General features: G+C 44.4%; 3 protein-coding genes across 9 annotated transcripts; 1 reads left to right on the forward strand and 2 right to left on the reverse strand.

Moving 5' to 3' along the window:
* Window positions 1–5,158: 5,158 nt before the first annotated feature.
* LTB (lymphotoxin beta) lies at window positions 5,159–43,391 on the reverse strand. Of its 4 annotated transcripts, none has more exons than XM_077286040.1 (5): window positions 43,038–43,391; window positions 13,957–13,996; window positions 7,239–7,263; window positions 6,108–6,167; window positions 5,159–5,860 (listed from the first exon to the last, which is right to left on the reverse strand). In XM_077286040.1, exons 1-5 carry the CDS (start codon window positions 43,085–43,087, stop codon window positions 5,469–5,471), a joined length of 567 nt encoding a protein of 188 aa, XP_077142155.1. In that variant the 5' UTR covers window positions 43,088–43,391; the 3' UTR covers window positions 5,159–5,468. The 4 variants fall into 4 exon arrangements, with proteins under 4 accessions (XP_077142155.1, XP_077142153.1, XP_077142154.1 ...); XM_077286038.1 differs by having other exon boundaries at window positions 42,830–43,391; XM_077286039.1 differs by lacking the exon at window positions 13,957–13,996.
* LOC143806092 (regulator of G-protein signaling 3-like) lies at window positions 33,934–78,396 on the forward strand. Of its 4 annotated transcripts, none has more exons than XM_077286034.1 (7): window positions 33,934–34,054; window positions 51,869–52,309; window positions 61,188–61,264; window positions 61,699–61,767; window positions 65,285–65,346; window positions 68,635–68,801; window positions 76,816–78,396. In XM_077286034.1, the coding sequence occupies exons 1-7, from the start codon at window positions 34,022–34,024 to the stop codon at window positions 76,993–76,995; spliced, it is 1,029 nt and encodes a 342-aa protein (XP_077142149.1). In that variant the 5' UTR covers window positions 33,934–34,021; the 3' UTR covers window positions 76,996–78,396. The 4 variants fall into 4 exon arrangements, with proteins under 4 accessions (XP_077142149.1, XP_077142151.1, XP_077142150.1 ...); XM_077286036.1 differs by lacking the exon at window positions 33,934–34,054 and adding an exon at window positions 37,788–38,200; XM_077286035.1 differs by lacking the exon at window positions 33,934–34,054 and adding an exon at window positions 37,809–37,853.
* A 5,973-nt stretch (window positions 78,397–84,369) lies between these two features.
* Window positions 84,370–106,443, reverse strand: LOC143809470 (uncharacterized). Its single transcript, XM_077292539.1, has 4 exons — window positions 104,627–106,443; window positions 103,158–103,213; window positions 84,875–85,189; window positions 84,370–84,692 (listed from the first exon to the last, which is right to left on the reverse strand). Exons 1-4 carry the CDS (start codon window positions 104,749–104,751, stop codon window positions 84,574–84,576), a joined length of 615 nt encoding a protein of 204 aa, XP_077148654.1. The 5' UTR covers window positions 104,752–106,443; the 3' UTR covers window positions 84,370–84,573.
* Between the last annotated feature and the right edge of the window lie 37,736 nt (window positions 106,444–144,179).

The following is a 144,179-nucleotide window of genomic DNA, read 5'->3' on the forward strand; positions in this document are numbered from 1 at the left end:
CAGAATTCATACAAAACTCATACCGAATTTATGTAGTACTTACACTTAACCTTCACAAAAGTCGTACAGAACACATGCAGACGTTTTAAAGAACCCATACAGAACAGGTAAAGAGTGCATACCAAACTCAAACAGAAGGCATAGAAGAATCCATACGGAACACATACAAAAATTATACAGAAGCCATTCAGCAGTCATGCAGGAATGATACAGAATTTATACAGAACGGGTAAAATATTCATATTGGACTCATGCAGAATTCATATGGAAATGCATACAGAAATCATACTTCACCCACGAAGAATTCATGCAGAATCCCTAAAGAATTCATGTAAAACCCATACTCATGCAGAATTCATATTGGACCCATGCAGAAATCATACTGGACTCATGCAGATCCCATACAAAATTCTTTCAGAAATCATACTGGACTCATACAGATCCCATACAATATTCATACAGAAATTATACTGGACTCATACAGATCCCATACAAAATTCATACAGAACCCGTACATAAATCATACTGGACTCATAGAGATCCCATACAAAATTCATCAGAAATCATACCGGACTCATACTGTGCACCCAATCACATGTCCCTTCAAGGGAGTATCCCCTGTTGGCTCGGCGGGTGACAACACTGGATCTCCATACTCCACTGAAGATCGGGTGATGTCACTCACCTTTTTTAACCCTTTAGTTGGAGATGACGGTGATTCTTCTTTAGGGCTTTGTGCGGCACATTTCTCCAGTGATCTCACGTCTGCCGAGAATAGACCCGGCTTCCTTCATAAATAAAAGCAATGATCTTTCTAAGTGATGTGGATTTTCTTCTATTATTTCTTCCCGGATTTTCCTTGAAAAAGACATCAAAATAAAGCAGCTTCGATCCCGCTGATTGTTATTTTCCTGCCGCCGAGTGTGGGAGGTAAATGCAATTTATATTATTCTTAACGTGACTAAGCTTAAAGGTAAAGTGTAATGGAGAACATCCCCGTCCAATGATTATAATTATAAGTAATGGCTCCTGATACACCAGTACATCTACAGCCTATACTTATGGCTTAAAGGAGTTGTCTTATAACATCAAAAAGGGGGCTCCCACTTATGACCAATTGGCCCCTCTTCATCTTCAATATTTCCTCCTCGGCTTCAAAAACCTATTTTTGATTTTTCATTCAATGTTTGCTCTTGTTTTTTGCGGTATGAGCTACACTTTTATCATCATTATTTTGAGGCTCATATGACTTTCCAATTTTTTTTTTCTGACATTTTTTAAGGCAAAGTTACAAAAAAACTGCGATTTTGGTGAAATTAGTTGATCGCCGCAGCGCTTCCTTTCCTAAACTTCCACAAACATAGTACCTCTATACTATGAAAAAAAATGCAGGTGCCAGAACTCTCTTCATACCCCATCATTAATAGTACAAATGATAGGTGTAACACTCCAGGGTCCTGGTTGTTACGGTGGCATTGCTTTCCTCACGGTGAGCGTGGTATCATGCTTGGAAGCAAGGGAAGATCTCTTCTATCAGGTAACCACAAAGCACACAACATGTTCACACTCCAGGCCAGAAGGGGAGCCCTGGCCCAGTTCGTGGGTGGCTCCCCTATATATATTCTGGCTGGAGGGGAAGTCAGTGGGCAGTCTGTGAGAGGGACAGAGCAGAGTGAGCGAGTAGGAGAGAGAAGGCCAGACAGCAGACTGAGGCCGGAAGGAGAGTTGGAGAAAGCCAGAGAGGAGCTTGTCACGGAACTTCAGCTGAGGCGGAGCTGGTATGATAGGAGAATAACTGAGCAGACGTGTGAGCTGCAGCTCCTGGACAGGGAAACAGAGAAAGCAGAACAGCGTATAGTGAGGGTGCAGGAGAGCGAAGCACAGGCGAGTGACACCAGCGGAGGATAGCAGTGTATGGGCTATCTCCCTGTGGAGCACAGATTCCCGGATACCTCCCTGGCTGAGCGCAGAGACTGGTAGCCGGAAGACCGAGGTTTTGTCAGGCTCTAGGAGGCACAGCAGAAACCGGCAGGACAGCTGGACTATTACACGTAACCTGTCCGCCCTAATACCCAGGAGACACAGTGACACATAGAGCCCGGGTCATGATAGAGACCCTGTGAAAAGGCTCGAGTCACCTGTCATACAGGTTTGTGTCCCACCTTTATGGAGGACAGAGAGAACGGTGAGAACCTTGATTGAAGCCACAGGCAGCAAGGGTCTACATCAAAGCGCTGGTAGGAAGGCTTCTAATGCCACCTGGTAAAGGGACTCTGAACTTGCTTCCAAGCCGGCCGGACCCTGCCTGTACCTGTGATCTGGTGCCCTGGACTGTGAATACCTAAAGTCTCCAGTAAACTAGGTAAAGAGACGGCAAACCTGTGTCCTCCGTTTCTTTATACACTACCAACCATCACCAGCTACACACCGGGAGCCCTGGGGACCTACTTCACCTGTGGGAAGTTATACCATCTAGCTGCCATAACATCACCCCAGTGGACCCCTTTAAGCAACGTCGGTCCCTTCTGACCGAATACCACAGGTGGTGTCACGAACAAACTTTATTAAACCCTTAAAAGACCTTTTCCTTTATTTGGGCACCCAGGGCCACGGACCGGGTCGCAGCCACCGTGACATTCCCTTTAACTACTGGACCCAGTACCGAGTACCCCACGGCACTAGTGGGCGACTCATAGGGCCCTGGAAATACAGTCTTGGCCCAATAAACAGGGGCCCTATATGCTGCAATATGGGCCCTGCTGAATATTGTAGTACTAAAATCTGAATTTGCCAACCAACGCAAGTAAAGATTATTACTATTAAATTATCTTAATATGGATGACAATTTTTTCACTATTATTCACAATTTTATCACAAAAAATTATCTCATTATATTAAATTTATTTTGAAAATAATTTTACATTAAAGATCAAACTCCATATATTCTCGATAAAAAGACAACATACTTGTGCATAGAAATAATCTGACATGCATTTTCTTACATATTAGCGATCCTATTAAATTAAGCTGTGTATTTTAATAAGCATGGGAGGTACTGATGTAGTCATGGGCGGAGTCACACAAATACAGGAAGTATATTTAGTCCTAAAAACAGCTTCAAATTTTAACCCAAAACCAGGGACATAGCTGTAGAAGAGTAGAGGTAGCAGTGTACCCAAGTCCTGTAAACTTTTTATACTTATAGAAAATATATACCCCCCGTAACGCCATGCTATATGTATCTAGACCACCTCTGCATTGTTGCACACTCAAGCCATTAACCACATCTACCTTCTCATATTGGCAACGTTTTGACATTATTGAGCCATGTAAGATGAGGCTGAGAATAGGCTCTCTTTATTTGAGATTCTTCATCCTCAACTTCATTGTTTCATGGATTACTGGGCATCTGCACCACCTCCAAGCACCACCATCCTCACCAGATGGATTATTGGATACCTAAGATATAGTCTTCTGATCAGCTCAAGAGGATTCCTCTCTTAGGGTGTTGAGGAAAGACGGATACAGCAGTCACAACAATGATTCATCTTTACTCTTCTTTGAGACTTGGTCAGTTAAACCCTGTAAAAAATATTCACAGTGTCTGCTCTTGACCTCAGATCTCCTCATGGCCACACACTGGTCACAGGACTCTCAGTCACTTAGGCCTACATCATGGATGGCTTTCTTCCTCATCCCTAGTTTGAGACGTTGTCACTCACATTTGTGTCCCTTGTCCTACTCTCTATACTTGCAATAGGTCTCCTCTTGGTCTCTTCAGGCATCTGTCAATCATCCCCACTGGCAACAAAACGCACTTACTGAAGTTAGCTTCCCTTCACAACGTGGCCCCATATCTCTGTCACCGAGACATCACGAATGGCCTTTATCCTTCCAAATCTCCTGTCTTGCTATGGGGTGGCTCTCTGGTAGAACTGCACTTTTTTCTCTCCTGAAATGGCAATCTAAACTTCTCTGCCCAGGACAGGGACAGTTACAGAGGCAATCTCCTCTATCTATCTTACCATGAGGACTCATCTTGGCTATACTTTGGTCACAGGACCATCAGCCACATATACCTGTATACCCACATTATAGGTGGCTTTCTTTTTCGTGACTTGATTCAGACTCATAGTTTGATCTGCGTCTCACTCTCCAATAAGTTGCAGACATAGATCTCCACCTGCTGTTTGTGCCCTCTGCAACTGACCGAGTGGAGGGAAATTGATGTTTCTTGTACCTTCTGCGACTGACTCTTAGTGGAGGAAAACTGATGCTGCTTGTGCCCTCTGCAACTGACCCTGAGTGAATAGAAGCTGATGTTTCTTGTGCCTTCTGCGACTGACCCTGAGTGAAGGGAAGCTGATGCTGCTTGTGTCCTCTGCAACTGACCCTGAGTGAAGGAAAGCTGATGTTTCTTGTGCCTTCTGTGACTAAGTGGAGGAAAGCTGATGCTTGTGCCCTCTGCAACTGACCCTGAGTGAAGGAAAGCTGATGCTGCTTGTGCCTTCTGCAACTGACTCTGAGTAGAGGGAAGCTGATGCTTGTGCCCTCTGCAGCTGACCCTGAATGAAGGGAAGATGACGGTGCTTGTGACCTCTGCAACTGACCCTGAGTGGAGGAAAGCTGATGCTGCTTGTTTCCTCTGCAACTGACCCTGAGTAAAGGAAAGCTGATGTTTCTTGTGTCCTCTGCAACTGACTCTGAGTGGAGGAAAGCTGATGTTTCTTGTGCCTTCTGCGACTGACCCTGAGTGAAGGGAAGCTGATGCTGCTTGTGACCTCTGCAACTGACCCTGAGTGGAGGAAAGCTGATGTTTCTTGTGCCTTCTGTGACTGACCCTGAGTGAAGGGAAGCTGATGTTGCTTGTGACCTCTGCAACTGACCCTGAGTGGAGGAAAGCTGATGCTGCTTGTGACCTCTGCAAATGACCCATAGTGGAGGAAAGCTGATGCTGCTTGTTTCCTCTGCAACTGACCCTGAGTGAAGGGAAGCTGATGTTTCTTGTGCCCTCTGCAACTGACCCTGAGTGAAGGGAAGCTGATGTTTCTTGTGTCCTCTGCAACTGACCCTGAGTGAAGGGAAGCTGATATTTCTTGTGACCTCTGCAACTGACCCCGAATGGAGGGAAGCTGAGCCATAAATTACCTGGACGACATCTACTCACCAAGCAAACAACTTGGCCTCTATCATATCACCTCCTGGCTACTTAGCCCCATATCTATATTTTTATATTTTTGCCTACAAAACACACAACATACAGTAAAGATTAAACAACATCATGTTACCAAATAGACTCAGAGCTAACCAGTAAACCAACATTTGGCTATAATAACAAGAAAGAAAAGAAAGTGCAAATGGTAATTTATGTTGGCGGGGGCTATAAAACGTGTAAATAAACAGGACCAACACCCTTGTAAGTCGGTGACTACTAATAGTTCATTTTCAAACCTTTTACATCATCATTATCAAGATACCATGACAATCCCAAAAAAAGTCTTTCCCTCGGTATAATCTACAAGGTTGGGATGGCTGACATAGACGTACAACTTTTGCCCTTTCACAAGATTTGCCAGGCGTCCTAGGGTAAGGCTAGCGTGCCACGTTCTTTGACGTAAAGGTCGACCGGTCACACTTTCTTTGCCAAAGATGAGGATATCATTTTCATCTGATGAATTATTCCAGGTGATGACTTGGCTGAACAACGTCAAATTAGCGTCCATTCCTTCAAATCCAACTTGGCAGTAGACATAGTAGAGGCCTTTTTTGGGGGCCTCCAGGGTTGTATTCATAGGGGGCTTAATGCTTTGTATAAATGCCTCTTTCCAATTCAGGATCTTCTCTTGTGATGGACTCTGCCCTGTGAAGAGAGAACAACAATGTATGCAAATGGAAAAATGTACTGAATTCTCCTGCAGCGCCTCCGCAGGGGAGGTTAATCATTGCACAGACTTTTCTTCTTATGCCGCTCACAAAGCTGAAATTATTTATTATTTTCCAATGTATCACAGTGACAAACTTGGGCCAGATCCCACCTGACCACAGATTGATGACATATCTAATGTAAAAACCTGGAAAATCCCTTTAAGGATAATGAATGAACTCACCAATTAGATGTGCTGCCGGCTTTGTGAAAGTCTTCTTCTGGCAGTTAGTCTTCTGATTATCTGATGCAAATGAAAATAACATAGTCACTCATCTGCTTGTATGTAACTGAACAATCACGTGACTCTTGTTTCATCCACCGTGATTTACACTGTAACTCCTTTTATTCATACAGAATTAATCACAGGTCTACAAAAAAAAAATTCAATCACCGTATACCAGTATTATGAGTTACATGCTCTTCTCAAATAGAGACTTATCTACAAGCAATACTCCGGAGAGGTCAACGTTCTTCACTCTATAATACTAATGTCCTCTTCACAAAGGTGGTACACCCATTCACGGGCGTTACCATGTAGATTCTCTCTTTAACGCTAGTACAACTGGGGGGTCACCGATTTTCCCTCTAGGTCGCAAGTCTTTCTGTCAAAGTCTATTAAAGCACGTTGAGCCTCCCACTCACCAACTGGTGCCCTCCCAACCTGTTGTCCTGACCCCAAGCAGACCCGGTACTGTACGTCAAAGTGGGACGTAACTGCCCTGCTCACTTGCGCCATCCCTCTACAATCGCAGGCGTGCCTCTCTAGTCCTTGTTTCCTCATGGATCTTCACTGCTTGACCATTGGCGAATGTCTGCTGGGCCTGGAGCGGAGAGAAGTGGGGCTCAGCTCTTCACAGATGACTTCTGGTCTTTGGGTCTTTACCACCGTAGGGCGCAGGTCCTGGTCTTGACCACCACAGACGGAACTCTGGGTCTTCCTGAACGTAGTCTGAACCTTGTCAGGCGATGATCGGCATCCTGATGGCACAGACTTCCCGCTGAGGCCTGCTAAGCGTCATTTCTGGTCCACGTCTGCTCCCCTCTTTCTCTTGGCGGTAAATCTGCCTGCGGTTTGGTAAGTAGGACTGTTATATTCCAGGACTCCGGACTATGAGTCCCCTGACCAGGTCCAGCACATGAAGCTTTTCCCCCTGCAATTCTTCCTGCACAAATTGGTTCCACCTGATTGCGCCTCGCCAGTATATGGCAGTCTTTCCTCACTATGGTCACATCCCACAAGGGCCCCTCAGGGGTATCACTGCTCCCTCTTACAGGGCGACTGACACAAAGTCTGTGATATTGATGATGTTACCTTTTAGTCTCTGGCTGTGTGCTGTCTGTAACGTAAAAGAGGCAAAATTAATTTATTGAAAAACAACTTTCATGGTGAGAAGAACGGCAAACACTACAAAATATCAGATAGACGGATAGATAGATAGATAGATAGATAGATAGATAGATAGATAATAGATAGAGATAATCGATAGAGATAGATAGTAGATAGATAGATAGATAGATAGATAGATAGATAGATAGATAGATAGATAGATAGATAGATAGAAGAAAAAAACAAAGAACAGCACAGTTGAAAATAGGGTGCAGAGCCTCACAGGCACATACCAGGCTTGAGAACGGTCCACACCTAGGACCAAAACGTTGCCATATGGACCAATAGATAGATAGATAGATAGATTGTGACTGAGCCCTCGCGGGCAGGGTCCTCTCTCCTCCTGTACCAGTTGCAACTTGTATTGTTCAAGATTATTGTATCTGTTTTTATTATGTATACCCCTCCTCATATGTAAAGCGCCATGGAATAAATGGCACTATAATAATAAATAATAATAATAATAATAGATGGATAGATAGATAGATAGATAGATAGATAGATAGATAGATAGATAGATAGATAGATAGATAGATAGATAGATAATAGATACATTGGGTTCATGGACTGGAAGCCTTGATTTTGGTTTTGAAGTAAGAGATAAGTTCCAAGTCATTGGGTTTTGCACCAAATTTGCAGTGTCTCACAATGTTTCCTAAATTCTGCCCTTCGTTGCCTTCTGACCAGATCTGTGACATTTTCTCCCCTTTCTGGGTTCAGTTTGTGACTTTATAAAAACCCCAATTGATAAATCGGTGTAAACCCCCTTAGTGCTAAACCACATAACACTAAAAAAGACATAAAATGGTCAGAAAGAAGAAAATGAATGGAAATTTGGCACAACACTATAATAAGTTTGATCTACACCCAAAAAACATCACAAAACTGCATTTTCCTCCAAATAAATGGCGTAGAGGCAATAATACATAACTCCCATATTTAGAAGAGCAAGGACAGCCCCCAGGGATCGCTCAGATGGGAAATGCTGGCCGAAATGACAAATCCGGAACAATAATATTTAGAATATTTTATTTTCGCTTTATTGTATTTATTATTAATGACTGTGAAATGGACGAAGTAGACGGACGTCTGACTCCACGCAGATCGGATTATGTAATGATCCACTGCCGGTACGGCCGGGGCCTGGTGTTGTGCGGCTGGTGCCTTAATGAAGCTCCGTAACTGGATATTGCTGAGTGTAATCTGTGGTTATTACGTGACGGAGCGATATAATGCACTAGTGTCAGTAAAACATCTGAGAAAAAAGCGTTAGTCCTCTATCGCCACCTAGTGTTCATAGCGCAGCGCACTCTGTACAGCCCTATGCCAAGCCTGTCTTCTCCTCCACTCCCAGGCGGTAAATACAGAGTCAATCTAAAGGGAGTCAAAGGGGTCAGCCCCTTTAATGGTGCTATATTTTGTTTCTTTGCTGGATGCCACAATTACATAGGGCAATATGCTTCTCAAGATATTGCAAAACTACAACTCCCAGCATGTCTAGACAACCTACTGAGCCATTTGGCCTCCCAGTGAAAGTATATGAGGAGGGTCACACCTTCTTCCGTGCCACTTTTAGTTGCTCTTGGATAATACTGACTGTCATTGTAGAGACCCAAATGGTATGGAGGCTTACACATAATGCATCATGGGAAAAAAATATTTAAATTAGCTCCCCTCTAGAAGCAAGAAAATCTCTCTCTTCTGCCACTTATTGGAGGTAGCTACACTGTAGATCAACATCTGCAGAGGCTTGAAACATGACTAGGTAGTGGAGTCTTCTTAAACAGGACCTGTCACTGGCCATAAATGTTTTATCTTTTTTATCTAGTTTTAATGCCACGGTTCTCCTGAATCCGGTGATGTTTTCCTTTTCTTCCTGCGCCTCTCCATTCCAGAGATATGGTCTCCTCTTCATTGTTCGTAAATCCAGTCTTTTAAGCCAAAGGGGCGTGGTCCTCAGCTGCTCCTTGTGGGTGTTGTATTAAGGACTGCACCCGATTGGCTATAAAGACTGGATAGGGAAGACAGGGTCATATCTCAGGAACGCAGAGGAGCAGAAAAATAAGAAAAACATCGCCCAATTCAGGAGAACAGCGGCTTTTACACCAGGTAAGGATATTACATCTTTATGGCAAGTGACAGGTCGTTAAAGTAGGAAGTGAATTACACAGGGGAGTCTCTTTCTTCTGGAGAAGACGCGGGCTTGGCTGATATCTCTGGTCAGGTTTTACGGCTCTTCTATGATTTGGACTACGTCTTCCAGGGTGGCTTCCACCAAATGGCGTTGAAGCAGATTTTTGGTGCCCCATTACCTGTGAAGCGTTCTTTCACCCCAGCCGCACTCACAAGGACATTCCAGAATGACAGCTTTTCAGGAGAGTTCCGTAGCACGCGGAAGTTTTACCATCTCTTCTAGGAGAGCAGGAAGTCTCCTCTTTTTTCAAGGAACCTCATCGATATTTCGGGAGTAACCACAACTGATCCATATAAACCATCACTGGCCGGAGCTGTACGCACCGACATAATGCACGTCTTCTCTATCCGCCCCATCTTCCTCGCTCTTTCTAGGATTTCAGGCTTTGGTTTCTTCTGAATTCCCGGTTGCTTTTTTAATGACCCCTCCGCGCCCCCACCATCACCTTTTATGTTCTCTGCTCTCACCCCGCTTTTCAGTTCAATGAAAGTTTTATCAGCATGACATTTTGTAAGTGATGCCAAAGTGAGACTAATGCACACAGTAGTACCTAGAGCTATACATAATTGATACCCCGAGAGTACAATGAGGAGAGTTAACCCTCACTGCCCCAGTCTAACATATGGCCGCAGAGCATTACAGGTAGCTGAATCTATACTGAACTCATCAACATCATGGATGACGGTAACGGGAAAGCATTACCCGCAGTCCTATGTAAAAACACTTAGAAAATGTATTTCAATGTCACGATAGATGAACTGTGCCAAAGTGATCTCTGCAATGTCTGCAGGTTCTAGAAATGCTATCAGGGCGGGCAACAATGTCAAGGATGTAGATATGTAGATATTGGGCTGGTTATATATATAATAATAATAGATAGACAGATAGATAGATAGATAGATAGATAGATAGATAGATAGATAGATAGATAGATAGATAGATAGATAGATAATAGATAGATGATAGATAATAAATAGATAATAGATAGATGATAGATAATAGATAGATAGATAGATAGATAGATGATTGATAGATAGATAGATAGATAGATGATAGATAATAAATAGATAATAGATAGATGATTGATAGATAGATAGATAGATAGATAGATAGATAGATAGATAGATGATAGATAATAAATAGATAATAGATAGATGATAGATAGATAGATAGATAGATAGATAGATAGATAGATAGATAATAGCTAGATAGTAGATAGATAGATAATAGATAGACGGATAGATAGATAGATAGATAATAGATAGATAGATAGATAGATAGATAGATAGATAGATGATAGGTAGATAGATAGATAGATAGTTAGATAATAGACAGATAGATAGATATTAGATAGATAGATAGATAGATAGATAGAGATAATAGATAGATGATAGATAATAGATAGTTAGATAATAGATAGATAGATAGATAGATAGATAGATAGATAGATAGATAAATAGATAGATAATAGATAGATAGATAGATAGATAGATAGATAGATAATAGATAGATAATAGATAGATGGATAATAGATAGATAATAGATAGATAGATAATAGATAGATAATAGATAGATAGATAAATGATAGATAGATATAATTAATAGATAGATAGATAGATAGATAGATAGATAGATAATAGATAGATGATAGATAATAAATAGATAATAGATAGATGATAGATAGATAGATAGATAGATAGATAGATAATAGCTAGATAGTAGATAGATAGATAATAGATAGACGGATAGATAGATAGATAATAGATAGATAGATAGATAGATAGATAGATAGATGGATGATAGGTAGATAGATAGATAGATAGAGATAATAGATAGATGATAGATAATAGATAGATAGTTAGATAATAGATAGATAGATAATAGATAGATAAATAGATAGATAATAGATAGATAGATAGATAGATAGATAGATAATAGATAGATAATAGATAGATAATAGATAGATGGATAATAGATAGATAGATAATAGATAGATAAATAATAGATAGATATAATTAATAGATAGATAGATAAATGATAGATAGATATAATTAATAGATAGATAGATGGATAATAGATAGATAATAGATAGATAATAGATAGATAAATGATAGATATAATTAATAGATAGATAGATGATAGATAGATAGATAGATAGATAGATAGATAGATAGATAGATAGATAGATAGATAATAGATATATAATAATATGGAATTCTGTGCGCCAACTGTCAGGGAGAGACTAGGTGAGCGAGAACTAATAACCCGGGCTCCTGCAATTTCCCCCAGACTAGGGAAATCCTGACTGACCCTCTACCTGAAGTTTACACTGATGGTGTGCATGTTCAGGCCTCGAACCTCACCCTGTCTCCTGAGCTCAGCCCTAGGCTGAAACTTCCACCCACCACCCAGTGAAGAGGTAATACTTAAATACCCACAGTTAGCACAGACAAGGATAAAGGAAAATATACACCACGCCGCAGACACTCAGGAATACACTATAAGGGTATGTGCACACGTCCGGATTTCTTGCAGAAATTTCCTGAAGAAAACCGGAAATTTTCTGCAAGAAATCCGCATTTTTTTGTGTGTTTTTTTTCCGTTTTTTTCGTGTTTTTTTAGCATTCTGCAAGCGTAATTAGCTTGCAGAATGCTAAAGTTTTCCAAGCGATCTGTAGCATCGCTTGGAAAACTGACTGACAGGTTGGTCACACTTGTCAAACATAGCGTTTGACAAGTGTGACCATCTTTTTACTATAGATGCAGCTTATGCAGCATCTATAGTAAAAGATAGAATGTTTAAAAATAATAATAAAAAAAAAAAAAATGGTTATACTCACCTGCAGGCGTCCGTTCCTATAGATGCCGGTGTGGTTCAGGACCTTCAATGACGTTGCGGTCACGTGAGCGGTCACATGACCGGTCTCGACCAATCACAAGACTGTGACGTCATCGCAGGTCCTTCACCGCACACCAGCTTTAGAAACCGAAGCGACAGCATGCAGCGGAGAGGCGGGAAGACATCGAAGGTGAGTATAGGACTATTTTTTATTTTAATTCTTTTTTTTGACCACTTATATGGTGCCCAGTCCGTGGAGGAGAGTCTCCTCTCCTCCACCCTGGGTACCAACCGCATATAATCTGCTTACTTCCCGCATGGTGTGCACAGCCCCGTGTGGGAAGTAAGCAGATCAATGCACTCCTAGGTGTGCGGAATCCCCGCAATTCCGCATTTTAATGAACATGTTGCTTTTTTTTCCGCGATGCGATTTTTTCGCGGAAAAAAAGGCTACATTTGCACAAAAAATGCGGAATACACTGAAAATAATGGGAGGCATATGTTGGCGTTTTTTTTCACGTTTTTATCACGTTTTTATAGCGAAAAAACGCGAAAAATACTGAACGTGTGCACATGGCCTAAATGTGCAGGGCAAAATAAACACAAATATAGGAAGGAGTAAATAAGACGAAGGAAAATACACCACCAGCAACGAATCTCCAACCATCAGCTCTCCACTCCAGACCAAGATAACAACGCAAGACAGAAGCTATAATCGGCGACGCCCAATGATCAGGAGAACTATTTAAGGGCCATGGAAATGGTCCAGCTTCCAATCCGAGGATCAGGTAAATTAACCCCGGAAAAGCTAGACAAAATCTAGCAGACGCCAATGAGTAAATAGTGGTCAAAAGCGGAATTACCGCTGTCTGTCGGATGACCTGGTCTGAACAGCGTCCGACATGACACCAACACATCCGGTTATCCACCACATTTGGATCCTTCAAAATAAACCTGAAAACCCATCTCTACAAAGAAGCTTACAACCTGTAATGACCACACGGCCACCTCAACACCATCGGAGCTACTGCAACCCTCGACCTACTATCTCCTTCCCCACCATCCTGTAGAATGTAAGCCCGCAAGGGCAGCATCCTCTTCCCTCAGTATCAGTCTGTCATTGTCAGTTTGTTTACTGTAAGTGATATCTGTATTTGTATGTAACCCCTTCTCATGTACAGCACCATGGAATTAATGGTGCTATATAAATAAATAATAATAGATAGATAATAGATAGATGATTGATAGACAGATAGATAATAGATAGATAATAAATAGATTGATCATAGATAGATAGATTGAAAAAGGTTCACATCTACCAGAACCAAAACGTTGCTGAGATGGGCTAATAAAAGAAGCTCCTGCTTTTTCCACTACTAATGGTGTGCTGCCTCGGTTTTTCAGATTCTTACATTTGAGGTTTGGTCTATGCCTGGGGGGCTCTGTACCAGGCTCAATTTTTCTATTTTCACTTTTGTGTTTTTTGTGGTGCTCTAATACTTTTTCTAGATAGATAGATAGATAGATAGATAGATAGATAGATAGATAGATAGATAGATAGATAGATAGATAGATAGATAGAAAAAGAGGAACAGCACCAGAAAAAATACCTTAAAGCGTGCACACTTCCCTGACCAGCATTCCAATGACCTTCCAGACAGTAAACAAAAAGGGAAACAGCACAAAAAGATGTAAAAAATAGATACTAGATAGATAGATAATAGATAGATAGATAGATAATAGATAGATAGATTGATAGATAATAGATAGATAGATAGATAGATAGATAGATTGATAATAGATAGATATATAATAGATAATAGATAGATTATAGATAATAGACAGATAGATAATAGATAATAGATAGATAGATAATAGATAGATGATAGATAGATAGATAGATAGATAGATAGATAGATAGATAGATGATAGATACATAATAGATAGATAGATAGATAGATAGATAGATAGATAGATAGATAGATAGATAATAGATACATAATAGATAGATAGATAGATAGATAGATAGATAGATAGATAGATAGATAGATAATAGATAGATAATAAATAGATAGATAATAGATAGATATATAATAGATAATAGATAGATAATAGATAGATATATAATAGATAATAGATAGATAATAGATTATAGATAATAGATAGATAATAGACAGATAGATGATAGATAGATAGATAGATAGATAGATAGATAGATAGATAGATAGATAATGAATAGATGATAGATAATAGATAGATAATAGATAGATAGATAGATAGATAGATTTTTTTTTTGTTTAGATTGATAATAGATAAATATGACATTGATAGATACATGGTTAAAAAATGTAAAACATACAAGTTGACAAGACAGATTTTTCTTACATTCTACGTTGTAATAAGTTATATATTATCCAAGTGGAATTATTACTAATATTATTACTATTATTATTGTTATAATTATTATTTTTATTATTATCATCATGATTATTAGTAGTATTATCATTATTATTGCTATTATTATTATCATGATTATTATTATTGCATTATTATCATTATTATTACTATTATTACATTATTATCATTATTATTATTATTACTATTATTACATTATTATTACTATTATCATGATTAATATTATTATTACTAATAGTTTTCTGTCCTTTCTATAAAGTTGACCTCTTTCCGTCCCCCGGTGTATGGCGCGCACATTGCTGTATCAGGGGCTTCGCCAGCTGTGGTCTCTTACCTTCCGCTTGGCCTCCACACTGGGCACCATGGATGGCACCATGGCCATGAGAAGTGCCAGCAGCCGGAGCCAGCTCGCTGCCATCATTGTGCTCCTGAGCATCTGCCGCCAGCTGCCGTCTGAGCGCCTTATACAGGGAGGACGGGGCTGCCCCAACCACAGCTTCCTGTCATCTACCAGACGCAGCGAGGGGGGATGTCACATCCCATAATAGGGACTCCCCGAATAGGGAAATCACCCCAAAACTGATTTTAGGAGAAAATATGTAAAAAAAAAAGTTTAAAAAGATTATTGTAAAGTTTCCGCTCCACGACAATGATGTTTCTATAAGGCTCAGACATGAGCCTCTGGATCACCCTTGTCTATACGCCCCTTCAGGGTGGTCTGGGGAGACCCCTATACATTTATATGTGGGTCTCAGTGGGTTCCACCAATAACTACATCCCATGATAGAGATATAGAACACGTGTGGGTTGTGGATTTTCTTCCTTTTCATCCCATTCTTATACCCGTGGCGCCTCCTTACATTTCCTCCTACCGTGTAATATCCTGACATAAGTGACCATAGATGTGATGTAAACCATCATCTTGTGATACTCTGTCAGGAGGTGATTATGCCATGAGTGACTATATGCTGCCACCCAGTGCCTGTGATGTGCACTACACTCAGGGTTTTCTCTGAGTCATAAAGGCCATTATGGTCACACACCCCTAAGGTCGATTTCTTAAGGGATGGTTCACCAATAATCATCTAGATCTTACACATGGATAATCCTCCTTATATAAGATGGACATATCTTACAGGTCTGTTCGCTGAGCGGTTGTACAAACCCTCTAACTCCAGGCCTCCTGGGAAGTGACGCCGTCTTTAGATGCTGTGTTATGTACCAGTGTTTGTGTGGGCGATTTCCTTCATTTCACACGTTGTGTTTGCCCCCGGTTTACTTGGTTGTTTTGACATCGCCATGGCGTGTGACGGTGCTCCCTGTTTACTACCTGATGATGCGTTATCGTCGCCTGTCACAATATTAATAAGAGAGTGTTGACTTACAGGATCCTCCTGCTACGCCGTACCATTGTCTGTACTATACTGAGTAACCAGCAACACGCAGAGGAACAAGGCCAAAACCAAAGAGGATCAGTGAGGATCATAGTCACTGACAAGTCGGAATAGATATGTCTGCACACATATGTGTACATGTGGTAATATCCACAGAGTATCACTGTGTCATTGTTCTAGGTCACCAAGTGTTCGTGTGTCATTGTTCTAAGTCACCAAGTGTCCGTGTGTCATTGTTCTAGGTCACCACGTGTCCATGTGTCATTGTTCTAGGTCACCAAGTGCCCATGTGTCATTGTTCTAGGTTACCAAGTGTCCGTGTGTCATTGTTCTAGGTCACCAAATGTCTGTGTGTCATTGCTCTAGGTCACCAAGTGTCCGTGTGTCATTGTTCTAGGTCACCAAGTTTCCGTGTGTCATTGTTCTAGGTCACCAAATGTCTGTGTGTCATTGTTCTAGGTAACCAAGTGTCCGTGTGTCATTGTTCTTGGTAACCAAGTGTCCGTGTGTCATTGCTCTAGGTCACCAAGTGTCCATGTGTCATTGTTCTAGGCCACCAAGTGTCCGTGTGTCATTGTTCTAGGTAACCAAGTGTCTGTGTGTCATTGTTCTAGGTAACCAAGTGTCCATGTGTCATTGTTCTTGGTAACCAAGTGTCCGTGTGTCATTGCTCTAGGTCACCAAGTGTCCATGTGTCATTGTTCTAGGTCACCAAGTGTCCGTGTGTCATTGTTCTAGGTCACCAAGTGTCCGTGTGTCATTGTTCTAGGTAACCAAGTGTCCGTGTGTCATTGTTCTTGGTAACCAAGTGTCCGTGTGTCATTGCTCTAGGTCACCAAGTGTCCATGTGTCATTGTTCTAGGCCACCAAGTGTCCGTGTGTCATTGTTCTAGGTAACCAAGTGTCTGTGTGTCATTGTTCTAGGTAACCAAGTGTCCATGTGTCATTGTTCTTGGTAACCAAGTGTCCGTGTGTCATTGCTCTAGGTCACCAAGTGTCCGTGTGTCATTGTTCTAGGTCACCAAGTGTCCGTGTGTCATTGCTCTAGGTCACCAAGTGTCTATGTGTCATTGTTCTAGATAACCAAGTGTCCGTGTGTCATTGTTCTAGGTAACCAAGTGTCTGTGTGTCCATGTGTCATTGCTCTATATCACCAAGTGTCCGTGTGTCATTGTTCTAGGTAACCAAGTGTCTTTGTGTCATTGTTCTAGGTAACCAAGTGTCCGTGTGTCATTGTTCTTGGTAACCAAGTGTCCATGTGTCATTGCTCTAGGTCTCCAAGTGTCCATGTGTCATTGTTCTAGGTCACCACGTGTCCGTGTGTCATTGTTCTAGGTAACCAAGTGTCCTTGTGTCATTGTTCTAGGTAACCAAGTGTCCATGTGTCATTGTTCTAGGTCACCAAGTGTCCGTGTGCCATTGCTCTAGGTCACCAAGTGTCTATGTGTCATTGTTCTAGATAACCAAGTGTCCGTGTGTCATTGTTCTAGGTAACCAAGTGTCTGTGTGTCCATGTGTCATTGTTCTATATCACAAAGTGTCCATGCATCATTGCTCTAGGTCACCAAGTGTCCATGTGTCATTGTTCTATATCACCAAGTGTCCGTGTGTCATTGTTCTTGGTAACCAAGTGTCTGTGTGTCATTGCTCTAGGTCACCAAGTGTCCATGTGTCATTGTTCTAGGTCACCACGTGTCCGTGTGTCATTGTTCTAGGTAACCAAGTGTCTGTGTGTCATTGCTCTAGGTCACCAAGTGTCCATGTGTCATTGTTCTAGGTAACCAAGTGTCTGTGTGTTATTGTTCTAGGTCTTCAAGGGTCGGTGTGCCATTTGTTCTAGGTCACCAATTATCCATGTGTCATTGTTCTAGGTCATCCAACCATTGTGTTTCACCATGAATTAGAGTATCATTGTTCTGGCTCACTAATTATTAGTGTGTAATTTCTTTCGTCCATCAAGTGTCAGTGTGCAATTGTTCTAGGTGTATCATTTTTCTAGTTTCTCAAGTATTAAAGTCTCTTTGCTTTGGGTCACCAAGAATCTATGTTTTTATATATTCAAATAAGTGTAAGTCAGTGTTCTAGATGCCAAAGTGTTTGTTTACTACTGCTCTGGTCCCTCAAGAATTAGATCATCATTGCTCTGGATTAATAAGCGATAGTTTGTCATTTCTCTGGTCACTCAAGTGACAATGTGCCATAGTTCTGGACACCAAATCTTAACAAAATCTTAACCAACTCTTAGCCATCTTGGCAATCTCTCTCATAACAGGAGAATTCACTCAGCCAAGTGTTCCTGTGTGCTCTATGAAAAAGCCACCAAGGACATCTCTGCTGGTGGATTAACTCCAGAAGAACAATGCGATTGGCCGTCCAATTGACATCTCCCCCTACGATTAGATGGTCGGAGTCTCCACACACATTACAGTGTCGGTTGAACCCGTCGATATCAGTCAGTTTGAGAAACATTAGTCTAATGTGTATGGGCACCATAACTCCTGGTCTGTATACCCTCATTTTCTTCTTTTGCCGCTGATGAGAGTCCCCGCCTTGTTTGTGCCTTCATTAATTGTGCAGTTAGAGGCCCGTTCTTTTGCCGATTCGGATCTCTTTGATATTAGTCTTAACCCCTTGTTCTGGCATTAATGACAGTTTCATTCACTGTTGTGGCGCTGATGAGAGCGCCTAAGCTTTGTTTTCTGGTTACAGTGAGAGTATAGGGTTCCCAATCATACTTCTGGATCTGATGAGAGTCTCCACCAGCTGCTTTTTGTCTCTGCTGAAATCCCTGATGAAGTTTCCATTCCTTGTTTTACGTCACTTATCTGTCCCTCATGAGTCCCTATTCCCTGTCCTGGCATTGATGAGTCCCTATGCCCGGCGTTGGCAATTGTGAGAGTCCCTGATTTCATCTCTCACTCCTCGCTCTGATTAGTTTCTCTTTTGGTTCCGATGTGAGCCCGAATCTAATACTGTGCCTCTGATGAGAATTCCCACGGCTTCTTCAGCATCTGATAAGTCTGTGTTCCTAGTTCTGGTGCTGATGAGAGTACTCACCCATGCCTTGCTCTGATGAGAGTCCCCACTTCTATCCCTACCATCTGCGTTACCTCTGAAAAAGTCCCAGATTAAAGTTCCCATTTCTTGCTCTGATGAGAGTGTCCTCTACTGTTCTGTTTCTGATAAGTGTTACTATTCACTGTCCTAGCCCTTACGAGACTCTCTACTTCTTCTCCCCGGACTGAGGACAGTCTCTCCTCCCTCTATTAGCTCTGATAAGAGTTCTCATCCTTTTTTTTGCTCTGGTTCTGGTCACTGTCGGTTCTGTCTCTGATCTGAGTCCCTGATTAGTTTCCATTCCCTTGTTCTGATAACATTCTCCTCTTCTTCTCCATCTTATAAGCATCTCTACTCCTTCCTCTGGGTTTGATCTTCAGTCTTATTTTCTGGTTCTGATCGATCGCTAATTGTTCTTCCTGCACTGAGAGTCCCTGAATAAAATTCAATTCCCTTGGTCTGATGAGAGTGCACTCCATCTGCTCTGTTTCTGGTAAGAGTACCATTCACTGTTCTCTGATCAGAGTCTCTGCTCCTACTGAGACTAAGGAGAAACTGTTCTCCTTCCTGTGGATTTGATAAGAGTCTCCGTTCCTTTTCTGGCCTTGTTCTCTTGTTTTTCTGGCCTGTGATATGAGTCCCTTATTACAGATGCCATTCCTTGTCCTGATGAGAGTGGATTCTACTTCTGTACCATGTTCTGCCTCATATAAGTGTAACGTGGGGCGAGGCGGCAGCTGTGGGCGAGGTAATCGTCTTTCACGCCCAGATGGGGGTTCTACCTGGATGTGTGGACTTCATCTATGGGGGCGTTACGCCCTTGCAGGCTACATGATGCCGGTGACTTTGGCTGGCCAGGACCAGTTGTGGAAAAGTTCAGTGAGGTAGACCACCACTCAAAAATAAAGTCTTAGTGGGAACTGTGACCAACAGATAGCGGGTGCACAACAACTTCATGAACGTTTCCTTTACACCATGGAGCGTCTTCCCACTCGGTCTCTCTACCTCTTCCAGGCTTACTTGCTTCTGTCCCTAAGTCCCTTTGCCTTCTCCACCACCCAGCACAGTACTACAGTCCGGTAAGTGAGGGTCCTGTCCTCTGTGTCCCTTTTCCCCCTCGAGGAGACAGTTTGCCAGAATGGTCGATACTTAGCTACTCTGCTTCTGATGCCTTGGACTTCCCGCCCGGGATACTCTCTTCTTCTCATGTTCCCTGTTCTTTCCTGGCCTGTCACCTCTCAGGGACCGTCTCAGGGACCGTACTGCTAGACGTTGTGTACCAGGACCTGTCTCCAGTGTATCACTCCATCCTCTGTCACTTTTCCTTGTGTCGCTATCCACTGCCTCGGTCTCCACTCACGTCAGGGACACCTGGTCAGACCATAGGTCTTCTTCTACAGAAGGCTGAGCCCTATCTGACCTCCTGACAGGAACCTGTCTCTGTCCCTTCACTTCATCCCCTCCCACTCTGGGCTAGCCCCAACTCCAACTGTTAGGCAAACAACAACATTGTCAGTCACAGTTCACATTACATCAAAACGTTTATCTTCAAGAGGGAATGTGGGCGGTAGGTCCATCTCCTTACATTAGCGCATAGCTATGCCTTTTTTTCTGCATCTCTTTATTCTGGATGTTACCTCGTTTCATAGCGATGATGAAGGTGAAACAGAGAAAACAATGTCAGGTCTCTGGTGTCCTTGCCTTCATCTGCTCCTGATGTTACATCATGAGCCGCTTGCGTCTAGGATGCCTCTAAAATCATTGGACCTATTTGTGTCTGGGGTTGTCGCTGTGTGACAATGTGGGCGGCGGGGGCGCGCTCACGGGGGACATTATGGCTAATGACGTGCGGTTCTATGTCCCTAGAGACGCAGCAGAGAGCCATCTGTCTGCAGCACCCATACACCTCGCTGCACGCACGCTCTGCAGGCTCCGGCACCCTCCCTGACAGCCGCTAATTGGCACTTCCAGGACTCAGGTTCACAGCGCGCCCTGGCTCCTGTGTAATCCCATTATCGGCCTCCATACATACTGACAGATGTTTCCATGTCTCCGCTCAATGGACTGATGTGCAGAGAAATGCTCTCATCCCCATTAATGATCATTACTTTACCTCATATACATTATATGGAAAAAAAACTATGTGCCCCCCACATTCCCCCTGCAGGAGCTTCTCTCGCCTCCCATCCTACATCCATAGCCATTAATATGGAGTCGCCCCACTGCAGATATATCGGCTCCAGCTCTTCTGAGGATTTATACAAGATTTTGAAGGCGTCTGTGGGAATTTTTGTCCCTTCATCCAGAAAAGCAGTTGTGGGGTCAGACCCTGATGTTGGGGAGGCCGAGCTCTTAATCCCCATTATAGGATGGGGCTGAGGTCTGTGCGGCCGCTCATGTCCCCCTCATGTCTGTATGGAGCTTGTGCACTGGGCACAGTCATGGGGGACAGATCAGGGTCTTCCCCAAACTGTTCCCACAAAGCTGAAGCTACAATTGTCCACAATGTCTTGTGCTTAATATGATAACAGCCCATAGCATTATCCTCCTCCACCATCTGTACAGGGGGCACCATGCAGTCAGGGGGTAACGTCCTCCTGAAATCACCAAACCCAGACTCCTATATCAGATGCAGATAGAGAAGTGTGATCCGTCACTGCACAGAACACGTCTCCTCCAGAGTCCGGAGGTGGCGGCTTTACACCACTCCATCCGCTGCTCAGCATTGTGCTTGGTGATGTACGGCTGTATGCAGCTGCTTGGTGATGAAGCTCCTGGCGGGGGCGCAGTGTTTGTGCTGATGTTATACCAGAGGAGGTCTCCACTCTAAAATGATGGGGTCAGCAGAGCGGTGGTGACTTTTCTGCCCTTTGCTCCTCGGCACTCGGCCCCCCGTTCTGTAAAGTTAAGGGGTCTCCACTTCATGACTGAGTTGCTGTGGTTCCTTCCACTTCTCAATAATATCACTCACGGTTGATGGAGGAAGACTCAGGAGGAAGAAATGTCATGGACAGACTTGTTTCCCTGGTGGCTCATTGAGGGGTCGAATGTTATACACCAGGGGTGAGGAGGTGGATGTTATACACCAGGGAAGAGGGGTCGGATGTTATACACCAGGGGGGAGGAGTCGGATGTTATACACTGGGGGTGAGGGGTCGGATGTTATACACCACGGGTGAGGGGTTGGATGTTATACACCAGGGGTGAGGGGTCGGATGTTATACACCAGGGGTGAGGGGTCGGATGTTATACACCAGGGGTGAGGGGTCGGATGTTATACACCAGGGGTGAGGGTTTGGATGTTATACACTAGGGGTGAGGGGTTAGATGTTATGTACTAGGGTGAGAGTCCGGATGTTGTACACTGGGGATAATGGGGTTGGCTGTCTTACACTAGGGGACTATGGGGTCAGATGACAAACCTAAATACAATGACTAGGACACTTGTCCCAATACTTTTTTCCATATAGTGCATGTCCAATATAGAAGCCTTTAGATATTATTATTTATTATTATAGCGCCATTTATTTCATGGTGCTTTACATGTGAGGAGGGGTATACATAATAAAAACAAGTACAATAATCTTGAACAATACAAGTCACAGCTGGTATAGGAGGAGAGACCCTGCCCGTGAGGGTTCACAGTCTACAAGGGATGGGTGAGGATACAGTAGGTGAGGATAGAGCTGGTCGTGCAGCGGTTTTGTCGATCGGTGGTTACTGCAGGTTGTAGGCTTGTCGGAAGAGGTGGGTCTTCAGGCTCTTTTTGAAGGTTTCGATGGTAGGCGAGAGTCTGATGTGTTGTGGTAGAGAGTTCCAGAGTAGGGGGGATGCACGAGAGAAATCTTGTATGCGATTGTGGGAAGAGGAGATAAGAGGGGAGTAGAGAAGGAGATCTTGTGAGGATCGGAGGTTGCGTGCAGGTAAGTACCGGGAGATGAGGTCACAGATGTATGGAGGAGACAGGTTGTGGATGGCTTTGTACGTCATGGTTAGGGTTTTGTACTGGAGTCTCTGGGCAATGGGGAGCCAGTGAAGGGATTGACAGAGGGGAGAGGCCGGGGAATAGTGGGGGGACAGGTGGATTAATCGGGCAGCTGAGTTTAGAATAGATTGGAGGGGTGCGAGAGTGTTAGAGGGGAGGCCACAGAGCAAGAGGTTACAGTAGTCAAGGCGGGAGATGATGAGGGCATGGACTAGGGTTTTTGCAGATTCTTGGTTGAGGAATGTACGGATTCGTGAAATATTTGTGAGTTGAAGTCGGCAGGAAGTGGAAAGGGCTTGGATATGTGGTTTGAAAGAGAGATCAGTGTCAAGGATTACCCCAAGGCAGCGAGCTTGTGGGACTTGGGAGAGTGGGCAGCCATTTACTGTAATGGATAGGTTCGTTGGGGGGGTCGCGTGAGATGGGGGAAAGACAATGAATTCTGTTTTTTCCATGTTAAGTTTTAGAAATCTAGCGGAGAAGAAGGATGAAATAGCGGATAGACATTGAGGGATTCTGGTTAGTAGGGTGGTGATATCTGGTCCAGAGATGTAGATCTGTGTGTCATCAGCATAGAAATAGTGGAGCGGCCCCCAAACGCAGGGCAGCGGGGTACTCGGTACCGGGTCCCTCGGTCTCGGTTCTGGGGATGTCACGGTGGCCCGACCCGGTCCGTGGCCCTGCTAAGGGGCGCCCAATTAAAGGTGATGGTGAAAGTCTGTCAAGTGTTCGTGACGCCACCTGTGGTATTCGGTCAGGGTGACCGACGCTGCTAGGGGTCCGCTGGGGCGATGGAATGGCAGCTAGATGTTGTAACTTCCCACAGGTGAAGTATGTCCCCAGGCTTCCCTTGATGAGTAGATGGTAATGGTGTAGGTCGCAGTAAATGACGAGGACACAGGGTTGCAGTCTCTTTACCTCTTTACTGAAGGCTTCGGCATCCGCAATCCAAAGCACTGCTAACAGGGCTGGCTGAGACCGGCCGGTCCGAAGGCACATCCAGAGTTCCCTTTGCATGTGGAAATCAGTAGCCTTCCTACTAGCGCCTGGGTGTTGTAGTACCTCCCTGCTGAGCACCACGGGATAGTCCTCACAACTGTCGTGTATGTTTCTGTTCTCTCTCTCCGTCCCCCAGATGGTTTGGATAGGACGCACCCGTATGATGGGGTAGGCCTGGAGTTATTTTATAGGGACCCTAGAGACGCCCCTCTCCCACAATTGCCTCCGTTGTCTTCATTAGGTGTAAAGGTGAGACAGCCAACCTAGAGTTAACTGCCCTGCCGTAGTTCAAAGTAATGCGTAGAGTCTATTACTTCCTCGGCGTTCCGGCCGCCGGCTACGCGCCTCAGAAGGATGTTGCCGATCTCGGGGCACGACTCCTTCTGGTTCTATCGCCTTTGTGCTGTGATCTCGTTTCTCACTTCTCCACAATATACTTCGCTTCGTGTCCTTTCTTAAGATGCCGCCGCAATGAGGTGCAGGCACGGCTCCGTAATGATCTGTCCTGTGCTATGCCACTGCCAGGATCCCACCTCTGACAGGGACCTCCCTGAATCTTCCCAAGCAACCTCTTCTCTCACTAGATGTTACCTGGGCAAAACCCAGTCAGCTTCTCTCTAACTTCCTATCCGACTCCCAGTTTTACCAGAACGTGAGGAGTGGCCTAATACATAGAACCTTTTGCTCCCCCTGGTGGCCAGAGTGTGAAGTGTAATGTGTGACTGTGATACCTGGTCAGGTGAACTCCTTTAGTGCCATCAGACGTACCACCACTCCCCTTAGCGGCAGAGCGACACTACTGCAACGACCAGGACTCTGGGGCGCTGCACTCCCCCCCCCCCCGCTAAATCCAGTACTCCCGGACTGGGAAAAGAAGACCAACAATCCATGTTAGTAAAAAACATACAAATTTTTAACAGTGCTTAACTTTATGGGAGGTGAGAACACTTGAACGTTGCAAGCAGAAACATATTTACATTGTGTTGAAGATTTTAAATAACACTTATTAAATATCTAGCTATAAATAACTATCATTACCCAGCCGGGCATACTATCTACTATCTACTAAGTGCAAACTTTTCTGGAACAATAATTTAACTTTTCCTTTAATGGCGTATACTGGACCCACTAAAGGTATACTATAAGACTAAAAGTGCAAATCAACATATTTTTTTTTTCTCTAGTTCTCTTTCTCATATGCAGGACTCTCTTGTCTACCCCCACGGGCCTACTGCATCTTTCCTTGGCTTCCTATCATCAGTTCTATTAATCACTTTAACTTCAGTTTTATTCACATAACATTATCAACATTTCTATTTCTTATCACTATCTTTCTAACTACATACTACTACTATGTAAAACATTATTACGGTCTAACTATTTAAGGCACGTTATGGGTTAAGCTAAGTGCAACAATTAGACATTCCCTTTAAGAGGGAAACCAAGTCTCTTCTGAGGTAGTGCAAACTCTCAAGTTGCAAGTCTGTTTAAAGCAAGAACTTCTGCGCTGTAATCAGGAACAGTCTCTTCAAAAAGCTCTTCTTTTTGTAAAACCAGTAGGGGGCACCCTTAAGAAGGTGCAAACTATATGCAACAACAGATTGTGAATCATTCACCGTCCATGATTCGGCAGTCTTTTAGAACAATGATGAACTTGTGCAAAAACATAAAACAATAGGGATCCCGGGTCAACAAAGGGATCCCTTTAAGAACTAACCCTGGTCAGGTTTAAAGCAGCAAAACAGCAGGAAAACAAACAGTTAACTATTTACATGGCTCGGGGTTCCGAGGTTTACTCTTGTTCTGGCGATAGCAAAGGTCTTACCCTGCACACCATCCTCCCTGGCCGGGAAAGGGTTGAGTCCGAGTTCCACGCAGGGGTCTGCACAGCTTGATCAGGAACAGCGGTCGCCTCTGTTGCAGGCCCGGTCTCTTGGGATTCCAGAGTCGCTAGGAGAGCGGCAAACAGCTGAACGTTCCGAGCCCACCAGCCAGCCCTCTTCTGATACCGATCATAGGCCACCGCATCTCCAGGGCGCAGATCGCGATCAGCGTCATCCTGTCTGTAGCAGGGTTCCACCTCGTCTCTGTCGACGTGGACTCTCACGGGTAATCCAATCTCCTGCACCAATCCTTTTCCTTCCCGGGGATTGAAGGCCACAACGACTCCCCATTTCGGTGAGGGGGCGTCCACGTCGCCCTTCAGATCGTGGCCGGGGGTCGGGTCTCTTCCCTCCACGCAGCCACCAGGCGCCGCCGGTGTTCCATCTAGGGCAGGATCTTCAGATCCCATTCCCGCGGGTCACGACCCGGCGGTGGGGTCCTTGAGTCCTCCACGGTCGGAGCGGGTGAAGAGGGGAACGCGGGGGACAGGCGGATCTCCGCAGGGTGGCCAAGCCGGGAACCCACATGAAGGTGGGATTCTCGACAGCGCGCCAGCTGTCGGGCTTCGGCCACGGCCACCCAGTCATCTGGCGACTGGCTGCTGGGCTTCCCCGTGGGCAGCTCTGCGGCGGTCAATCCCTTCAGCAACGGTGGATCCGGGCTCGCTTCCGGTGATGAGGCCCTGCGCTGGGCCGGGATGTCCCCACGTGGCTGCTTGGAAGTCGCCATGTTTGTCCCCTCCTCTGGATCTTCTTCCCGTGCTCTCTTTCGGGGGCGGCCCCGTCTCCATGGTCTCCACCCTCCATAGAGGATGAGAAGGCTGACCTCGGCTGCTGACGGACATGTCCTCAGGATACAGCAATATTTAGACTGGGCGGCCATTGCTTTTCGCGCTCTTCAGCTTGTCCACGCCCACAAATCCACGCCCTTCTTCTTTTCCTGCGCTCCTTGTTGCGCTGTAATGGCGGCGGTTTTGGCGGGAATTTTTGGCGGCAAATAGCAATACACAGTCTTTGCAATAAATCATGATTCAAGCACAATTCAGTCACAGTTCCAAGGCACACATGACCTGATTCCTCAGGCTTAAGTAGATCCTGTTCATGACGCCAAGTTTGGAGCGGCCCCCAAACGCAGGGCAGCGGGGTACTCGGTACCGGGTCCCTCGGTCTCGGTTCTGGGGATGTCACGGTGGCCCGACCCGGTCCGTGGCCCTGCTAAGGGGCACCCAATTAAAGGTGATGGTGAAAGTCTGTCAAGTGTTCGTGACGCCACCTGTGGTATTCGGTCAGGGTGACCGACGCTGCTAGGGGTCCGCTGGGGCGATGGAATGGCAGCTAGATGTTGTAACTTCCCACAGGTGAAGTATGTCCCCAGGGCTTCCCTTGATGAGTAGATGGTAATGGTGTAGGTCGCAGTAAATGACGAGGACACAGGGTTGCAGTCTCTTTACCTCTTTACTGAAGGCTTCAGGATCCGCAATCCAGAGTACTGCTAACAGGGCTGGCTGAGTCCGGCCGGTCCGAAGGCACATCCAGAGTTCCCTTTGCAGGTGGAAATCAGTAGCCTTCCTACTAGTGCCTGGGTGTTGTAGTACCTCCCTGCTGAGCACCACGGGATAGTCCTCACAACTGTCGTGTATGTTTCTGTTCTCTCTCTCCGTCCCCCAGATGGTTTGGATAGGATGCACCCGTATGACGGGGTAGGCCTGGAGTTATTTTATAGGGACCCTAGAGACGCCCCTCTCCCACAATTGCCTCCGTTGTCTTCATTAGGTGTAAAGGTGAGACAGCCAACCTAGAGTTAACTGCCCTGCCGTAGTTCAAAGTAATGCGTAGAGTCTATTACTTCCTCGGCGTTCCGGCCGCCGCCTACCCGCGTCAGAAGGATGTTGCCGATCTCGGGGCACGACTCCTTCTGGTTCTATCGCCTTTGTGCTGTGATCTCGTTTCTCACTTCTCCACAATATACTTCGCTTTGTGTCCTTTCTTATGATGCCGCCGCAATGCAGAGTGTGGTATTCTATGAGCTGTCCCAGCCCAAAAGTGTAAATGGAGAAGAGCAGGGGCCCTAGGACTGAACCTTGCGGGACTCCGACAGATAAGGGGCGAGGTGAGGAGGTGGTGTGTGAATGGGAGACGCTGAATCGGTCAGTTAGGTATGACGAGATCCAGGATAGGGCCAAGTCTGTGATGCCAAGGGTTGAGAGGGTCGCAGATGTAGCAGATACACTTCACTAGCCTTGTTATGGAGACACTGAGGTTCTCACTGTTATTATTGCTCTGCCACTTCTCTGCTTCCTGGATTTCTGATAAATAATACATTGCAGCCACCACTAGGGGGAGCTGCTTGCTTATGCATTAATACTGTTTTAAAGGCAATCAGTGCTGCATAAATCTACAATTAGTGAGCTCCCTCTAGTGGAGGCAGCAGGCGTCTGCTATGAAAGTGTCAGCAATCAGAGAAATCTTTTTTTCTTTTCTCTGCTGTGGCCCTGTGGCCCCTCTCACTTGGGCCCTATAGCATGTCCTGCCTCTATATTCCCCATAGATTATTATCCTCTTCTTCATAGTTTGTTCCAGTTCCAGGGTATGCAGCCACAGAGATTGATCCAGTAATATATAATGGTTAAATATGCATGTGGCATCAGCGCTGTGGGATCGGGCCGCTGCCAACACGTCCCTCCATTCATCCCGTGCCAGTAATTATAGCACCAGCATTGTGTTGCTTCAGGTTGGAGGGGGCTCTCATTCCAGATACAACACTGTGCACGGCTTCTGATCCGCTGCTTTACATAGTTCAAAGATGAAATGGAAAACAAAAATGGCCTAATTAGGAATCTGCCGTTTTGTGTATGCAGCTCCCATGCAGACTTGTGGCTCTCAGTCGTTGCGGTCTACAATGCTTGTGTTCAGTCTGATCCTGCAGATGTGTGTTTCTCTGCTTTATCAGCTCACCTTCCTGCTGTCTATATGCACCATAATGATGGGATTCCTAGTACCCAAAAACACTGACGCCCCTCAGCAAGCTGGAAAAATTCTGCAACCTTGAGCCAACCCTAGGGGGAGCTCCTACCAGAAATTAATTTAGGTACTATGCAGTAGCACCATCTAGTGGTCAGAGACGTTATATCACCAAACTAATGAGCCTGTTTATACTGGTGCATCTTACTCAATGAGTATGAATGAAACTCCATTGTGCAGGGGATTCGGAGCACTGGGTTAGATAAAGATATAAAAGATATCATGCCAGTGTTAAATTGTATCCCCATTAACCCCCTTGTTATTCAGTAATATCAACCTTTGATCCCTCTAGCCCACCAGGGATATTGCCATGTGCCTATTCATCATGCTATTGAGTATAATAGGGGGCAGTTTGGTATCACTAAGGGGTATCTACAAAAGGGGGTAACCTCTTTTCCCCAGAATATTGTAATGTCTCCCCGGGGAGGTGGATCCTGGAAGCACTTGGTCCGGATAAGAGGTTGTGATGCAGCACGGACTGATGGCGTTGGTGCAGCAGAGAGATCTGGTTGGCACTATGGAGGTAAATGGGAATCACGGGTTCACTGGATTCAATGAAGCAGAGATGAGAAAATGGTAAAAGGTGTGACTCCGAAATAATCCAAAAAAGGAGCAACGAAACTGAGAAACCGGAGGAGCAGAGCCAAGTTACACAAGAGGCTCCAAGACTGGACCAGCGGTGAAGCAGAATTAACTCATTGAAGAAACAGAGCTGAGTTTATGGAAGTTCGATGCAGATATAGCAGTGAAAGAGCAACATTGACTCAGCAGAGCTAAGTTTGTCACAGAGTTCAACGTAGAGGCGGCAGCAGTGCAACACTGCTGATTCCTCCATTACAGAGCTGAGTTTATAGAAGGTCAGTGCAGAGCTGACAGAGGAACAGTGAAGTTGACTCAGCAGAGCTAAGTTTGTCACAGAGTTCAATGCAGTGCTGGCAGCGGTGCGACATAGAGCTGAGTATATAGAAGTTCACTGCAAAGATGAAAATGGAACAGGGAATTTCACTTAGCAGAGCTTTGTTTGTCACAGAGTTCAATGCAGAGCTGGCAGTGGCATGACATAGAGCTGAGTTTGTAGAAGTTCAGTGCAGAGATGGCAGCGGAACAGTGAACTTGACTCAGCAGAGCTAAGCTTGTCACAGAGTTCAATGCAGAGCTGGAAGTGGCACGACAAAGAGGTGAGTTTATAGAAGTTCACTGTAAAGATGGCAATGGAACAGGGAAATTCACTCAGCAGTGTAGCAGAGCTAAGTTTGTCCCAGAGTTCTATGCAGAACTGGCAGTGGAACAGTGAAGTTGACTCAGCAGGGCTTTGTTTGTCACATAGTTCAATGCAGTGCTGGCAGTGGCACGACATAGAGCTGGGTTTATAGAAGTTCACTGCAAAGGTGTCAATGGAACAGGGAAATTGACTCAGCAGAGCTAAATTTGTCACAGAGTTCAATGCAGGCAGTCATGGGGTACAGCTAACTCCCCAAGTATACTGTAGAGCTGATTTTATAGAAGTTTGGTGCAGAGATGACAGTGGAACAGTGAAGTTGATTCGGCGGTATAGCAGAGCTAAGTTTGTCACAGAGTTTAATGCAGAGATTCAATTACAAAGCTGGCAGTGGTAGAGCAGAGTTGAGTCAGTGATAGAAGTGGTGCGTTGTCACAGTGTCCAATGAATCAGGGCCCTTGAGCACCAGAGAATAAGCAATTATTTCTGCACGGGGGGGCTGCGTCACATCGGGGGGATGGTCGCTGAATATTACACAACTTGTCACGGATGAGAGACACGGCGCACAGGTATTTCTGATAAGACGCGTCCTTGACCAGGGAGAAGCGCAGCAGCGACGCGGAAAACAACGATTTGTGGAAGAGCAGGATGGGTCTGAGTCGTGAAGATGGGCCACATTTACCACAAGTCATTTCACACATGAGTCACGTCATGCGGATTAGCCGGTGCAAAGGGCGGGTGCAATAACAACAACATTGAACGTCACAGCTGCAGCAGCTCTGAGGTTGTTATTTTGCACAGCTCATGATATGGCATCATTTGTTGCTTTGCATGGGTCTGCAGGTAAAAACACGGAGGATTAGTTACCGGGTTTTAGAAATGTCCATGATAATGGAAATCAAAACTACAGTAGTTCCCAAACATCAATTATTGGAGACGTAGCAGAGCTGAATTTGCTATGTAGCACAACACATTGTGACGTCGTGTTGCATTTTATGTGTTTTTTTTTTAATGGGACTGCAGGAAAACGCATCACTGGACATGGGATGACGTTACTGAAAATGAAAATCCACACTGGAAACAATAATTCACAACATCTGTTACTTGTGATGTAGCAGAGCTGAGTTTGTGATGTAGCAGAGCTGAGTTTGATTTCACAATGTATCATCTGTGGTTTTACATAGGTCTGCAGATCATCTCATTCCATTAGCATGGCTGTAAACCAGTGCAACCCCTGTAAGCTACTATGTTGTCTTTAGTTTTACATGGGGCTGCATGTAACCTTAGTACATAAAAAGATCATGAGCCGTGGCAGAGGGGAGTGTGATAATAGTGTATACATAGGACTGCATGTAGTTCTACTACCTTGTCTTAAAAAGCTACATTATGTATACAAATATAGCAGAGCCGGGTCTTATATTTGGAAGGATTCATGATATTACGATTTCATGGCTGTGGTTTTACATGGGACTGCGGGTTATCGCACAATGAAACTGAAAATATGTCAGTGACGATAAAAAAAACAATCTTTACCGGAGAGGTGGAACTAATGCAGAGGTAGCAGAGCTGAGTTAAACTTGTATATTTCAAAAGTCAATTTACATAGGACTGCGTGTAACCCTGCCACATTAGGATAGGGATATTCATTAATTCAAAGCATATTTTGATGCAGTAAGACAAGGTGATACAGTGATGTAGCAGAGCCGAGTATGCTGTACATGGTAATAACATAATCCAATAGGTGGATTTACATAGGACTACAGGTGAACATGTGACATACATTGATTTACATAGGACTGCAGGTGAACATGTGCTATAAGTGGATTTGCATAAGACTGTAGGCAAACGGGTTGTAGAAATGGATTTACATAGGACTGCAGGTGAACATGTGTTATAAGTGGATTTACATAGGACTGCAAGCGAGCATGTGGTAAAAGTGGATGTACATGGGACTGAAGGTGAACATGTAGTAGACGTTGATTTACATAGGACTGCAAGTGAACACCTGGTAGAAGTGGATTTACATAGGACTGAGGGTGAACACATGGTAGAAGAGGATTTGCATAGAACCGCAGGCAAACACATGGTAGACATGGATTACATAGGACTGCAGGTGAACACGTGGTAGAAGTGGATTTGCATAGGACTGCAGACAAGTTCATGATAGAAGTAGACTTCATACACAGGACTTCTTGCAAACACATTGAAGAAGTGGATGTACATAGGACTGCAGGTGAACACATGGTAGCAGTGGATTTACATAGGACTGCAGGTGAATACATGGTAGCAGTGGATTTACATAGGACTGCAGGTGAACACACGGTAGCAGTGGATATACATAGGACTGCAGGTGAACACATGGTAGCAGTGTATTTACATAGGACTGCAGGTGAACACATTGTAGCAGTGGATATACACAGGACTGCAGGTGAACACATGGGCGCTGTGGATTTACATAGGACTGCAGGTGAACACATGGTAGCAGTGGATATACATAGGACTGCAGGTGAACACATGGTAACCGTGGATATACATAGGACTGCAGGTGAACACATAGTAGCAGTGGATTTACATAGGACTGCAGGTGAACACATGGTAACAGTGGATATACATAGGACTGCAGGTGAACACATGGTAGCAGTGGATATACATAGGACTGCAAGTGAACACATGGTAGCGGTGGATTTACATAGGACTGCAGGTGAACACATGGTAGCCGTGGATTTACATAGGACTGCAGGAGAACACATGGTAGCAGTGGATTTACATAGGACTGCAGGTGAACACATGGTAGCAGTGGATTTACATAGGACTGAAGGTGAATACATGGTAGCAGTGGATTTACATAGGACTGCAGGTGAACACATGGTAGCAGTGGATTTACATAGGACTGCAGGTGAACACACGGTAGCAGTGGATATACATAGGACTGCAGGTGAACACATGGTAGCAGTGTATTTACATAGGACTGCAGGTGAACACACAGTAGCAGTGGATTTACATAGGACTGCAGGTGAACACATGGTAACAGTGGATATACATAGGACTGCAGGTGAACACATGGTAGCAGTGGATATACATAGGACTGCAAGTGAACACATGGTAGCGGTGGATTTACATAGGACTGCAGGTGAACACATGGTAGCCGTGGATTTACATAGGACTGCAGGAGAACACATGGTAGCAGTGGATTTACATAGGACTGCAAGTGAACACATGGTAGCGGTGGATTTACATAGGACTGCAGGTGAATACATGGTAGCAGTGGCTATACATAGGACTGCAGGTGAACACATGGTAGCAGTGGATTTACATAGGACTGCAGGTGAACACATAGTAGCAGTGGATATACATAGGACTGCAGGTCTGGATATACATAGGACTGCACATGGTGTCATAATGCACAAAGAGCATTGCCCGGGTGTGTTATCGTACTACATCATGTAAGGGAAAGATGTGGCAGAGCTGATTGTGCAGAATCACAATGATTTGCTCGAGGTTTTATAAACAGTCAGTTTCGCTTTTCATTTTTAAAAGAAGGCGGAATCGTTGAAGAAGAACAGCTCGGTGCAGTGTTCCCCCTGCTGCATATACAACGGTCAGTGCGGGCTGTGATACATATGGACAGCCACGCATCGCGTTTCTAACTCCCCAGGTGACCGGTTGTTACAGTGATGTTGCTTTCCTTTCGGGGAGGGCGATATGCTTGAAGGCAAGGAGGATTCTCTTTACCAGGTAAGCACACGCATTCAATACATTCTGAATCCAGGCCAGGAGGGGGAGCTCAGGACCCCGATTCAGCAGAGTTTCCCCAGCTTTAAGTATCCTGGTCTGGAGGAGGAGTGAGCCAGTTGGAGGGAGAGAGTGGAGGAAGCGAGTTGGTCCAGGGAGACCTAGGAGAAGGAAGTCTGAGAGAGCAGACTGCGGAGCCGTGCAGCCAGGATTGTGCTGCGGCTCCTGGGAAGAGGAGAACATGAAAGGTTGTTGCATGCAGTGAAGCATTGAGGAAAGGAGCGCAGGAGTGAAACAGGGCTCAGTGGGGAACTGTGACCGGGCACCCTCAGAGCCGAAGCGCAGAAACCGGGTACTGGGAGCCCGAGGCTTTTGTGGGACTTTAAGACACATAGCAGAACCAGAGGGCACTAGACTACACGTTAACTGCCCGCACCAAGCCTGAGGTACAGCAGTACTCTAAGAGCCCTATAAAAAGGCTCAAACTGCCTACCGTGCAGGCAACTGTCCCAGGACAGGGGAGAGAGGATTCCTTGCCAGCAAGCTACAAGCAGCAGAGACCTCGCCATCTTAGCGCAAGTAGGAAAGGCTTTCGGATCTCACCTGGGAGAGGGATCACCTTTGCCTCCAGGCCGGCCGGACCACATCACCACCCGTGCCGGGTACCCTGGACTGTGGCCTGCTACTGCCAGTAAACCAGGTCAAGAATTTACAACTTGTGTCCTCCACTTATTCATCGGCATACAACATCCTTGCCATGCACCTTGGGAGCCCTGGGGACCCCGCTTCACCTGTGGGAAGCGTCACCATCCAGCCGCCATACCATCACCCCAGAGGACCCCTTTAAGCGGCATCGGTCCCTACTGACCGAGAACCACAGGTGGCGTCACGAAAATAGACTTTATTCACAATTCCCCTTAAAAGACCATTTCCCTTTAATTGGACGCCCAGGGCCACAGACCGGGTCGCAGCCACCGTGACATCCGCTTTAAGACACTGAGTACCCTACGGCCCTGGCGGGCATTCCACGTTCATCTGCTGTCACCACTAGAGGGAGCTCCGTGCAGACATATGTAAACAGCTCATTGCAGCAGCTACAGACCTGACCCTCGGAGTCAGAACCCCCCCATGAGGAGTCTGCGGCCGGCCCCTCTCTCCCAATGTAACCAGTCGCCTTCCAAAAAAAGGTGGAAAAAGTTGCAAAATATTGCGCAAATACGATGCTCTCCATAATTTACAACTTTTTTGGTACTCACCAAAAGTTTTAAAAAGTTCTAATGCACGAAAACCGGACAATGGCGCTTTTATTTTCTTCCTGCACAGGACAGACGTCAATCTCCTCCTGTGACTTCCGGCCAGTTGGTGACATTTACTAGAATCCCTGTGGTGAGAATGGCGGCTGACTCACTTTGCATTTTTTTTCCTTTTTTTTTCTGATTTTTTTGCCAGAATTTTGACCAAAAAAAGCCCTGACGGCTCCAACCTGTTATCTACCCTGAACTGATATATTGTAGGACAATATATTCCCATATAGGAGGTTTCGAACCAATATGGAGGCTTCCACGCAGGTAGTCACCCAGTTCTCCCCAAATCCTGAGTGGCAGATTTCATTAAAGGGATATTGCGGTTTTATCTATAAGTAGGAGATCTTTGGGGTCCGACCTCTGGGCTGCCCTCCAAGAAGCGATTAACGTCCTGATTCTTTATTTTTTTGGCGCCTTTTTTAATAGAATTTTGGATTTGGTCCATTTTTATTTCTGCGCCAAATTCATTACGGCTTTTTTTTTCTGTTCGTTTTTGGGGGTTATTTTTGGAGCGAGGGTCTTATACTCGATGATGATGTGGTTTTCATTATTCGTCACCCACAACTAAGGCTACTTTCACACTAGCGTCGGGAACAACCCGTCGCTGCGCGTCGGGCCGACGTTCCCGACGCTAGTGTGGTCTCCGCCGCACAACGGGGGCAGCGGATGCATATTTTCCACGCATCCGCTGCCCCATTGTGAGGTGCGGGGATGTGCGGGGAGGTGGGGGCGGAGTTCCGACTGCGCATGCGCAGTCGGAAAAAGCGGACCGTCGGGAGCAAAAAACGTTACATGTAGCGTTTTGTTTTCCCGACGGACCGCTACCATACGCCCAAACGCCGCCAAACGCATTCACCGTTTGGAAATGCGTCGCAAATGCGTCGCAAATGCGTCGCTAATGTTACTCTATGACGAAACAACGTATCCAGCAAAAACTTTTGCTGGATGCGGCGTTTCGCAAAAACGACGCATTTGCGACGTATTGCAGTTAACGCTAGTGTGAAAGTAGCCTAAGGCTACTTTCACACTAGCGTCGGGAACAACCCGTCGCTGCGCGTCGGGCCGACGTTCCCGACGCTAGTGTGGTCTCCGCCGCACAACGGGGGCAGCGGATGCATATTTCCCACGCATCCGCTGCCCCATTGTGATGTGCGGGGAAGTGCGGGGAGGTGGGGGCGGAGTTCCGACTGCGCATGCGCGGTCGGAAAAAGCGGACCGTCGGGAGCAAAAAACGTTACATGTAGCGTTTTGTTTTCCCGACGGACCGCTACCATACGCCCAAACGCCGCCAAACGCATTCACCGTTTGGAAATGCGTCGCAAATGCGTCGCGAATGCGTCGCTAATGTTACTCTATGACGAAACAACGTATCCAGCAAAAACTTTTGCTGGATGCGGCGTTTCGCAAAAACGACGCATTTGCGACGTATTGCAGTTAACGCTAGTGTGAAAGTAGCCTGAGGCTACTTTCACACTAGCGTCGGGAACAACCCGTCGCTGCGCGTCGGGCCGACGTTCCCGACGCTAGTGTGGTCTCCGCCGCACAACGGGGGCAGCGGATGCATATTTCCCACGCATCCGCTGCCCCATTGTGATGTGCGGGGAAGTGCGGGGAGGTGGGGGCGGAGTTCCGACTGCGCATGCGCGGTCGGAAAAAGCGGACCGTCGGGAGCAAAAAACGTTACATGTAGCGTTTTGTTTTCCCGACGGACCGCTACCATACGCCCAAACGCCGCCAAACGCATTCACCGTTTGGAAATGCGTCGCAAATGCGTCGCGAATGCGTCGCTAATGTTACTCTATGACGAAACAACGTATCCAGCAAAAACTTTTGCTGGATGCGGCGTTTCGCAAAAACGACGCATTTGCGACGTATTGCAGTTAACGCTAGTGTGAAAGTAGCCTGAGGCTACTTTCACACTAGCGTCGGGAACAACCCGTCGCTGCGCGTCGGGCCGACGTTCCCGACGCTAGTGTGGTCTCCGCCGCACAACGGGGGCAGCGGATGCATATTTCCCACGCATCCGCTGCCCCATTGTGATGTGCGGGGAAGTGCGGGGAGGTGGGGGCGGAGTTCCGACTGCGCATGCGCGGTCGGAAAAAGCGGACCGTCGGGAGCAAAAAACGTTACATGTAGCGTTTTGTTTTCCCGACGGACCGCTACCATACGCCCAAACGCCGCCAAACGCATTCACCGTTTGGAAATGCGTCGCAAATGCGTCGCGAATGCGTCGCTAATGTTACTCTATGACGAAACAACGTATCCAGCAAAAACTTTTGCTGGATGCGGCGTTTCGCAAAAACGACGCATTTGCGACGTATTGCAGTTAACGCTAGTGTGAAAGTAGCCTAAGAAAGTAAGAAATTGAGGACAGAGACTGAGGCAAGGATGTGGATCCACTTCAACTCCCATCATTAGTGCTGCAGTGCAGGTGATAGGGATCAGGTGGAGAGGAGGAAAGGGCAAGAATGAGAGAGGAAGGAGGAGAGGAGACAGAGGTAAACAGGAGGAGGAGGAACAGGAGGGGAAGGAGGAAGAGGAGAGCAAGGTCTGGAGGGGGAGAGAAGGACCCTGCACCTGGGGGAAGGTGGGCAGCAGCTACAGGGGCAGCAGGGGGCAGCTCCTGCACTGCCAGGGGGGCAGCAGGTAGCTGGGGCAGGGGCAGCAGGAGAGGAGGGAAGAGGAGCAGAGGGTGGAGAGATGGAAGAACGTCATGGAGGAGGGTGGGGAGACAGACAAGACACACTCACACACATACACAGAGACACTGCAGTGACAGCAGCACAGGGAGACTCCCAGACACTGCTGCAGGGGAAGCACAGGAGCTGACACTCTACTCTGCAAGGTGAGTGCTCAGGGGGCAGAGCTGGCCATGGGGGGCTCATTCCTGGTCCTAGTGGTCAGGCTGTTCCCCAGGAGACAACCCTGACCACACAGGTCCTCATACACCGCTGGTACCAATCACCCAGGTTATCCCACCAGACAGGTACCTGCACAGGTACAGCGACCAAGCCCTACACCCTTCTCCAACTCTGCACTCTGCTATTCCACTCCTGTGCGGGATGTATAATCTGCCATTCCTGCGTTTATTCCCACTACATCCTTATCTAACTCTGCTATTCCACTATTGACTCTTTTATTGATGTCCTTCTAACTCCCACTACATCTTTACCCTTGGCTTTACTAGACCCTCACTATCCAACACATTCCTGCAGTTCACAAACCCAACTCCACATCGCAGCATTCTTTTACTGCGCTCATCCAACACGGCTACATCTAGACTAAGACTGGACCTCTTTCCCGAAATGAGCTATCTCTACCGTCCTGTCCTCTCACTCTTCTGTGACTTGGTGACACTACACCCTGCAGCGCTGTAGTGATCCACACTGCTACATCTCCCCTGCTGCACCTCAGATTGCCACTCCTGCGCACAGTTATAAGTCGTCCTCTCGCTCTGCTATTCCGTGGTGACACTACATCCAGCTTTCCATTCCTGCACACAGTCACACTGAATCCCTACATCCTTCTCCACCTCTGCCGTATCCACGCCCTGCTATTCCATGGTGACACTACATCCAGCTTCCCACTCTGCACACCGGTAAATCCCTACATTCTTCTCTGTAACTGAGCTCTGCTATTCCATGGCATCTCCCCATCCACCTCTACAACGATGGGATATCGGTGCAGTAATGGCAGCTAATATCGTCTCGCAGACAACCACCTGTAAATCCTTACGTCCTACTCCACCTTTACTTTAACTCTGCGCTAACTCGTCTCTGCTGTTCCCCAGCGGCACTATATAATAATGTCTGCTCTGCTATTCCATACAGCATTACACCAGCCTAGTAATACTGCAGTATAATTTCCGTATTTTTTCCTCTCTGGTAAGTTTACATAAGATTCCTGACATATCTGCTGCGTTTATATTCAGATGTAGCAGAGCTAAACCCGTTTGTTCTGTTCTGCATGTGATAATGTAGTAGGTTTGCCTGCAGTTCAATGGAAAGCGACAGTTATTGTCACAATGTGCCATAGCTACTGACAAACTCGCCTCTGCTATATTCTATGTACACAGATCATTATATGACGGCGTCATTCTGCGTGTCAGACTTGGCGTCACACTCCATATTCCCTCTCCTCAGTGTAACGCATAGACGTCGAGCCTTTAATATCTCCTGTTTATTCCTCTGTAACCTCCACACACGTCTCAATGTCATAGGATAACTCTGCTATTCCACAGCATGCACCATTAAACCTACAATATTGTCATATCAGCCCGCATTAACCTCTTACACCCCCGCCATGTTATTAACGGTGATGTGTCTGCTGTTCCTGCGCCGTCATTATGTGCCGCCTATAGCTATCATTAATATGTCCATACAATCTTCACGCTCTGCTGGTCCCGGGTTCGCTTCTCGTCGTCATGTCTGGTACCCTGTCACCAATGCTATTCCCGCGCCAGCCCCTTATATTCCAGCCCTCTGGTTGGGTTATAATGATCATCGATCGAGACCACCCCCGTATGACCTTTCAAGTCCAGTCTACGGATCTGTGGATGCCGCAGGGTAACTGCATTTGGGGGGGGTCTTCGTCTTTTTTTATTTTTTTGTAAATGTGTAAAATACTACCATACAGTCCTACTGTATAACGCCTGCATATTATCGCCATATAGTGAACACATATTGCAATAATAAAATTACAATATAGTTCTTAAATAGGAATATTATACAGTTCCTAAATGGTGATACCATGCAGTGCCAAGAATACTGCCATATAGTGCATAAATCTTAATGCCATAGAATGAGCACATACATTTTGCTGTAATAGCATTGTTTTATGGTGCTCAAATAATGTTCTGTTGATCCGAAATGATAGCACTATATAGTACTCCTATCATACTGCCATATGGTAGTATGCATGGACTATATGGCAGTATTATGAGTACTATATAGTTCTAATATTTAGGATCTACGCTATGTAGCGCAAGTGCCATCATAACATTGCTATATTGTGCTCAAATGAATCCATATAACATCCATATATAATACTGCCATATAGTACGTGCATAATGGAGCAATACCCATGAGGCTATGTGCACACGTCAGGATTTTGTCAGGCTTTTTCCTCAGGTTTTGTAGCCAAAACCAGGAGTGGAACAATTAGAGGAAAAGTATAATAGAAACATATGCACCACTTCTGCATTTATCACCCACTCCTGGTTTTGGCTACAAAACCTGAGGAAAAATCCTGACAAAATCCTGACGTGTGCACATACCCTAACAGTGCAATAATTCAAGGGCTGTGGAGTCTGGAAGCCAAACCACCGACTGACTCCTTTTTTTCCCTGATTTCCGACTCCACAGCCCTGGTCACTACTGAGCATGTGCATAAAGTGTAGCACAGATTCATCTCAACTAAAAGCCCAGATCCTGAGATCAGGACAGAAGACATTTCATAACTTTCCCAAATTATTATGAAAAAATTTACAGCACTTCCTGTATTGCACTACTGAACCTAACGTATTTTTATATGTTAGGAGTTGGTCCATTTTATACAGCCTCTGACCCTCAATTTCCCTGACTCTGATCACGACTCTGACTTCACACCCCTGGTCACTACTGAGCATGTGCATAAAGTGCAGCGCAGATTCATCTCAACAAAAACCTGAGATCAGGAACAGAACAGACATTTATAGGACATCTCATAACTTTCCCGAATTATCATGAAAAAATTTACAGCACATCCTGCATTGCACTACTGAACCCAACGTATTTTATATGTTAGGAGTCGGTCCATTTTATACAGCATCTGACTGACTACACAGCCCTGCATAATTCTATTACTATACACTAATAGAACCACAAACAAATTGGTGGAAAAAAGTCCATGAATAGCACAAACTAATGAAAAATCAGAATATCTTTATTGATTAAAACCACATATACCAAAGTACAAAACAGGGGCATGACAGAAGTGGGTGGTGAAAAAACACTTCACAGATGAGGAACCACATATGCTGCGAACACATCACAAGCGCAAATGCGCCATATAGCTAAAGTATGGTAACCGTATATGCTAAAACCATATCACAAGCGCAAATGCGCAGCCCAGCAAATGCGCTGGGCTTCCTTCCTCAGGGGACGCCCCCTGAGGAAGGAAGCCCAGCACTTCCGAAACGCGCGTCGGGGAGGGCTGAGGTCCACACGTGCTTGGTTCACATACCTCCGGGTAGGTAACGCTGACATGCGGTCACTATATTCTAGCTATACTGCGCATTTGCACTTGTGATATGGTTTTAGCATATACGGTTACCATACTTTAGCTATATGGCGCATTTGCGCTTGTGATGTGTTCACAGCATATGTGGTTCCTCATCTGCGATGTGTTTTTTCACCACCCACTTCTGTCATGCCCCTGTTTTGTACTTTGGTATATGTGGTTTTAATCAATAAAGATATTCTGATTTTTCATTAGTTTGTGCTATTCATGGACTTTTTTCCACCAATTTGTTTGTGGTTCTATTAGTGTTTTGGTGGGTCCGGATTTGTCCCATGATTTGGGTGTGAATGCCTCCCATGTACTACATTGGTAGCTATTTTATGGTACCATGTGGCATTCCTCCCATTGTGTGCGTTTATCTGTTTATGATTATTACTATACACTGCCTAAAAAATTATTTCATTTTCCCTAAATAGAATCACTATATAGTGCCCAATAATAGTACCATATCTTGCATATATAATGGTGCCATTACTGTATAGTTGTGAAACATTAGTGTCAAACAGATCCCAAAATGCTATCACCGTAATGGTTCTCGTATAATACTGCCACACAGTACAGAACAGTGCCATAATGTAATCTTAAAAAATATCGCTATCCAGTTCCCTAAATAGTATTCCCCTAGAGTGCCTATAATATTACATACATCATACTGCCATCCAATGAACATGTATTGCTATATGGTGCTCAAATATTACTATACTACTATATTCTAGTATCTACAATGAACATGTATTGCTATATGGTGCTCAAATATTGCTATATTACTATATTCTAGTATCGCTATACAGTGTTTATATAATGCTACCATATAGTGAATACATAATAGCACTGCTATACAGTCCTTAAATAATCGTACCCAGTTCTCTAAATAGAATCGCCGTAGAGCCCATATAGCACTGCCATATAGTGCATAAATAATGGTTCCATACCATGAACATTTTAAGATATCATGTTTAGCTCTTTTTTGGGGGGCTAGGACAGTGGGTTTGGGGGGGTCTGGTCATTTACAGTGCCCCTTGTTGGGTTACCTGGGGGGCCCCTGAGCATTCCTCTTTGGTAGCCGGCCCTGACAATAGCGCCGTGTAGCGCCCAGTCTTCAGAACACTTAACCTACGCAGTCTCTCTGGAGGACCCTCCAAAAGCTTATCCATCAATTCAAGTGGGCACAAGCTGTCCGCCATCGCCATCCTACCCCATGTCGTGTGCGCTTCTCTCTCGCCCTCCATCCGATCTCCAGATCTCCCCATCATCCCCGCGCGCTTCCTGCCCCGCAGCCATCTCTGCTGTTCCTGCGCAGTGTTTATTGTGCGCTATCTAATTATCACTTGGCGAGGAACATCTGTATATCCATGTAAACAATGGTAATGGCAGGCGAAGCTCTGGGAGCGCGGCGTGCATACTTCTGCAGACGTGCATGGACACAGCGGCCTTGCATGCGTGTTTCTGCCATGTCGATAATCACAACAAGACTGGATGAAATAGTTGCTTATGACAAAGCTGTAAACGGCCATAAATTTACTGATGCTGAACGTCGGCAGTGATGGCTGTGTCACGCGATGTCATAAATGGCTTTGTGTATTCTTTTTTTTTTTTTTTTTTAAATGGGGATAAAATTATCTTTATTGTTCCTAATAATATATAGGCCTCATTTTTCAAGTCTTTGTTGCCCATAGCAACCAATCAGAGCTCTGCTTTTATTTTTCAAACTGCTTTGTTGAAATGAAAGCAGTGTTGTGATTGGTAGCTACGGGCGACACATGTTGACCACTTTCATAATGGTCGTATCACGTTATTCAGACTTGTTTGCTTTAGAGTCGCTTTCTGGGCCCCAATTGATTAACTGTTCAGAAAAACTTACCCTTAGCAAAACAAAAAAAAACTCGCCCTTGGCAACCAATGACAGTGCAGCTTTCATTTTTTCAAAGCTGTTAAAGAATTGTAAGGTGAGCTGTGATTGGTTGCTAAGGGGAATAAGGCCGAGTTCACAGTTAGAGGCCTAGTGTGTGTGAATTTCATCAACAGGCCTCGTGTTGCAAAAAAAAAAATGCCAGACCTAGTATCAAAGGCAATGTTTTGTGGGGGCTCGGATAACAAAATGTTCGGTCCCCTGTCTGATAGTGAGGGGCAAATAAATACTACATAAAATAAAAAAGGGGATTATTTAGTGAATGGCAACCAAGCTGCTGACAGTCCCAAGTAAAGCTGCTGTACGGCACCCGGTGAACGAGCCGGGCCCTATGGTGTCCATGAGACCCACTTGGATATGGATCGGCCTAAGAAGCTGAGCCCATTCCATACAACATGGTTGCCAGCTGTGTTATACAGCCAGCACCCGAGCCTGATGGCTGCGCAGATGGCGGCTGTTTAAACCCTTCATATGCTACCACCACTCATGACAGCAGCATTTACACGGTTGGAATTGGGGTGTCAACAGCATTGTCATCGCAGCGAGGGGTCTACTGAAGGCCTTCTTATCCGCCATTTTTGTACACCTAGGAAATCTAACCTGATGGTGGTGTACAACCTGTGGCTGGGCTTCATAGGAGACAGGGAATTTCACAATATACTGCATATTGCTGTGCGTTATACAAGCTATCACAGGCACAAGTCCCCCAGGGGGATTAGAAATAGAGGCAAGAAACACCACCTTTACCCCGTGCTTCTAATAAAATAAATAAATAAAATAATTATATACCGTATATATTATTTTTTGCCACTTTAGATTTTTAGATATCTGTATTATATACGGTAATTTTTGTTGATTTTTTTTTTTTTTTTTGCTCACTTTAATCTCCTCTCCCTCACTAGCCACTAGTCACTACCCCAAAAAAGGAAACAAAAGGAGATCTGTTATATAGACACCAAAATAGTAATGCTAAAAACTTGTACCGCAATCAAATAATAATTTTAAAAAAATAAAAAATTAAACATGCACCAAAAAAAATGTAAAAACAAACATACGGAAAAATAAAGTTGTCGCTCTTGGAAGGTGAGGAGGAAATATCAAAAGCAGAGAGAGGCCCCATAAGCCTAGGGTCAGCCCTGCAGTTGGGTAAATGATGGGTACGTCCGAACACGGTGGAAACGCTGCCCGGGACCACGGCGCACACAAATCCTGATGTAGACATTGATTAAGCTCTTTCAGGCATTGAAATCTGCGACTTCTCCTCAAGATGAACGTGCAGTGTGGCAGTCTGTGGAAACGTCCCTCATTTTAAGGGTCACTGTATTGCTTAGTGTCACACGTTTTTCACCATTTTGGGGCAGAAGGTCCCAGACGCCGCACTTGGTTGTCCACATAGCCGGCAATAACATCTCCTTTTGCCATTTGTTTGGGCACCAAATATTGCAACGTAACGTGTACCCACCTATATATCGAGGACACAGGTTGGGCGTAGGTAATGCCCCTGGCGGAGCGGTTGTGTTGTCCCCAAGCAGGAATAAGACCATAAAACTATAAGCGCACACAAACAAGTATGTCCTTGTATAATAACAGGCCTTACAAATCAGCCGGTGCCAACCTTGCTACCTAAAACAAAATAAAGAATCCTCGTCGTCCTGCTTCTGTATCCAGGTGGCATATTGTTCCGTCATCATAATTCATACCATTTTACTCCTTGAGAAGATGGATTTGGTCTAACTTGAGCAGAGCTCCACTTTTTACCAATTATCAGCACGCTGGACAATTGCTTAGATTACAATTCCATGGCCTAACGGTAGTAACAGTTGTCTCTTTCCTACTTTCCAAACATTGGGTAGATTTCCCTGCGAATCCAATATATTATATAGAAGTGCCCCCTGGTGGTTCTGGCCGGTCATCAAAACTTTATCTCTTAAAGGGGTGTTCTCATTGTGCCATCACTTTGTCGGTGGGGGTCTGACATCCTGAGAATGAAGGGGACCACAGTGCTGCAGCCAATTTGCTGGTCTTTCCCTACCCATATGGGCACGTGCCACCCGCTCTGCAGGACCCTATAGAAGTGCGTAGTGACGGCTGGATCTCCCTGCGCATACAGATAGTTTGAGAGCGAATGGTACACAGTGCTTTATTCTAGGGGGTCTTAGGGTCGGACTCTTGAATATATGCTATCCTATGATCATAAGTGGGAATTACCCATTAAGGTGAGCACTATTCTGGTACTGTTTAAGAGCTGGACCACTACTTATCCTTTTTCCTCTTAGGCTTGTGGTCTGGTCATCCACCATGCTTTATACTGCAGTTCTGCTTGGTATCTAAATAGATATTTTGTAGATCTGTATTGACCTTAGCTCACTAAGCAGCGCCATGTAATCTATATGTGCAGGAATGTCAGGCGCCATCCTCCTGAAGGACATCGTTGCTGCCTGGGATGGAAAGTAAAGGTTGTTTGAGGTCTGTGGAATTCCTTCCCGGGATCAGTGAATGTGATCCTTCTTTATAGCGCTGGTCACACTTTATAGGGGTTCTTTTTTGCATGGCTGCTCTGTGATTCATACCTGACTCCTGGCCATGTAGGCCTCTAATTAGCGGTAGCGGGTGCCCAGTCCACAATGAGTCCTCTCTATGGTTACTTGTAGGGTAAACCAGAGGGAAGGGCCAGAGGATTTTATGAACTGTGAAAAGAAACTCTTGAAGAACTATCAAGAATTTTAGGTGGAGGTGCTGTTAACCTCTGGGTATCCAGAAAAACTGTCGGTGGTGTCAAGACCCCTTGTAAGTGGAGTTACCCTTTAAAGGGAACCTGTCACCTGAATTTGGCGGGACCAGTTTTGGGTCATATGGGCGGGGGTTTCTGGTGTTTGATTCACCCTTTCCTTACCCGCTGGCTGCATGCTGGCTGCAATATTGGATTGAAGTTCATTCTCTGTCCTCCGGAGTACACGCCAGCGCAAGGCAAGATTGCCTTGCGCAGGCGTGTACTCCTGAGGACAGAGAATAAACTTCAATCCAATATTGCGGCAAGCATGCAGCCAACGGGTAAGGAAAGGGTGAATCAAACACCCGAAAACCCCGCCCATATGACCCAAAACTGGTCCCGCCAAATTCAGGTGACAGGTTCCCTTTAAGTTCTGTGACTATGCATTATTAGCGAGTTGCTCTCTGCCTTTTTGAGTCTAGGTTTCATGTGGACTAAAAAGAGGGATTTTTTTTAATCTTTAATTTTTAAGACATTTCTGGTTTTTAGTTAGATTTTTTTTTTTTCAAAATACCATATGACTCATGTTCAGCAATCTAATTTGGGAGACTTCGGGACAACACCTGCCCTCGGATTTTAGTAGCCCTTACCAAAGAGACAGTAAACTGTGCCTTCCCATGTGTATCGAGGCATGGAAATGCAGGAACTGGGTTTTGAGGTGTGAGGCTTCAGAAAAGGGCATTGTAAGAGGGAAAAAAAAGGCATGGCGCCCGCCACGTGCTCCTCCCACTCTGCTGCAACGCCTGCCACGTGCTCCTCCCACTCTGCTGCAATGCCCGCCACGTGCTCCTCCCACTCTGCTGCAATGCCTGCCACGTGCTCCTCCCACTCTGCTGCAACGCCCGCCACGTGCTCCTCCCACTTTGCTGCAACGCCCGCCACGTGCTCCTCCCACTCTGCAGCAGTTGCACAAACATGAGTTTTATAGTAAATCAGCAGGTAATCCGCAGTGCGGTTTACCTGCGGATTTACAAAGACAGGTGCCGAAAAATCCGCAGAGATCCAACCTACGTGTGCACATGCCCTTAAGAGCAATGATGAACAGGATTTAGAAGAGTGGGCTCCAACTACATTGCTGGGTTTTGCCACCCAGGACAATTGGGCCTTGTTTTGTTTCACTTTTTCCATGGCCTTTTTTTTTTTTTTTTTTGGGGGGGGGGGGAAGGGGGGCACCACAATTTTACCACTGGAGATGGGAGACATTTACTGGTTCCCGCCACCCAGTATTAAAGACCTCCCAGGAGACACCTTAGTTGTGGGTGGAGGGTATCACGATGGCTTCTATCTCTGCCCGGAGTCCATACAAAGTGACAAACTCTCAGCTGTGAGAAGTGTCAGGACTGGGTTTTAGCCTATGGTAGCAGACCTGTATGATTCCACTCATCTGATGAGCAGTCGAGAAGCCCATTTACAAAATAGCAGAACTTCTCCTGTCACGTGTACGGCATAGATACAGGCGGAAACCTGACGAAATATTCTCTGGTTTCTTCTGATCTCATTACCGCCAGCTAAATATAAATATATAGATAATGTTTTATGACCCTGCAGTCAAACATCAGAGTCCACAAAGCCGCACCGAGAGCGAGCGAACCTTGGTTCCTCATAGTCTGATGTCACCGGTAATGAAATGCGTGTGGTTTCCCACAATATGGCCGTCTCTGTGCTTTCAAGTTGACAGATACGGTTGTTTTTTTTTTAAATTTATTCTTTTTCCGAAACCACAGCAGAAGCAATGCACCTAAACCTGCTGTCTGTCTTGTTTGCTTTGTAGGCTATCGTTCTCTGTTATCACCCATTACAAGCTGACCTGTAGGGTTTATGCCACATACGTAGGTGGGAGTCATCTCAGCAGCTCTTCTCCTAAATCTTCAGCCCCTTTTTATAAGGTGCCAATTTTTAGTTGGTCACCCCTTTTTAAGGTGGGCACCACGGAGAGCACTCCCTGTACATACGCCATGAATATTTGTCAGAGGATAGAAATTGTAGGGATGGGCGTTCACTTGATCCCTGAATATCCCCAGTGATGACGTAAGCAATATAAATGGTGAAAATAAAAAATGCCTCCCAAAAAAATGTCCATTTTCCTTTTAATTATTTGTATTTAATTTTACTTTTTTTAATTAAAAATCATTTTTTCATACATGTGTCATTAATAATTTTGCATCATTTTTTTTCATATACAGCGTCTCTATCACCGGCTCCAGAATGAGTTAACTGAGAAACCATCAGTGAGCTCCTTCTGACTGGAGCGTTTATAACTCTTATCTTTCTTCTGAGCTCCTCTTAGCTGATTTATGACTACAATGTTCAGCTCAACTTTTATGTGATCCCAAATCGGCTGAGAGGTTCTCAGAGGAAGGAAGATAAGAGTTATAAATTCTCCTGTTGGGAGAAAAAACTCACTAACTTACCCTCAGTTAACTCATTCTGCAGCCAATAAAAAAATACAGTTTATTGAAGTCGAATTGTCAATTTTTTTTTCAATGAAACCCTATGGCAAAATTCCTGTAACCAAGCGATCTGTTCATTCAAAAAAAACAAAACACTTCAAGTTCGTTTTTTAACCTCCTATTATTTCTCCACTACGTGACAAGGAACAATGCAGCTGCACCTCCCTAAATAACCACATAAACCTCACGTTGTCTGTCATTACACACGACCATTTAGCGGAGACAGGTCAATTGGCCGACCGGAAAACCTGACGGATGCTGGAGAGATTCCCACTGGTGATAAACTCTTGAGTGGGGTATTCTAAAAGAAATGAAAATATGGGCATCCCTTACATGTGATGCCCTCTCCCGCCAAGAAAAAAAAAAAAAAAAAAGGTAGGATGAGCAGAAAGAAAAGGTCAATCCATGGTTTGGATAATCTGAAAAAGGGAGAAAATGGTGAACCTCAGGAAAGGATAGCTGGTATTGTCAGCACCTGCATGACAGAACCCAAAAACTGTGTGGTCCACATAAGCCCATGAGAAGGATAACCCAACCATGGTCTGACCGAGCTGTTTTGGGTTCTTTCACCCATGACTAACCACACCATTGTTGGCTTGACAATGTTGGGTTTTTTGGCTATCCCACCCTGAGGATCACCATGTTTTTAGATTAACCACAAAAACTAGTCAAATCTTGGGATGGGATTACTTAAAAACAGCCTATTAAACACTTTGGTTAGAGCCAAAAACAGCATAGTCAACTCCTGCACGAGAGAACCCCAAAACTGTGTGGTCTGCATGTTAACCATGAGTAGAATAACCGAATCCTGGTTTTATCAAGTTGTTTAGGTCATTTTACCCATGGACTTACCATGGTAACACCATTGTTGGCTTGACTATGCTGCTTTTTGACTATCCCACACTGAGATTCATCATGTCTTTAGATTAACCCCCAAAAAATCAGATCCAATAATCCTGGGATGGGATTACCTAAAACCAGCCTACTAAAACCATAGGTGGATAGCTCAAAAAACCTCACGGTCAACTCATGCATCAGAGAACCCAAGAACTGTGTGGTCACCATGATAAGCTCATGAGTAGGATAACCCAACCATGGTTTGACCAAGCTGATTTGTGTTATTTTATGTATGGACTTACCATGCTAACCACACCATTGTTGGGTTGCTTTTTGGCTATCCTTTCTTGAGGTTCACCATGGTTTTTAGAATTAACTGAAAAAAACGGCTAAAGGTACCTTCACACGAAACGACATCGCTAGCGATCCGTGACGTTGCAGCGTCCTCGCTAGCGATATCGTTTCGTTTGACACGCAGCAGCGATCAGGATCCTGCTGTGATGTCGCTGGTCGCTGAATAAAGTCCAGAACTTTATTTGGTCGTCCGATCGCTGTGTATCGTTGTGTTTGAAAGCAAAAGCAACGATGCCAGCGATGTTTTACTCTGGTAACCAGGGTAAACATCGGGTTACCAAGCGCAGGGCCGCGCTTAGTAACCCGATGTTTACCCTGGTTACCAGCGTAAAAGTAAAAAAAACAAACAGTACATGCTCACCTGCGCGTCCCCCAGCGTCTGCTTCCTGACACTTACTGAGCGCCGGCCCTAAAGTGAAAGTAGCGGTGACGTCACCGCTGTGCTGTTAGGGCCGGAGCTCAGTCAGTGTCAGGAAGCGGACACTGGGGGACGCGCAGGTGAGCATGTACTGTTTGTTTTTTTTACTTTTACGCTGGTAACCAGGGTAAACATCGGGTTACTAAGCGCGGCCCTGCGCTTAGCAACCCGATGTTTACCCTGGTTACCCAGGGGCCTCGGCATCGTTGGTCGCTGGAGAGCGGTCTGTGTGACAGCTCTCCAGCGATCAAACAGCGACGCTGCAGCGATCGGCATCGTTGTCGCTATCGCTGCAGCGTCGCTTCGTGTGAAGGTACCTTAAGTCAGTCCTGGGATGTCATTATGTAAAACCATAGGTGAGATGGCCCTTCACAAAAAAACATCACGGTCAACTAATTTTTTACAGAACCCAAAAACTGATCTACATTGTAAGTCCATGGGTAGCATAACCGAAAACTGTGCAGTCAATCCATGGTTGGGATGACCAAAAATAAAAACCTGCTCAATTCTTAGATGGGATAACCAAAATCTGCATAGGTGGGATAGCCATCAAAATGGGTAATATAATCCCAAATTAATGTGGTCAATTCATTCCCAAGCTGAAGGAATTTTAATTTTTGCTACCCGAAACCCTATAAACAAGACTGTCCTATGACAGCCGCTCTGTACTTGAGCCGTGCAGTAAGTTTTTTTTTTTTTTGTTGTTCTCTGATTCACCGACATGTATTGTTTCTAAATTCTTAAAAACGATTCACCTAATTTATGAATTTGATGCAAAATAAGTGCTCTTTATTTTGTGTTTGACCGGTTTTGATGACTTTTTAGTTCCAAAAGTCACATCCTTTTTTTTAAAGAGTCTCAAAAACACCAAATTCAAAACTCCACCAGAAACCTGACTCCAGGCTGATTTGGGTTTGGAGTGAGATGCGACCAGAAAAAGAAAATTAGCTCCAGACAAGTTGAGAAAAAAAGAATGATTAATCTGAGTAAATATCCTCATTTGATTGTTGAAAGTGATCCATGAAGACTAGTAAAATGATTGTCCTAGACACCCACATGGCGGGGGATAGATCTCTTGTGGAGCGAGTTGTGCCTTTATCAACCAGCCTGTTCATTTTCAGCAGTCACATTTCAGAGCCCAAATGGCAAAGGCCTCAAATTGCCCCAGTTTTGAAAGCTTGTCCAAAAATGTGTTGAAAATGTATCCCCAAGTGAGAGAAGATATGTTTTCCTAAATTATGGTAGTAAGCTTGAGTCAAATACCAACCAAAGTGGTCAACAGAATATGGACAAATCTAAAGAACTGGCCAAGAATCCTGTTTTGTCTTGGGACCATACAACCATGTTAGACAATCGGAACCACATGTTTAGGAACATCTTCATGAGATGGTGCTCTCCATCCAGAGAGTCGTTCGATGGGTGAAGCATTTCCTACAAGTTGTGTATTGACTTACAATTGGGTCATATGTTAACACGCCATTTTTTTTTTCCTACAGATGCTTCATGTATTTAACCCGTTAAGAAAGTCTGGCAGTGACACCTGTCTCTCTCCCGATAACCCTCAACACTGGAAGCGTGTAGCTATCAGAAGACAACCACCTCCTAATGTTCCTGATCCTTCAGCTCCCAATGCCCCATCCTTGCCCGTCCCGGAAGTGAGAGTGGAACGGTCTTTCAGTGCTGGTAACTTAGTTTGTGACAGTGATGAAGAAGAAGGGGGAGATCACAGAACTCTGGGGGTCCCCGGATCCATGTGGAGGACACGGAGTGAGTCACATTTGGACTCTGGTGGCAGGGTAGAGACCATTGGGGAAAAAGAGAAGTCTAGCAGTGGATGGAGCTTGCCATCACCAAAGACACTGAGGAAGAAGAGGAGAGCTGCAAAAGTCAACGCTGCAAAACAGAATCTCTTGTCGTTTTTTATGGGATCCTTTAAGGTAAAATTACAGGGTGACACGACCTTCTAACCCATGGCTTTAGCAAATTGCACCAAAGGTTGAATGTTCTTCTAAGCCTAGAACAACTTGTCCAGCAGCCCCTATGGCAGTATCCTCAGCGCAGCATAAGCCTCAAGAGGTCCTACCGCCTACCTTTCTCTAAAGGAATTGTTCCTCTTTGTGAAGATTCGGCTTCATCAATGCTTCATGGGGAGAACTAGTATGTAAAGTAAATGTAATCCCCAAGGAAGTAATCTGTCGTTCTAGTGCCACTTATGAGTGACTATTGTAAGTCAATGTCCTTCTAAAGAGGACATGTTACCAGTTTTTACTCATATTTTATTCCCGCTGATCTTTTCAAGTATTCAGTCTTTTGTTTTCTTAAATCCTCCATACGATCCCAGAGATATGGACTTCTTATTAAATGCAAATTTTTATAGTCTCCACTAAGGAAGTGTGACTCACAAGATCCTCAGGGGCGTGTCTTTAGCTTTTTTGCATTATTGTCCTGAGAGCTTTGCCCCCTTGGGAAAGACTATAAAATTCTAATATCTCTGGAGCCATATGGTGGTCCACTTGTGACCTTTTGACAAGTCCTCTTTAAACATTACCTGGGCCTAAAAAGTCATACCCTTCTGCAGACACCATTGTGTTGGCATTATGGACCTTCGTCAGTACAGGGTACGGTTCTGGTTGGCTGTGTGAGATGCCGTTTGTGCATTGTCTCTGGTATGGTAGAAACATTTTATTATTATTCATTTTTATAGCGCCATTTATTCCATGGCGCTTTACATGTGAAATACGGGGCAAATATAGACAAATACATTAAACATGAGCAAAAACAAGGCACACGGGTACATAAGGAGAAACCCACTTCTAGAAGACCTTTTGGGGTATCGTGAATATACCATACATGTAGGAGTTGGGACAACCGCTTTAAGATAGCCATATGTGTCAGACAACTGAGGAATCGTTTTGCCGAGTAAGCATTTGTTCATTTATCAGGGAAGAATTGGGAGGCAGCCATACACTTTAGACAGTTCTCCAGTCACGTCAAAATTGGAAGGATTGGCCAACTATGATATTGATTGGGGCCTTATGGGTTGTCCCCTTAACAGGATAGATGATAAATGTATGATGTGTGGTACGGCTGATGAGACCCAACCAACCTGCAAAGGAAAAGGCCCAAACAGAGCAGTAGTGAGCATGTGCGACCACCAGTCACATAGACCGCAAATGGTCGCACATGCTCGCTACTGCTTTATTTACAGAGGGACAATTGAGCCTCCCACGATCAGTGGGAATCCTGTTGGGCGGACCCCCATTGGTCGTACTGTTATCACCTATTCTGTGAAATGATGTTTATGGAACAACTTTGAAGACTTGCACACTGACAGGTGTAGATGGGATCTGTAAGTCTGCTCATCCATCACAATCCATGGTGCTACAGATCTGATAGTTAACCCGCCACTAAAGGTCAACTGAGAAACCAGTACAGCGAAGATTCTGTTTCCAGAAAAGCCGAGTATGATAGATGATCTTCTCTAGACTGTGAGAAACGGTGAGACCCAGGGGAATTCTTGCAGTGTGTCTTTCAGAAATTGACAGAACTGGTCCAGTCTCTATATTCACACCTTAAGGGAAAAAAGTATAGAAATCGACAAAAATAGAAGCATCGGAGACATTGAGACTCCCCGGGACTGGAACGGTGGGAGGGTGTGATGATTGAAGGTTTAGGATCCAGTCTAACCACAATCCTGAGATTGTTTTGGAAGAGAAGAAGGAGGGAGAAATATTGGGGTAAAGCATGACAGAAATACAGATAAAAAAGGGGAGTGCCATTGTAGGAGGAGAACTATTCCAAAATTTGTAATGAGGCCATATTGTCATCAGTTTTGCTGATTTGCAACAGTCAAGGGTGAACTGAGTGGTTTAAATCCGCGAGCAATACTGGCCACGGGCCTTTAGAAGTGACTTAATGGTCATTCCATCCATGCCGGCCTAGATTTTCAATTTCTTTGAGCCTGGGCATGTGATCAGCTCCGCGGGGGAGGAGACTCGGGATGGGAGGAGCAACAATATCACAATCGTTTTTGTTGTTGCTAATCTCTTGCAATGTAAATGTTGGTTTCTGAATTACATGTGGCTGGTACCCCCAGTAATTGGTTCAAATCTTGCATCAAGTGCATCAATAGAGCGCCTCCGCAGGGGAAAGGAAGAATTACACCGTGCTTTTTGAAATTAAGTGTGTCTGTCTAATAATACACAGACAGGCCAGATCTTCCAGAGTTAGGAGCTCGCACCATATAGATGCTTCAAGACCTCATTAAAAGAGGGGCCCCGACCACCCTCCATGAGAACCCGTTAACAATTTGCCTTTAATACTGAAACCTCATAATATAGACCAACTAGGACCTTTTTCAACTTAGTCCCCTTGGGACCCTCTTTGGCTCCAGGTGCAACAACAACCTCTCCAGCCCCTATAGTAACGCAGCTTGAGCCTAGGGGATGGCCCAAGGCCTCCTTAGCTCTATATGAGAAGAACAATACTATAAAAGACCTGTGATGGTTGAGGGCCCTGTTGAAAATTTTGCAACAGGGTCCATAAACTTTAAGCTAAGCCACTGACCCCTTCTATTTTTGTGGGTGGGTCTTAGCTAAAAGGGGCGGGGGTTAGAGTGTCTTTGAAGTTAGCCCACCCCGTTGTGTTCATTCTCAGTTCACAGGTAAAATGTGTGTTCCGTGAATACAGATTTTTTTATTTTTCCCGTTACTGAGATGACAGTTGGTGCTCACAAAGTTCTATGAAGAACTGTAAACAGTAGAACGTCTGTTTTGACCTCTAGCTCCTCCCCCTCCATAGAAGTTTATGAGCACCAACCGTCCGCTCCTATTTTATTCACTGAAAACTGATTTTAGTGATGAACTGAGAATGAAAGATCAGTTCCAGGAGGAGAAAGAAGCAAATTTCTTTGACCTATATTGTTTATTTTCATGTTCACTATTGAGTTAGGAAATAAAAATGATAGTGATGGTTCCACTTTTAAGACAGACCATGCGAGGGGAATGATATCATGATGGCAATTTAAAGCGTCCCTTTAAGAAAAATGGTTTCTGTACCGGTCTCTAGCACGAACAGTCCCGTTACATGTACATGTCGGGGGGTTTCTCTTCTTTTCCACATCCGCCCCCCGTCCCGATCTTCTGCCGCGTTCATCTGCGTGGAGTAATGTTTACTCTTCGGTTCACTAATGAACACAAACCACAGAACATAACAGAGCGGTAATCCATGTGTTGTGTACTGTCACATTTCATTTATCTCGCTATTAACATGGGCCAAATCCCAGCACCGTCAGTTCCCTCTACCCTGGCAGGCTCCATCTTTACAGACTCTTGCATCTGTTGCTACGGTAACTGGTGGGAGAGGCGGTGGGCATGGAGCCCCCTGTATGCCGTCCAAGCCGTATTCTGATTACGCAGGGATCTATCTGATCGTACGATGGCTCATGGATATGCGTCGTACTCGCTTACAAAACCACTCATTTAAAGGGGATGGGTTCTAAAATAGCCATTTAAAGGGGATGTATAGTCAGGCTACTTTAAAATGCCACAAGGTAGCCATACACGAGCCTTAAATAGCCAGCCAAGTTAAAAAAAAAAAAAAAAAAAAAAAGTATGCTAGACTGGATGCCGAAAGGCTTTGTCAAGTGATGTATAAGCTGGGAGCGAAACGTGTGCTTAGACAAGTGGCCACAGCAGAGCACGTCCTGTAAAAATCTGCGGGTTGGACAAAGACACATTCCCTTTAAAAAAAGGGGCTATCATTGGAAAATCACTTATTTTAGATCCATGTTAATTGCATTCTAAATATATATATATATATATATATATATATATATATATATATATATATATATATATATATATATATATATATATATTAATATAAAATTTGGAAAATTAAAAAAAAAAAAAAACTTACAATTTTAACACAGATCTAATGTTAGGCTCCTACTTCTGTCCTCTCCAAAAGGCAGCAATATACTGGCTCAGACCCCATTGAGTTGTATAGAAGTATTTTCTGGGCATGCTCTGATCTGGGCATTGCACAGGAGGAGGAGGTGAGCTGTGACATCTATTGTGAATCCTGTTATTTCCTGTATACAGAGGTGTTATCAGTCACTCTCACAGTGACAGTGATAATGAAACTGCTGAAATAATCTTCTGTACAGAGCACTGAATGGTGCCCCCCATCCCCTTAGCTGCGGGTTGTGAACTGTTTCTCATTATTGTGGTACAGATTTAAAAGGGATCAGTAAAAAATGTGCTTCTACCAAAGTTCATGGAGTAGGAGAAGGGTTGATAAATAGGCCACACGTGCAGACTTCTCGCCATTCGCCTGCCTGTAACGTACATATGGGAGTGGGCAGAACGAGGCACAGATCTGATCTATGGCGGCAGTGTAGGATTATATGAGGAGGATGTTTAGGGTCTGTATAATCTGACCCATTATTTCCTGTCCCCTCCCGCAGAGCAGCAGCATTCATAACACAGCTGTTTTCCCATGACCTCTGACTTTTTTTTAACCATTTCCCTGCCAGAGCTGTAGAAAAGCTATTGACAGATTGGCACTGTATGAAACGAAACTACACGGTTATAGCGGGTATAGATCCGGCCCGCACTATAGGGCTAGGCTGGAAGACGTCTTATCCATAGCTCTGCACTGAGGTGTCCTGTGAAGGTTGGCAGATGTATTACATAGAAGTCCATGGAGATCATGCCAACCTCTCCGGCTTCAGATCTATAAGCTCTGGTAGTATATGGGAAATAGAATAAATTGCTGAAACAGAATTAAGAGAGTGATACGGGTTCTCTTTAAAAGCTATGGACACATTTCACATGTAAAATAAATCACTTTTACACAGTAGTAGTTAGAATTGCGGTTTGCAGTCTTCATTAATTTATATCCCCCGTCTTATGCAGTTTGCAGTCTGATCTAAGTTTCAGGGTGTTTTTTTTCTGTGGGAGTGTCTTTCCCAGTAATATAGGCTGGATGTGAGGTCTGTGTATATCCAGGGTTCAGCTGTCTTTACATGCTTTCAATTATCAGCACAGCTCCAGAACCGCACTAAATTTCTTGTTTTCTCTGCCCTCCCTGAAACATTAGATGCTTTCTACTCGCCCTATTTTCACAGCATTCTCTGCCCTCCCTGAAACTGTAGATGCTTTCTACTCGCCCTATTTTCACAGCATTCTCTGCCCTCCCTGAAACTGTAGATGCTTTCTACTCGCCCTATTTTCACAGCATTCTCTGCCCTCCCTGAAACTGTAGATGCTTTCTTCTCCAACCCCCATTTTCAATGCACACCTGTATACAACTTCCTGCTGTTTCTAACGCTGACCGAAGGGGCAGGTGGAGTGGTGAGAGTTGTAACATCTTTGCAGATCACAGTGGTAGAACATTTTTAGTGGAAACTGATTAGAAAGTCAATACCCTTTCCATTAGGAAGTGAAGGAACAAGAAAAAAATAAATTGTGTGCTAGACCTTACAGCTCCTTTCCGATCCAGTTTGGACAACTGTCATGTTGCCCCCGTAGAGCAGTGGCCCACCCTGATGAAATCCCTGAGTCCAGTCACTTGTACCCTCTATGCCCCATGTATACTCACCTCATTGATTTCTGACTGACGAGTCAAGGACCATGGATCGGAACCAGAACTTAGTTACTGTCCCCTATCCTTCAGCGGCAAGGTGTGACAATGAGTGACCGCAGGTATAAATACATGTCTTAAACACCTCGTACAGCTGGCACCGGACCACCAACTTAGTGCCGGCCTCACAAATCTGTAGCTTTGGCACCTGTAATGATGGTATCTGGGCTCAGAGTGTATGGCACATCCTGAACCCGTCCTTCCTGCAAGGAATGTGGTCTGATTGCTTTTTTTTTTCCATGCAATCACTTATGTAAAGCAGACAATAAAGCAGTGTGCTTAGGCTGTATATACCCATTATATACCTATTTTATGGGCTAACACCTCCTGACATTCTCCCAGTAGGATTCCTTGCGGAAGCTTTTTTTTAGCCCATATGCAGTATATGCCTATTTCTTATGCAGTTTTTAACTTTTTTTTTTTTTTTTTCCTGGTGGTGGTCACTTTCTGTTGCCCGGGTTGGTTTGGGTGTGATCCTTGCTTTATTAGCCCTGGGAATGTGAATTTTCTATTTACTTAGGAGCGATCAGTAAGACGCCGCTGTTTATTTAGTGAACTCGTAATGAACTTTGACATATTTCGCTGTTTATTGGAAAATCTTGGACTTCTATATAAGCCTCGTCCTGATGTTCCTCTGTATTCGCAGGGAAGAAGGAGAAAGTATAGATGTTGTTCAATATAGTACCTAAATAATACTGCCACATAGTAACAGTACCAAAACAACAATTCTAAATAGTGCTACCACCACCTCCTTATTAACAACCGTATAAGCAGCAATGCAAAGACCACCTAAATAAATAATGCTGCCACATAGACAGTAACAGTACCAAAGCTACAATTCTAAATAGTGCTGCCACCACCTCCTTAATAAGAAACAACCGTATAAGCAGCAATGCAAAGACCGCCTAAATAAATAATGCTGCCACGTAGTAACAGTACCAAAACAACAATTCTAAATAGTGCTACCACCACCTCCTTAATAAGAAACAACCGTATAAGCAGCAATGCAAAGACCGCCTAAATAAATAATGCTGCCATATAGTAACAGTACCAAAACAACAATTCTAAATAGTGCTGCCACCTCCTCCTCATTAACAACCGTATAAGCAGCAATGCAAAGACTGCCTAAATAAATAATGCTGCCACATAGTAACAGTACCAAAACTACAATTCTACCACCACCTCCTTAATAAGAAACAACCGTATAAGCAGCAATGCATACAGCACTAATGTAATGGCAGCATACAATGACCACATTATAGCAGTGCTATGAAATGTCTAAAAAATACTGCCATTCAAAAACTGGTGATAAATATCTGAAAGAGAGAGAGCTCGCCTCTCGCTTCCTACAGCAATGGACATTGCAGTATGCTGCTTGGTAAAGAAGGCGCGATGTCGCTCTGTTCTTAATCTGTAGGACTGCAGAAGATGGCCAAGCATGTTGCCAGAACAACAGGCCCACCGTTCATCATCTGTCTTTGGTGGAAAGACCTCTTTCACTGTATGGCGGTTTTTAAATAGATTCTTAATAAAACCACCATACAATTAAAGAGGTCTTTGACACTGTATTAGTTATGTGGTCACTGTATGTTGGTATCACGTGAGAACTATATGGCGGTATTTACATGCATTTCATTGTTCATGTACATTTTTACTTTTTTGTTTTTCTTCCGCTGTTGAAATACCGCCATAGAGCGCTCAAATACCAATTTACAGTGGCTGAGTAATAGATCCGCAGGATAGGTGATGAATATCTGAATTCTGGAATCCCTTATCCTGTGGATCTGTTATTCAGCCACTGTAAATTGTTTGAGCTCTATAGGTTGGGATTTTCACTTGGATTTTAAAAAAATAAAAAAAAAAACTGTACAAGTTGCAATTCAACACATGTACATACCGCCAGATAGTGATCAAGTGATATATAATACCGCCAAATAATACCGCCATATGATTAGAGGTTTTACCCCTCCAAGATGGATGATGAATTATGGGGATTTATCCTCATGGACTTCCACTGATCAGAATTCCCCCTCACTTCCTACTGAAATTAATGTAGCATTGTGGTCAAGAACGTGTGATGCCACTTAATTTATTGTCTATAGGACCGTGGTAGATGGCCAAGCGCACTGCCAGAGAAACGGGACCCCCATTCTAGAGATCAGTGAGACCAAACATGTGCGATGCCACTTCGTTTATTGTCTATAGCACCGCCACATTGCTGGAGGAACGAGGCCACTGTCCTAATAGTGGGCAGTGGGCAGATATTCATCACCTATTTTGAGGAGCTGTTATTGTGGTATATTGGCATTTTTTTCATCACTAGATGGCGGTAATACCAATGAGGAAAAAAAAAACACGTGAATATCGCCATACAGTGCTCATATAATACTGACCTATAGTGACTGCCTAACAGCTTAATACAAAGTTGCCTAATACCCGTGCGATAAAATCTCTAAATACTACCGCTATACAATTAGAGGTATTACTATCAAAGGTGAGAAGTAAATGTTTGATCACTGGGAGTCCCTTTGATCATTAGGACAGGGGTCCTCTTCCTCCAGCTATGTGCTTCTGTGGCCTCTCCATTTATTGCTTGAAGAAGTAGGGTAGAAGAAGGTGAGTGATTGGTGGGAACCCCCAGCTTTGGACATTGAATGTCTTTGGTTTTCCCCAGGGCCAGATCATCTGAGGTGATCCTCCACCAGGGGCACAGATCACACACCCCTAATGGCTCGTCTCCATATCTGAGGCTATCCGGAGTTTTGTTATGGCATGGTACAGAAGCTGGAGCTACTGTACATCTGATCCCATAGTTTTCTGTGGGATCATTTTCAGTCATCGTATGTGCTGGTTGTTGTGTTGGATTGATCCTATACTCCGACTGGGGCCTTATCGTTAGTGGGGCCTTATCGTTGGTTGGATCTGACCAGACATGACTGATGTTTGGAAACCCAGTCTGAGGCCGGCCATGATGGTGCCACTTGTTCTCGATCTATGTACCCGAATAGACAACATCACATTCTTGAAGATCCCTTGTTAGAGGATCACGGACCATAAAGTGTTGGAATGATCTGACCAAATTAGGAACATCAACTTGGTCCTGCCAAGCGCCCGGCACGGTCTTAATTGTGCGTTGACACTAATCTCCTCTAATCCCGTCTCTTGCAGTCGCTGGCTTCCAGTGTAGAAACCGATATTGGATCCGTGTGCGAAACTGACAGAGCTCCGAGACACAAAAAGAAGGAGTGAGTATGACCGCGGCCAAGGCGCCATGTGCAGAACCCAGCCTGCCCAGTGAAAACATCTCATAGGCCAAAGCTATTGGCATGGTGGTCCACAATGAGGGGGAATCTTTCCCAAATCTCTGTTGTTGGTTGGGACCACGCACAGGCCATAAAAAACAGTAATATTTCCAGCCACATTAGTGGAGTTTTGTTATGTACCCGGCAAATTCCCTTTGGTAATAAAAAAAAAAAAAAAAAAAAAAAAAAAAAATGACATTAACTCAGGAAGTGAGTCACATGTAAGTCTCCACTAGTGTGAGGCACAGGCGTCAGGACCTGGTGCCAAATCCAGCCTTGTTCTCCTCGCCGTTCTCCTGTGAGTGTATAGGTAGGAAAGTGTGGACTATCGGGTGTGTATATATAATGTATATGATGGATCGCCTTCCTTCTCTCAGACAGAAGCACAAAAGAAGTCATTTGTCTCTGTTCCGACTGTGGCCCTCCCACTCGTCTAACATTACACGGTAATTACCTCTATTCCAATAAGTGTTTGTGTGTACAGTGCCTAGAAAAAGTATTCATACCCTGTGAACGTTTCACATTTTTTCACGTTACACCTACATACTTAAATGTGTTTTTATTGATTAAGTGTAGAGGAAATGCTACAGGGTTTTCTAATTATTTAAAAATTATAAATCTGAAATTTGTGGGTTGCATTTGTATTCAGCCCCCCCCCCCCCCCTTGTAGTCTGATACCCCTAAATAAAATCCTGATTGGCCAATTGCCTCCTGAAGTCACATCATTTGCACATTGCGTCCACCTGTGTGTAATATATTCACCATATAACTACAGCTGCTCTGTGAAGGCCTCAAAACCAAGGAACACACCAGACAGGTCAGAGATAAAGTTGTGGAGAAGAGTAAAGCAGGGTTAGGTTATCGAAATAAAATAAATATAGTACAGACCAAAAGTTTGGACACACCTTCTCATTTAAAGATTTTTCTGTATTTTCATGACTATGAAAATTGTACATTCACACTGAAGGCATCAAAACTATGAATTAACACATGTGGAATTATATACTTAACAAAAAAGTGTGAAACAACTGAAAATATGTCTTATATTCTAGGTTCTTCAAAGTAGCCACCTGTTCCTTTGATGACTGCTTTGCACACTCTTGGCATTCTCTTGATGAGCTTCAAGAGGTAGTCACCGGGAATGGTCTTCCAGCAATCTTGAAAGAGTTCCCAGAGATGCTTAGCACTTGTTGGCCCTTTTGCCTTCACTCTGCGTCCAGCTCACCCCAAACCATCTCGATTGGGTTCAGGTCTGGTGACTGTGGAGGCCAGGTCATCTGGTGTAGCCCCCCATCACTCTCCTTCTTGGTCAAATAGCCCTTACACAGCCTGTAGGTGTGTTTGGGGTCATTGTCCTGTTTAAAAATAAATGACGGTCCAACTAAACGCAAACCAGATGGAATTAGCATGCCTCTGCAAGATGCTGTGGTAGCCATGCTGGTTCAGTATGCCTTCAATTTTGAATAAATCCCCAACAGTGTCACCAGCAAAGCACCCCTACACCATCACACCTCCTCCTTCATGCTTCACGGTGGGAACCAGGCATGTAGAGTCCATCCGTTCACCTTTTCTGCGTTGCACAAAGACACGGTGGTTGGAACCAAAGATCTCAGATTTGGACTCATCAGACCAAAGCACAGATTTCCACTGGTCTAATGTCCATTCCTTGGGTTCTTTAGCCCAAACAAGTCTCTTCTGCTTGTTGCCTGTCCTTAGCAGTGGTTTCTTAGCAGCTATTTTACCATGAAGGCCTGCTGCACAAAGTCTCCTCTTAACAGTTGTTGTAGAGATGTGTCTGCTGCTCGAACTGTGTGTGGCATTGACCTGGTCTGTAATCTGAGCTGCTGTTAACTTGCGATTTCTGAGGCTGGTGACTCGGATAAACTTATCCTCAGAAGCAGAGGTGACTCTTGGTCTTCCTTTCCTGGGGCGGTCCTCATGTGAGCCAGTTTCTTTGTAGCGCTTGATGGTTTTTGCCACTACACTTGGGGACACTTTCAAAGTTTTCCCAATTTTTCGGACTGACTGACCTTCATTTTTTAAAGTAATGATGGCCACTCATTTTTCTTTCCTTAGAATTTGTATTATGGCAAGATAAAAGCAGCTAACAGTCTATTTACTAGGACTATCAGCTGTGTATCCACCAGACTTCTGCACAACACAACTGATGGTCCCAACCCCATTTATAAGGCAAGAAATCCCACTTATTAAACCTGACAGGGCACACCTGTGAAGTGAAAACCATTTCCGGTGACTACCTCCTTGAAGCTCATCAAGAGAATGCCAAGAGTGTGCAAAGCAGTCATCAAAGCAAAAGGTGGCTACTTTGAAGAACCTAGGGGCCCCTTTTTGAAGAAGCATATGGCGAAACGGCGTCATCGGGGTGGTGACACTTGAGCTTTCCTGGCATTTTAAGCTTAGAGGCATCTCATGTAAGTACACTTCTAAATACTCTGCCACTAAAGCTAAAACAGGCTAATGTCCTCTTCCACTCCAATAGGGTTTACTTGGCATTATAAATCTTCTATTGCTTAGCACATGCACTCTATAGGGATTAATTTTGAGGCCCATACACATTGCAATAGTTCTACCTAACCTAAAGATCATTTTTGGAGTTAAAAATGAAGCCAGTCTTTATACATATTTGTTGCTTGAACTTGTCACTGTTGGTTATACCTGCTTGAATTTTTTAATATTTATGAATTATTGAAAATAAAATATTTGTTATTTAAAAAAAAAAAAACTTTCTCTGAATGGATCCTCTTTTTCCTGAAAATAATGATGTTTGGGGATGTGTAGTTATCTTGTTTGTACTTGAGTATAATTGTTTATACAGATGAACGAGGCACCTTCGGGTATCTTGAAACTGTACCCAAGGATGAGCCGGTCTTCTGAAAGTCCACAGTTCTCTTCCTGATTTCTTGGCTGATTTCTTTAGACTTTCCCGTGATGCTACACAAAGAAGCAGTGTGTATCAGATGTGCATTAGAATACATCCACAGGTCAGGTGTGTCTCTAATTAACTCAGATGTTGCCAAAAAACCTATTAGAAGCTTTCAAACACATGACACCATCATATGGGCAGTCCAGGATTGTTTAAAAGCTTAGTAATCTTAGTGTATGTAAACTTTTGACTTTGCAGTAAGCAAAAAATTAAAAATGCCTTAAAACATTTTTCTCTCACTCTCTCATTATTCTGGCATTTGGCAAATATTAATAAACTTCTGGCCTAAATTCTAAATGCTATGCGTGTCGGAAAAATAACACTACACATCACCCTGAAAACGCCATCCCCACCATTAAACATGGTGGTGGCTGCATCATGTTTTGGAGAGACTTATCTTCTGCGAGGGTTAGGAAGCTGGTCAGAGATGATGGGAAGATGGATGAAGGAAAATACAGGGCAATCCTGAAGGAATACATGTTAAAGGTCGCAAATACTTGAGTCTGGGGTGTAGATAGATAGTTTAGAGCAAAGCATATTCATGTGTGTGTGAACGGCCCAGTCCAGACCGAAATTCCACTGAGAATCTGTGACAAGACATGAAAATTGCTTATCAGACATCTCCATCCAATCTTCCTGAGTGTGCAAAGGAGGCACAAAAATTTCACCTCTAGGTGTGCAAAGCTGGTAGCGACAGACCCCAAAGGCTGCAGCAGTGTTGACTCTGGGTGGGGGCTGAATACAAATGCACATCATAATTTTCAGATTTAGATGTTTTGTGTTTTTTTTTTAATTGTTTAAAAAATATATTTCCATTACACTTCACAAATACTTACTACTTTGTATTACCATCACATAACATCCCAATAACATACTTTTAAGTTTGTGGGTGTAACATGAAAAAATGTGGAAAAGTTCACCGGGTATGAATACTTGTTCAAGGCATTGCATGTACTCCCAGTGTATGGAATGTATATAATGTAACCTATTTTACTTGCTCTACTCTTATTCCACTGAAGGCCAAGTATAGAAGAAGTTCAGACTTGGGGACAGTCACTTGATGTTCTCTTATCTCATCCATGTGAGTAAAATAATCAACCCTTGTCTTTTATGTATTTTCTGTATATTTGTACATATTTTGTGTTTTTTTTTTTTTGTTTTTTTTTTAAACTCCTCTGGGAACACAAATACTGCCGTCACCTTTGCCCTGAACTGGATGACGCTCTCGCTCTCCCTGTCTCTGCAGAGTCTTTGATGGAGACAGTTTGTAATTACCTTCTTATCGCCTTTGGACGTTATCACTACTTTTATATTAAGGTCTCTTGACCACCATCATCTAGACAGCACAGAGGCAGGCATATCTTGTCTCTGCAGCTGCTGTGGTACTACAAATCCCAACAGGCGCATTCTGGACAGTTTTTATTTCCGGACACTATCCATATTTTTGCCCACTATGGGGTTTAAATATAGAAACTCTGCATATTAATATAGCTTTAGCTGCTCTCTTTATGGCTCACATAGGCATTGTCACCCACCTTTCCTAGAACCCAAAGCAGCAGGTATGCATCAATGCTGAAAATGAATGTGTCATTGCATAACAATGTAGAGACTGCTAGGCTGGCATGAGGAGACTTGTAGGCCATGCAGTGCTCCCTGGAAAACTCAAAATGCAGATAGCCACTTCTCAGAGGAAGAGAAGAGGACATGGAGTGCCACCTACTGGAAGTAGCAATCCTTTAAGTAAAAAAAGAAGTATTTGAATGGCCTGTTTGCCGTTGTTCACCAGCTCCCATCAGTCCGTCTGCAAACCGGTTACGGGTTGCCTTGGCCTGTTGAAGGCCCCCATCGCGGTCCTCTTGGTCCTTCTATCAAGCCCAGCCTATTGCTATAAAGTCAAATTTAGCTATAAGTAAAAAGTGATTCAAGTATCGTTTGTACCCTAAAATGGTATCAAATTAAAAACATCACACAAAAAAACAAGACCTCTTTTGGGGCAACTGAAGAAAAAAAAAACACGAATCTCAGAAATTGTCGACAAGAGACCCTGTTGTTGCCCTCTCTGAAGAGGTTAATTGCATTATTACATAGTAGGGCAGATTTGCCATTCGGATTTCTCGGAAAGCTGAGTGATCACTTTTGTGTCAGATTTAAAGGGGTGGTCAAGCAGATATACTTTTTTTTTTTTCTTTTATTTTAAGGGTTCAGACTGGTACCAGAAAAAAAAAAACTTGCAACTCTTTACTTTTTAGACCCGTTTTAATGCACTGCAAATAGCCAGAAATGGCCACCCATTAATACGAGCCAGTGATTAGACCAAGTGAGCAAATCTACCAAGAATTTGAGTCAGACCGGGCGAGCACATGGGGTATCGGTGAAGATGAATAGTAATACTTTTTAATTTTATTTTTTTTCCCAAGCTGAATCTATGAAAAAAAAAAAAAAAAAATTCACTAAACAACCCCTTTAAGAAAACAACTCGATGCATTCTCCTTCCTATAAATTTCTTGCACCTTGAAAATGGAAAAAAAAGACAACTCAAGGACATTTTAATTACAGCATTATCCAGTTTTCATCATGAAGGCATTGTGCTTCTTTTTTTACGAGCTGAGGATTGGGGATTTGCCGCTTGTTGTATTGCGGTGTGATAAAGCGACATTGTGTCTTTCTAGTCGTACTCTGTGACTGGACCTGAATGGAGGCCGTTGTCTGCTTTGTATCTGCTGCGGACAGATAAGGACCTGGCCTGTTCTCCTTCATTGTAGCTGGAGATATTGTTTCCTGGGCTCAGGCGGAGAATTTGGTTTATAATGTAAATTCATTAACCCCTTAATGAAACTGTTCCAAATATTCGCTTGAGCCTCCTGCCCAAGCATCGTGTACCATTTTTTTGTTGTTTGTTGTTTGTTTGTTTGTTTATTTCCAGCCAGTCATAAGAGAAGGGCAAAATTAAAATTATGAAAATATAACCTTTTCTTATTTGACCTGTGAATATTTATATGGATTCAAAGGTCACAAATGAAAAAAGATAAAAGACCGGTACACTGTTCTCCATCATTCCCCGACCTTTCCGATATTATACATGGAAACTAAATTTTGAAAATCTCTGGATATATCTAGTCTGGAGTCTGAAATCTCGGCACTTCCAGCCTCGGCTGCCATCACTGAGGTCATTAATGATCATCTGAGGAAGGTTGTGCCGCTGAATGCACTTGGGAAAATTGTCAAGATCCTCTGCTAGCAGCTCCTCCAATGATGTCCCCGATGGGTGACAAGTCCGGAGATGCTGCGGCCATGGGAGCAGGTTTAGGCCACGCAGGTGGCTCACAGTTGAAAGACCAACATGTGGCCTGGAGTTATCATGTTTGGGGAAAAACAGGCTTGTTGGACACCGGAGAAATGGCTGCACCACTGGTTCCACCAACAAATCAATGTAACGCTGAGCTATTTGTGCACCTGTAATGAAGACTACAGGGGTCTGGCTACCGTACATTGTCACTCCACACCATAATCCCAGGAGTAGGATCGGTGTGATGTTCCATCCTGAAGGCCTTATGGCATTGCCTATGTTGTCTCCAGACCAATCTCCAGGTATCATTGCATCCAAGACAAAAGCAGGAATCGCTGGAGAGGACAGACCTCCACTCCAACCTCTATTGCCATTTTGCTATGCACCATGATGGCCTTTGAGAGCAGTGGTGTGAGGTCAATGGACACCTATAGCGGACTCCTGGCTCGTAGCCCAATGTTGTGCAGACGCCTTCTGATCATTTGTGCAGACAACGTGTGACATCTTGGGCTCGGTATGTGACAAACAGCATAGCATGGAGAAATGGCCACACCACCACTTCCATCATTTATCCAAAGTGTCCCGGGAGGTCATTTTTCTTCAGGACAATCCCAGGCCGCGTGTTCCTCGTCCTATGGCGTGTGTACTCCCATGGCTGCAGCATCTCCAGACTTGTCTCCCATCAAGCACATCTAGAACATTATTGGTCGGTGATAACACAGGAGCTGCCAGCAGAAGATCTTGATGATTTGCCCAAGTGCAATTAATGACCTCAGTGATAGCAGCCGAGGCTGGAAGTGCCAGGATTTCTGCACAAGGCTCAGACTCCAGGCTTGAGATATCCAGAGGTTTTGACAATTGTGTTTCCATTTCTTTTCATCATTTGCAGATCCGGAACGTCTCCATCCTGTGATTTCTGTAATTCCACCACTTTTCCTTCTTGGTGTTGCAACTTCAATATTGAGGCGTACATATCCCAGTGTGTGTCTATACGTTAGATCTGGAGAAATAATGTGTTTTTATGTAAACTTTCTTTTCTTTTAGAACCGAGTAACTCGTGTTTTGTTTTTTTTCACCATACAGATGGGCGCGCTGTTTTTCGTGTATTCCTACAGTCCGAGTTCAGTGACGAGAACCTGGATTTCTGGTTAGCTTGTGAAGACTATAAAGAAACGCACCCGAACTTTATCCTGCACAGCAAAGCACGCAAGATCTATCAGCACTACATCGCGTTTCAGTCCCCTAAAGAGGTACAAGTATTATACAGTGGATCAGACGGTGCCCCTACTGATCCATTCATTGTGTCTGGGATTTAACGGTAGTCACTACAGGAATGGTTTGACGAAACCAAGTTTCATATACCCTGATGTTGTTTTCTTTTGTTTTGTTTTTTTAAGCCTCCGGAGGGATATATAATGTGGACCACAAGTTTGCAATATTTTAATTAGATTTCCTGTATTAGATCTCTGTTTCCATCTCTATGGGGTAAAAATAGTAAAATCCGCAGACTGGAAAGAACAGTTGAGAATATAGAGGGGGGTAAAGGCTCCACGCGTTTCAGAACCTTCATCATAGTTTTTATTACTTGGTAAACACTAAAGGAGTATTCCGGTTGGGACAACTTGTCACTTATCCTATATGTGGAGGATGACTTCTAGATTGTTGGAGGGGGTCCGAACGCATTTGCCGGAATGGGGCACTTTTATACTCGTGAAAGTGGTACAGCAGTGCGTATGCTCAACCGTTGCTACGGCAGTCCCTAAAGAATGAAAGGAGCTGCAGTCGAGCATGTATACTGCCGGTAATAAAAGTGCCCTGTACTAGCGAGCAGTGGGGGTCCCAAGAGATCCCAATCGCGTGTGGTAGATAGGTGATAACTCGTTCTAGCTGGACAACCCCTTTTTAATCCGAGGAAAGTGATTGATAATTATTTTTGAGCTACAGTCACAAAGAGCAAACCAGGAAAAAAAAAAATGAGCCGGAGTATAAGTCGATATACGGGCAATGTATAGGAATATGTTCACACTTAATACGTAAGATATAAAGAAAAAAAGCTAGTATTTTACTGTAAGTAGAATAATGGTACATATAAATGACATACGGTGCTTGGTAAACTTGTTTTTGATAAAAATTTAAAAAAAAAGCGTAAAAGCCATCCCAACGGCGGCAAGGTGCACCAAAATTTGGACAGTCCTATACGATCTCTGATATTAGAATCTTACCGTGTTTCAAAAAAAGCCCTTAATGTTGTGAATAAGGAGCGGGGCCTGACTGTGGACGCCCAGCAATGGGAAGCTGTATAAATGTACTGCCGTGACCTAAGAAAGGAAGGCCACACCCTTGTTTGTACAGAGTACAAAAGCCTAAAGCAAAAACAAGAAAAATGAGCCCGAGTATTTAGAGATGTTGGAGGTTTTTGAGGTGTCTATGTGTAAATACCTTCAGGAAAAGCTCCTATTCGGGAAGTTTTTGGAGGAGGATTTTGTTTTTTGTTTTTTTTCTCTGTCTATAAATCTAGTCTTGTTATCCAACTGGGCGTGATCCTTAAGTAGACGACAACACCCACTTAACTAACGAGACTAGATTCACACACAGGAAACAGGAGGCCATATCTCGGGAACGGAGAGGCGCAGAAACAAAAGAAAAATATTGCCGGATTTAGGAGAACAGCGGCATTTACACCCCTACCACCCTGGCCCTTTCTTTGCTTCAAGGCAGTTTGTTTTTTGTTTTTTTTCTTAGGGATCCAGCAAAATTTCCAAATCATTGGGCCTGCCATATGCAAAAAGAAAACATATCCCGTGGTTGTGCCCAGTTTAATTTTCCCAAAATAAATCTCTATTGGAGCTTTAATACGATTAAGAAAAAAAAAAAAGGATTAAGTCTGAACAGACCCTTCAAAAATAGTGTGTAATAGGATTAAAAATAAATGTGTCTCCATCACGGGCCGTAAATGCCCCTGTGATCCCGGCCATTGGCACCGTCGTGCATGGTGGGCTCTTCTCTCGTCGGGATGTGTGATTGTTGGTGGTGCCTTATCGTACAGGAGCAGCCGGCGGCTCCGCTCTCCTTCTCCTTTAAAGGGCATACTTTTCCGATGACAAAGAAGCTTTTAAATGAGTCCTCGGCTTAGCAATAATGTTTATTTTACGCGGCTTTTCTGTCCAGCCGTCGGTGTAAAATTAATCACCCTGATTTGTACTTTCCTGGCTGGATCTCCGGTCCGGTTACATTTTCTTCTCCTTTTCTGAAGCCGTTCTGTAGAGGAAAAATAGCAGCGATGGAGGCTCGTTACATGTGTTCATGTCTGCATGCTACCCCTCCACCCCCGTCGTCTGCACCGCACCCCCGTAACTTCTCGCTCAGCAATGGAGTCCGCTTTCATCTCCACCGCTCTAAATCTATATTGAATTTGTTAGTCTCGGTTTTCTAATGATTTCCCAGAGATCTGAGTGGGGTCAGTGGAGGACGTGGTAATGTCATACGACACAAAGCTACAGGAGGGGGGGCACAAGAAAAAGGCCTGTACGAAACGAGGAGCAAAAGCAAGATAAAGGCGTACCGGACAGATAAAGGTGCAGTGGCGGAAATATAGAGAAGATATCTGATCTGAAATTGATTCTGCTCAATATTAATATTAATTACTTTATATTAATATTAAATATCTTAATATTGAGCAGAATTAAGTATGCAGACACCCCAATATACCGTATGAGCCCATGCACAGCCCTCTATGTACAGTATTCGGCTCCTTATATACAGTGGGACACACAGCCCCCTAAATACAATATGAGCCCCCACATACAGGGTGGGCCATTTATATGGATACACCTGGGTGGGCCATTTATAAAGTTGGATCCAAAATGGCCGACTTCAAAATGGCAGCCATAGTCACCACCCATCTTGAAAAGTTTTCCCCTCCCATATACTAATGTGCCACAAACAGGAAGTTGATATCACCAATCATTCCCATTTTATTTAGGTTTATCCATATAAATGGCCCACCCAGGTCTATCCATGTAAATGGGCCACCCTGTAGACCCCGTAAATACAGTATGTGCATTCACAAAGTCTCCCTATATTCAGTATAGGACCCCACATAGCCCCTATATACAGTATGTGATCTAATGACATAATCACGTCTGCTGGCCGTTGCACATGCTGATTAGTGGGAGAAGGAGCCGGCAGCTCTTTCCCCAACCATTGAATTCAATGCTATCTGCATCCAGAGGATGTGTATAGCGGTGAAATGGAGACACACCACACGGGAGAGGGCGTCCACATGATCCGGCCCGTGGGACAGTGTTTTCAGCCTTTCGCCTGTCTCTGTCCAGACTGGAAGAGCCAGATGTGGCCCAGGACTGTACTAGATGGATGGACAGATAAATACGTATAAACATAACAAAGTGCTTCACCCACTGTGTGCCGAGATAAAGGTAAACTGCCCTATAGGCTACACCTTTAGAAATGAGGTACTTGGCACATACATTGTTGTGACTGGTGGGCACACGTAAATTAGAAAGTGCGCCTTTTTTATGGGACCCTTAGTGTATCAGTAAATTAGAATTAACAAAAAACCGCAAAGGCTTCCTAAGCCTTTATAAAGGTCCCTTAGTCTGTTTTACTAGGCTCCACAATCATGGGGAAGACTGCTGACTTGACAGATGTCCAGAAGACAGTCATTGACACGCTCAACAAGGAGGATAAGCCACAAAAGGTCATTGCTAAAGAAGCTGACTATTCACAGAGTGCTGTATCCAAGCATATTAATGGAAAGTTGAGTGGAAGGAAAAAGTGTGGTAGAAAAATGTGCACAAGCAACCGGGATAACCGCAGCCTTGAAAGGACTAAGAAAAGGCCATTCAAAAATTTGGGGGAGCTTCACAAGGAGTGAACTGCTGCTGGAGTCATTGCTTCAAGAGCCACCACACACAGACGTGTCCAGGACATGGGCTACAAGTGTTAGATTCCTTGTGTCAGGCCACTCATGACCAATAGACAACGCCAGAAGTGTCTTACCTGGGCCAAGGAGAAAAAGAACTGGACTGTTGTCAGTGGTCCAAGGTGTTGTTTTCAGATGAAAGTACATTATGCATTTCATTTGGAAATCAAAGTCCCAGAGTCTGGAGGAAGAGTGGAGAGGCCACAATCCAAGCTGCTGGAGGTCTAGTGTGAAGTTTCCACAATCCGTGATGGTTTGGGGAGCCATGTCATCTGCTGGTGTAGGTCCACGGTGTTTTATCCAGACCAAAGTCAGCGCAGCCTTCTACCAGGACATTTTAGAGCACTTCATGCTTCTATCTGCCAGCAAGATTTTTGGAGATGGAAATGTCATTCTCCAGCAAGACTTGGCCCCTGTCCACACTGCCAAAAGTATCAATACCTGGTTTACAAACAACAGTATCACTGGGCTTGATTGGCAGCAAACTCACCTGACCTTAACCGTATAAAGAATCTATGGGGTATTGTCAAGAGGAAGATGAGACACTAGACCCAACAATGCAGACGAGCTTAAGGCTGCTATCAAAGCAACCTGGGCTTCCATAACACCTCAGCAGTTCCACAGGCTGATCGCCTCCATGCCACGCCGCATTGATGCAGTAATTGATGCAAAAGGAGCCCAGACCAAGTACTGAGTGCACTTACTGAACATACATTTCAGTAGCCAACATTTCGGATTTTAAAATCATTTTTTCAAGCTGGTGTTATAAAGTATTCTAATTTACTGAGATAATAACTTTTGGGTTTTCATTGGCTGTAAGCCATAATCATCAACATTAAAAGAAATAAACACGTGAAATAGAGAACTCTGTGTGTAATGACTCTATATAATGAGTTTCACTTTTTGTATTGAAGAACTGAAATAAATTAACTTTTTGATATTCTAATTTAGTGAGAAGCACTTTTATATACCAAAGACTGCAGTGTGTGCACAACGATACATGTAGATGCTGAATATATAAAATGTAAACTGCATTACTGCCATACACACTAGACCTGTAGAATTGAGCTTCATGGCACACAAATTGGCCAATTTCTTTGTGTCCACCAGCCACAACAAGGAGCACGTTTCTTTACTGAGACCGTTATTCTATTTGCCTCTTCTGGGCCAAAGCTTACAAATAAAGAGGATGGATATCTACATGGATAGATAGACGACATGTATGCTAGGTGGATACATGATGCATGGGTACTGCATAGATGCTATGTAGATGGGTGTCAGACAGAAACAAGTTAGATATATAGAATATGAGAGTGCTACAAATTAAACAGTTATTAGAGATGAGAGACCTGGTCCAGTGGTACCTTCAGTGTGCAATTTCGGGTGGACTCCATGCAACGTACCCGTTAAGTAGTCCATGACTGCCCATCGGGGGGCCCCGCGAACCACCTCCTACCGGCCGGCATGTCTTCTGATTAGTCGGTTCGGCACAATGTCGTGTGTGTATCAACAACAATGTTGCATCAGGCCTACTAATCAGAAGAGGCATTGAGGAGGCTGGCCGATACGAGGCAGCTCGCAGGGCTCCCGGCCCCGGTACAAGGCAGCTCGCAGGGCTCCCGGCCCCGGTACAAGGCAGCTCGCAGGGCTCCCGGCCCCGGTACGAGGCAGCTCACAGGGCTCCCGGTACAAGGCAGCTCGCAGGGCTCCTGGCCCCGGTACGAGGCAGCTCGCAGGGCTCCTGGCCTCGGTACGAGGCAGCTCGCAGGGCTCCCGGCCCCCAGTACAAGGCAGCTCGCAGGGCTCCTGGCCTCGGTACGAGGCAGCTCGCAGGGCTCCCGGCCCCCAGTACAAGGCAGCTCGCAGGGCTCCTGGCCCCGGTACAAGGCAGCTCGCAGGGCTCCCGGCCCCGGTACGAGGCAGCTCGCAGGGCTCCCTGTACGAGGCAGCTCGCAGGGCTCCCTGTACGAGGCAGCTCGCAGGGCTCCCTGTACGAGGCAGCTCGCAGGGCTCCCGGTACGAGGCAGCTCGCAGGGCTCCCGGTACGAGGCAGCTCGCAGGGCTCCCGGTACGAGGCAGCTCGCAGGGCTCCCGGTACGAGGCAGCTCGCAGGGCTCCCGGTACGAGGCAGCTCGCAGGGCTCCCGGTACGAGGCAGCTCGCAGGGCTCCCGGTACGAGGCAGCTCGCAGGGCTCCCGGTACGAGGCAGCTCGCAGGGCTCCCGGTACGAGGCAGCTCGCAGGGCTCCCGGTACGAGGCAGCTCGCAGGGCTCCCGGTACGAGGCAGCTCGCAGGGCTCCCGGTACGAGGCAGCTCGCAGGGCTCCCGGTACGAGGCAGCTCGCAGGGCTCCCGGTACGAGGCAGCTCGCAGGGCTCCCGGTACGAGGCAGCTCGCAGGGCTCCCGGTACGAGGCAGCTCGCAGGGCTCCCGGCCCCGGTGCGGGGCAGCTCGCAGGGCTCCCGGCCCCGGTGCGGGGCAGCTCGCAGGGCTCCCGGCCCCGGTGCGGGGCAGCTCGCAGGGCTCCCGGCCCCGGGCAGCTCGCAGGGCTCCCGGCCCCGGGCAGCTCGCAGGGCTCCCGGCCCCGGGCAGCTCGCAGGGCTCCCGGCCCCGGTGCGAGGCAGGCTTGGACTACTGATGTGGCCTCTCGACCAAGGTCCTGTAAATTGATTAAAAAAAAATATATATATATATATATATATATATATATATATATATATATATATATATATTTTTTTTTTTAATCTTTAATCATTGAGATGGCAAGGATAGAATATATAAAATATCAAATAGATGGACATTCTACAAACAAATTCTATAAATGGTCGGATCTAGCACATCTAAATGGAGCACATAAGCACAATAGTAGAGAAGAGAATGTAGGAGAAGTGGGAGCCATAAGAGGAAACTAAATTCTAGATAAATATGAGGCGGAGAAGGAGTCGGATGTAGATGGATGGCGCGCACCGATTCTATTCCTGACAAGCAATCTCAGAAATTCTAGAAACCTGTGATCATCACCGGAAGAAAATACAAAAATAAAGTGATAGATTTCCGTCATCCCATTGAACGCGCTAAAGTCATCTAATTGCGGACGAGCTTTTTATAATCCTCCGCGGGTTATAGAACAAATCTGGATCACACGTTTCCAATACCCCAATTAGATTTCCCATTTTGGATCTTTGTTTCCACCTCGTATGGAGTAAAAATAGTGAAAAGGAGCAGAAAATAGATGGTGGAGAATATAGAGAGGGTGAAGGCTTCACACGTTTCAGACCCTTAGTCATAGCAATTCCCGAGGCGATGACAATTCATCACTGCCCCCTGCAGGTGACTGCAGAGCTGCACAGGCCTGTAATGTAATGTTACCACGCTCATGTGTGAGGGGACAATATGGCCTTGTGTAAGGGAAGTATTCCAGAATCCGGGGACATCCTCTGCTAGCCAAGGCAATTTATGACCGTCACTCTGGACCCTCCTTGTGTAATGCTTTACATCAAAGTAGTGTTTTCACAATGATATCCAAGGGTGACAATTTTGTTACCTGGTGTCATTGTGCCAATGTGGGATTTTAATGTTGATTTTGTCCTTGTTGTAAAACGTTGACGTGTCCATGCGAAAGAAGCTCCGCATCTGTGTGTACTAGTGCTTAAAATATTGGGGGGGTACATTTCACATTGGCATCTTGTGTTGGTACCATTATTCTGGCATCCTACGGGTTACGGTAGCATTATTCTGGCACCCTTCAGACAACGATCACATTATTCCGGCACTCAGTTGATCAAGTAGCATTATTCAGGCACCCTAAGGGTCACAGTGGTGTTTCAGCACCCTAAGGGTCATGGTATTGTTATTCCGGCACCCCCTGGGTCACTGTATTGTTATTCTGGGACCCTGCAGGTCATGGTAGTGTTTTTCTGGCAACCTCAGGTCAAGATAGTGTTGTCCGTACACACTGCTGGTCATGGTATCGTTATTCCGGCACCCTGCGTGCCACGGTAGCATTATTTTGGCACCATAGAGGTCACTGTAGTGTTATTCTGGCATCCTGTGTGTTCAAATAATTTCTTGAACTTGTAGTATTAGTGTGGGGGGCGGAGAAGGGGGCTTCTACCTATTAAGGAAAAGGCTTGGAAACTATCCATTTATTCCAAGCAATATACAAAAGGCTGGAATACCTCATGTAAAAGTAGAGGGAAAGTGGTTCCATATTCAATGTAGGAAAGGGTTCTTTTCAGTAAGAGCAGTCAGTCTTTATCATTCCGGACCACGAGGCATTTTTTCTGTAATGTCATTGATATTCCATTTTGTTACTACTTCTAGGTCAACCTAGATGCCAGCACAAGAGAGTTGACGGAAAACAACCTTCTACTCCCGACACGTACAGCCTTCGACGAGGCACAACGCCGGATCTACGGCCTAATGGAGCGAGACTCCTATCCCCGGTTTCTGCGATCCGATCTCTATCAGAGCATGCTCCATCCTCCAAATGGGGCGTGCTGAGGGAAAAGAAGTGTGGTGACCCCGGGAGGGATGAAAAGGAAAAAGGAGTCGGCCTGACCCACCACTACGGGAACAGGCTTTCTGAACTTGAATGGACCAAATCCGAAAGGTCATTTTGAATGACTGTATGACCCATGTCGAGGTTGGGTTTGGTGATGCCAAAGCCTGTCAGGAGTGGCCATTTTGATCAATGAGTATCTCTTGAAGTATGCCCCATTTTTTTGATCCTAAAAATGGACCAACATGTTTCTATGCCATAACCTGCTAGGCTAAGCCATTTATGAACTGTAGAGCTTTTTGCCTTGTCAGCCATTTTGAATCAGGACTGAGTCAGACGTGACCATTTTGATTCAAGATGGAGTCCGTGATGTCAGCGCTTCTTGTCTGTGATAGTGTTGGCTAACCTGAACACTAATGGATATATGCAGACCGACAAATGTTTTGGGGTTTGTTTGTTTTTTTGCCATGTTGGCTTGACTTTGGCCTCAGACGTAGGCCTCAAGCATGTAACCGTGGCCATTTTGGAACACTATTCACTTTCTATTCAGCCATCTTTGATTCTTTTCTATTTTTAGGTAGGCCGTAAACCATTTCAATGGCTTTACCCTGTTTTGGGGGTTTTTGCTGGGGGTAGGGGGTAACTTTTTTCCTTTTGCTATATTTATTTTTTTAATACACACAAAGTTTTGGCAGAAATTTCCCTTCAGTCCTAAAACCATTTCTTGAGAAGTTGGGACTGGCGGGTTTTCACATCCGTAGTACTTCAGCTGCTGGAAGTCGGCCATTCCGAACTCTTCATGTGAGGTGTACATTTCTTTGGAAGCGTTGTTGCTCCTTCCGCCCCGACTCCCCTCTACACCCCCAAAATAGTTACCACTCTTAACGGTATAGATAACCTTAGGAGCCTTGCGCCTTTTTTTCTTTGCACTGTTAATACCTTTTGCGCCTTCTCTGCCATTTTTTTAAAGCCTCCATATTGATGCACTGAAGCCATTTCCCCCTCTCCTCCCCTTTCACCGTTACGCACGTTGCTGCCTCAGTTTCTGTGGCCGTGGCAAACATGGCCGTCACCTCTAAGCGTTGTTCCATTTTACGTGCATTTTTATTGGTTCAAATGTCTGTAGTCGCCATGTTTAAGAAGTGTCCGCCATCTCCAGGCCCCACCTACATGACTTTTTGTTACAGCCTGCTACATCCTCCACCCTCATGACTCCTCGTGCTTGAGACCTGTAGAGTGTTGTATGTCTTTTTTATTTTTATTTTTTTATCATTTTTTTGTGGCTATAAGTACGAAATCAGGAAAAAAAGTGGTTCTTCGGTCTATGAAGTCTTAATGTTTTTTATGAGTAAATCTGTACTTAGTCTTAAGCACTGAATAAAGATATGCAGTATTGGCCTGTGCCTCCACGTGTTCATTTTCCAACTTTGTTCCCATTTCTTTCATACGCAACCCTCATATCCTACTCATACTGGATGTCTAGCTGATTCAACACAAAAGAGTTAAAATAATTATTTGAATCTTCCTCTCCTCTTTCCAGAATTGATATTATGAGAATAATGGATTTGAGAAACTAGACTAATTTCATGCTTTTACAAGCTCCTTTGAACTGCTGTCCAGCCAAGATCCACATTGTCTGTGTACAGCACTTTCCCTGTCTGAGCCTCTCTGCTAAAATGGGAATTCCCATTCTCCAACTATCTGAATATAGTGTAATGATCTTGGCCGAGCAGCAGATGAAAGCAGCTTCTAAAGGAGCATGAGCAGCACCGCAGCATAGAGAGATGGAACAAAAATGATGTAATAATGAAGTGTATGACAAAAACATTCATAACTTGAGAATGTATGGAGAATAAAAATCACACACATACAGTATATATTTATTTATATTATATATTAATGTGTTAAATATTATTGGGGAGAAAGTCTGCAGTCTAGTGAGTATACATCTCTAGTGTGCGATAGTGAAACTGCACTAAAGAAGCCTGGAGGTGACTTCATTGAAGTTAAAAGAAGAAAGAGAACACTTTCAGTTATAATAAATAATATGATCTATACACTGCCAAAAAAAAACTAAAGAAAGGGAACACTTAGATTGTATTTTTTTAACTCCAAGTCAATCACACTTCTGTGAATTCAACCTGTCCAGTTATGAAGCAACACTGATTGTGAATCAATTTCTTCTGCTGTTGTGCAAATGAACAGACAACAGGTAGAAATGATAGACAATTAGACAACTCCTATAAAGGCGTGGTTCTGCAGGGGTGACCACAGACCATTTCTTTGTTCTCATCCTTTTTGACTGTTTTGGTCACTTTTGCATTTTGTCATTGCTCACACCCCTAGAGGTACAGTGATGTGGCGCCCCTAGGGGTATTTGCCACAAAAATAGTTATTGACACCAAATACTAGAATAGCAAGACTGCACTACCATCTCCGGCCAGAAGGGGGAGCTCCAGAGACTCCCCTTGATCTATTCTGGTTTGAGAAAAGGACTGGCAGTTGGGCTGAGGAGCTGAAAGTGAGAGGTCGTATAACTGAACTCCTAACAGCCCTATGATGGATTATAGGCCCGTAATACCCATAGTAGGAAAAGAGGAGTAGAGAAAAAGGACATTGTGAGAACCGGGTAGTAATAATCACTACCCATAATAGGCGCAGAGACGGATACCGGATCCGTGGCTATATTAATTATATATAATACAGCAACCGGAAGGACGTGAGGTGATATCAGCTTCACCAGGGTAAGACGCAGCAACAGACACAGAGTTCAGCGGTACTCCCAGAGGGGGTAAGCCGACAAAAAAAGGACTCGGGTTGTCCGTCGAACCAGAGCATAGAAGAGACAGATTGGGCCGGCAGCCAGTTCACATACAGCAGCAGGGCCATACAGAAGCTGCGCATAATAAGAGGTGGAAATCCTGACAGGGTCAAAGTAATTTCAGAGTTCTTATACAGACTCCGGTGACAGTGTTGGTCACAAATCCCTTTTTGTTGAAGTAAATTGGTTAAACGTTTCAGCGCCTCAGTCTTTCATTTGGACAATAGCCATCAATCCAGGATCGGGGTCATCACAGCTGAGAGGACCTGCTGCTGATCAAGTAAGTGTCTGTTCCTTCATGATATCCCTTATACTGTGCATCGCCTGAGGCCACAGCACCTGGTCAAGCCACTAGTGACATCCCCCTCAAGAGACGGACCTCATTGATCTGGTGCTGGGTACCTCGGTCTCCCGGGCGTCACAGTAGCATGAGGCAGAAGTTGTTCAGGTAGTACGGTGGCACATTAATATGAGCTGTGGCAAGATGGATAGCTGTGTCTGTCAGCGTAGTGTCCGGAGCATGGAGCAGAAACCAGGAGACAAGACGGTACACCAGAGACGTGGAGGGGGCTGTAGGAGGGTAAAAACCCAGCAGCAGCACCGCTACCTCCATCTTTGTGCAAGTAGGAACAGTGCCAGAGCCCTGCAAAATTACCTCTAGCAGGCCACGAACATCCATGTGTCTGCTCAAACTGTCAGAAACGGACTCCATGAGGGCACAACGTCCACAAGTGGGTATTGTGCTTACAGCCCAACACCGTGCAGGGCGATTGGCATTTGCTGGATTTGACATTGGCGTCCTGTGCTCTTCACGGATGAGAGCAGGTTCACACTGAGCACGTGACAGTCTGGAGATGACATAGAAAATATTCTGCTGCCTGCAACATCCTCCTGCATGACCGGATTGACAGTGGGTCAGTAATGGTGTGGGGTGGCATTTTTTTGGAGGGCCGCACAGCCCTCCATGTGCTCACCAGAGGTAGCCTGACTGCCATTAGGTACCGAGATGTGATCCTCAGACCCCTTGTGAGACCACATGCTGGTGCGGTTGGCCCTGGGTTTCTCCTAATGCAGGACATTGCCAGACCTCATGTGGCTGGAATGTCAGCAGGTCCCGCATGATGAAGGCACTGATGTTATGGACTGGCCCACCCATTCCCCAGACCTAATCCAATCATGCACATCTGGGACATCATGTTTCGCACCATCCACCAACGTCACGTCGCACCACAGACTGTCTATTAGTTGACTGATGCTTTAATCCAGGTCTGGGAGGAGATCACTCAAGAGAACATCTGCTGCCTCATGACTATACCCAGGTATTGTATGGAGGTCATACAGGCACATAGAGGCCACACACACTACTGAGCATCATTTCTTGTCTAGAAGCATTTCCACTGCAGTTGGATCAGCCTGTAATTTGATTTTCCACTTTGATTTTCAGTATAATTCCAAATCCAGACCGCCATGGGATTTTAATTTTGATTTACATTGATCAATTTTATGTTTTATTGTTCTCAACACATTCCACTATGTAATGAATAAAGATTTACAACTGGAATATTTCATTCAGAGATACCTAGGACGTGGGATTTTGGTGTTCACGTTATTTTTTTGAGCAGTGTATATATTTAGAAATATTCCAGCAATTTATCCTTTAAAGGGAATCGGTATACATTAGGTTTTGTGCTTAAATGTATTTAAATTAAAAAATGTGTGTTTCCAGTTCCCGATATTATAATCTATATTTTTGTAAAGACTAAGGCCCCTTTCACACATCAGTTTTTTGCCATCAGTCACAATCCGTCGAATTTTGAAAAAAACGGATCCGTCGCAGATTGTGAAAAACTGATGCAACGGATCGGTTTTTTCGCTGGATCCGACTAGCTGATCCGGCTAATTGGATCCTAAAAAAATCGGAGCATACTCAGTTAAAAAAAAACTAAATCTGTTGCCGGATTCCGTCATTTGACGGATCCGGCACCATAAGCTTCCATTCTAGCAAACGACGGACGCTTTCGATGGACACAAAAACGTTACTATTTCCGTTGTCTCCGGCCGCCGGACAAACAATTTTCTACGGATCCGGCAAACGACGGATGAAATGTGAGGCCATCCGTCGCTAATTCAATTCTATGAGAAAAAAAAGGATCCGGCGGCATCAGTCGCCGGATCTGTTTTTTTCAAAATTCGACGGATTGCGACTGATGGCAAAATACTGATGTGTGAAAGGGGCCTAAGACTTTTTGCAATTTTTACATTGGCCACAAAACTAATATCGTCCCTGTGCTGCATAGCAGACATTTTATCAGTCTCAATGGCTTTCATTATAATAGTGTCAGTGATAATATTTATATGCAGTAGATGGCACAGGATCCACCGTTCACAATAGATATCAAGCTCACCACCTCCTCCTGTACAATGATTGATAACACCTCTATATATACAGTAGATAACACAGGATCCACCATTCACAATAGGTGATATCACAGCTCACCTCCTCCTGTACAATGACTGATAACACCTCTATATACAGTAGATAACACAGGATCCACCATTCACAATAGGTGATGTCACAGCTCACCTCCTCCAGGACAATGACTGATAACATCTCTATATACAGTAGATAACACAGGATCCACCATTCACAATAGGTGATGTCACAGCTCACCTCCTCCTGTACAATGACTAATAACACCTCTATATACAGTAGATAACACAGGATCCACCATTCACAATAGGTGATATCACCGCTCACCTTCTCCTCCTGTACAATGACTGATGACACAGGATCCACCATTCAGAATAGGTGATATCACAGCTCACCTCCTCCTCCTGTGCAGTGACTGATAACCTCTCTATATACAGTAGATAACACAGGATACACCATTCACAATAGGTGATATCACAGCTCACCTCCTCCTCCTGTACAATGACTGATAACACCTCTATATACAGAAGATAACACAGGATCCACCATTCACAATAGGTGATGTCACAGCTCACCTTCTCCTCCTGTACAATGACTGATGACACAGGATCCACCATTCAGAATAGGTGATATCACAGCTCATCTCCTTCTCCTGTGCAGTAACTGATAACCGCTCTATATACAGTAGATAACACAGGATCCACCATTCACAATAGGTGATGTCACAGCTCACCTCCTCTTCCTCTTGTGCAGTGACTGATAACAGCTCTATATACAGGAGGTAACACAGGATCCACCATTCACAATAGGTGATGTCACAGCTCACCTCCTCTTCCTCCTGTACAATGACTGATAACACCTCTATATACAGTAGATAACACAAGATCCACCATACACAATAGATGATGTCACAGCTCACCTCCTGTACAATGACTGATCACACAGGATCCACCATTCAGAATAGGTGATGTCACAGCTCACCTCTTCCTCCTCAATGCCCTTTGCCCAGATCAGAGCATGCTCTGATAATACTTCTATACAAGCAGATATGGTTTGTTTCAGTCTATGGCTGCTAGTGTCCATGTGTCCAACAGGAAACAGGAGTCTTATATTCAGCCTACTAACCAATGGGAACATTTTTTAAATAAATATTAAAAAAATAAAAACTATCAGAATTTTTAAGAAAACACACAACCTACAACGTGATATAACACTTTCCAGACATAGGATGTAATGGTGCAGCCTATGTCGGGTGCTGGCGTATGGCGCAGGTTCAGGAGCTGTTCTTCAACTGACATCTGCCAAAAACAGCAGCAACTGGAGCCAGCACCGATTGCTGCCATTTTACTCCTTACATGCCACTGTCATTGTCTTGCACTGTAAAAAAAAAAAGTTTGGCACTTGGAAGAAGAGGAGGAATAAATGAAAGTAAAAAAAAAGTGAAAATTGGCCATGATGGGGAAGGGTGTTAAACAATAGGTCATATAGTAATGACACATTCCCTTTTTAAAGGGGTGTTCCTAGAAAGACAACTACTCTGTAGGAATCAGTAGATTTCTAGACGCATGTGTTGCATGTGACCTTGACCTTTTCTTACTCCATTATGGTAGTTTTTAGTACTAGGACACGAAACCTCAGGTCTATTGCCTGGTGCCTGGGATTTTCCAGGACAAATAATCAACCTTCTTTGCTTGCACCTCATGGCACCCTTAATCTTTCCTTAATAGGGTATTCCCATCTCCGGGAACCTATCCTGATATGTAGTAGGTGTAATAATAATACTATTAGCAAATACCTTCAATTAGAAATGTAGTATAGTTCTCCTGATTCGCTATGTCACTCACCCCAGGTGCAGGGCATTGCAGTAGATTAGGTTTCCATGGTTACAAATAGTGAGTTAATTGCTAGTGCTCGTAACCATGGATACCTAAGCTAACACAATGCCCTGCACATGAGGTAAGCAACATAGGTTATCAGAAGAATTATACATTTCTGTTTTTTGGGTGTTTTTTTTGCAAACTTTGCCATAGTTTTTCATTTTCTCCAGACCTTGTATATGTGAATTGGAAAGGTATCATCCACTAGAATCCATTGTATGCATTTTTTTTTACTTGGAATTGAGCAAAATAATTTGCGCTGTTGCTTTCCTGGCCCAGCATCCGGTCTGGTCCTCCATTTTAGCCGGACCGGGCAGTCTTCGCTACGGTAGCCGGTTTCCTGGACACCTCTGGCGTTTCCTAGTCCACAGGCCCAACAATCATGGCATCGCTCAACTCTAGCCATATCCTTTAGTCTATAATCTTCTCTTCATTAGTATATCGGACAGATTTACCAAAATTTGCAAAGTAATATAAAAGTAAGGACGACGAGGACCGCCAGGAGGCTAATGCGGATCAATTCCACAATGAGTTGAGCGTTGGAAGATATTAATGCGTTCCCAATAGATTCTGTAATAAAAAAAGACATTAATAAAAGAAAGTTGGTGCAGTCCATAGTAAATGCAGCAGATAGAGAGTTTGGCTATAGGACAGGCCTGACGACATGGCGGCAAATCGAGAGTGGCGGACAGTGAAACTCGATCCTGCACTTTCCGGCCCCAAATGTACTATGACCATAGAAGTCAACTCACCGAGGACCTGTAAGGTGGTTCCATCAGCCCTATGGGCCACACCGTAAAAGAACTTCACCTTGCAGACGTATAATCCCGAGTCACAAACGCTGGCCCTGCGGATGGTCATGACGAGAGCGCTGTCGGTGGAGGTGAAAGTAATGCGTTCGTCCGTGGAGCTGTTCATGGGGTTCGATTCATCTGGCATTCGGTAGAATTCGGCAGAAGCCGCCAGACGCTCGGCCCCGTGGTTGAATGTGCAGTTGATCGTTGTGAGGTCTCCCTCGCGGACGGTTAAGGAGTTTGGATGCTGAGTGACCTTAGAACAGGAGGCGACTGCAAAGGGAAAAAGAGAGGAAAGCAGATGATGGATTCCAACAGATGACTCGGAGATACGTCCTGATCGAAAAATACGTTCTGGGAAATCGGCCACATTTAAATAAAATAAAAAATATATACTCCCCTCCCAGACCGGGCCATTCCTAAAATTCCTAAAATGTTGGCGCAGTGTCTCACATGAGCGCTGCGGCCTATCAGATCTCTTCTAAAAGCTGCAGTCCATCAACGCCGGCTAATAGGCATAAAGTCCCATGAGCTCCGGGAGCTCATGGAAGGGCGTATATGTTTTTTTATTTTATATCGGAAATTTTAATATTTAAGAAGAAATTTTACTCCAGCAGACCACCCCTTTAAGGTCTTGGCTCTCTCTATTGACTGCTTTATATACTGCAGCTATGGAGGGTGCAGAGGTAACAGGGTCACCCAGGCTCTTGTACTGGAGGAGTTCCAAAGGTTTTGTATCCCACCAGTCTAAACACAGTTTTTCAAGCATCCAGACATACATTTTTCCTTAAAAAGAACTTGTCACTTGCCACAAAATTTTTAATTGGTGGAAATGCCGCTGTTCTCCTGAATCCAGCGATGTTTTTCTTTTATTCCTGCGCCTCTCCGTTCCTGAGATATGGGCTCCTCTTCCAGGTGTATAAATCTAGTCTTGTTAGTCAAGTGGGTGTGGTCCTCAACTCTGTTTTAAGGATCACGCCCCATTGGTTAGAAGACTAGATTTATACACAGGGAAGAAGAGGCCATATCTCAGGAACGGAGAGGAGCAGGAATAAAAGAAAAACATCACCGGATTCAGGAGAACAGCGGCATTTACACCAAGCAAAAAAATACATCTTTATTACAATTGACAGGTTTTCTTTAAGTCCAGGACTAGATTACTTTGGGAATGTTTACAGAAGTATACAGTAGGTCAGCACCATCTAGTGGAAAACCTTTGTATTATCGCTTTAATGGGAATCTGATGCTGATGCTTGATTTACAGTTGCATGAAAAAATGTTTGCCCCCTTCCTGATTTCCTGTTCTTTTGTATGTTTGTCACACTTAAATGTCTCAGATCACCAAACAAATGTAAATATTAGAGAAAGATCACACAAGTAAACTCAAAATTAAGTTTTTAAATGAAGGTCTTTATTATTAAGGGTAAAAGAAATCCAAACCTACAGGGCCCTGTGTGGGGTCCTAGGCTGCTGCCGGTCCTGTATGCCAGCAGGTGTCAGTGCCTGGGCCCACCCGAGAATCCTCCAGTTCTCCAGTGCGCCAGTCCGACCCTGCGTACAAGTAACACAACATTTCAGTAAAATATGGTGGTGGTAGTGTGATGGTCTGGGGCTCTATTGCTACTTCAGGGCCTGGAAGACTTGCTGTGATAAATAGAACCAGAAAATTCTGAAGGGGAATGTCCACCCATCTGTTAGTGACCTCAAAAAGCAGCGCACTTGGGTTATGCAGCAGGACAATGATTCAAAACACACCAGCAAGTCCACCTCTGAATGGCTTAAGGAAAGCAAAATTAAGACTTTGGAGTGGCCTAGTCAAAGTCCTTAATCCGATTGAGATGCTGTGGCATGACCTTAAAAAGACAGATCATGCTTGGAAACCTTGATTGCAGTTGTTGCCGCTAAGGGCGGCCCAACCAGTTATTAGGTTTACGGCGCAATAACTTTTTCACACAGGACCCTGTAGGTTTGGATTTCTTTTTCCATAATAATAAAAATCTTCATTTGAAAACTGTATTTTGTCTTTACTTGAGTTATCTTTGTCTAATATTTAAATGTGTTGGGTGATCTGATACATTTAAGTGTGATAAACATGCAAATGAATAGGAAATCCGAAAGGGGGCAAATACTTTTTTCACACAACTGTCATTTACCAGTGCAGGCTCCGTGTCATGATGTACATAAATAAAGCCATAGTGTCACTTTTTCTTTGTGCTAACGTGGTTCCAGTTGGGCCAAGAAAAGTCAATTAATTGCACAGTTTGTGAGTCCAAATGCATGTATTTGGGGCTAAGAATCATTTTTCCACTTCAATAAACATTTTGCACCCTATGGCTTTAGCAGGATATTTTATTTCACTCTGCACTCAACTTTCATGGGGTCTGTGGTCATAAATCAGCCGAGAGGAGCTAAGAAAAAGTGATTTAAAAAAGTCACATACACTTTTATTGATTGGTCAGAATGAGCTCACTGATGAATTCTCAGTTAGCCCACTCAGCAGCCAGCAATAATCAGTTCATGACAGAGGCTATAAAAGAAAAGAGGTGGGAAAATTTTTACTGAAATTTAGCAAAAAAAAAAAAAATCTGTGCAAGCAGTAAACAAAAATTGTAATCGTCACCAATGGTGGACAACCCCTATAACATCAAGAGAATAAAGGATTCTTTCTTCCTGTGACTATAAAGAGGTCCCCAAAACACCAAACTATCGGCAAATCTACTGGGATCTGCCAACAGAAATCCAGATCCAGTGGTAAACGCTCAGGATCAGCACTACAAGGTTGTCTGGTCTCGGAAAGTAACTTCTTGGTGGCTCGAGAAGACATAATAATTGTGTTAATATTGATTTGTATGGAGGAGGAGCACAACAAAAGTCAAAAACACCGGTGTGAGAGCTCATCTGGCATTCTCCTACATACATGAGAGTGACCCATTTTTTATGCGGGAAGTGGTTTTGTGGTCAATGTTGACCAAGGTTAGAATGTTTTCAGAACATTTTAACATGATCTGTGCGGATTTTACATCTTAAAAACATGAAAGGTATTTTAGTCCGGCACCCAGAAGTCCAAAAAAATACCAATTGTTCAGAATTTGTCACAGAATCAATAGCAGAGGAAATGAGGTCGTGTTTCGCCATCCTTCCACCTGGGCTCGTGTTCCGATATCACTACCTCGACATAGCAGTACGCCAACGTGCCTCAACTATGGTCTTGGGGGTATTCCAGTAAGAAAAAGTTATCACCTATCCATAAAACCTTATGAGATCATGAGACCCCCACTAATAGACGTTGAGGGCTATGCTTGGCCATCTCTGGCAGTGCCATAGAGAGTGCATTTTGTGGCAGCCTAGTATGTGCACTACTGCCTCTCCATTCTGGCATTCGTAGGGGGTCACAGTCACCAGTGTAGAAGCTATCACCTGTCCTGTAAATAAGTGATAACATCTTACTGGAATAACCCTTTAAAGGGGTTGTTTGGGGCTGCAGGAAAAAAATACATTAGCGTGGTGCTCGGCACAGCCCCATAAAGTCTGAACGGGGCGGCGGTCCAGCTTATTCACTGCTCCATTCTTACTGGTGTAAAAAAGCCGCAGTCTGCCGATCGGTGCTGATCCCATCAGTCAGACTGCCACCAATCAGTAAGTTATTATTTATCCTATGGATAAGCGCTAACTTGAGAAAACTGGACAGTTCCTTTAAGGGAAGTTAAATGCAATAAGACATTTTTCTGTGCTCCTTCTCGTCCCCCTTCTGAAGGATACACCACATATGAGCTGCCGAGAAGAGATACGTAAACTACTACGACCACGTATGAGCCGCTGAGAAGAGTTATGGCAACTACTACAACCACGTATGAGCCGCCGAGAAGAGATATGTAAACTACTACGACCAAGTATGAGCCGCCGAGAAGAGTTACGGCAACTACTGCAACCACGTATGAGCCGCCAAGAAGAGTTACGTAAATTACGACCACGCATGAGCTGCCGAGAAGAGTTACGGCAACTACTACGACCATGTATGAGCTGCTGAGAAGAGTTACAGCAACTACTACAACCATGTATGAGCCACTGAGAAGAGTTACGGCAACTACTACAACCACGCATGAGCCGCCGAGAAGAGTTACGGCAACTACAATGACCACGTATGAGCCGCCGAGAAGACTTACGGCAACTACTACGACCACGTAGGAGCCGCTGAGAAGAGTTACGGCAACTACTACAACCACATATGAGATGCCGAGAAGCGTTACAGCAACAACTATGACCACGTATGAGCCGCCGAGAACAGTTACGGCAACTACTACGACCACGTAGGAGCCGCTGAGATGAGTTACGTCAACTACTACAACCACGCATGAGCTGCCGAGAAGAGTTACAGCAACTACTATGACCACGTAGGAGCCGCCGAGAAGAGTTACGGCAACTACTACGACCACGTATGAGCCGCCGAGAAGAGTTACAGCAACTACTATGACCACGTATGAGCCGCCGAGAAGAGTTACAGCAACTACTATGACCACGTAGGAGCCGCTGAGATAAGTTACGGCAACTACTACGACCATGTATGAGCCGCCGAGAAGTTACGGCAACTAATATGACCATGTATGAGCCGCCGAGAAGAGTTACGCCAACTACTACGACCATGTATGAGCCGCCGAGAAGAGCTACGGCAACTACTACAACCACGTATGAGCTGCCGTGAAGAGTTACGTAAACTACTGCGACCACATATGAGCCGCCGAGAAGAGTTATGGCCACTAATACGACCATGTATGAGCTGACAAGCATTACGGCAACTATGACCACATATGGGCCACCGAGAAGACTTATGGCAACTAATACGACCATGTATGAGCTGAGAAGAGTTACGGCAACTACTGCGACCACATATGAGCCGCCAAGAAGAGTTATGGCAACTAATACGACCATGTATGAGCTGAGAAGAGTTACGGCAACTACTGCGACCACATATGAGCCACCGAGAAGAGTTATGGCAACATCTTTGACCACTTTTCTGGCTCAGGAGATTGGCTGCCACTTTGTAAGCCCATTTTTTAATTAGACTGGCAAAAAGGGAATAATTTCTCCTGCAAATTAAAAAGCAATATAAAAGGATAAGGGAGGGCCTGAACCGGATTTAGGGGTCCTAATGTGGAATTCTGGGGGAAAAGGGCACTGTTATGTTTACTTTCTAGGTCTCGTCTGCTTTTGCTTCATATTTATTTTGGGCAGTGTTCGCACTAATCCCCGAGGTATCAGCATACAATGCCTCGCTGAATGCACAAGCCCGGCCGACAAGTACGCGATAAGATCTACACTCGCAAATCCCAAACTGAGCCCCACCCCCGACATGGGAAACTTTTTCTACTTTATTGTTCTAAATATTTGCCGTTGAGAATTACTTCATTTCAGCCAAACATTTATTTCATGTTGTTGCTAATTTAGTATAACTCAAAGAACAGACCTCGAGTCTCATGACTATAAAATCCATCCAAAGCCGAGAGGGGGAGGGCGGGCAAAATACTCCATAGGCATGCGGTCTGGTACAGTATTATATGTGGTACAGTTATATGAAAAAGTTTGGGCACCCCTATTAATCTTAAGCTTAATGTTTTATAAAAATTGTTTTTTTTTGCAACAGCTATTTCAGTTTCATACATCTAATAACTGTTGGGCACAGTAATGTTTCTGCCTTGAAATGAGGTTTATTGTACTAACAGAAAATGTGCAATCTGCATTCAAACAAAATTTGACAGGTGCATAAGTATGGGCACCCTTATCATTTTCTTGTTTTAAATACTCCTACCTACTTTTTACTGACTTACTAAAGCACTTTTTTTGGTTTTGTAACCTCATTGAGCTTTGAACTTCATAGCCAGGTGTATGCAATCATGAGAAAAGCTACTTAAAGTGGCCACTTGCAAGTTGTTCTCCTGTTTGAATTTCCTCTGAAGAGTGGCATCATGGGCTCCTCAAAACAACTGTCAAATGATCTGAAAACAAAGATTATTCAACATAGTTGTTCAGAGGAAGGATACAAAAAGCTGTCTAAGAGATTTAACCTGTCAATTTCCACTGTGAGGAACATAGTAAGGAAATGGAAGAACACAGGTACAGTTCTTGTTAAGGCCAGAAGTGGCAGGCCAAGAAAAACATCAGAAAGGCAGAGAAGAAGAATGGTGAGATCAGTCAAGGACAATCCTCAGACCACCTCCAGAGAGCTGCAGCATCAACTTGCTGCAGATGGTGTCACTGTGCATCGGTCAACTATACAACGCACTTTGCACAAGGAGAAGCTGTATGGGAGAGTGATGCGAAAGAAGCCGTTTCTGCAAGCACGCCACAAACAGAGTCGGCTGAGGTATACAAAAGCACATTTGGAGAAGCCAATTTCTTTTTGGAAGAAGGTCCTGTGGACTGATGAAACCAAGATTGAGTTGTTTGGTCATACAAAAAGGCGTCATGCATGGCGGCCAAAAAACACAGCATTCCAAGAAAAACACTTGCTACCCGCAGTAAAATTTGGTGGAGGTTCCATCATGCTTTGGGGCTGTGTGGCCAATGCCGGCACCGGGAATCTTGTTAAGGTTGAGGGATGCATGGATTCCTGTCAGTATCAGCAGATTCTTGACAATAATGTTCATGAATCAGTGACAAAGTTGAAGTTACGCAGGGGATGGATCTTTCAGCAAGACAATGATCCAAAACTCCGCTCCAAATCTACTCAGGCATTCATGCAGAGGAACAATTACACTGTTCTGGAATGGCCATCCCAGTCCCCAGACCTGAATATCATTGAACATCTGTGGGATCATTTGAAGAGGGCTGTCCATGCTCGGCGACCATCAAACTTAGCTGAACTGGAATTGTTTTGTAAAGAGGAATGGTCAAAATACCTTCATCCAGGATCCAGGAACTCATTAAAAGCTACAGGAAGCGACTAGAGGCTGTTATTTTTGCAAAAGGAGGATCTACTAAATATTAATGTCACTTTTCTGGTGAGGTGCCCATACTTATGCACCTGTCAAATTTTGTTTGAATGCAGATTGCACATTTTCTGTTAGTACAATAAACCTCATTTCAAGGCAGAAACATTACTGTGTCCAACAGTTATTAGATATATGAAACTGAAATAGCTGTTGCAAAAAAAAACAATTTTTATGAAACATTAAGCTTAAGATTAATAGGGGTGCCCAAACTTTTTCATATAACTGTATATACATGATATAGCCTAGGTTAATGCATGTAATGTGTACACAGTGTTACCGTCTCTTAAAGGGGCTGTCTGGATCGGATGGGTTCCAACCGATGGGACACGCCCTGGTCAAACTGGAACAGCAGGTTGGTTAACCAACAGCAGCTCCATTCATTTTCCATGGGGCTGCTGGAAATAACCGAGTACAGCCCCAAAGAGAATGAATGGAGCGGCAGTGGAGCATCCGACCAGCAGCTCTATTCTAAAATGAATAAAAATTCTCCATTTCGCTGATTGTTGTGAGTTCCAGGAGTCTGATCCAAACCGATCAGCTATTTATTACCTATTCCTCAGACTGATGATAACTTGTCTTCACAGGAGAACCCGTTTTAGGCCCCCATACACATTAGATAGCTGCAGAACGAATGGCTACCTCTCCCGTCTCCCCCCATGCCCAGGAACACAATGGCCAAACTCCTTTTGTATCTCTCGTAGAAAAAAAGATCCAACGCTGAAATTTAACAGGCTTGTCCTCCTTGACATCGTGAACCGGGGGAGACTTGGTAGATCTCCATACACATTAGACCGTTGGATTCAGACGATAGTGTATGGGCACCTCTTGCCTGCTATTCCTTCTTTTGTGCTCCAGAGTGTTTTTTTCTACCGACAACTGGATGTTGCCACTATGGTCAGCTATATTGAAGGTTTATGGAGCACCGTCCTTTGTCACTCGGTCAAGCACTAATTTTCTACTTTTCTATTACTCTCTTCACCCTTCTTCTCTAAGGCTCGTTTCACACCTCTGTGAAACAGGGACCGTGCATGGATCACAAGACCCGACCTCCTGAGCGAACTGCCCCATGAACCTATATGAGGTCAGAAGCCCCTGCGGCTGGGACACTTACATACTACCTAATATATACTTGATAACGGTCCACAAAAAAGGTAAAGCTTAGCAAAACAGCAGGGTTTACATGCTCTTAATTTTGCACCCTAAATGTTGGCGAGTATGCCAGTAGGAGGTGGCGCACATGTGCCCCTTTTAGATCAAAAACATTCCCTACGGAGTAGCTAAAAGCCATTGTTTCACCAACTCCCCTCCCCTGTATTAGGCATATAGGGCTCAGCAAATACAGGGGGCCAATTGCGTTGGCAGTCAGTGATATTCGTTGATGATGAAAATGAATGCAGATAGTTGTATTACCAAGAGAAGTTGAGATTATAGGCACGGAACAGGCCCCATTTCAAGTTTTTGTTATGGCGACCCAAGGTTACTATTTACACCTCCTATCAGACTCTGCAGTCTCAGATGGAAACTGATAATCATACAGTCACAAAGTCATAGGCTTCTTAGAAATACAAAGACCCTGCTGTCTATTCCTCTCCTCTTTCTGGTCAGCTCCACCTCCAGATGTATAATTCACCAGACCCAGTCCAGCAACCTGAGGCGACTGGAAAGGTCTCCTATCTTACAACATTGTCAGCTCTTCTTTTGATTAGCCAGCCTGGCATGATGATGTCATCGATGAGGTCACACCAGGAAAACTAGTCAAAAATAGAACCGCGGTTGACATAAAGTAGGAGGCGTTTTTCAAGGCACCCCAGAGACTACTGATGTGGCCGATGGACCAGGTCATGAGAATCAATGCACACCAACTCTACTACTAGCAGTAGAGGCTTTAATAATCAGATAAAATAATTACAGTATTTTACATCAATGTGTGGTAGTTCAACTCAAGTGGTGGTATACGGAGGCAGAAAATAGGAACACTGTCTCTTTAAATCTTGGCTGCTTTATTATTATGCGGCATAAATAGGAAAAAAACAAAGAAAATAAATCGCTGCAACACAGTCCATGCATATGGGGGTGGCAACCCGCTCTGGAGCAACACGGGTTCAGTCCTACCTCCTCAAGACACAAAACCACTGGAGAAGGAGAATCCTCTCACCAGTCTTGCTGACCCAAGACTGCCTCTAGAGCTGTTATTTAGACCCCAGACCATGTGACTCTTTCTATCATGTGACTGACCACATGATCATGACATCACACAGGTCCTGGCAGCTCTGCAGGTGGAGATAAGGTGGACCTCCTCCCACCCGCTCTATGAAGGTCCACATGAAACCAGCCCATTATGCAACTTTAACTTAACCCTCACAACACGTAGTGTGCTGGAGGAAAATACTCTGGTTTCATATCACTGACACCATTAGGCACAGTGACACATATCTCCCCTCTATTACATTACCAGTGACTTTGTGACAAACGCCATAAATGCAGCGGTTTCCCGTTTTGGACAGGCCTTTTTGTTAGAAAGGTCCCCCAAAGATAAGCTAATTAATAGGTATCTGGTTGCTTGGACCCCTCCTAAAAAAGAAAGTTAGCAGTGATCTGTAGGAAGTAAGTAATCATTTCTCCTGCAGCACCTCCGCAGGGCAAATAAAGTATTACATATCCAGGATTGAAATTGGTGAGCTGTCCATTTAATGGATGGATTCAATGGGTCATCCAGCGTGAGTCATACTCTTTGCAGCCAGTCCTGAATTCGGGGTCCACTTATCTCCAAATTCTCTAATTGAGCATTTCAATATGGGGCTTTTGAAAATTGTGATAATTTCATGATAATTTTTAATACAGCTCCTTGTTGACAGGTTTTGACAGGTTTGTGGTTACTCGTATATCCGCTGCTGTGTACTGCTGTTGCTTTCCTGTTCTCTGCACTCTACATATAGTTTCACACCTTTGCAGAGCAGTAGTCCGAAGCCAGGACCACAGAGAAACATCTACAGCAATGCTGCCTAACCACAGCACGGCCCTGAGCTCTCTAGTAGTTAAACGCTGTGGATTTCCTTTCATTTTTTGTACAATTTTTTTTGTATGAGACTTGATTTTTTCTTTTTGCATCAATTAATAACAACGGTCATTTAAATACTAATCCCCAAAAATAAATACATTTTTACTCCCCTTTTACGCATGGACTGACACTTCACACCTTTGTTTGTTCGGAGGGATTCTTGACAAGATCTTTCAACACAAGATCAAAAGGAATTGCGCTGACCCCTCGCTTCAAGGGTCCTATAATAAAGCTTCAGCACCATTGTTACCCCATACATGCCATCTCTTCCCAAAGGTAGACGAGACTGGACTCCGAAAAAGGCAGGCAAATCTGATAGGTGCCCGCGCTCTATCACATAGCCTAGTCCATGGAAACTCTCCATCATCACACCTATTGGATATAGCTTGTGACCTGACTTCTTCTGCTCAAGTCTACGGAGTGCAGAAATAGGGAGAGACCAGCAAAGGGGTAGTTTGGAGTCTGCAAATGGGTGATCTGGTATCTGCATGTGTTTTAGAAGGTTTGATGTGTGGTCATTTTGAGTTCCTAAAGGGGTTCATATTTATATATATATATATATATATATATATATATATATATATATATATTTGCAAACTTTTTATAGTTTTTAGGCACCTCCCAAAAATTATCCCCTGTGGACTCATCCCCTTTTAAAGGTTGTGCCTAATCATGTCTATATCACACCATATTCCTGCTTCATTCACGCCTCTACCATGCCCCACTAAATGACTTTAAGCCACCGATGAAGCACTTGAAACCTGCTTACCAGGATGTTTTCGAAGGCTATTTCTACACATGATAGATCTACCAATTACCAGGACCCTCTGTAAATTATAAACATTTGCTATTTTTGAGATGCGGTATAAATGGGGAGGTTATAGAGCCCCAAAATCTTCCCAATGGCCCTTCTGAAAAGTTGGTAAGTACATGCTACCCAAGCCCAAGTCAGGAGCGCAACCAGATTGAGGGAAGAGGTTGAGGAGCCTGGGGGGGACCCAAAAGGCCCCTATGAGAAGACGAATAATATTAAGGACATGTGATATTGGGGACCCAGTTGTAGATGTTGCGTTTGGGACCACAAGCATTGACCCGGATATAACAGCAGATGCTGTATTTAGGAGCTCAGACTTCAGTGCGAGCAGGGAACACTTGACCGGCCGTCACCTATGTGGTCACACTTTACTTTTATCCGTCTATTACTAGCCACAGGATGTCGATATTTTCACCTCTTCTGTAGTTATTTAGACATATGCTGGTCATACATATAACCACTGCTCACACCGCTACCATGACTCAAATTCACCATTTTCATATCTCTCATTTACATTGGTGATGATGTGGCCAGACCCTCATTCTCAAGAACAGTGGAGATTGGGTCCCTATGGCCACCCTAGTTTTTAATAACAATCCACCTTGAGCTGAATATTTAAAGGATTTGTCCACTGCTTGGATATAAGTACCCGACACCGACCACTACTCAGCGGACAGGTCTGGTTACTCCGGCACCATACACTGTGTAAATCCGGCCACCGCCAGAGTTGGTAACACTGATAGGTGGGGTGCCAGGACCAAAGGATGTCTTTAATATCAAAGTAATGGGCAACCCCTTTGATACCTTTTAGATCTTAAGAACCAATCAATTAATTGAATCTTTTCAAGAGCCAAATCTTTTTTATCTTTCCCTCTACATAGCCATTGTTGTAGTAGAGTTGAGCAAAAAAAAATCTCCGCTGACCCCAATCCGATATCTAGTTCGCTCCTCCTGAGTAGGATCCACTTCTGCAGATGGTATCCTCGGCCGGGCATCATGGGTGTCACTTGTGACGTCATGACATTGTGGCGCTTAGTAAACGCCAGATGCGCCCAGGATGTCGGGTGCAGAAGTGAACACTATTTATTCCAGCTGACGTGTTGTTTTTTTTATGTTTAGTGCAAAAACGCTGTGTTTTTTTTTTCAGCCTGTACGGAAAAAAATGCACCAAATAAAACGCAGGCGGCATGAGTTTTCATTAAATCACATCCGCAATGTTTGACCTGTTATACGTTTTGGGATTCAAATGTGAAGATTTTACTGTCATCATTTTGGAGTAAAAATTACTTTATTATTTATTTATGTTTTTTGTTCTTTTGTGGGAGGCAGGATAAAAAAATTAAAAAAACAAAACAGAATTTGGATATTTTCGGACACACAGCGTCACACCTCTCATAAGGTTATAGAAGGTGTTGCAGCTCAGACTATTCACTTCAATAGAGCAGAGCTGAAATGCCAGACACAACCCCGGGACAGGTGTGGTGCTGTTTCTGGAAGAAAGAATCCATGTTCTTCCTGCTCAGTAGAAGCCCTTTAAACCGTGCAGAGAGGATAGATGACAACATGTCACACATCATCGATTTGTATGGTCTGATGCAGAGCAGATTGCTGAGGAATGTCGCCTATCGGATTTAGCTTGGCTAAAGTCCAATCTGACGTTACCTTGTAGTTGTTGTGAGCGCTCGCCATTTGGAGAATGCAGGTTTACGCAAGAGACAAGGCCAAACAGGTCCACATTAGACAGTTGTTCATTAGACAACTCAGAAAAAGATTATGATATAAGATATTTATAAAAAGGGAGATTACAATCTTGGTATAAAGGCAGCTAAAACAAGTTATGAATTTTGAGGGAACACAATGTTTGCTTTGGGTCTAATTGTAACATTATGTACCACAGAGAGGCCCATAAAAACAGGAGACTCAGGTCTGCATGCCCCTTACCCAAAAAGTGTAAATGTATAGCTGGAAAGTGCCCAAAAAGTGCAGCTCGAGAATAACCAAAAAGTGTAAAAAGTGTAGTTGGAGAGAACCCAAAAAGTGTAGCTGGAGAGTACCAAAAAATGCAGCTAGAGACTTCCCAAAAAGTGTGGAAGCGTAGCTGGATAGTACCCAAAAAGCGTATAAGCATAGCTGGATAGTATCCAAAAAGTGTAGAAGCGTAGCTGGATAGTACCCAAAAAGTGTAGAAGCGTATCTGGATAATACCCAAAAAGTGTAGATGTGTAGCTGGATAATACCCAAAAAGTGTAGATGCGTAGCTGGATAGTACCCAAAAAGTGTAGAAGTGTAGCTGGATAATACCCAAAAAGTGTAGATGCATAGCTGGATAGTACCCAAGAAGTGTAGAAGCATAGCTGGATAGTACCCAAAAAGTGTAGAAGCATAGCTGGATAGTACCCAAAAAGTGTAGAAGTGTAGATGGATAGTACCCCAAAAGTATAGATGCATAGCTAGATAGTACCCAAAAAGTGTAGAAGCGTAGCTGGATAGTACCGAAAAAGTATAGAAGCATAGCTGGATAGTACCCAAAAAGTGTAGATGTGCAGCTGGAGAGAATAAAAAGTGTAAAAGCATAGTTGTAGAATACCCAAAAAGTGTAAAGCATAGCTGGATAGTACACAAAAAGTGTAAAAACGTAGCTGGAGAAAACCCAAAAAGTATAGCTGGAGAGATCCCAAAACGTGCAGCTATAGAGTACCCAAAAAGTGTAAAAGCATTGCTGGAGAATACCCCGAAAGTGTAGAAATGTAGCTGGAGAGTACTCAAAAGTGTGAAAGTGTATATGGAGAATACCCAAAATGAGTAGCGGGAGAAAACCCAAAAGGTGTAGCTGTAGAGTAACTAAAAAGTATAAAAGTGTAGGTGGAGAGAACCCAAAAGTGTAGCTGGAGAATGCAGAGGTAGTAGTTGCACCTGCCCGAGCCACAGGAAAGGCCATTAGTATTAAAAGCAATGTTACGATCATCAGCCTCTGCTTCTGCTCTAATCACCCACTGTGCTCCTACGTATACGCCAATTTTTCACAAATTTGCTAGGACTGTCACATTTGTTCAAAAACAATTAGGGCAAATTTGTTGCATCTTGGACCAAAAAGGAGAAGATATAAACAGTCGACATCAACAAATGAGTTGTTCTGTGTAAGGATTATGGAGGGTGAGACTAAAATGTTTCTAAGTTACCAGCACAAAATTTTGGTGAAAATGCTCCTATACCCGCTAGCCAGTTACCAACGATGATCCATTTGCTAGAATGCGACCACCCAATGTTTTCATAAAAGGCAAACATGTCCAGGTTTTCGTTTCCTAGCCAGTGATCCCCAACATTTCTTACCTCGAGAGACACATTCGTCTTCATCTCTGAAAGAAGGTCACGGCCCACATCTAGAGCCCCCCAGAGTTGTGAAATACGGATTTTTTTTTTTTTAACAAGACCTTCCCAGTCATCTCATCATCACAATTGCTCAGATTCTTATGCTTCCCCTTTTTTCCCTTTCTAACAAATCTTCTAGAACTGACCAATCAAATTCCGCTTAATATCTCTCACCTCTAACAGGTGCCATTGTCATGAATAGAAATCAGCAAATCGATTTGATGCAATTCGAAATTGTGTACAATCTTAGGAAATTGGCCATACCTGGCGAATTCCAACAATTAGTGATTCAATTTGCTTGAGTCGCTAAAAAGATGCTCGCCTTTTTTTTACATGAAACAGAAGATTGAATCAGCCAAGAAGGCTCATGTGGAGGAAGAACGACGACCTGACACTGTAAGGGACCCTCAACGTCACTGTTACATGTAGCAGGATGTGGAGGGGAAAGTATCCCATGCACACGCAGGGGACAAGACTGACAGTCAGTGCGAAATATATTTGTCAACAATGGCTGTGATCACCAATCGTCACAGCAAGGTGCAGAAAGTGAACCAACCAAGCCATTGGTCGTGCTGGCGAGCATGGTAAGCTGAATCATCGATTGCATGTGAGCTGACAGGTGTATAATTCACATCAGGCAAAGAGTTGACTATTGGATAGCCATGCTTTTCGACCCTCATCATAAAAACAAATTGGGTGATTTTTTTCTGGCTTCTGAAAGGGAGTCAAAATTGGTGAATTACCAGGAAAACGTTGTGTTCCCAGCTTGGCAAAGCTTTACGTCTGACCGCTCCCTGCCGAGCTAACTTTCTTTCACTGTTGCCAGCACAACAATAATTAGCTGAGACAGCAGCAATTACAGTATATTTGACAGGATGGACCAGATGTTTTATCTGCCTCTGCCACAACCTGATGCACTTCAACAAACAGCGAGTCACTGACTGAACCGTGACTGAATCCTTTCTCCAGCAGATATTCCAAGCCACGATCCCATTGAATTCCGGTAAGCTAATTGGGCCAGTTCTTGCCACTGGTCCAGTACTGTCATGTACAGCCACCATTGTGCTGTCAGAGAGAGTGTTCAGCACAAAAGGTGGGCTTGTTCCACCAAGCAGACCAAGTTAACAACCACAAGTGTAGAAACCCTCACTTTTGTCAAAATGAATCTGGCATGGATCAGTGCTGACTTTCATTCACCTGCTGCCGATACCAATGATAGGCAGTAGCGCCTGTCTGCCTGTCCATTGTGTTCTACACTGTACTGCTGCTGACACTGATGATGCCACATGCCCAGCTGAGCATCGGTCTATCTGTCCTGTTGTATCTATGCTGTGCCAGTGCTGCCAGAGCTGGCCCTATAAACTGTGCGACTGTGGTCACTGCCACTGTTGTTACACTGTCAAACCTGTTGCCTATCCAATGTTTTCTATAGCTATACTATACTGCTGCTGGGAATGCTACCTTCTACAGGGTAAATTAACCTGAAATTGCTCCCAAAAAGGGGGTCATTTTGGCGCGGCTTTTTAAAAAGCCATTGCGTCTTCATTTCCCAAACGGTAAAGCTGTTACTGCTCACAAAAGAGGGATGATTTTTGGAAGGATTGTTAAATAGCCATTGCCTCTTCATTTGGCAAACAACAAACCTGTTGCTACCCCCCAAACAAGTATTATTTTTAGATCACGGCTTGCCACGAAATCACAGCTTCTTTCGTATATATCCAAGGTATATAAACACTGGCAAAGCAGTCATCTGCCCTGAAAAATCAGTTCTCATGCTTCGCACTGACGAGGGCCAACAGCCCGAAACACCGTGTCTGCGAATTGAGATACTGATTTGGCTTTTATCCTAAGTCATATTGCACGACTCGTTAAAGGGTTGATTGTGACTTGTAGGATAGCTACTTCCAACAAGTGGCGCTATAGAGTTAAGTCCTCTTTTTCTCAGAAGAGGCAATTTGCATATTTAAATTCCCAGAGGAGCATTGTACGGCAAATAAGCCTCCTTACCTTGACAAGCCAGAGATGGTATGTCACTCTCCATAAGGAGAAACGATACCCCTTAGACCCCAGTCCAGAGCCTCTCACCTAGCCAAATCAGTTCTCATGCTTTGCACTGACGAGGGCCAACAGCCCGAAACACCGTGTCTGCGAATTGAGATACTGATTTGGCTTTTATCCTAAGTCATATTGCACGACTCGTTAAAGGGTTGATTGTGACTTGTAGGATCGCTACTTCCAACAGGTAGCGCTATCGAGTTAAGTCCTCTTTTTCTCAGAAGAGGCAATTTGCATACTGAAAAAGGGATAAATTTGTACATTTTTTACATTTTATAAAGTTTGTCTGTGCAGTGTGCTGTTAATCAGGCTGTTGATTGCCACCAGTTTCCATCCGTTTACCCACAGCAGGTATGTGGAGATCACTTTGACATTACTAAGGCTGTGTTTGCGTTAAAGAGCTTGAAAAGGGTTCAATAAAGTCCTATGAGACCACAGAGTGTTGCAAACATCTTTTTCTGGGCAATTGGAGGCTTTCAAGTATTCCAATTTGTGACAAATCGATTATCTGCAAATCAAATCTTTGGGAAAAATTTGACAAACTTGGAAAATTCCAGTTTAAAAAGATTCAAGAAATAATCAGCGTTAGTCACTTTAACTGTCGGGGGTTTATATATAATGACTGAGTATATATATATACCATATTTTTTCAGATTACAAGATGCACTTTTTTCCCCCAAATTTGGGGGGAAAATGGGTGTGCGTCTTATAATCCGAATGTAGCTTACCGGCTGCGGTGGAATGAGGTCCCGGGGTCGCTTCTGCAGGAAGCTGGCAGCGGCGACAGGTGTGGGCTGATGCTGCAGGTCCCAGGCTGGTAGGAGGGAGTGTTCAGCGGTGTGGGTTCCGCTGACACTTAGTGAAAAATCTGGACACCCCGCACTGTCCATGGTTTCATTGTGGTGGACTCCAGAAAAATGTCCGTCAAAGGCGGCGTGTGAGCAGACTGTGATCCTGAGAGCTGACATCTCAATTTGCGCATTTTCTTGAAGTCCACCGCATTGGAAACCACGGAAAGTGCGCTGGTCTCCGGGCTTTCACAAAATGTTGGCAGAGCCCCCGCACCGCCGAACACCACCTCCTACCAGCCTGATCCCCGCAGCATCGCCCCACCCATGCCTCTGCCGAACACCCACTCATACCAGCCTGGGGCCTGCAGCATCGCCCCACTCCTGCCTCTGCCGAACACCCACTCCTACCAGCCTGGGGCCTACAGCAACGCCCCACCCCTGCCGAACACCCACTCCTACCAGCCTGGGGCCTACAGCATCGCCCCACTCCTGCCTCTGCTGAACACCCACTCCTACCAGCCTGGGGCCTGCAGCATCGCCCCACCCCTGCCTCTGCCGAACACCCACTCCTACCAGCCTGGGGCCTGCAGCATTGCCCCACTCCTGCCTATGCCGCCAGCTTCCTGTAGCAGCAACCCTGCCACGTGGGACCCCGCTTTACCACCCCCCCAGGTAAGCTACCCTACAAGCGGACTTTAAGACGCAGCACTATTTTGTCAAAACATTTTTTCCTATTTTCCTCCCCAAAATTTGAGGTGCCTTTTATAATCCAGTGCATTTTATAATCCTCAAAATACAGTAACTAAATAATATTGTCCTTTCATAAATTATTTAAAAGATGCCAAAAATATTGAAGCACAAAATTTTTCAATGTTATATATAAACATTTCTATTATTATTTTCTAAAAATATTCGGCACGGCCACGTTTTGTATATAACTAGTGACCCAAAAGGTGACCACTGATGACCTGATCAGTGACAACCGATGTCTCTGACCCCTCACTCGTGTTTCTTGTTCTATGGCATATTAACCAAATATATTACAATTCCTCTTCGCTGACTGTTTCGTTGGCGTGTACATTTTTTATTTTCCTTTATAAACATTTATGTCTAGATATCATTTAAACCAATAAATTTCGATATTAGAAATTATGAAACAGATGCAAACCTTTCAAACAGAAGATCCAGAGAAGCGCAAAGCTCGAGCGAAACATTTCATCAATACTATGGAGTGAAAAAGAAAAAAAACTAGTACAGTATATTTAGGAAAAAACTTAGGCAATATGTTTGGAGATGGCAAATGAAAAATTCAGACAAGATAAATATCTCAAGGAGAACCCATATTGAATACCCCAAAGCCAGACCTTGTTGGCTTGATATTTTGGCAAGAAACTGTTATTTCCAAGAGGGGTAAAACCAAACATCTTTTAATCCACATTATTATACAATATGAACACGTTTCGATCCTCTACTGGAAGCTTCTTCAGGGTCTTCGATTGAATACTATGGTGAAACATGTATTGATGTATAGATTTATCTAAAATTACAAAATTCCCCAATTCTTGTTGCTAACACCTAAAGCCGCTCATTCATTCATTCATTCATTCATTCATTCATTTATGTTTTTTCTAAATTCAGGAACAGTTTTATAATTCCAAATTGTCCAGTTCAATTTTTTTATTACTTTTACCACTTTTTTTATTTCTCTTATATTTTAGTATTTTTTTTTATGTTTAAGTCTTTGGTGGCGCAAAAACTTTTGATATCCTTTAATCAAACAGCTAATATTTTGTGAACATTATATATGAAAAGAAAGGAAAAAATGTAACTTTTATAGTATTTTTTATGGGCATGTACACATATAATCCACTAGTGGAAATAAGAAAGGATATAATGAGAAAAAAAGGGGCTAATCAACATCCTAAAGCAAAATATAGAGAAAAAAAAGGGAAATTAAAATTGCTGATTCACCCTCCTCATCATCACCTTATTTGATATCTTATAAGGAGGGAGTTAACGTCTTTAGGGATTTTATCTGTAAGATCTCACAAAAAAATGTCCTGCTAATTTCACAGACATTGGTATCGCACTAATAAAATTGTTCATTTATTTGTAAAAAAAAATTATTATATGCGCTCTGTTAAAGAAAAATTTAAACCAAAATTTACAACAAAAGTCAAAATTATATGCGTTCTAACAAAAAAGGCATGAAGAATTTAAAACAAAAAAAAAGTTTAAAAAAAATAAAAATAGGAAGTAATTAAAACTTAAGAACCAAAAGTTATGAAAAAGTAAAAAATAAAATAAAACAAAAGGCAATAAAAATGTAGAATAAAAGTTAAAATAAATAAATAAATAAAATAAAGGTAATAAAAATGTGGAAGAAAAGGTTAAAAAATAAATAAAATAAAGGCAATAAAAATGTAGAAAAAAAGTTTTAAAAAAGTTTAAAAAAGCAAAAGCTGCGAGTAACATACAAAATATAAAATCATAATAGTAATTTTATCTTATGTTATTACTACACTTGAACTTTTTTTATTCTGTATATCACTAGCAATTTAAATAAAAAGATTTAAAAAATTCCAAAGTAAAGCAGACCCACTTTTTCATCAGTCCCTATGTATCCCCTATCATTACCTTGGATGTCCTTGTCTTGGTCTTCCCCGCTTTTTGTATGTGGGGGTCCGGCTCTGTAGAGGAGACAGGTCCTTCTGGGGTGTTCCACTTGGTGATATTGACAGAGAATCCCCTCTACTATTCATTATTATGTGTAATCTTCACATCCTCGCGTCACCACATCCTTCCTAATGGTGCAATAGTCTTTACTCCGGCCCATTGTGTGATTTATTAGATCTCTACTTTAACCTACAAATTCTGAAAAAATTATACTTGAATAATGGTATTTGATTATTATATTAGCGCGATCATTCAGGGTTTTTATATGTTCACAATGTTATGATATTTTGTTGCTTTATTTTCTCTTTTATTTTATGTTCATTTTTATTTTCTTCATTTATTTATTCATATTTATTTTCTCTTTTATTACGGTATATATGTTCACAATGTAATTATATTTTGTTGCTTTATTTTCTCTTTTATTTTATAGTCATTTTTATTTTCTTCATTTATTTATTCATATTTATTTTCTCTTTTATTATATATATTCACAATGTCATATTTTGTTGCTTTTTTTTCTCTTTTATTTTACATTTTGTTGTCCACAACTTCAAGATTTTGCAACCTTTGTGTGTTTCATTTCCACAACGTTTTAACCCCCTTCCCAATATGACCAATTTTAATTTTTGCCCATTTCATTTTTCCTCCCCTTCATCCAAGATCCATAACTTTATCTTATTTTTTTTTCCTTTTTGTTCATGTAAGCATATGAGGGCGCTTTTTTTGGCGAAACATATATTTTTTTTATTAAAGCATTTCTTCATATGCCATATCACATACTGGAATATGAAAAGAAAAAAAAAAGAAGGTGTACATTATTTTTGTATTATTTATTATTTTTTATTTTATTTATTTATGATGTCATAAAAATTACTTGGTAATATGGTTCTCCAGATCACGCCAAAATGTTTTTATTTTTCTTGCTTTGTTTTTTGGGAACGTTTTTTTTTGGCATAGCAAGCAGGCATTTATATAGATAACATTTTTGGATACAAAGGATATTTTTATCGTTTTGTGTTTTTTTTTTTTTTTTTTTTTTTTGAGAGAGGAGGCAACTTAAAACCAGCGATGTCTCAGCCAATATCACAGGATTGTTCTCCAAGGCAGATGTTGGCTGTGTAACACAGCCGGTATCTGACTCCTGAGCCGGCTCCATACCCGACCTAGAGTAGGACATACTATTACTTCCTACGTCACCAAGAGGTTACATTTCTGTTATATACTTGTCATCACCTTTTTGTAATTTTTTTATTGTTTAACTTTTTGATTTGCTTTTGTAATATATATATTTTTTTTCTAATTATTTTTTTTTGCACTTTTTCTTTAATGTGTAACAGTTATTTTAATTTTAATTTCCTCAATCAATAGCACACATGAAAATATTAAAATTTGTAACATATCTTATCAGAAAAATTTTCTTCTTTCCCCGATGTCGTGCTGCAGGACAGACAATGTGGTTTAACCTCAACGCGTTTCGAAGCTGGACTAACTTGTTCATCAGGAGAACTAGGACATTATTGTGGGTCTCCTGATGAAGGTAGTAACTTCGAAACGCATTGAGGTTAAACAGCATTGTCTGTCCTACACAATGTCTTCTGGATTTTTATTGGGATGGCTTATCGGTGGTGCAGATCACCACTCCTATCCTCCAAGCACTTGTTTATCACAGCAAGATCTCCTGCCCCAAGGGTGTTGCGGCAACTGTCATCTGATTCCTCAGTCGCAGGTTACACAATCTCCGAAAAGGTGAGCAGTTACTTATTCCCTCACCTTGTATATCAGAAAAGCGATTGGTGTCCCCCTGACTTTTTAAGAAATGACAATTGGTGCTCATAAAGTTCTATGGACCAAGGAGGAGCTAGAGGCAAAAACAGACATCCTACTGCAAGTTCTCCTGAAATGACAGGTACTTTCAAAGTTGTTGCAGTTTTTCTCTTTCATGTTCCTCATTCTCACAACTTTCTTCTTAGTCTCTAACTCTCTCGTCATCTGATATGTTTGGTTCTGATAAATTCTGAAGGCCTCATTATGCAGAAATGCTGATTTCAAAACCGAGTGTAAAATTATGTTAAAAAAAAAAAAAAATCTGCAAAAGGTTTTTTTTTGCTAAGGACCTGAAAGTGAGTATTCATTTTAGTTATTTTTTTTTACAGGCATGGAAAAACTAATACAATTTTCCTGTTTTGAATGTGTCATCGTTGGACTGTAAGCTGTCATCTATATCATGTTCTATTGCCAATATCAATATTATTAAAATAAAAATTTACTTTTCATGACGCACCAGTGTACGGACAGTGGGGAAAATGAGGATTTGATACACTGCTGATGTTGCAAGTTTTCCCACCTACAAAGAATGGAGAGGTCTGTAATTGATATCGTAGGTACACTTCACCTGTGAGAGACAGAATCTAAAAATAAAAACCAGAAAATCGCATTGTAGGATTTTTACATAATTAATTTGCATTTTACTGCATGAAATAAGTATTTGACCACCGACCAAACAGCAAGAATTCTGTCTCTACAAACCTGTTAGTGTTTCTGTAAGAAGCCTTCTACTCTGCACTCATTACCTGTATTAATTGCACCTGTTTGAACTCGTTACCTGTATAAAATACACCTGTCCACACACTCAATCACACACCAACCACTCCACCATGGCCAAGACCAAAGAGCTGTCTAAGGACACCAGGGACAAAATTGTAGACCGGCACAAGGATGGGATGGGCTGGGCTACAAGGCAATATGCAAGCAGCTTGGTGAGAAGGCAACAACTGTTGGCGCAATTATTAGAACATGGAAGAAGCACAAGATGACTGTCAATTACATTGCAGATTCTGAGTTACATCCTGTATTATACTTCAGAGCTGCACTCACTATTCTGCTGGTGCAGTCACTGTGTGTACATACATTACATTACTGATCCTGAGTTACATCCTGTATTATACTTCAGAGCTGCACTCACTATTCTGCTGGTGCAGTCACTGTGTGTACATACATTACATTACTGATCCTGAGTTACATCCTGTGTTATACCCCAGAGCTGCACTCACTATTCTGCTGGTGCAGTCACTGTGTACATACATTACATTACTGATCCTGAGTTACATCCTGTATTATACCCCAGAGCTGCACTCACTATTCTGCTGGTGCAGTCACTGTGTACATACATTACTGATCCTGAGTTAGCTCCTGTATTATACTCCAGAGCTGCACTCATTATTCTGCTGGTGCAGTCACTGTGTACAGACATTACATTTCTGATCCTAAGTTACATCCTGTATTATACTCCAGAGCTGCACTCACTATTCTGCTGGTGCAGTCACTGTGTACATACATTACATTACTGATCCTGAGTTACATCCTGTATTATACTCCAAAGCTGCACTCACTATTCTGCTGGTGCAGTCACAGTGTACATACATTACTTTACTGATCCTGAGTTACATCCTGTATTATACTCCAGAGCTACACTCACTATTCTGCTGGTGCAGTCACTGTGTACATACATTACATTACTGATCATGAGTTACATCCTGTATTATACCCCAGAGCTGCACTCACTATTCTGCTGGTGCAGTCACTGTGTACATACATTACATTACTGATCCTGAGTTACCTCCTGTATTATACTCCAGAGCTGCACTCACTATTCTGCTGGTGCAGTCACTGTGTACATACATTACATTACTGATCCTAAGTTACATCCTGTATTATACTCCAGAGCTGCGCTCAATATTCTACTGGTGCAGTCACTGTGTACACACATTACATTACTGATCCTGAGTTACATCCTGTATTATACTCTAGAGCTGCGCTCACTATTCTGCTGGTGCAGTCACTGTGTACATACATTACATTACTGATCCTGAGTTACATCATGTATTATACTCCAGAGCTGCGCTCACTATTCAACTGGTGCAGTCACTGTGTACATACATTACATTACTGATCCTGAGTTACAACATGTATTATACTCCAGAGCTGTGCTCAATATACTGCTGGTGCAGTCACTGTGTACATACATTACATTACTGATCCTGAGTTACATCCTGTATTATACTCCAGAGCTGCACTCACTATCCTGCTGGTGCAGTCACTGTGTACATACATTACATTACTGATCCTGAGTTACATCCTGTATTATACTCCAGAGCTACACTCACTATTCTGCTGGTGCAGTCACTGTGTACATACATTACATTACTGATCATGAGTTACATCCTGTATTATACCCCAGAGCTGCACTCACTATTCTGCTGGTGCAGTCACTGTGTACATACATTACTGATCCTGAGTTACCTCCTGTATTATACTCCAGAGCTGCACTCACTATTCTACTGGTGCAGTCACTGTGTACATACATTACATTACTGATCCTGAGTTACATCCTGTATTATACTCCAGAGCTGTGCTCAGTATTCTACTGGTGCAGTCACTGTGTACACAAATTACATTACTGATCCTGAGTTACATCCTGTATTATACTCTAGAGCTGCGCTCACTATTCTGCTGGTGCAGTCACTGTGTACATAAATTACATTACTGATCCTGAGTTACATCATGTATTATACTCCAGAGCTGCGCTCACTATTCTGCTGGTGCAGTCACTGTGTACATACATTACATTACTGATCCTGAGTTACATCCTGTATTATACTCCAGAGCAGCACTCACTATTCTGCTGGTGCAGTCACTGTGTACATACATTACATTACTGATCCTGAGTTACATCCTGTATTATACTACAGAGCAGCACTCACTATTCTGCTGGCGCAGTCACTGTGTACATACATTACATTACTGATCCTGAGTTACATCCTGTATTATACTCCAGAGCTGCACTCACTATTCTGCTGGTGCAGTCAATGTGTACATACATTACATTACTGATCCTGAGTTACATCCTGTATTATACTCCAGAGCTGCGCTCACTATTCTGCTGGTGCAGTCACTGTGTACATTGTTATGATCCGGTGACCTTGGAGCCACATGAAACTTTCTCTGGAGTAGGTGGAAACTATACTGACCGCAGATCCTGAACTAACACCGCAACTAGAAGTAGCTGTGGGGTGTGCTTAACAAACCCTAGACACCTCGACACAACCGGAGGACTAAATACCCCTATAGATGGAAATAGGAATACTACCTTGCCTCAGAGCAGAACCCCAAAGGATAGGCAGCCCCCACAAATATTGACTGTGAGTAGGAGAAGAAAAGACACACGCAGGCAGAAAACAAGATTTAGCAAAAGAGGCCACTCTAGCTAAATAGGAAAGGATAGGACAGAATACTAGGCGGTCAGTATTAAAACCCTTCAAAAAATATCCACAGCAGATAATACAAAAAATTCCACAATCTAACTAAAGACGTGGAATGAATATCTGCAACCCCAGAGAATCCAACAAGACTGAGAAAATACTGACACAATCTAAGCTGGACAAGAAAACACAAAAGAATAGCACTGAATCATGAAGCACACAGCATGTGTGCCACAGAAAAAAAACCAGACACTTATCTTTGCTGATTTGGCAGTAAGGCAGGAGGAACCAGGCAGAGGTCCAACACCTCCCAACAACGATTGATAACTGGCAAGGACTAATGGATCCTGCACACCTAAATACCCCAGTCAGAACTGCAATCAGCAGAAACACCTGACCAGGACTGCAACTCAGGGACAACTGCATTACCACCTACCATCACCGGACCCAAAAGCAGAATTCACAACAGTACCCCCCCCCCCCGTGAGGAGGGGTCACCGAACCCTCACCAGCGCCCCCAGGCCGATCAGGACGAGCCAGATGAAAGGCACGGACCAAATCAGCAGCATGGACATCAGAAGCAAAAACCCAAGAATTATCCTCCTGGCCATAACCCTTCCATTTGACAAGGTACTGAAGCCTCCGCCTCGAAAAATGAGAATCCAAAATCTTCTCAACCACATACTCCAACTCCCCATCAACCAACACAGGGGCCGGAGGATCAACAGAGGGAACAACGGGCACCACATATTTCCGCAATAAAGATCTATGGAAGACATTATGGATAGCAAAAGAGGCCGGAAGCGCCAATCGAAAAGACATCGGATTAATAATCCCAGAAATCCTATAAGGACCAATAAACCGAGGCTTAAACTTAGGGGAAGAAACCTTCATAGGAACATGACAGGAAGACAACCAAACCAGATCCCCAACCCGAAGCCGGGAACCAACACACCGACGACGGTTAGCAAAACGTTGAGCCTCCTCCTGAGACAACACCAAATTGTCCACCACATGAGCCCAAATCTGCTGCAACCTGTCAACCACAGAATCCACACCAGGACAGTCAGAAGGCTCAACCTGCCCAGAAGAAAAACGAGGATGAAAACCAAAATTACAAAAGAAAGGCGAAACCAAAGTAGCTGAACTAGCCCGATTATTGAGGGCAAACTCGGCCAATGGCAAAAAGGCCACCCAATCATCCTGATCAGCAGACACAAAGCATCTCAAATAGGTCTCCAAGGTCTGATTAGTTCGCTCGGTCTGGCCATTTGTCTGAGGATGAAATGCAGAAGAAAAAGACAAATCAATGCCCAGCCTAGCACAAAAGGCCCGCCAAAACCTAGAAACAAACTGGGAACCTCTGTCGGACACAATATTCTCTGGAATGCCATGCAAACGAACCACATGCTGAAAAAACAACAGAACCAAATCTGAAGAGGAAGGCAATTTAGGCAAAGGCACCAAATGAACCATCTTAGAAAACCCGTCACAAACAACCCAGATAACCGACATCCTCTGGGAAACCGGAAGATCAGAAATAAAATCCATAGAAATATGCGTCCAGGGCCTCTCAGGGACCGGCAATGGCAAAAGTAACCCACTAGCACGGGAACAACAATGCTTGGCCCGCGCACAAGTCCCACAGGACTGCACAAAAGAACGCACATCACGCGACAAGGAAGGTCACCAAAAGGACCTACCAACCAAATCTCTGGTACCAAAAATACCAGGATGACCAGCCAACACGGAACAGTGAACCTCAGAAATCACTCTACTAGTCCATCTGTCAGGAACAAACAATTTCCCCACAGGACAGCGGTCAGGTCTGTCAGCCTGAAATTCCTGAAGAACCCGCCGTAAATCAGGGGAAATGGCAGAAAGGACCACCCCTTCTTTCAGAATGCCGACCGGTTCAAGGACCTCAGGAGAATCAGGCAAAAAACTCCTAGAAAGGGCATCAGCCTTAATATTCTTAGAACCCGGAAGATACGAAACCACGAAATCAAAACAGGAAAAAAACAAGGACCATCGAGCCTGTCTAGGACTCAGCCGTTTGGCAGACTCGAGGTAAATCAGATTCTTATGATCAGTCAGGACCACAATACGATGCTTAGCTCCCTCAAGTCAATGTCGCCACACCTCAAACACCCACTTCATAGCCAACAACTCCCGATTGCCGACATCATAATTGCGTTCAGCAGGCGAAAACTTGCGGGAGAAGAAGGCACACGGTTTCATCAAGGAACCCACAGAATCCCTCTGAGACAAAATGGCCCCTGCCCCAATCTCAGAGGCGTCGATCTCAACCTGAAACCGAAGGGAAACATCCGGTTGGCGCAACGGCGCAACACCGGAGCAGAAGTAAATCGGCGTTTAAGCTCCTGAAAGGCAGAGACAGCCGCAGAGGACCAATTCGCCACATCAGCGCCTTTCTTCGTCAAATCGGTCAAGGGTTTAACCACGCTGGAGAAATTAGCAATGAAACGGCGATAAAAATTTGCAAAACCCAAACATTTCTGAAGGCTCTTCACAGATGTGGGTTGAATCCAATCATAAATGCCCTGAACCTTAACCGGATCCATCTCCATAGATGAGGGAGAAAAAATGAAGCCCAAAAAAGAAACCTTCTGCACCCCAAAGAGGCACTTAGACCCCTTCACAAACAAAGCATTGTCACGAAGGATCTGAAATTCCATCCTGACCTGTTCCACATGAGACTCCCAATCATCAGAAAAAATCAAAATATCGTCCAAATATACAATCAAGAATTTATCAATATAATTCCGGAAGATATCATGCATGAAAGATTGAAAAACAGATGGAGCATTAGTGAGCCCGAATGGCATCACAAGGTATTCAAAATGGCCTTCGGGCGTATTAAACGCAGGTTTCCATTCATCACCCTGTTTAATACGAACAAGATTATATGCCCCCCGAAGGTCAATCTTAGTAAACCAACTAGCCCCCTTAATCCTAGCAAACAAATCAGAAAGCAAAGGTAAAGGGTATTGAAACTTGAACGTGATCTTATTCAAGAGGCGATAATCAATACAAGGTCTCAAGGAGCCATCCTTCTTAGCAACAAAAAAAAATCCCGCTCCCAACGGTGAAGAAGATGGCCGAATATGCCCTTTCTCCAAAGACTCCTTAACATAACTCCGCATGGCGGTATGTTCAGGCACAGACAGGTTGAAAAGTCGGCCCTTAGGAAACTTACTGCCTGGAATCAAGTCAATCGCACAATCACAGTCCCTGTGCGGTGTAAGGGAACTGGACTTGGGCTCATCGAATACATCCTGAAAATCAGATAAAAACTCTGGAATTTCAGAAGAGGAAGAAGAGGAGATTGACATCAAAGGAACATCATTATGAACCCCCTGACAACCCCAACTAGTCACAGACATAGACTTCCAATCCAACACAGGATTATGTACCTGCAACCACGGGAAACCCAGCACAATAATATCATGCAAATTATGCAACACCAGAAATCGACAATCTTCCTGATGGGCTGGCGCCATGTGCATGGTCACCTGTGTCCAAAACTGAGGCTTATTTTTAGCCAAAGGTGTAGCATCAATCCCCCTTAAAGAAATAGGGTTCTGCAAAGGCTGCAAGGGAAAACCACAACGCCTGGCAAACTCAAAATCCATTAAGTTCAAGGCGGCGCCTGAATCCACAAACGCCATGACAGAAAATGATGACAATGAGCAGATCAAGGACACCGATAACAGAAATTTAGGTTGTACTGATGGTAAATGAACTAGCGATCCTTTTTGTTCGCTTAGGGCAGACTGAAATGACATGAGAAGCGTCGCCACAATAATAACACAACCTATTCTGACGTCTGAGTCCTTGTCGTTCTTTCCTAGACAGAATCCTATCACACTGCATTGGCTCAGGAATTGGCTCTGAGGACGACGCCACAGCGCGCACAGTTCTACGCTCCCGCAAACGCCGATCAATCTGAATGGTCAGAGACATAGAATCACTCAGACCGGAAGGCGTGGGAAACCCCACCATAACATCTTTAACGGATTCAGAAAGACCCTTTCTGAAAATTGCCGCCAAAGCATCATCATTCCATTTAGTCAACACAGACCATTTTCTGAATTTCTGACAATACAATTCTGCCGCCTCTTGACCCTGAGACAGGGCCAACAAGGTCTTCTCCGCTTGATCCACAGAATTCAGTTCATCATATAGTAATCCTAAAGCCTGAAAAAAAGGAATCTACATTAAGCAAAGCAGGATTCCCAGATTCCAGGGAAAATGCCCAATCCTGTGGATCACCACGCAGCAGGGAGATGACGATTTTAACCTGCTGAATGGAATCACCGGAGGATTGAGGTCTCAAAGCAAAAAACAGTTTACAATTGTTTTTAAAACTCAAAAATTTGGACCTGTCACCAAAAAACAAATCAGGAGTAGGAATCTTCGGTTCTAAAACAGGAGTCTGAACAATATAATCAGAAATACCCTGTACCCTAGCAGCAAGCTGGTCTACACGAGAAGCTAATTCCTGAACATCCATGCTAGCACAAGACTCCTCAGCCACCCATAAATAAAGAGGGAAAAAAAGACAAAACAGACTGCAGAAAAAAAAAATGGCTCAACACCTTTCTTCCCTTCTTCTGAGATGCATTTAGCTCATTATTGGCCAGTTGTACTGTTATGATCCGGTGACCTTGGAGCCGCATGAAACTGTCTCTGGTGTAGGTGAAAACTATACTGACCGCAGATCCTGAACTAACACTGCAACTAGAAGTAGCCGTGGGGTGTGCCTAACAAACCCTAGACACCTCGACACAGCCGGAGGACTAAATACCCCTATAGATGGAAATAGGAATACTACCTTGCCTCAGAGCAGAACCCCAAAGGATAGGCAGCCCCCACAAATATTGACTGTGAGTAGGAGAAGAAAAGACACACGCAGGCAGAAAACAAGATTTAGCAAAAGAGGCCACTCTAGCTAAATAGGAAAGGATAGGACAGAATACTAGGCGGTCAGTATTAAAACCCTTCAAAAAATATCCACAGCAGATAATACAAAAAATTCCACAATCTAACTAAAGACGTGGAATGAATATCTGCAACCCCAGAGAATCCAACAAGACTGAGAAAATACTGACACAATCTAAGCTGGACAAGAAAATACAAAAGAATAGCACTGAATCATGAAGCACACAGCATGTGTGCCACAGAAAAAAAAAAACACTTATCTTTGCTGATTTGGCAGTAAGGCAGGAGGAACTGCATTACCACCTACCACCACCGGAGGGAACCCAAAAGCAGAATTCACAACAGTACATGCATTACATTACTGATCCTGAGTTACCTCCTGTATTATCCTACAGAGCTGCACTCACTATTCTGCTGGTGCAGTCACTGTGTACATACATTAAATTACTGATCCTGAGTTACATCCTGTATTATACTCCAGAGCTGCACTCACTATTCTGCTGGTGCAGTCACTGGCCACAGTGACTATAGATTTGGCTTGTCAGAATCAGTTCTGCGGTCATTTACGTTTACGTGGTCACTCTCCCTCAGGGGCGGATTATAAAAGGGTCAATCTGGGCGGTAGCCCAGGGCCCAGTGGTGTGGGGGGGCCCTGCGCTACCGCTCAGATTTCCCGCCGCCATCAGGGCATTACTGCCGTGACTGACGTATGGGTCCGGAGGGCAGAGAGGGGGCCCGCATCGGGCCCCGTCTCATCTGCTCACTGGGCCCCTACCGGCACTGTGCCAGTTTCACCTATTGATGTGCGGGAGCGCGCCCGCACGTCAATAGTTAACAACAGGCGCCAGCCAATTGGAGGCTGGTAGCTGAAGTCGGCTGCAGGCGCAGAGCACACGTCGCCGGCGTCTGACGTCATTGTCAGTCGCTGGCGAGTGCGCACTGCTGGAGGGAGCTCGCCGCTGGAGCGCACAGGTCAGGTGAGGAGAACTCGTTTTTTTTTTTTTTGCTAACGGCAATCCGGGGGGCCCGGGCGGGCCAGAATGCTGGTCACTGTCTGTGGGCAATATGCTGGACACACTGGGGGCAATGCTGGACACACTGGGGTAGATTGCTGGACACACTGGGGGCAATGCTGGACACACTGGGGCAGATTGCTGGACACACTGGGGGTAATATGCTGGACACACTGGGGCAGATTGCTGGACACACTGTCTGGGGGCAATGCTGGATACACTGGGGCAGATTGCTGGATACACTGGGGCAGATTGCTGGACACACTGGGGGCAATGCTGGACACACTGGGGCAGATTGCTAGACACACTGGGGGTAATATGCTGGACACACTGGGGCAGGTTGCTGGACACACTGTCTGGGGGCAATGCTGGACACATTGGGGCAGATTGCTCTACACACTGGGGGCAATATGCTGGAGACACTGGGGCAGATTGCTGGACACACTGGGGCAATATGCTGGACATACTGGGGGCAGGACTGGAGACATGGGCAGAATGTAGATACGGGGCATGATTGGAGACACGGGGCAGAATGAAAGACATGGGGCAGGATTGGATCATCGGGCAGGATGGATACGATGGAGACAGATGGGGCAGGATGAGGAGATCATATGGGGTAGGATGGATACTCATGACGGCAGTATGGGAGAACATATGGCTGGAGCCAGGAATGAGATAAACGGGGCCAGGATGGGGATATTATTATTACCATAGGGGCTAATTGAGGGATATTATTACTGCAGTGATGCATTTATTTTATTTTTTGAGGACACTGTTTTAAATGGGGGGGGGCGGTCCTGTTACTGTGCAGAGTGACACTATGTCGCCTCTTTTTCTTCATGTGGTGTAATGTAGAAGTTGGGAAAAATTAAGTAATGTGTTCTGCAAGCGGAGCTCGAGATAACTGTGTTATTTTCTGCAGAAACGAGCCCTGGCTGGAAGAAATGATGGCGGTCTGTGCTGGATGAAAGATGAAGGACTTCACCTAGAGACGTCACTGGTGAGTCAGTGTGTTACCTATACACTGTATACTATATACAGAGGTCCTGTGTACAATGTCACCAGTGATCACTGTATTACCTATACATTATATACAGAGCTCCTGTGTATAATACCACCAGTGATCTCTGTATTACCTCTACACAGACACTGCATACTAAGTACAGATCTCCTGTGAATACTGGCACTGATGGTGATAGTATTGTTTTTTTTTAATTACTGATCAGTATTGTAGTATTCAGTAACTATGTGGTGTAATATGTGGTCTGGAAATGGTGTTGCGATATTTGTCCCTTGTATGTGCTATTTGGTCACCAAGTGGTGGTAATATGTGGTCTTGACATGGTGTAGCGGTATTTGTTCCTTGTATGTGATATTATTCGATCACTGTGGTTTTAATATGTGGTCTGGTCATGGTGCGGTGGTATTTGTTCCTTGTATGTGATATTGGTCATTTTAAAAATTGAAAAATAAATCATAATATACCTAAATTGTATTGCATATTTTAACAAATATTTAATAGGTTACAGTAGAGTAGGGCCCGGCCAAAAGTGTCTACCGTTATGGTGGCGGCTTACAAAATCTTTGTAACATGACACATGACCCCCGTCACATGACCCCCCCTCCCCCGTCACATGACCGGGGGGGGGGGGCCACAGTGTCTGACTACCCTTAATCCACCCCTGCTCTCCCTGTATCGATGACGTCTTCTGTTCTGCCTATAGTACAAACTAGTATAAATTAAATTATTCCCCAAATGTTGCAGGAAGCGATTATACCTCCATAAATGAAGGCTCGTTCATCAATTTTAAAAAAAAATTGTCAATTAATATTGTATTTTATGGCAAACTGAGCTGCTTCCTGAAGGGGTTAATAAAAATGTGGTCACAGAGCTGACTCTCTGCTTCCATCTTGTGGTAAAGAGAGAAATAGCAGATTACTAAAAAAAAGTTTTGTTTTCCAAACCATGAAAAATAACAAAAACAAATTAAAATTCCAAAAATCAAAAATATTTTTACACTGATAAATTAATTCCTGTATGGAAATGGGCAGTAACATTGCAGGTTTGCAAAAAAAAAAATGTATATCTGATTTTCCATGGTTGGTGTTTTCAAGAGGTTCTCTGTACAGTCTGATCAGGTACCAATTAGATTGTCTGAAGCTAGAAAATAGTGTCTGCTTTTATTGTTTCCCACCAAAGAAATGGTTCCACCAGGGGGTACATGAAAATCATGGGGTCCCATAGCAGAAGTTGTTTTTGGGCCCCACACCAAAACAAAATAAGAATATTTGGCTGGGTCACAGGACAGAATACCTAACAACTTTTCAGACTTTACAAAGTAATTTTCCTCCTACTAAAGCTCTAGATTCCACTTTCATTGCACCTATAAATTATGATAAACAACATACCGTAAGTGCCCCACAAACACTGCATGATGACCACACAATTAATTCCTCCACAGTACCCTCCGCACTCACAGTATGATGACCCTAATGTACCCCACCCCTCAATTCCCCTGGAAAAGTATGGTGACCCCAACACAATATGAGCCCCCAACTGTGACTCCCACACAGCCCTCCATGCAGTATAATAGGCCTACATACAGTATAATAGCCTCACACCTCACCACACTGTATAATGGCCCCGTACAGCCTTCCACACAAACCATAACACTGTATAATTCATTGCATACAGTATAATGGCCCCCAAATAGCCCTCCAAATATTATAATAGTCCCATATATTATAATGGCATATTGTATACTGCAGCCCATAATCCTCCATATAATATACTACACACCATAGTCTCCCATATAGTATAATACACTGCCCATAATCACCCATATATAATGCAATCCCCATAGTCTTCCACATAGAATAATGCATTCCTCATAGTTCTTCATATATAGTACAATTCACTCCACATTGTCCCCCATATAGTATAATGCACTCCTCATAGTCCTCCATATAGTATAATGCACTCCTCATAGTCCTCCATACAGTATAATGCACTCCCCATAGTCCTCCATACAGTATTATGCACTCCCCATAGTCCTCCATACAGTATTATTCACTCCCCATAGTCCTCCTTACAGTATAATGCACTCCCTATAGTCTTCCATATAGTATACTGCACTCCCATAGTCCTCCATAAAGTATACTGTACTCCCCATAGTTCTCCATATTGTATACTGCACTCCCCATAGCCCTCCATATAGTATACTGCACTCCCCAAAGCCCTCCATATAGTATACTGCACTTCCCATAGTCCTCCATATAGTATACTGAACTCCCCATAGCCCCCCATATAGTATACTGCACACCCCATAGCGCTCCATAGTGTATACTGCACTCCCCATAGTGCTCCATATAGTATACTGCACTCCCCATTGTTCTCCATACAGTATAATACACTCCCCATAGTCCTACATACAGTATTATACACCCCCATAGCCCTCCATACAGTATAATAGGGGAGAGGGACTGCAAATGATGAAGTGAAGGGGATGGGGCACTGTAAATGAAGTGAGGGGGCAGACTGCAAATGATGAAGTGAGTTGGGAGATGGTGGACTGCAAAATAAGTGAGGGGGTGAGGTACTGCAAATGATGAAGGGGGACTGAAAATGATGAAGTGAGAGGGGAGGGGGACTGCAAATGATGAAGTGGTGAGGAGGGGGACTACAAATGATGAAGTGAGGGGGACTGCAAATAATGAATTGTGGGCGAGGGGCACTGCAAATGATGAAATGAGGGGGACAGCAAATAATGAAGTGAGGGGACTGCAAATAATGAATTGCGGGCGAGGGACACTGCAAATAATGGAGTGGGGGACTGCAAATGATGAAGTGGGGGGCAAGGGGACTGCAAATGATAAAGTGAGGGGGAGGGGGACTGCAAATTATGAAGTGAGGAGGGATTGCAAACGATAAAGTGAGGGGAGAATGCAAATGATGAAGTGGGGAGGATGGGGGACTACAAATGATGAAGTAAGGGGGTGACGGAGGACTGCAAATGATGAAGTGAGAGGTGAGGTGGCCTGCAAATGATGAAGTGAGGGGGACGGGGGACTGCAAGTGATGAAGTGAGGAGGGATTGCAAACGATAAAGTGAGGGGAGACTGCAAATGATGAAGTGGGGAGGACGGGGGACTACAAATGATGAAGTAAGGGGGGGTGACGGAGGACTGTAAATGATGAAGTGAGGTGGGGAGGGGAACTGCAAATGATGAAGTGAGAGGGGAGGCGAACTGCAAATTATGAATTGGGGGAGGGGGACTGCAAATGATGAAGTGAGAGGTGAGGTGGACTGCAAATGATGAAGTGAGGGGGACGGGGGACTGCAAATGATGAAGTGAGGGAGGGAGACAGGGCAACCATCACCGCAATGGAGGGGCCGATGTAGCATGATTAGTACACGAGCATCGACCCTACTAATAAATAAGGGACATGGATATCAGTGTCTTTTGCTGCATAATATGCAAATTGCCTCTTCAGAGAGAAAGAGGACTAGAACTCTATAGCGCCACCTGTTGGAAGCAGCGATCCTACAAGTCACAATCAACCCTTTAATGAGTCTTGTAATTTGACTTAGGATAAAAGGCAAATCAGAATCTCAATTTACAGACACGGTGTTTTGGGCTATTGGCCCTCGACAGTGCAAAGTATGAGGCACCTAGATAAAAGAAAATTATCTCTTTTGACACCCCGTACACTTGAAATATCGGCTTGACCGAGCGTTCCTGCAAATGACGAATTGAGGGTAGGGGGTGGGGAGAGCAAATGATGACTTGGGGGGCTGGAGGGAGAGAAAATAATGATGAATTTTGAGGGTAGGGGAGTAATTGATGTATTGTATGTGGGGGAGAGCGGTTGATAATAAATTGATGATGGGGTGGGACAGAGAGAAAACATGACATAATGAATTGGCGTGGAAGGGGCAAGTAAACATAATGTATCGGGGGAGGGGAAAGTACAGAGTGAGGGACATTGAGGATCCAGTGAGTGGTAATGAATTGGGGAAAAGAGTACAGGTGCTAATTAATTTATATATTTATAAGGTGGAGAAAGTGGCTATGTATAGTTAGTGGGGTGTTGTGGATTCTGTTGGTGGGCTCCCTCTGGTGGTTACTGCTGGTACTGGGTGACTTTGGTGGGTTGCGGCCTTTGGTTTCCACCTGTCCATCAGAGGCTGGGTGTTTCCTATTTTACCTGGCCTTTCTGTCATTTCCCTTGCCGGCTATCAATGTGTTCAGATGTGCTCTGTTTGGTTCCTGCCTACCTGCTCCCAGATCTTTCAGGATAAGCTAAGTGCTGATTTTCAGTTGTTTGGTTTTTGGTCCAGCTTGCTTAGAATGTCTCTATGCTAGCTGGTTGCTCTAGTGGACTGAAGTTCTCCCCATGTGCCATGAGTTGGCACATGGGTTCTTGTAATCTCAGGATGGTTTTTTTTGATTAGGGTTTTTTGCTGACCGCTCAGTCCCCTTTTGTATCATTCTGCTTTCTAGTTTTCAGCGGGCCTCTATTTGCTAAAGCTATATACATCATCTCTATGTGTGTGCCTTCCTCTCATTTCACCGTCAATATATGTGGGGGGCAACTATACCTTTGGGGTTAATTCCTCTGGAGGCAAGTGAGGTCTTGTTTTCTCTGCAGTACTAGTTAGCTCTTAGGCTGGTGCGTGGCGTCTAGAACCAACGTAGGAACGCTCCCTGGCTATCTCTAGTTGCGTTTGTCAGGCGTAGGGCAGCGGTCAGCCCAGGTTCCATCACCCTAGAGCTTGTCCGATATTTGTTTTACTTTGCTTGTCCTGTGCTATCCCTAGCCATTGGGGATTCATGACAGTATAGCTGGCCCACAAAGTGTTAATTGTTTGGGCTGAAGCAGGAGGAAAAGAAGTGTTCAAGGAAAATTTTTTTTTTTTTTTTTTTCCTTCAGAGTTTTGCTGCCTAGCCCTTAATTGCTGTCTAGCTGCTTCTTACCTCCTCTTAACCCTTGAATGGCTCTGATCTTAGCTGTTTATCATGGATGTCCAGAGTTTGGCTTCCAGCCTGAGTAATCTCGCGGCAAAGGTTCAAAACATACAGGATTTCGTTGTTCACACTCCCATGTCTGAACCTAGAATTCCTATTCCAGAGTTTTTTTCTGGAGATAGATCTACCTTCCTGAATTTCAGGAACAATTGTAAATTGTTTCTCTCTTTGAAATCTCGCTCCTCTGGAGACCCTGCTCAACAGGTCAAGATTGTTATATCGTTCCTACGGGGCGACCCTCAGAATTGGGCATTTGCATTGGCACCAGGGGATCCTGCGTTGCTCAGTGTGGATGCATTTTTTCTGGCATTGGGATTGCTCTATGAGGAACCTAACCTAGAGATTCAGGCTGAAAAGGCTTTATTAGCCCTCTCTCAGGGGCATGATGAAGCGGAAATATATTGTCAGAAATTTCGGAAATGGTCGGTGCTTACTCAGTGGAATGAGTGCGCCCTGGCTGCAAACTTCAGAAATGGTCTTTCTGAGGCCATTAAGGATGTTATGGTGGGGTTCCCTGCGCCTACAGGTCTGAATGAGTCTATGGCTATGGCCATTCAGATTGATCGGCATTTACGGGAGCGCAAACCCGTGCACCAGTTGGCGGTGTCTTCTGAACAGGCACCTGAGACTATGCAATGTGATAGAATTCAGTCCAGAAGTGAACGGCAAAATTATAGGCGGAAAAATGGTTTGTGTTTTTATTGTGGGGATTCAGCTCATGTTATATCAACATGCTCTAAACGCACAAAAAGGGTTGATAAATCTTTTGCCATTGATACTCTGCAGTCTAAGTTCATTTTGTCTGTGACTATGATTTTTTCACTGTCTTCCATTTCCGTCGATGCCTATGTGGATTCAGGCGCTGCCCTGAGTCTTATGGATTGGTCATTTGCTAAACGCTGCGGTTTTAGTCTAGAGCCTCTGGAAGTTCCTATTCCTCTGAAGGGAATTGATTCTACACCATTGGCTATGAATAAACCGCAGTATTGGACACAAGTGACCATGCGCATGACTCCCGTTCATCAGGAGGTGATTCGCTTCCTTGTACTGTATAATTTACATGATGTACTAGTGCTTGGTCTGCCATGGTTACAAACTCATAATCCTGTCCTGGACTGGAAAACAATGTCTGTGCTAAGCTGGGGATGTCAGGGGGTTCATGATGATGCACCTCCGATTTCTATCGCTTCATCGACTCCTTCGGAGATCCCTGCGTTTTTGTCAGATTATAAGGATGTTTTTGAGGAGCCTAAGCTCAATTCGCTCCCTCCTCATAGAGAGTGTGACTGTGCTATAGAATTGATTCCTGGCAGTAAGTTCCCTAAGGGTCGTTTATTTAATCTGTCACTGCCAGAGCATACTGCTATGCGGAATTATATTAAGGAGTCCTTGGAAAAGGGACATATTCGTCCATCTTCGTCCCCTCTGGGAGCAGGTTTTTTTTTCGTGGCAAAAAAAGATGGTTCCCTGAGGCCTTGTATAGATTATCGCCTTCTGAATAAGATTACAGTCAAATACCAGTATCCATTGCCATTATTTACTGATTTGTTTGCTCTCATTAAGGGGGCTAGGTGGTTCACTAAAATAGATCTTCGTGGTGCGTATAATCTGGTGCGGATAAAACAGGGTGATGAGTGGAAAACCGCATTTAATACGCCTGAGGGCCATTTTGAGTATTTGGTAATGCCTTTTGGACTTTCCAATGCTCCGTCAGTCTTTCAGTCCTTTATGCACAATATTTTCCGTGAAAATCTGGATAAGTTTATGATTGTGTATTTGGATGATATTTTGGTGTTTTCTGATGACTGGGAGTCTCATGTTCTACAGGTCAGGAAGGTGTTTCAGGTTTTGCGGGCCAATTCTCTGTTTGTGAAGGGCTCAAAGTGTCTCTTCGGAGTCCAGAAGATTTCTTTTTTGGGGTACATTTTTTCTCCTACTATTGAGATGGATCCCGTTAAGGTTCAGGCTATTTGTGACTGGACACAACCTACATCTGTTAAGAGCCTTCAGAAGTTCTTGGGGTTTGCTAATTTTTATCGTCGGTTCATTGCTAATTTTTCCAGTATTGTTAAACCTTTGACTGATTTGACTAAAAAGGGTGCTGATGTTGCTGATTGGTCTCCTGCGGCCGTGGAGGCCTTTCGGGAACTTAAGCGCCGGTTTTCTTCTGCTCCTGTGTTGTGTCAACCAGATGTTTCACTTCCTTTTCAGGTGGAGGTTGATGCTTCCGAGATTGGAGCGGGGGCGGTTTTGTCACAGAGAAGTTCTAATGGCTCGGTGACGAAGCCATGTGCTTTCTTCTCTAGAAAATTCTCGCCCGCCGAGCGCAATTATGATGTGGGTAATCGGGAGCTTTTGGCCATGAAGTGGGCATTTGAGGAGTGGCGTCATTGGCTTGAGGGTGCTAAACATCGCGTGGTGGTCTTGACTGATCACAAGAATCTCATTTACCTTGAGTCTGCCAGGCGTTTGAATCCTAGACAGGCTCGTTGGTCATTATTTTTTTCTCGTTTCAATTTCGTGGTTTCATACCTGCCAGGTTCAAAGAATGTGAAGGCAGATGCTCTTTCCAGGAGTTTTGTGCCTGATTCTCCTGGAGACACTGGGCCTGCTGGTATCCTTAGGGATGGGGTAATATTGTCCGCCGTATCCCCAGACTTGCGACGCGCATTGCAGGAGTTTCAGGTGGATAAACCGGATCGATGTCCACCAGAAAGACTGTTTGTTCCGGATGATTGGACCAGTAGAGTCATCTCCGAGGTCCATTCTTCTGTGTTGGCTGGTCATCCTGGAATATTTGGTACAAGAGATTTGGTGGCCAGGTCTTTTTGGTGGCCTTCCTTGTCTAGGGATGTGCGTACCTTTGTGCAGTCTTGTGAAGTGTGTGCTCGAGCTAAGCCTTGCTGTTCACGGGCTAGTGGGTTGTTGTTATCTTTGCCCATCCCGAAGAGGCCTTGGACGCACATTTCCATGGATTTTATTTCTGATCTCCCGGTTTCACAGAAAATGTCCATTATCTGGGTTGTGTGTGACCGCTTTTCTAAGATGGTTCATTTGGTGCCCTTGCCTAAGTTACCCTCCTCCTCTGAGTTGGTTCCTTTGTTTTTTCAGAACGTGGTTCGTTTGCATGGGATTCCGGAGAATATCGTTTCTGACAGGGGATCCCAGTTTGTGTCTAGATTTTGGCGGACGTTTTGTGCCAAGATGGGCATTGATTTGTCTTTCTCGTCTGCATTCCATCCTCAGACGAATGGCCAGACGGAGCGAACTAATCAGACCTTGGAAACTTATTTGAGGTGTTTTGTTTCTGCTGATCAGGATGACTGGGTTGCTTTTTTGCCACTGGCCGAATTTGCTCTTAATAATCGGGCTAGTTCTGCCACGTTGGTCTCTCCTTTTTTTTGTAATTCGGGGTTTCATCCTCGTTTTTCCTCTGGTCAGGGGGAATCTTCGGATTGTCCTGGAGTGGACGTGGTGGTGGACAGGCTACATCAGATTTGGAATCAGGTGGTGGACAATTTGAAGTTATCTCAGGAGAAGACTCAGCAGTTTGCTAATCGCCGTCGCCGCGTGGGTCCCCGACTTCTTGTTGGGGACTTGGTGTGGTTGTCTTCTCGTTTTGTCCCTATGAAGGTCTCTTCTCCTAAGTTCAAGCCTCGGTTCATCGGTCCTTATAGGATCTCGGAGATTCTTAACCCTGTATCTTTTCGTTTGGATCTCCCAGCATCGTTTGCTATTCATAATGTGTTCCATCGGTCGTTGTTGCGGAGGTATGAGGTGCCCGTTGTTCCTTCGGTCGAGCCTCCTGCTCCGGTGCTGGTGGAGGGAGAATTGGAGTATGTTGTTGAAAAGATCTTGGATTCTCGTGTTTCCAGACGCAAACTCCAGTATTTGGTTAAGTGGAAGGGTTATGGTCAGGAGGATAATTCCTGGGTGGTCGCCTCCGATGTTCACGCGACTGATTTGGTCCGCGCCTTCCATAGAGCTCACCCTGATCGCCCTGGGGGTTCTCGTGAGGGTTCGGTGACCCCTCCTCAAGGGGGGGTACTGTTGTGGATTCTGTTGGTGGGCTCCCTCTGGTGGTTACTGCTGGTACTGGGTGACTTTGGTGGGTTGCGGCCTTTGGTTTCCACCTGTCCATCAGAGGCTGGGTGTTTCCTATTTTACCTGGCCTTTCTGTCATTTCCCTTGCCGGCTATCAATGTGTTCAGATGTGCTCTGTTTGGTTCCTGCCTACCTGCTCCCAGATCTTTCAGGATAAGCTAAGTGCTGATTTTCAGTTGTTTGGTTTTTGGTCCAGCTTGCTTAGAATGTCTCTATGCTAGCTGGTTGCTCTAGTGGACTGAGGTTCTCCCCATGTGCCATGAGTTGGCACATGGGTTCTTGTAATCTCAGGATGGTTTTTTTTGATTAGGGTTTTTTGCTGACCGCTCAGTCCCCTTTTGTATCATTCTGCTTTCTAGTTTTCAGCGGGCCTCTATTTGCTAAAGCTATATACATCATCTCTATGTGTGTGCCTTCCTCTCATTTCACCGTCAATATATGTGGGGGGCAACTATACCTTTGGGGTTAATTCCTCTGGAGGCAAGTGAGGTCTTGTTTTCTCTGCAGTACTAGTTAGCTCTTAGGCTGGTGCGTGGCGTCTAGAACCAACGTAGGAACGCTCCCTGGCTATCTCTAGTTGCGTTTGTCAGGCGTAGGGCAGCGGTCAGCCCAGGTTCCATCACCCTAGAGCTTGTCCGATATTTGTTTTACTTTGCTTGTCCTGTGCTATCCCTAGCCATTGGGGATTCATGACAGTGGGGACACAGTGGTGGATTATAATTTATATTTGGTATGGGGGTTGCATAATTACTAATGATATATTAATGGTGGGTCCACATCTGTATTCAGCTGTGTAGTGTAGAAGGGAAAAAGTGGGGAATATGCTCTGCAAGCAGTGCTCCAGCTAACTGTATGTTATTTTATCCAAAGACAAATCCTCACTGGAACAAGTGATGGTGGTCTGAGCTGGATGAAGAAGAAAATGAAGATGAAGGACTTCAGCTAGAGACGTCACTAGTGAGTCAGTGCGTTACCTGTACACTAACACTATACACTGTACAGGTCCTTCTCAAAAAATTAGCATATAGTGTTAAATTTCATTATTTACCATAATATAATGATTACAATTAAACTTTCATATATTATAGATTCATTATCCACCAACTGAAATTTGTCAGGTCTTTTATTGTTTTAATACTGATGATTTTGGCATACAACTCCTGATAACCCAAAAAACCTGTCTCAATAAATTAGCATATCAAGAAAAGGTTCTCTAAACGACCTATTACCCTAATCTTCTGAATCAACTAATTAACTCTAAACACATGCAAAAGATACCTGAGGCTTTTAAAAACTCCCTGCCTGGTTCATTACTCAAAACCCCCATCATGGGTAAGACTAGCGACCTGACAGATGTCAAGAAGGCCATCATTGACACCCTCAAGCAAGAGGGTAAGACCCAGAAAGAAATTTCTCAACAAATAGGCTGTTCCCAGAGTGCTGTATCAAGGCACCTCAATGGTAAGTCTGTTGGAAGGAAACAATGTGGCAGAAAACGCTGTACAACGAGAAGAGGTGACCGGACCCTGAGGAAGATTGTGGAGAAGGACCGATTCCAGACCTTGGGGAACCTGAGGAAGCAGTGGACTGAGTCTGGTGTGGAAACATCCAGAGCCACCGTGCACAGGCGTGTGCAGGAAATGGGCTACAGGTGCCGCATTCCCCAGGTAAAGCCACTTTTGAACCATAAACAGCGGCAGAAGCGCCTGACCTGGGCTACAGAGAAGCAGCACTGGACTGTTGCTAAGTGGTCCCAAGTACTTTTTTCTGATGAAAGCAAATTTTGCATGTCATTCGGAAATCAAGGTGCCAGAGTCTGGAGGAAGACTGGGGAGAAGGAAATGCCAAAATGCCTGAAGTCCAGTGTCAAGTACCCACAGTCAGTGATGGTGTGGGGTGCCATGTCAGCTGCTGGTGTTGGTCCACTGTGTTTCATCAAGGGCAGGGTCAATGCAGCTAGCTATCAGGAGATTTTGGAGCACTTCATGCTTCCATCGGCTGAAATGCTTTATGGAGATGAAGATTTCATTTTTCAGCACGACCTGGCACCTGCTCACAGTGCCAGAACCACTGGTAAATGGTTTACTGACCATGGTATTACTGTGCTCAATTGGCCTGCCAACTCTCCTGACCTGAACCCCATAGAGAATCTGTGGGATATTGTGAAGAGAAAGTTGAGAGACGCAAGACCCAACACTCTGGATGAGCTTAAGGCCGCTATTGAAGCATCCTGGGCCTCCATAACATCTCAGCAGTGTCACAGGCTGATTGCCTCCATGCCACGCCGCATTGAAGCAGTCATTTCTGCCAAAGGATTCCCGACCAAGTATTGAGTGCATAACTGAACATTATTATTTGATGGTTTTTTTGTTTGTTATTAAAAAACACTTTTATTTGATTGGACGGGTGAAATATGCTAATTTATTGAGACAGGTTTTTTGGGTTATCAGGAGTTGTATGCCAAAATCATCAGTATTAAAACAATAAAAGACCTGACAAATTTCAGTTGGTGGATAATGAATCTATAATATATGAAAGTTTAATTGTAATCATTACATTATGGTAAATAATGAAATTTAACACTATATGCTAATTTTTTGAGAAGGACCTGTATACTATATACAGAGCTCTTGTGTATAATGTCACTGATGATCACTGTATACTATATACAGAGATCCTGTGCATAATATCACCAGTGATCACTGTATTACCTGTATACTGACACTATATACAGAGCTCCTGTGTATAATGTCACTGGTGATCCCTGTATTACCTGTATACTGACACTATATACAGAGCTCCTGTGCATAATGTTGCCAGTGCTCCCTGTATTACTTGTACACAATACACTATATACAGAGCTCCTGTGTATAATGTCACCATTGAGCCCTGTATTACCTGTACACAATACACTATATACAGAGCTCCTGTGTATGTCACCGGTGATCCCTGTATTACCTGTACACAATACACTATATACAGAGCTCCTGTGTATAATGTCACCGGTAATCCGTGTATTACCTGTGCACTATACACTGTATACTATATACAGAACTCCTGTGTATGTCACCAGTGATGACTGAATTACCTGTAAACTATACAATATATACTATACACAGAGCTCCTGTGTATAATATTACCAGTGATCACCGTATTACCTGTATACTGACACTATATACAGAGCTCCTGTGTATAATGTCACCAGTAGTGTTGAGCGATACCTTCCGATATCCAGAAGTATCGGATTGGATCGGCCGATATCCAAAAAATATCGGATATCGCTGATACCGATACCCGATACCAATGCAAGTCAATGGGACACAAATATTGGAATGTAAATAAGCCTTTTCTGTCCTTCTACATCCTGTTGCGGAGGGGGGATGAGTGTGGGCGGTGCGTGGGCGGACACTATGCGTGTCTGTGTGTGCGGGTGGGGTCTGTGCAGGCCTGCCGGGGATCTGTACGGGCTGCCGGGGGCTCTGTGCGGGCTGCCGGGGGCTCTGTGCGGGCTGCCGGGGCTCTGTGCGGGCTGCTGAGGGCTCTGGGCGGGCCTGCCGGGGGTCTGTATGGACTGCCGGGGGCTCTGTGCGGGTTGCCAGGGCTCTGTGCGGGCTGCCGGGGCTCTGTGCAGGCTGCGGGGGCTCTTTGCGGGCTGCGGGGGCTCTGTGCGGGCTGCTGGGGCTCTGTGCGGGCTGCCGGGGGCTCTGTGCGGGCTGCCGGGGACTCTGTACGGGCCTACCGGGGCTCTGTGCGGGCTGCCGGGGGCTCTGTGCGGGCTGCCGGGGGCTCTGTACGGGCCTGCCGGGCTCTGTGCGGGCTGCCGGGGCTCTGCGGGCTGCCGGGGGCTCTGTCCGGGCTGCCGGGGGCTCTGTGCGGCCTGCCGGGGGCTTTGTGCGGGCTTCCGGGGGCTCTGTGCAGGCTGCCGGGGGCTCTGTGCGGGCTGCCGGGGGTCTGTGCGTGTGTGCAGGCATCGTCCGATGGGACTACAAGTCCCATCGGACGATGCCTGCTACAGTGACAGTGATTGACACATTAGCCAATGATGGGACAGTAGTAGTCCCATCATCCGGCTAATGTGTTGAATGTAAAAAAAACAACAACATACATACTACATACATGCTACATACATGCTACATACATGCTACATACATGCTACATACATACTACATACATGCTACATATATACTACATACATGCTACATACATGCTACATACATACTACATATATACTACATATATACTACATACATACATACATGCTACATACATGCTACATACATACATACTACATACATACTACATACATGCTACATACATACTACATACATACTACATGCTACATGCATGCTACATATATACTACATACTGTGGTGCAGTGACCAATCTTACAGCCAGGGGGCGCTGTGTGTGCGCTTCAAGATGTGCTTGGAGGCATAATGGTGATGAGAGAAAGTCCGGCAGGATTTTAAATGGCCGGTATGTGTGTCGCAGAGGAGGTCACTCTGTGCTGCCAGTCTAAAGTTATGTTGTGTTCTGGGACCTGTAGTCCCACAAGTAATTGTGTAGTTCTAATGGGAGATTGGCAGGGCTAGTTATGAGAGATGGGAGGGTCAAACTAGCCACACACACACCCACCCAGGGGAGTGGTTACAGGTATGTAATGTGACCACGGTGTGGGTCACAGAGTTTTCCTGTGCAAGGTCCTGGACGGTCGGTGTTGGAAGCTCCTGTGAGTGGAGTCTTCCTGGAAGCACCTGAGACCGTGGACTTAGTGGACGAGGTGTTGGATTGTCCTGGTATGGACTGGAGTCCTGCAAGTGCAGCGCCCCAGTGTCCTGGTCATTTCAGTACTGACGCTCCGCCGCTAAGGGGAGTGATGGTACGTCTGATGGCACTTAAGGAGTTCACCTGACCAGGTATCACAGACACCAATACACTTCATAGTCTGGCCTCCAGGGGGAGCAAAGGGCACTATGTATTAGGCCACTCCTCACAATCTGGTAAAACTGGGGGTTGGATAGAAAGTTAGACAGAAGCTGACTGGGTTGGAACCAGGCAACATCCTGTGCCAGAGGGTGTTGCAGGGGAAGATTCAGGGGGGTCCCTGTCAGGGGTGGAATCCTGACAGAGGCCTAGCGAACAAGACAGAACGTTAAGGAGCCGCACCTGCACTACCTAGCGGCGGTATCTCAAGAAAGGACAAGAAGCGAGGTTTATTGTGAAGAGTGAGAAACGAGATCATAGCAAAAAGGAGATAACACCAGTAGGAGTCGTGCCATAAGATCGAGGCAACATCCTACTGAGGCGCGTAGCCGGTGGCCGGAATGCCGAGGAAGTATTGGGCTCCAAGCATTACTTCAAACCAACGGCAGGAGAGTTAATTATAGGTTGGCTGTCTCACCTAAATCACCTAAGCAGACATAGGGGGCAACTGTGGGAGAGGGGCGTCACTAGGGTCCCGGAAGAACTCCGGGTCATACGGGTGCGTCCTAGCCATATCATCTGGGGGACGGAGAAGAACATCAGAACAGATATAAGTTGTGGGAAAGAACATCAGAAAGAGACACAACAGTTGTGAGGACTATCCCGTGGTGCTCAGCAGGGAAGTACTACAACACACAGGCGCTAGAAGGTAGGCACAGATTTCCACCTGCAAAGGGAACTCTGGAGGTGCCATCGGACCGGCCGGTCTGAGACAGCCCTGTTGACAGTACTCTGGATTGAGGATCTTGAAGCCACCAGTAAAGAGGTAAAGAGACTGCAATCCTGTGTCCTCGTTATTCACCGCGACCTGCACCACGCACCACCACCTACACCTTTCATTGGACGCCCCTTAGCAGGGTCACGGACCGGGTCTAGCCACTGTCACAACCCCAGAACTGAGACAGAGAAGCCCGGTACCGAGTACCCCGCGGCCTTGTGTCTGGGGGCGCTCCACAAGTACCTGATAAGAGTGTGAGTCCTGGAATGGTCAGCGTGTTGGATTGTCCTGGGTTGGACTGGAGTCCTGCAAGCACCTGGTAAGATCATGGACTGATGGCCTGTGTGTTGAAAGTGCCTGTGATTGGACTTCCTGAAAGCACATGGAGAGGCTGCAACTACAGAGCCTGTGACGGCTTCTGTATTGGGGAGGCTACAGTTCCTACTGTGGGTCTGGACTATCCAAGGTGCCCTGGTCACAAGGACGGAGATCCCAGTGAGGCAGCTTTCCCCTGTGAACCAGCACTGGCAGGAGTCAGTATATGGAGCCGGAGCTCCTGTAAGGTAACTCCAGGTAACAAGGGGTTACGGGCAGACACAGATCTGCCATTGGAACAGACTATCGATGGTTAATGTGTTCCGTTGATGTAAATAATGAACTGTTTGTGTTATGGATTATGACTTTTAATAAACCGGAATAGACTGTTTAAGTGAAGAAATCGTGCCTGAGTGCTTAAATCCCATGCCAAGCGAGTGTCCCCCAAGACACGTAGTGGGTGAAATGCTACAATACATACTACATGCATACATACTACATACATACTACATACATTACATACATACTACATACATACAGTACAATAAACATAGAGTACATACTCACCATTACTTGTCACTTTGTTCCCCGAAGCCAGTTTCATCTGTAAAAAAGATTAAAATAACAAACAACCAATATACTCCCTGTCTGCAGAAATCCACGAGTGTCCCACGACGATCTCCCGTGGACAACGGCAGCATCAGCTGATGCGACCGGTCTCCAGGGGCTCCAGGAACACAATGACGGGAGGAAGGTATCCTTCCGCACTGTATTCCTCTGCCGCTGTAAAAAAAAAAGTCCCTAGTCTCACTTTATGCCATTGCTGTGTGAGAAATTTTACAACGCAGCAATTGCCATAAACTGAGACTCAGAGGTTACTTTAGTTCAGTGATACACTGCAGGAGCCATTGCCTCCTGTCAGTGTGTCACTGAAGGTCCTATAGAGCAGTGACATCACCCGATGTCACTGTTTTATAGGGGAGATCGTTGTGGGACACTCGTTATTAATTGGACTACGGCGGACAGGTACTATACGGTTTATTATTTTACGTTTTTTGCAGGCGCTGAAGAATGGTAAGTATGGTGAAATTAAAAATATTAAAATACATTTTTCCTAATGTGTGTGTGTTTTATTAATCCTTTATTACTATTGGATTAATAATGGATAGGCGTCTTATTGACGCCTCTCCGTTATTAACCCGGCTTAATGTCACCTTACGATAGCAAGGTGACATTATCCCCTTATTACCCCATATCCCACCGCTACACAGGAGTGGGAAGAGAGGGGCTAAGTGCCGGAATTGGCGCATCTCACAGATGCGCCATTTCCGGAGCGGCTGCGGACTGGTATTTTTAGCCGGGGTGGGGCCAATATCCATGGCCCCTCTCTAGGCTATGAATATCAGCCCGCAGCTGTCTGAGTAGCCTTTCTGGCTATAAAATATTGGGGGACCCCACGTCATTTTTTTGGGGGGTCCCCCTATTTTAATAGCAAGTAAAGGCTACGCAGACAGTTGTGGGCTGATATTCATAGCAGGCTACAAATATTGGCCCCCGGCCGTCGGCTTTCCCCCTCTGGCGCAGAAAATTGCGCGGAAGCCCACACCGTGTTTTTTTTTTTTTTAATTAAATGCTCATTAAGGCCTCTTTCATACTTGCGCCGGTGAGAGTCCGTCGCTATGCGTCGGGCCGATGTACCGACGCACGTTGTGAAATTTGTGCATGACGTGGGCAGCGGAAGCAATTTTTCAATGCATCTGCTGCCCATTCTGAAGTCCGGGGAGGAGGGGGCGGAGTTTCGGCCGCACATGCGCAGTAGAAAATGTGAGCACATTTGCAGGATCCGTTTTTTTCCGCCGGATCCGTTTTTTTCTCATAGAGTTGTATTAGCGCCGGATTGCACCTGATGCAACACGTTTCATCCGTTTTTTGCAGGATCCATCAAAAAAGCTGTTTCCGCCGGACGGAAAACACATACAGCGAAACGGTTTTTCTGTCCGGCGAAAAAAAAACGCACAGCAACGGATCCGGCAAACAACAGATGAAACTGAGATGTGAAATGATGTGTAATAATTATAGGGGATAACTCAGAAGACTCTTTCCGTGGAACAAGACAACTACAGGACACAGTTTTATAAGTGGTAAAGTCTATATTATCACACGGTGATTCAAACAGGTGCAGAGAGAAACTCAAGTCCACAACACTTGGAGTAAATATTAAATGCAGCTCAGCAGTCTATAGGAAACTTCAGAGGAAAATGCAATCACGCAGAAAGTCTATGAAGCACAATTATTCTTGAGGATACTTGACACGAATAAGTCCTTGCTTAGTCCAAAACACAGATAGATATGCTTATAAGGCAGTTCAAATAATATCTTAGCTCAACCAGGGAGGCCTGGGTAATAGTCTCAGGTTCTTGCAGAGCAGAAACAGCTTACATGTCCAGCAAATGCAGATGGAAGTAAACAGCAGCAGATGAAGGAGGATTACTGGAACTGGTGTATGCAGCAGGAACTCAGAGCTGAGTAGCAGGATCTCCACACAGGTTCACAGGAGCAGGTGCAAAGCCAGGGAGTAATCAGCGGTCAGGAGCTGGATGCAAGGCAGAATACTCTAGCACAGACTGAAGGCTGGGGTGGAGTTTTATAGCAGGAAGACATAGTGCACATGAGACCAAAGACGCCATCTTGGAAAAGGGCAGTAATGCACAAAAGGTAATAAAAAATGTTCAGTCCTGACATTACTCCCTCCTTAGAAGTGGCCTCAGGATGATCCTCGACCTGGTTTCTCAGGGAATCTCTGATGAAAACGAGAAATCTTCTGTTGGGCATTGATGTTTTCCACAGGTTCCCAAGAGTCTTTCTCAGGGGGATATCCCTGCCATCTTATCAGATATTGGAGCAGATTCCAGCGAATCCTGGAATCAACAATTTCCTCCACCACAAATTGTTCTTGCCCATCAATCACCACAGGCTGTGGAGGTGGCACAACACGTCCCTGGAAGGTATTAGGAGATACAGGCTTTAGTAAAGATACATGAAAAACTGGGTGTACCTTCATAGTCCTAGGCAGCTTCAGCCGGCAGGCCACAGAGCTCACAATACCGTTGATCTTGAAAGGGCCAATAAATTTCTGTCCAAATTTTTGTGAAGGAACGTTTAACTTCAGATTCTTAGTTGCTAACCACACGGAATCTCCTACCTTGAACATGGGTGCAGGTTTACGGAATCTATCAGCCAATCTCATAACGTTCTTGAGCTGTGGTCAGGGATTCCTTCAGAACCTCCAGATTTTGCCTCATCGCAGTCAGCCTTTCATCCACTGCCGGAACCGGAGAATTAATTGGAGACCTAGGTAAGATACACGGATGATAACCCAGATCGGCAAAGAAAGGTGTAAATTTTAGTGGAGGCGCTGAGAATGGTTATATGAAAATTCGGCTAACGGCAGCAACTCCAACCAATCATCCTGGAGATGGCTGACATAGCATCTTAGATATTGTTCCAGCGTCTGGTTGGTACGCTCAGTCTGACCATTTGTCTGGGGATGGTAAGCGGAAGAGAGACAGACATTAATATTGAGTGCAGAGCTAAACCCCTTCCAGAATCTTCAAGTGAACTGCACTCCATGGTCAGAGATGATCTCATCCGGCACCCCATGCAACCGATGCAACCGAAAGACATTCTGTATAACCAAGTTCACTGTATCTTTAGCTGAGGGGAGGCCGGTGCACGGAACAAAATGAGCAGCTTTAGTCAGGCGATCAACTACCACCATGATTGTATTCATGCCCCCCGATGTAGGCAGATCCACAATAAAGTCCATTGATATAGACCCCCAAGGGCGGGACGGAACAGGTAATGGTGTTGTAGTAGACCCGTAGGTGCCACATGAGTCTTGTAACGGGCACATACCTCGCAAGAGAGAACACAGTCCTTGGTATCCTTCAGGCATGTTGGCCACGAGAAGAATCGGCTCAGGAACTCTTGTGTCTTCTGTACCCCCCTGTGACCAGCCAACTTGGAGTCATGTACCAACTTGAGGATCTGCAGATGGACGACCTCAGGGACGTAGATATGTCGATCTCTGAACCACATGCCACCCTTAAAGACAAGATTAATATCCACAGGTGGGTTGGCCAGAAATACATCACCGTCATATGCCTCCCTGCACTCCTTCCAGAAGTCCTGATCGTGGATAACTCTGATGAAATTGGCATCAGATAGAATGGTCTTGGACGGGGCTCCAGGTACGGAATCCGCAGCATGGATTCGGGATAAAGCATCAGCCTTCCCATTACGAGAACCTGGACGGTACGAGATAACAAAGTTAAATTGATTTAAAAATAAGTTCCAACGAGCCTGACGAGGAGAAAGACATCTAGCGGATCTAAGGAACTCTAAATTGCGATGGTCAGTTAGCACTATGATTTGTTGTGCAGCTCCTTGCAGATGATGCCTCCATTCTTTGAAAGCCGCAATAATAGCCAGCAATTCCTTGTCTCCCACGTCGTAATTCTTCTCTGCTGAGGTTAGTCTACGGGAAAAGAAAGCACAAGGATGTAGCAGACCCTTCTCTCCAGTTCTTTGGGAGAGAATAGCCCCCAAACCATTATCAGAAGCGTCCACCTCCACAATGAATGAAAGTGTTGGATCTGGCTGTATCAACAGCGGTGCTGATGTGAAACAGATCTTAAGCTGATCAAAAGCTTCTTGAGCCTGTGATGACCACTTAAAGGGCTTTTCCTTTGTCAAGGAAGTAATGGGACGGACAATATCAGAAAAATTTCGAATTAAGCGTCTGTAGAAATTTGCAAAACCAATAAAACGTTGGACCTCCTTAACGTTCTTGGGTACCGGCCAGTCAAGGATAGCCTGAATCTTACCAGATTCCATGTTCAGCCCCTGGGGAGAGATGATATAACCTAAGAACTGTATCTCAGAACGATGGAACTTGCATTTCTCCGGCTTAATATACAGATGGTTCTCTTTCAGATGTCTTAAAACAGTTTTGACATGTTCTTCATGTTCCTGTAAAGAGTCAGAAAAGATTAGTATATCGTCCAAATAGATCACCACAAACTGGTAAAACAAATCTCTGAAAATGTCATTAGCAAGGTGTTGAAACGTTGCAGGGGCGTTACAAAGCCTGAAGGGCATCACAAGAGATTCAAAGTGTCCATACCGGCATCTGAATGCTGTCTTCCACTCATCCCCTAGACAAATACGCACCAAATTATAAGCCCCACGAAGATCCAGTTTAGAGAACACCTTAGCATGGCGGACTCTTTCCAGTAATTCGGGAATCAGAGGCAAAGGGTAACGGTTTTGTACGGTTACCTTACTGAGTTCCCGATAGTCAACACAGGGTCTCAGGGTCCCATTTTTCTTCTTTACAAAAAATATAGGTGCCCCTGCTGGTGAGGAAGAAGGACGTATGAAGCCTTTGGCCAGATTTTCATCAATATATTCCTTTAAGGCTTGAAGCTCAGGTGCCGCCAAAGGGTATACGTTACCAAAAAGAATAGCTGCCCCAGGAAGCAGCTCAATGGGACAGTCATAATGTCTGTGTGGAGGAAGCTGATCTGCATTCTTCTTGTCACAGATGTCAGAGAACTCTTTATATGCTGGAGGTAAAGAAAATACCTGTACATGTGGTTCCGTAGCCGTGGACTCAGGGACAGCTTCTGTTAACACTGAGTTGCTCCTTGTTGAAAAGATAATCTCCTTGGTCTCCCAGTTGATAATTGGGTTCTGAGAACGCAGCCAAGGAATGCCTAAAATCACAGGAAAATGAGAAGAAATTAGCAAGAAAGAAAGTTGCTCCTGATGATTAGGCTTCAACAAAATTTCAAGGGGTACGGTCTCCTAATCCACAGGCCCAGAGATTAAAGGTAACCCATCCACTGTTTCCATGGTAATTGGAGAGGCTCTTTGCTGAATTTCAATACCATGTTCCTTGGCAAATGCGATATACATGAAATTGCCACCTGCACCAGAGTCAATCATAACTGCACTGGAAATCCACTGTCCTGAACACAGGATCTTAATAGGGAGAGAACAGTGAGAGTTCTTTTCCTTAAGCTCCTTGGGGGGTGAAGTCACAGAAAGTGAATGGAATACAGCATTTAAAGGCAGGCTACATTCAGAGATGTCAGATTCATCATCACAGTTGTCATACTCCCCTACTGCTGCTAGCGCCTTGTTAGGCCGTCTAGGACACTTAGGACAATTGATCAAGAAGTGGTCAGGCTGGCCGCAGTAGAAACATAGACTTTCACGAAGGCGCTCATTGATCTCGTGCCTCTGAACGGAATCAATTTGCATGGGCACCTCCTCCACCTCCCGAGAGGTTTTACCTGCAGGCTCTTTGGAAGGAAGGGAAAAGTTACAAATACAGTTATATGCAGCAAATTTCTCCTGCCTACGCTCAGTAAGGCGAAGGGCAATGCGCACACAATGCTGTATAAATTTCTCTAGCTCTTGTGGTGACTCAGAGCGGGCTAGTTCATCTTTTATAATACTAGACAAACCCCTTTTAAAAATAGGCAATTGTGCATAACTGTCCCAATTGGTATCTACCGCTAATCTCCCGAATTCAGTGGCATACTCAATAACAGAACATTTAGCCTGGCGTAAAGACAACAAAGCAGATTCAGCGGTTGCACGGCGATTAGGGTCATCAAACATTAATGCCATAGCGGCCAAGAAATCATCCAAGTTATTTAACCGTGGGTCACGAGACTCAATCATTGGATTCGCCCAGGCGAGCGCTCGTGAGGTCAATAGCATTATTACACACAATACTTTGGATCTATCATTAGGAAAACGGTCAGCATGCACATCAAAATATAGCATACATTGATTCACAAAGCCACGAAATTTGTCACGATCACCATTAAATTTGAATGGGGGCAACTTAGGTGGGCTAGCTGGTGGCGGTTGCCCAGAGGGTAAAGTCACTTGTGCAGCTATTTGCGTGCTTATGTCCTGAAAATCCCGTCCATACTGGGACTCTATGCCAGCAAGTTTGTTTTCCAGGGCTGCCATCCGGGTGCTTAAGTCCTGCAAAGTCTGTCCAAACACTTGTTGATAGTGTTCAAAGCTTCCAAACTTCTTTTGCAGACCTTCCACATCTTTCTGCAGTGATCTAATTATGGAAAACACCTGCTCTAATCTGCTTTCTGCAGTCATTGCTCCAGCAGTCTCTTTTTTTTTATGGCTAGAGTATCCTGTAATAATTATAGGGGATAACTCAGGAGACTCTTTGCGTGGAACAAGGCAACTACAGGACACAGTTTTATAAGTGGTAAAGTCTATATTATCACACGGTGATTCAAACAGGTGCAGAGAGAAACTCAAGTCCACAACACTTGGAGTAAATATTAAATGCAGCTTAGCAGTCTTTAGGATACTTCAGAGGAAAATGCAATCAAGCAGAAAGTCTATGAAGCACAATTATTCTTTAGGATACTTGACACGAATAAGTCCTTGTCTTAGTCCAAACACAGATAGATATGCTATAAGGCAGTTCAAATCATATCTTAGCTCAACCAAGGAGTCCTGGTTAATAGTCTCAGGTTCCTGCAGAGCAGAAACAGCTTACATGTCCAGCAAATGCAGATGGAAGTAAACACGAGCAGCAGATGAAGGAGGATTATTGGAACTGGTGTATGCAGCAGGAACTCAGAGCAGAGTAGCAGGATAACCACACAGGTTCACAGGAGCAGGTATATAGCCAGGGAGTAATCAGAGGTCAGGAGCTGGATGCAAGGCAGAATACTCTAGCACAGACTGAAGGCTGGGGTGGAGTTTTATAGCAGGAAGACACAATGCACATGAGACCAAAGACGTCATCTTGGAAAAGGGCAGTAATGCACAAAAGGTAAAAAATGTTCAGAGTCCTGACAATCCCTGTATTACCTGTACACTAACACTATATTCAGAACTCCTGTGTATTATTATTATTTATTTATATAGCACCATTAATTCCATGGTGCTGTACATAAGAAAGGGGTTACATACAGGGTTATAGATATCATTTACAGTAAACAGGTTTACAGTGACAGACTGGTACAGAGGGGAGAGGACCCTGTCCTTGCGGACTTACATTCTATGGGCGTAATGTCACCAGTGATCCCTGTATTACCTGTACACAATACCCTATATACAGAGCTCCTGTGTATAATGTCACCGGTGATCCCTGTATTACCTGTACATTGACACTACAGTATATACATATTTCCTATGTATAATGTCACCGGCGATCACTGTATACTATATACAGAACTCCTGTGTATAATGTCACCAGTTATCACTGTATTACCTGTACACTATACACTGTATACTATACAGAGCTCCTGTGTATAATATCACCAGTGATCCCTGAATTACCTGTACAATATACACCGTATACTATATACAGAGCTCCTGTGTATAATGTCACCAGTGATCCCTGTATTACCTGTACACTGACACTATATATATATATATATATATATATATATATATATATATATATATATACCGTATTTTTCGGCATATAAGACGCACCGGACCATAAGACGCACCCCAAATTTGGGGTGAAAATTGCAGAAAAAAAGATTTTTTATAAGATGGGGGTCCGTCTTATTGTCCGAATTTACAGTATCTTACCTGTGGGCTGGTGGTGGCAGAGCAGGGTCACAGGAGGCATGGTGTCGGCAGAGGTGGGGTGAGGCGGTACGGCGTGCACCTGAGCAGGGTCCCTTCCTGCTTAGGTGGGGGACGCCACGGCCTGGTGTCCATGGGAGGGTGGCAGCAGTGGTTACCGGCAGAGGTGTTGGGATGAGGAGGCACAGTGAGAGGTATGGCGTGAGAGGGGTCCCTTTCCCCGGTGAGGTGATGCAGCAGCCCGGTAATACAGCAGAGCCGGGTGAATCCTGTTGTTACCGCGGTGGCAGAGGTGTGGAGACGAGGAGGCGCAGTGAGCGGGGTCCCTTTCCCTGGTGAGGTGATGCAGCAGCCCCGGTAATGCAGCAGAGCCGGGTGAATCCTGTTGTTACCGTGGTGGCAGAGGTGTGGAGATGAGGAGGCGCAGTGAGCGGGGTCCCTTTCCCCGGTGAGGTGATGCAGCAGCCCCGGTAATGCAGCAGGGCCGGGTGAATCCTGTTGTTATCGGTGCGCGCGGCCATCTTCCTGAGGCCGCGCGTTCGCAGATGGAGCTCTGCTGCCCGGGGCTTCAGGAAAATGGCCGCCGCGATCCCCATCTGCACACGCGCGGCATCCCGCGGCCATTTTCCTGAAGCCCCGGGCAGCAGAGCTCCATCTGCGAACACGCGGCCTCAGGAAGATGGCCGCGCGCACCGATAACAACAGGATTCACCCGGCTCTGCTGCATTACCAGGGCTGCTGCATCACCTCACCGGGGAAAGGGACCCCGCTCACTGCGCCTCCTCATCTCCACACCTCTGCCGCCACACCTCTGCCGCCGCACCTCTGCCGCCACGGTCCACGGTAAGCCTGCATTGCGAATATAAGACGCACCCCCCATTTTCCCCCCTTTTTTGGGGGGGAAAAAGTGCGTCTTATATGCCAAAAAATACGGTAGCTCCTGTGTATGTCACTGGTGATCCCTGTATTACCTGTACACTGACACTATATATATAGCTCCTGTGTATAATGTCACCGGTGATCCCTGAATTATTACCTGTACACTGGCACTATATACAGAGCTCCTGTGTAATGTCACCAGTGATCACTGTATTACCTGTACACAACACACTATATACACAGGTCCTGTGTATAATGTCACCAGTGATCCTTGTATTACCTGTACACTGTCACTATATACAGAGCTCCTGTGTATAATGTCACCGGTGATCCCTGTATTACCTGTACACTGACACTATATACAGAGTGTTGTGATTCGGTTATTTGGCTCCCCCAGTGGTCGCTTGTGGTACTGGTGTCTTTGAGCTTTTCACCTGTTTCTATCAGGATGTGGGAGTTTCCTATTTAGCCTTGTTCCTCAGTCATTCCAATGCCGGCCATCAATGTAACCAGAGTCTTTCTGTTGCATGTACCTGCTCCCAGTCTGCTGACCAGCTAAGTTGGACATTTCTGTCCTTTGTCTATTTTTGTATCTTTTGTCCAGTTTGCACTTATGTGATTCTCTGCAGCTGGAAGCTCTTGTGGGCTGAAATTGCCACTCCGGTGCCATGAGTTGGCATATGAGTTTAAGGTAATTTCAGGATGGTATTTGATAGGGTTTTGTAGCTGACTGCGAAGTCCACTATTGTATCCTTCTGCTATCTAGTTAGTGGGCCTCGCTGTGCTAAATCTGCTTTCATACTACGTTTGTCTTTTCATCTTAACTCACCGTTATTATATGTGGGGGGCTACTATCTCCTGTGGGGGATTTTCCTCTGGAGGCAAGCCAGGACTGTGTTTCATCTACTAGGGGTAGTTAGCTCTCCGGCTGGTGCGAGACGTCTAGCGAAAACGTAGGTACGTTCCCTGGCTACTATTAGTTGTGTGTATAGGTTTAGCATCGCGGTCAGCTCTAGTTTCCATCACCCGAGAGCTTGTCCGTTTTTTCTATGCTTCTGATGTTCCCCTGCCATTGGGAACCATAACAGTATGGCCGGCCAACATGTTTAATCTATGGGCTGAAGCAGGAGAGAAAAGGAACTGTGTGAAATTTTTATTTTTTTTTTCTTCCCTCTGAAGTTGCACTTCAGCTCTAATTGCAGTCTCCTGCTTTCCTCTCCTCTTAACCCCTGAATGGCTCAGATTTTATCTGTTGAAATATGGATCTCCAGAGTCTGGCTACAAATTTGAATAATTTTGCTGCTAAAGTTCAGAATATACAAGATTTTGTTATACATGCTCCTCGGTCTGAACCTAAAATTCCTATACCAGAGTTTTTCTCCGGAGATCGATCTTGTTTTCTGAATTTTAAATACAATTGTAAATTGTTTCTTTCTCTGAGATCTCACTCTGCTGGAGATCCTGCACAGCAGGTTAAAATTGTGATTTCATTATTGCGGGGTGACCCTCAAAATTGGGCATTTTCATTGGCACCAGGGGATCCTGCGTTGCTCAATGTGGATGCGTTTTTTCTGGCCTTAGGGTTACTTTATGAGGAACCTAATTTAGAGATTCAGGCTGAAAAGGCCTTGATAGCCCTCTCTCAGGGGCAAGATGAAGCCGAAATATATTGCCAGAAATTTCGAAAATGGTCTGTGCTTACTCAGTGGAATGAGTGCGCTCTGGCGGCAAATTTCAGAGAAGGGCTCTCTGATGCCGTAAAAGACGTCATGGTGGGGTTTCCTACGCCTACGGGTCTGAATGAGTCCATGACAATGGCTATTCAGATTGATCGGCGTTTACGGGAACGCAAACCTGTGCACCATTTGGCGGTGTCTTCTGAGAAAGCACCAGAGAGTATGCAATGTGACAGTTTTCTGTCCAGAAGCGAACGACAGAATTATAGACGCAAAAATGGGTTGTGCTTCTATTGTGGGAATTCAACTCATGTTATATCAGCATGTTCAAAACGAACAAACAAAGTTGCTAAATCCTCTGCTATTGGCACTTTGCAGTCCAAGTTTATTTTGTCTGTGACTTTAATTTGTTCGTTATCTTCTATTGTCGCGGATGCTTATGTGGATTCTGGTGCCGCTTTGAGTCTTATGGATTGGTCCTTTGCCAGGCGCTGTGGGTTTGATCTAGAGCCTCTGGAAGTCCCTATACCTTTAAAGGGTATTGATTCTACACCATTGGCTAGTAATAAACCACAATACTGGACACAAGTGACTATGCGTATGACTCCAGACCATCAGGAGGTGATTCGCTTCCTTGTGTTGTTTAATCTACATGATGTATTAGTGCTGGGATTGCCATGGTTGCAAACCCATAACCCAGTCCTTGACTGGAAAACAATGTCTGTACTAAGCTGGGGATGTCAGGGAAATCATGGGGGCGCACCTTTGGTTTCCATTGCTTCATCTATTCCCTCTGAGATCCCGGCTTTTTTGTCTGATTATTGTGATGTTTTTGAGGAGTCTACTCTTAATTCTCTTCCCCCTCACAGAGATTGTGATTGCGCCATAGATCTGATTCCTGGCAGTAAATTTCCTAAGGGT

The sequence above is a fragment of the Ranitomeya variabilis genome, chromosome 2 (genome assembly GCF_051348905.1).
Source record: "Ranitomeya variabilis isolate aRanVar5 chromosome 2, aRanVar5.hap1, whole genome shotgun sequence".
Classification (NCBI taxonomy): domain Eukaryota; kingdom Metazoa; phylum Chordata; class Amphibia; order Anura; family Dendrobatidae; genus Ranitomeya; species Ranitomeya variabilis.

What these genes read in the sequence shown, in the direction of transcription:
- LOC143806092 (XM_077286034.1), top strand. Translation starts at nt 34,022, where the DNA reads ATGCTTGAAGGCAAGGAGGATTCTCTTTACCAG. An exon ending in CCGAGACACAAAAAGAAGGA is followed by an intron (nt 61,265 to 61,698) that starts GTGAGTATGACC and finishes TCCTTCTCTCAG; the next exon opens with ACAGAAGCACAAAAGAAGTC. An exon ending in CACTCGTCTAACATTACACG is followed by an intron (nt 61,768 to 65,284) that starts GTAATTACCTCT and finishes ATTCCACTGAAG; the next exon opens with GCCAAGTATAGAAGAAGTTC.
- LOC143809470 (XM_077292539.1), bottom strand. Translation starts at nt 104,751, where the DNA reads ATGAATAGTAGAGGGGATTCTCTGTCAATATCACCAAGTGGAACACCC. An exon ending in CCAAGACAAGGACATCCAAG is followed by an intron (nt 103,214 to 104,626) that starts GTAATGATAGGG and finishes TTCACTCCATAG; the next exon opens with TATTGATGAAATGTTTCGCT. An exon ending in AACCACCTTACAGGTCCTCG is followed by an intron (nt 84,693 to 84,874) that starts GTGAGTTGACTT and finishes TTTTTATTACAG; the next exon opens with AATCTATTGGGAACGCATTA.
- LTB (XM_077286038.1), bottom strand. Translation starts at nt 42,915, where the DNA reads ATGGCTGCGGGGCAGGAAGCGCGCGGGGATGATGGGGAGATCTGGAGA. An exon ending in AGAAGCGCACACGACATGGG is followed by an intron (nt 13,997 to 42,829) that starts GTAGGATGGCGA and finishes ACTGTCTGGAAG; the next exon opens with GTCATTGGAATGCTGGTCAG. An exon ending in GGAAGTGTGCACGCTTTAAG is followed by an intron (nt 7,264 to 13,956) that starts GTATTTTTTCTG and finishes TTTACGTTACAG; the next exon opens with ACAGCACACAGCCAGAGACT.